This window comes from Heptranchias perlo, chromosome 3 (assembly GCF_035084215.1).
Source record: "Heptranchias perlo isolate sHepPer1 chromosome 3, sHepPer1.hap1, whole genome shotgun sequence".
Classification (NCBI taxonomy): Eukaryota; Metazoa; Chordata; class Chondrichthyes; order Hexanchiformes; family Hexanchidae; genus Heptranchias; species Heptranchias perlo.
Window position 1 is genome coordinate 113424310 of NC_090327.1, and position 144179 is coordinate 113568488.

The 144179-nt window shown below is 43.3% G+C and overlaps 1 protein-coding gene across 3 annotated transcripts; it reads right to left on the reverse strand.

Moving 5' to 3' along the window:
- Positions 1 to 3591: 3591 nt before the first annotated feature.
- Positions 3592 to 53701, reverse strand: lrp12 (low density lipoprotein receptor-related protein 12). Of its 3 annotated transcripts, XM_067981508.1 has the most exons (7): positions 53045 to 53701; positions 48280 to 48342; positions 45166 to 45301; positions 31493 to 31695; positions 22780 to 23881; positions 15941 to 16073; positions 3592 to 4913 (listed from the first exon to the last, which is right to left on the reverse strand). In XM_067981508.1, the coding sequence occupies exons 1-7, from the start codon at positions 53169 to 53171 to the stop codon at positions 4041 to 4043; spliced, it is 2637 nt and encodes an 878-aa protein (XP_067837609.1). In that variant the 5' UTR covers positions 53172 to 53701; the 3' UTR covers positions 3592 to 4040. The 3 variants fall into 3 exon arrangements, with proteins under 3 accessions (XP_067837609.1, XP_067837612.1, XP_067837615.1); XM_067981511.1 differs by lacking the exons at positions 31493 to 31695; positions 45166 to 45301 and having other exon boundaries at positions 53045 to 53700; XM_067981514.1 differs by lacking the exons at positions 31493 to 31695; positions 48280 to 48342; positions 53045 to 53701 and having other exon boundaries at positions 45166 to 45290.
- Between the last annotated feature and the right edge of the window lie 90478 nt (positions 53702 to 144179).

The window sequence follows — 144179 nt, forward strand, 5'->3', positions numbered from 1 at the left end:
CTCAATCTAAGGTGCAGTGCACTGTAATTGAAGTTCTCATATCCAAATGGTGCCATTATCATCTACGTGGCAACAGGTCAGGGCTGAGGTATATAAGTCGATACACAAGAAGTTAACACCACTGGTAAATGCACACTCAGTCCAGTCGTCTTCACCTTTTCACATATGTTCAGAATCACAATTATTGGAAAGGGCTCATGAGAACAGCAGCGAGGACGTTTCCGGTTTTTCAGTCAATAAATTGTAAAGATACTAAGGGAGATAATCCTGTTCAACAGAAAAGACAGTAAATAATCCACAGATACATGTTCTTTTAAATCATGAAGTGAATCATTAGGATGCACACAGAATAGTCCTTTTGTGTCTGACCAGAAACCTAGGGAACATGATTATAAACTAAGGAAATCTTAAGCTAAATGTAATTTAAGAATTAACCACTTCATCCTTAAAGATTGGTAATTTATGGAATAGACTGTTGCCTAACACACTGATTCAGCTAAATCATTCAAATGAAAGCTGGACAGCTTCCTGCTTTAGAGATTAAAGAAGTACACTGCTAAGACAGGAGGAAAATGAAGACAGTCTGAGCAGGTATTGCACATGAACAGAAACCACTGGGACAACCAGACATGTCGAATGATCTTTTTTCATTCCCACCTTCTTTATGTTCTTACTAGGTTAGGAAACAGGATAGCATTACATCAGTACAAAAATCACATCTGGGACTACAAATGTATTATTTTTAAACTTTGCTTAATATGAGTTGGCACTGCATCGGATAGCTCTAAAACTTTTGCAGTCAGCAGTTTTTAAAGCAGCCTGAGCAAGAACCAAGCATGTTCAAAATTCCCAATTGATGTAATATCCATTTAAACACTTAGCCTGCTACTTATGGTTTCCACTGTTCATTTCAGATTTTCAGAAGGTCAAAGGTTAATCTGACATATATAAACTACTTAATTTGCCTTTCAATAGAAATTCCATTTTTCAAATCACACTTTGGAATAGTCTAAACTTCCAAGATTAGAATTAAAAATTGCTACAAATGAATTGAGTTGTGTGTGTTTGTTTGTTTGTTTATTTATTTGTTTTGGGGGGGGGGCGGAGGAGAGAGAGATTAGCAAGAGTAAACATCTGATCCAGGACACAAAGCCTTTTAGTATAAGGCTCCAGTACCAATAGTATCATGATTCATTTAAAGCAGTGTATGCTATCACCTGCCTACTATTTAGACCATCCAAATGGCACCGCAATAATATAAATCAAATAATCCACAGTACAAAAGTAATTATTTCTTTTGACCATTAGACCATTATTATTAGGTGGCCTCAACTTCAGTACTACATCATTTTCAACACCTACAATTAGCTTCATCAGTTCTCAGGGGGAGTGGAGAGAAGGAGGGGAAGAGGAAAGGGAGGGGAAGAGGAAAGGGAGGGGAAGAGGAAAGGGAGGGGAAGAAACAGGTACTGTCCCAATCAAAGATGGAAGAATGTGTACAACACCTGAAATATAAAAACTGCTCAGTAACTCACACATACCACACTTCAACACAATAAAAACAGAAAGAACACCAAACACTGTCCCAAATCACAAGTTCCCATTTTGCTAATTTGGTGAAAATAAACTCGACTGCAGGAGTGTTTAAGCATTCATCTTCATGGACCACATAGCAGTGCACCATGAAGCTCTGGGGCTCACATATAAAGTTTAACTTCATTTTCCTGCTAATTTGCATTTATCTCACTACTAACAGACCTTGGTGTTCAGATTTAGATGATGCAACAGTACTAAGAACAGTCCTTTCCAAAACTTCAGTCTGATAAATTTCAAACAGGGCAAACTAACAAAGAAATATAAAGTACAAAAAGATCTGAGCTGCCTGGGCTTTAAGGACAGTATCGGCAGGTGCTGTAGGCTAGATACCCTATTGTATTGCATGAGAAAATAAATTCAAGTTTAGTGTACATAAAGGTTTTCACTCTGTTATGAAGGAAAACATAAATAAGGTACAAAGCAATGCTTAGAATATGGGGTAGAGGGGAGTGGGACTAATTGGTAACTCTTAGAGAGCCAGCACAGGCACTATGGGCCTAAAGGCCTCCTTCTGTGCTGTATGATTCTATGATTTCATTACAGTCCTGAATCTTAAAACAACTGCACAAGTGTTCTGAATCCATTATGCAATGTCAACGTGGAGATTTCAGAGTCCTAGCAGCCTAGGTAAATAATCAGTTCTTTTTAAATTGTTTGTACAGTATAAATGAGATAAAACATTAACACATCAAGAATAACAGGACCAGGACATCGTAGGAGTATTGATGCAGCAACAAATCCACTTAGATTTTATACAGCAGCCAATCTGAATGGGACGACTGAAAACACTCCAAGGTTTTCTTTTCATAAAACACACTCTCACGCCAACTTGATTTCATCAATTCACCCCAAAATAATTGCATTTTAGGAAATTCCAAGTCCAATCTGACATGTGTTATGCAGTACAACAATCACAAAAAGTTAGCATTAAGGTTATAGATGTGTAATATTTCAATCTAACATTTGGTGCTCAATCTATGCTTTGTAAGTCGATACTTAAAGTACAACCCCATGGGAAGAAAACCCAGTAGAGAGGCACAGCTTATTAGGTGCATCAGTGCAACATGCTGCAGAGAATGTTATCTACAATTCCCTGCACTGTGACTGTCCAATATTGATTGGGATCAACAAAAGTCTAGACTTTTAGGGGGAGAAAAAAAAAACTCTTTATAGACACCTTCATATACAGTTGCTGGAAGCAAAGCAACATCGGTCCGACAAATAAATTTTGATTGACCCACTTTCCAACAACATCAAAAGTTGCCCCACAATCCCCAGACAACAGTCTTTGCGTCCGCCATTGGTAGGGCTAATGCTCAACTCTGACTATTGGCCAGAACTGAGTGCATGGCACAATGGGGAACATTGGAAAATTGTTAGATTCACAGTTTGATAACTCTTGATAATTTTCATTTGTAAATAATGTGCTCATTACTCAACAGCAACAATGGACCCAAGGATAGACACGTGAACTGGATGTTTCTGCTCACTCAGGTTGCTTGAGGCTCAAATTAACTGTCTAAAAATACAAAGTGGTAGGACTAAATCCATTAGTGTACCAATACATCCATTTGTAAGATTAAGTCTATATTTTTAATAGTATTCTGGCCTGACTGCCTTCTTGGACTTAAGTTCGAACCTGTCAGGGAGAATAAAAATATGGGTTAAAAAAAATTCCATTTAACATGTACAAATGTTACTAAGTAAGCATGCCAGGAGTCCCAAGAGGCAGCACCAGCTATATAAAATATTTGAGGCAGAATGTTAGTTTACACATGATGTCATCACATGCCCAACTTCAAATGGCGTGTGACTGCCACAAAGTTATTGGTAATATTAAGATCAGACAAAATAACTCAAGTTATTCAAGTAAAAATAATGCTTCATAATCACGATTGATAGAAGGCACCAGAACAAATGTCACAGCTTTTGCAGGGTTTTTTTGAGGCAGGGAGGAAGAGAGAAAAGAGAAGAATAGCAGTAGTAAAAATCATCTTTACTGTAAAAGTGGATTTTTATTTGTGTTTACATTACTTTTCATGTTCCAGATTCAGTTTTTAGGGCACCCAGAGCCTAATAGTTAAAAATCATAAAACATGCAATTTATGACAAAAGCAATAAATAAAGACAATGTTTTAGAAACAGCTAGGAAAAGAAAGTGTAAATGCATAAACTTAAGTTATAATTTATTTTCATTCTACATATTAAAACAAACTTAATGCGTTCTTATCCTGAATGCATAACATGAACCAAAAAAATTGCACAGAACGTTAACCATGCATTTAGTTGACTCCCATAAACCAAAGTAAAATGTAATAAATATCGTATCTGACAGTCACACAAATCCAGTTGTTTTTTTTCAAGTACCGAAAGAACTTAAAAGTCACAATATGCACTGTACCAACAGGAGCATAAATAAAATTAATGGTGGACATATTGCACAGCTAGCAGACAAGCAAGGATTCATCGTCACTGGCTTCATTCTTCAATGTTGCTTCTAGGCACACGACAGGTATCTGGGCTGTATGTACCATTCCACAGTGCTCACAAGGCCCATCTCTACTATTAGACTGTTCTCTGTGAGATGTTGAAACATAATGCTGCCTAGTTCCCTGCACCCTATTGGGGCCAGGCTCAGTAAATGGTCTGCAACAGTCCCTCGTATCTATGTCTGACGCTGCATCAGAAACAGGAATTAACAATTCAACATCATCATCATCATCATCATCTCTTCCATGCACTCCATTATCGAGCTGTCGCAAAGGACTCTGGTTCTGACTCGTCGAACTGGATCTTCCAATAGAAAACCGCACCCATCGCAAACTCTGAGTCACCCTGCTCAGTGCACTGCTCAACTGCTGTCTTGCTGGGCTAATGCTTGGCTGCTCTGAGCTACCCGATTGTGAGGGAACAATTTCAGTAGCAATATTAGTGTGGTAGCCAGAGGAAATTCCAGTTGCTCCTACAACAACTTCTACTGCAGAGGTTGGTGCAGCCTTTTGAGGTAGAGGGGCTGCAACTCCACCAACAGCTCCTGGTATATCTCTCCGCTCACCGTCTCTATCTGCATCATCAGACTCGAGTGTCAGAAGACTTCTGTGCAGACTGCTCCTTTCTGGTTCCCTAGTAACGTTCTGCTCACCAGCAGTATCACCTCCATCTGTTGACACAAGTGCTAGAGACCCTGAATTCCTGGATCTAGTGAAGCTAAAAACACGGTTCCAGAGGTTAGATCGACTATTGGATGTAGTCGATCGGATAGAGGTTAGTCCAAGTTGTGAACGTACTGCCAATCGGAGGTTTTCCAAAATAGATGCCTAAAATGTAATTGAACAACATTAGGTTCAGCAGCAAACCTTAAAAAAGACTTTCATTTATATAGGATCTTCATCACAACACCCAGAATCCTCAAGAAACTACTTCTTCAAAAAAAATTACAATAAAAAAAATTGTAGATAACAGTTAATTTCTTTTGGTGCTGTTGGGCGAAGGAAGAACATTAGGCTATATGAAGAAGCATGAAAACAAGTCTGATGAAGGGTCCATCCGAAACTTTAATCTACTTTTTTTTTAAATTTGAGACGCTCACTGGCATATTGTATACTTGCTGCATTTTCTGCCCTCACCAACCCCCATTCCCCCCCAACCCTTGCAGATTTACAGTACTCATTGGCTTGAATATTGCTGTAAAAATAACAGTTAGGTTAACAATGCTCATCGTTATTTATGTGCAAATCGGACAGTAACTTCCGGCGACTGCACACGCACAGTTAAATGTGCAAATCAGGAAATTGCTGTCCGAGATGCCCTATTCCTCCAAAAGATGCGCGAAAACAGCATCTTGCCGTCTGACTCACCATTCAAATGTATTGAACGGCGTGAAGTTCCTGTACTTACCTCATAGATATGGACTAAACGCGCCAAAAAAGTTAAGGCTTGTCCATTCCAGTGTAGGTACCCTTTTAATGGCATGGTAAGTATAAGACCAAAAGAAATAGGAGCAGGAATAGGCCCTTTGGCCCTTCGAGCATGCTCCACCATTTAATGAAATCATGGCTGATCTGATTTTTTAATCTCAGCTCCACTTTCCCACCTTTTCCCCATATCCTTTGACTCCCTTGCTGATCAAAAATTTGTCTAACTAGCCTTGAATGTATTCAATGACTCAGCCTCCACAGCTTTTTGGGGTAAAGAATTCCAAAGTTTCACAACCCTCTGGGAGAAGAAATTCCCCACCGAATCTTATATATGTCAATAAAATTTCCTCTCATTCTTCTAAACTCCAATGAGCATAGACCCAACCTGCTCAATCTCTCCTCATAAGACAACCATTCCATACTCAGAATCAACCTAGTGAACCTTCTCTGAACTGCCTCCAATGCAGGTATATACTTCCTTAAATAAGGGCACCAGAAGTGTACGCAGTACTCCAGGTGTGGTCTCACCAGCACTCTGTACAGTTGCAGCATGACTTCCCTGCTTTTATACTCCATCCCCCTAGGAATAAAGGCCAATATTCCCTTTGCCTTCCGGATTACCTGCTGCACCTATATGTTGATTTTTTGTGTTTCATGTACGAGGACACCCAGATCCCTCTGTACCACGACATTTTGTAGTATTTCTCCATTCAAATAATATTTTGCTTTTTTATTTTTCCTCCCAAAGTGGATGACTTCACATTTTCCCACATTATATTCCATCTGCCAAATTTCTGCCCATTCGCTTAACCTGTCAACATCCCTTTGCAGACACTTTGCGTCCTCCTCGCAACTTGCTTTTCCACCTATCTTTGTATCATCAGCAAATTTGGCCACAATACACTCTGTTCCTTCATCCAAGTCATTGATATATATTGTAAATAGTTGAGGCCCCAGCACTGAGCCCGGCAGCACCCCACTAGTTACAGATTGCCATTTTGAAAATGGCCCTTTTATCCCGACTCTTTGTTTTCTGTTAGTTAGCCAATCCTCTATCCATGCCAGTATATTACCCCCAACACCATGAGCTCTTATCTTGTGCAGTAACCTTTTATGTGGCACCTTATCGAATGCCTTTTGGAAATCCAAAGATACTGCATCCATTGGTTCCCCTTTATCCACCCTGCCCATTACTTCCTCAAAGAACTCTAATAAATTTGTCAGACACGATTTCCCCTTCATAAAACCATGTTAACTCTCCTTGATTGTATTATGGTCTCCAAATGTCCTGCTACTACTTCGTTAATAATGGATTCTAGTATTTTCCCAATGACAGATGTTAGGCTAACTGGTCTATAGTTACCTGCTTTCTGTCTCACTCCCTTCTTGAATAGGGGTGTTAAGTTTGCGGTTTTCCAATCCGCTGGGACCTTTCCAGAATCTAGTGAATTCTGAAAGGTTACAACCATTGCACCAACTATCTCTGCAGCCACTTCCTTTAAAACCCACAGATGCAAGCCATCAGGTCCAGAGGGACTGGTCAGCCTTTACACCAGTAGTTTATCTAGTACTTTTTCTCCAGTGATTGTGATCGTTTTTAGTTCCTCCCTCCCTTTGCCCCCTGATTTTCTATTATTGGTATGTTATTAGTGTCTTCTACTGTGAAGACAGATACCAAATATCTGTTCAATTCCTCTGCCATTTCCTTGTTTTCCATTATTATTTCCCCAGTTTCATCCTCTAAGGGACCAATGTTTACTTTAGCTATCCTCTTCCTTTTTATATACTTGTAGAAGCTTTTACTGTCAGTTTTTATATTTCTTGCTAGTTTACTCTCATCATTTATTTTCTCCCTCTTTATTATTCTTTTAGTCATCCTTTGCTGGTTTTTAAAGTTTTCCCAATCTTCAGGTTTACCAGTAATCTTTGCCAAGTTGTGGCTTTTTCTTTTAACCTGATACCATCTTTGACTTCCTTAGTCAGCCATGGTTGGTTCACCCTTTTTGTGGAATCTTTCCTCCTCACAGGGATATATTTTGTTGCGAGTCATAAAATATCATTTTAAATGTTTGCCACTGCTTATCCACCATCATACCATTTAATCTGTTTACCCAGTCCACTTTAGCCAATTCCGCCCTCATTCCTTTATAATTGCCCTTATTTAAGTTTAATACAGTAGTTTCAGACCCAAGATCCTCGCTCTCAAACTGGATGTGAAATTCTATCATGTTATGATCACTGCTTCCCAAGGGATCCTTTACTTCGAGATCATTAATTAATCTTCCCTGGTTGGTTCCCTGACGTATTGGTCTAAGAAACAGTCCTGAATACACTCTATTAACTCCTCCTCAGGGCTACTTTTGCCAATTTGATTTGTCCAATCTATGTGAAAGTTAAAATCATCCATGATTACTGCATTACCTTTTTTACAACCCTCCTTATTTCCTGATTTATATTTTGCCCCACAGTGTAGCTACTGTCAGGGGGCCTACATGCTACTCCCACCAGTGATTTCTTTCCCTTGCTATTTCTTACCTCCACCCAAATTGATTCAACATCTTGATCTTCTGAGCCAAGATCATTTCTCACTATTATACCAATTTCATCCTTTATTAACAGAGCTACCCCACCACCTTTACCTTTTTTCCTATCCTTCCGAAATGTTAAATAACCCTGAATATTTAGCTCCCAACCTTGGTCACCTTGCAGCCACGTCATACCAATTTGTTTCTATTTGTGCCATCAATTCATTTATCTTATTACAAATGCTTAATTACTGCCAAACAACCTCTTTGGCACTGAAAATTAACTGGCTTCAATGCTGCAAGTTAATGAGGCGGTGATGGTTTTCACATGAAAAGTTTATATTTTCTCAGATTTGCATAATTCCAATCCTTACATTAAGCAATGCACATGCCACGCAAGGTGTAATGAGGATGCAAGTCCACAAGCCATGGGTGTTATTTAATAAACTCTGAAGACTTCAAAAGAAATACTGGCAAAAAAACCAGTCACTAAATAAATTGTAGTTTTAAACTAATTATACGTTTCCAATCAGAGAACATGCTGAGGATGATGCAGCAGGAAACAGCAAGTCTCTGGGAAGATATCAGGCAAAATTCGAGTACATGCATCTAAAGGCTGAAAATGTGTAAAGATCAATACTCTTTTCTCAAATCCCTGAGCAATTCCCTTGATTGTTGAGGTAAAGTGAACAATCAAGCCTTCACAAAACAGTTATTAAATGCTATAAATGATTGTCCTCTACAATGAACAAAATCCCTTTATTTATGTTTGAACAGCTGCACCCCAGATGGTATTAACTTACACTACACTGCTATCTTCATGTTTTAGTTTGATAAATGAAATTTTACACCATGAGACATTGTGAATGAAAGGAACAAACATGATGCAACACCACAGAAGTTTTAACAAAATTGTAATTACAGTATCAATAAGTAACAGCAAAAATAAAAACATTTAGAAATAACTTCAAATCAAAAAGAAATGTGTGCAAATTGGGAGCTCCTGCATTATAGCAATCTACTGCAAACATTGAAACTAATTTGGATAGTTTCAAAACTGATCTGATGAATCTATATAGATTGTAATTGCTAGTTATTACCTGTTTGTAAGGCTGGAAGTATCTGAAATTTGCAAGTGGCATTTAAAAAAAAAGTTATGCATTTTTTGAACTTTCCCAACTGTTAATTCACTGTATCTGAGCAGCATGTTAATTTAAACAAAATACTTGTTATATTCATTTTAACTTTCTATATACATGGCTTGGTCTCAAAAATATTTTATTCCCTTTTTCTTTCATCCAGTTGCCTGGCAAGCTATGCTGGATTTTCCTCTGCTATGCCATGCAACATCAGGCAGTACAGCACCAGAAAAATTAAGAAGGGAAATTAGGTGGGAAGCCCCACCATCACATCCCCACCCCTACCAGTGTTATGGTTAAATTTCTCTCCCTCCCCTGCCACAGGGATCTCAGCCTCCCAAATCTTGTCCACCCTGGTGCACTTAAATGGCAAAAGGAACAGGGCCCAGGAACCCGCCCAATTTCCATGCCTTCACTGCCGCAGGCCCCAGAAGAGAAGTGGCATTTGGCCCTGGGACAGCAATGTAAAGGAGGGAAGGGGCACATCTCCCTCTCTTCAAGTCCCTTAACTGTCCTTGGAGGTCTGGACTCATGGAGACCCCTTTCTTTAAAATAAAGAAAAAAACCTTTTTGTGACGGGTTTGCCGCTTTAATTTCCTTGTTTTGGTGCTGCAGCGGGTGGCTGACTTTTTGCTCTCTCAATGACAGGCTCTTTCAGTGGTAGAGATCACGCCTCGAGTGTGAAATGACCCCGACTCAGGAAATCCTGTCGCCACAACCCTTCTCCATCGGGGGGAAGCAAATACAGCCAATTGACCAGTTTAATCTCCAATCCCTGCCAGTGCTGCTTTCTAACAGATTTCAGTGAGATGTAAATAGGTGATATGGAGAAACAAAACCACATTTTGGTCAGGCCATAGACAGCTGAGATTGGTAATTCGCTGTTTAGTAATGGTGAGTACAAATCCACATAGTTTCCCCTGTGGCTCAGTGTATTAGTAGTACATCAACATGTTGCGCCAACAGTCTTCTCATGTCTGAATTTTTCAGTGTAAAACGTCCAGGAAGGCAAATCCTTGCTAAAATTACTTCGAGTTACGCTGAAACTACAGCACAGAAACAGGCCATTCGGCCCAACTGGTCAATGCCGACATTTATGCTCCACACGAGCCTCCTCCCTCCCTACTTCATCTAATCCTATCAGGATACCCTTCTATTCCTTTCTCCCTCATGTGCTTATCTAGTTTCCCCTTAAATGCATCTATGCTATTTGCCTCAACTACTCCTTGTGGTAACAAGTTCCACATTCTTACCACTCTTTGGGTAAAGAAGTTTCTTCTGAATTCCCTATTGGATTTATTAGCGACTATTTTATATTTATGACCTCTAGTTTTGGACTCCCCCACAAGTGGAAACATTTTTTCTATGTCTACCCTAGCAAACCCTTTCATTATCTTAAAGACCTCTATCAGGTAACTCCTCGGCCTCTCTTTCCTAGAAAAAGAGAGCCCCAGCCTGTTCAGCCTTTCCTAATAAGTATATCCTCTCAGTTCTGGTACCATCCTTGCGAATCTTATTTGCACCCTCTCCAATGCATCTACATCTTTTCTAAAATATGGAGACCAGAACTGTGCACAGTACTCCAAGTGTGGTCTAACCAAGGTTCTAAACAAGTTTCACATAACTTCTCTGCTTTTCAATTCTATCCCACTAGAAATGAACCCCAATGCTTGATTTGCCTTTTTTATGGCCTTATTAACCTACATCACTACTTTTAGTGATTTATGTATCTGTACCCTCAGATCCCATTGCTCCTCTATCCCATTTAGACTATTATCCAAGTACTACCTACCAAAATTCACCACCTCACACAGATCTATATTGAAATTCATTTGCCAATTACACACCCATCCTGCAAGTTTATTAATATCCTCTTGCATTTTGACTCATTTATTACACACTGCAATTTGGTGTCGTTGGCAAGTTTTGAAATTGTACTTCAGATTCCCGAATCCAAATTGTTAATGTAAATTGTGAACAGTGGTCCCAGCACCGATCCCTGTGGAACACCACATCCCACCTTTTGCCAGTCTGAGTATGTACCCTTAACCCCTACTCTGTTTTGCAGCCAGCTTGCTATCCATTCTGCTACTTGTCCCCTGACTTCACATGCTCTGACCTTAGTCATGAGTCTACCTTATCGAAGGCCTTTTGAAAATCCAAATATATTACCCATGTCTACTCTTTCTGTTACTTCTTCAGAGTTCAGTAAGGTTGGTCAAGCACCACTTTCCCTTCTGAAATCCATGCTGACTATTCTTTATTATATTTTCATTCTCCAGATGTTTTTCTAATACATCTTTTGAGTAAAGATTCCATTATCTTTCCTACCACTGACATCAAGCTAACTGGTCTATAGTTCCCTGGACATGTTCAGAGCTAAAAAGCTCAAATTCTCAGACACACTCAATTTTTCAGTTTGGCACACCATTCTAAATAATTATCAGGTCGAGATGATATTTTGATATATTACATTTAATCCATTACAAGAATTGAACTCCATTACATTTTAAGAGTTGGACCATTTGCACTTGCGAATCGCAACATCTGAAAAGAACGTTCTCTGTTGTCTATTAAATTACTGAATGGTGTGCAACATTCCATTTCAAAACTTCTTGAAAATTCCTAAGTCAAACCTTCTCAGTGGGAAAACCTGTAACAAAATAGTCAACATTTAAACAGCAAGTGGCGCTGCTATGTGTGCTCCATTGGCCTCTCTGGGCCATACAAAGCACAATCCACTGCATTAAAAAGCCTTATCCCAGCCCAACCTTCAAATCCCCTGCCAGCCATGGCCGATAGCTTCCAGCTAGTTGTTGGCACAGCCCACAGGACACTCAACTTATGCCCTCAGAATTCTGCTCATTCCCCATTCTTAAACCTCCTCCAAAGGACAGCATAGTGGCCATTTCCCCCTGCCCAATAAATAGCACCTGTGCCTCTGGCATCGCCCCCCCCCCCCCCCCCCAACTTGCGCTCCGTAACAGTGTACAGTTCTGGGCACCGGACCTTAGAAGACTTAGAAAGGCAGAGGAAACAAAGGTTAAAAAATAAACAGCAAGTGAGTTTGGCAGTGCTTAAAGGTGTATAGTGAATAAGGCAGATGAGCTGAAGGCACAGATAGACACGTGGCAGTACGATATCTTAGCTATTACAGAAAAATAGCTTAAAGAGGGGCAGGAATGGCAGCTCAACATTCCTGGTTACAAGGTTTTCAGAGAAGGGGATAAAAAAACGAGGGGGGGGGGTGGCGGCAATTTTGGTTAAAGAAACAATTACAGCTGTGAAGAGGGATAATATGTTAGAAGGATCATCAAATGAGACCATATGGGTTGAGCTAAAAGGAACAAAAAAGGGGCAGTCACACTACTGGGTGTGTACTATATACCTCCAAACAGTCAGAGGGAGATAGAGCAGCAAATATGTAGGCAAATTTCTGAGAAGTGCAAAAACAATAGAGCAGTAATAGTAGGGAATTTCAACTACCCTAATATTAACCAGAACACAAACAGTGTAAAGGCTATAGAGGGCACAAAATTATTCAATTGCATTCAGGAGAACTTTTTTAACCGGTACGTAACAATCCCAACAAGAGAGGGGCCAATTCTGGATTTAGTTTTAGGAAATGAGGCTGGGCAGGTGGAAGGAGTATCAGTGGGAGAGCATTTTAGTGATAGTGATCAAAATTCAGTTAGTTTTAGCATAGTTATGGAAAAACTATGCTATAAAGGAGTTAAAGTTCTCAATTGGGGAAAGGCCAATTTTACTAAGCTAAGAAGTGATTTAGCAAAAGTGGACTGGAAACAGCTACTTGAAGGTAAATCACTGTCGGAGCAGTGGGAGGCATTCAAAGGGAAGATTCAAGGGGTGCAGAGTAAACATGTTCCCACAAAGAAAAAGGATGGGGCTGCCAAATCTAGAGCCCCCTAGATGACAAGGAGCATACAGGGTAAGATAAGTGGTTGTTGGAGGCCAATCATCTCAGCCCCAGGGCATTGCTGCAGGAGTTCCTCAGGGCAGTGTCCTAGGCCCAACCATCTTCAGCTGCTTCATCAATGACCTTCCCTCCATCATAAGGTCAGAAATGGGGATGTTCGCTGATGACTGCACAGTGTTCAGTTCCATTCGCAACCCCTCAGATAATGAAGCATTCCGAGCCCGCATGCAGCAAGACCTGGACAACATCCAGGCTTGGGCTCATAAGTGGCAAGTAACATTCGCGCCAGATAAGTGCCAGGCAATGACCACCTCCCCTTGACATTCAACGGCATTACCATCGCCGAATCCCCCACCATCAACATCCTGGGGGTCACCATTGACCAGAAACTGAATTGGACCAGCCATATAAATACTGTGGCTATGAGAGCAGGTCAGAGGCTGGGTATTCTGAGGCGAGTGACTCACCTCCTGACTCCCCAAAGCCTTTCCACCATCTACAAGGCACAAGTCAGGAGTGTGATGGAATACTCTCCACTTGCCTGGATGAGTGCAGCTCCAACAACACTCAAGAAGCTCGACACCATCCAAGATAAAGCAGCCCGCTTGATTGGCACCCCATCCACCACCCTAAACATTCACTCCCTTCACCACCGGCGCATTGTGGCTGCAGTGTGCACCATCCACAGGATGCACTGCAGCAACTCGCCAAGGCTTCTTCGACAGCACCTCCCAAACCCGCGACCTCTACCACTTAGAAGGACAAGAGCAGCAGGCGCATGGGAACAACACCACCTGCACGTTCCCCTCCAAGTCACACACCATCCCGACTTGGAAATATATCGCCGTTCCTTCATTGTCGCTGGGTCAAAATCCTGGAACTCCCTTCCTAACAGCACTGTGGGAGAACCGTCACCACACGGACTGCAGCAGTTCAAGAAGACGGCTCACCACCACCTTCTCAAGGGCAATTAGGGATGGGCAATAAATGCTGGCCTCGCCAGCGACGCCCACATCCCGTGAACGAATAAAAAAAAAGAAAAGGAAAACTTATGTCAGGCACCGAGAACTCAATACTATCGAAAGCCTACAGGAGTATAAAAAGTGCAGGGCTGAAATTAAAAAAAGGAAATTAGGAAAGCAAAGAGAGGGCATGAAAAAATATTGGCAAGTAAAATCAAGGAAAACCCAAAGATGTTTTATAAATACATTAAAAACCAAAAAGGTAACCAATGTGTGGAGGCAGAAGATGTTGGTATGGTTCTAAATGAATACTTTGCCTCTGTCTTCACAAAAGAGAGGGATGGTGCAGACATTGTAGTTAAGGAGGAGGAGTGTGAGATATTGGATGGGATAAACTTAGTGAGAGAGCAAGTATTAAGGGGATTAGCATCTTTGAAAGTAGATACATCACCAGCACTGGATGAAATGTATCCCAGGCTGTTAAAAGAAGCAATGGAGGAAATAGCAGAGGTTCTGACCATCATTTTCTAATCCTCACTGGATACAGGCGTGATGTCAGAGAATTGGAGGGCTGCTGATGTTGCACCGTTGTTTAAAAAGGGATAGACCGAGTAATTACAGGCCAGTCAGTCTAACCTTGGTGGTGGGCAATTTATTGGAATCAATTCTGAGGGACAGGATAAACAGTCACTTAGAAAGGCATGACGTAATCAAGGACAGTCAGCATGGATTTGTTAAGGGAAGGTTGTGTCTGACTAACTTGATTGAATTTTTTGAGGAGGTAACAAAGAGGGTCGTGCTTTTGATGTAGTCTTATATGGATTTTAGCAAGGCTTTTGACAAGGTCCCACATGGCAGACTGGTCAATAAAGGACAAGCCCATGGGATCCAAGGGAGAGTGGCAAGTTGGATCCAAAATCAGCTCAGTGGTAGGAAGCAATGGGTAATGGTCCACATGGCTCAGTATTAGGTCCATTGCTTTTTGTGATATATATTAATGATTTGGACTTAAATGTAGGGGACATGATTAAGAAGTTTGCAGATGATACAAAAATTGGCCGTGTGGTTGATAGTGAAGAGGAAAGCTGTAGACTGCAGGAAGTTATCAATGCACCGGTCAGGTGGGCAGAAAAGTGGCAAATGGAATTCAATCCAGAGAAGTGTGAGGTAATGCATTTGGGGAGGGCAAACAAGGCAAGGGAGCACACAATAAATGGGAGGATACTGAAAAGGTGTAGAGGAAGTGAGGGAACTTGGAATGCATGTCCACAGATCCCTGAAGGTAGCAGGACAGGTAGATAAGGTGATTAAGAAGGCATATGGAATATTTTCCTTTTTTAGCTGAGGCATAGAACATAAGAGCAGGGAGGTTATGCTGGATCTGTATAAAATACTGGGAGGCCACAGCTTGAGTATCTTAATGGGGATCAGTGGCAAGAATCCAAAGTGATTTTTGGCGAGTGGGGGTGGGGCAGTGTCCTGTGTGTTCCAAAGTACTGCTTAGTGGGCAGAAGTTACATAGCAACAGGAGTAGGCCATTCAGCCCCTCGAGCCTGTTCCGTCGTTCAATCAGATCATGGCTGATCTGTATCATAACTCCATTTATCTGATGGTTAGGTAAATATGGCTTCAGAAAAATAAATGGCACAGTCAATTCAAGTTCTGTCCAATTACACAGCTGATTATGATCATGGGTTTGTATTCAAAACAGACCCTAAAACAGTTTCACTGGTTTACAGGCAAGATCATACCAAGGAAGGAACCTACAACCTCAGAATCTTAACTGTACAAAAAGACAACTACCACAAACTGTGTTGTTTCAATGTGTCAAATTCTATGCAAATCAAAAATTGTAAGCCATTACCTGGTTTGACGAGCAAACAGGGAAATCCTCCACTGGGGGAATCAAGCCTTGCGCAATTAACTGGCCATAGGACGGAGGAGCTTCCCTTCGCAGCAGTTCAGCTTCAACTCTTGACAAATGGGTTTCAAATGACCTTATAAACAAGAAAACAACTGAGTTCCCCTGATACTGGCACAAACACAGAAGCAGATATTGATATTGATACATTTCCTTTTAAACAGATCAAATGAGACAAGTTACTGGCTTAGAGAGATTTAATTCAAATACAACAAGCTAAACTGGAGTGTTATTTTGCTGATGAAGCACTCAACTGCTAATACAACAGCACTTCAGTTCTTCGTGCATTGTACAGTTGCTTTAGAATCAACATGACATGCTGCAGATTCTCCTGCACCACCAAAAATAATTTCCATCCAAAACTACCATCTTTCACTCTAAATCGAAGGGTACCATGAGGTTTTTCCAAATTGTACATCACCAACTTCGCTCTTTTCAATAATATCTGGCACAAATTTGCACAGAGCATTTTAAAACTATGAGCATCGGAAGCCTTAATCACGTGTTTATCAATGGATTTCTTCTACGGAGGCTACTGCCTTTTAAGTTAACAGGCAAAAAGGTCTGGTTTGATTACAAATGCACTGGTCAGTGAGAAGGGGGAGGGTGGCACATCTTAAATGTGAAGCACAGACAGGATTACATGGATATTTGAGTCACATAATGCTCTCTCAAAATCCATAGGTTCAAGCAGATGTCCTCCCTTAATACCAATTTTGCTATTTGATGCCAAGTAGGAGACCTACCTAACAGGATAGAAAAACGTGCAGCTTGTGACTGGCAAACACTTCATTAAAATCCATCCATTAATACGAGAGAGGAATGGGAAAAAGGAGGGAAAAAAAAACTAGATTCCAGAGGTCATCACAGATAAAATCCACACTCCCGTGAGGAAGCACAGGTTGGAGATAGTGATGTGACACTGACCCCTGTCAGAAAAAGCATGAATGATATATAAATGCTTTTTAAAAAAATAAATAAGTCTTCAATGGAATTAGTGATGAATAGGCTGCTGCTCATCCATAAAACACATTAGAAATAAAAAAGAATATGGATTGTGATTTTTTTTTTAATGACTTTTACCAATTTTTAGCCATATTTGATTGCATGATGGAGAAGATTAAAGAAACTCAAAAAGTAATTTTAAAACAAATATATATTGCAAAGAATTTCTTTACTGAAATGATAAATGCTTAGAATGATCTGACAGGTAAGGTACCAGCGATAAGGATCATTAAAATGCAGCTGGATGCTAGGTTAGAAGAATAAGGGCAGTAATGGCCTTCTCTTATACTTTGCTGTTCTTACGTAGACTTTCCTTCTTCTCTAAAGAACCTTGGATTACGGAAACAAATTAGTTTTAAATACAAGCCGATAATTGTTGCCCTAGTACCTCTCTCTTTTTCCACTGGGGTTCCAGCTTTCTCCATCTTCAAAATACATTGAACAGCTAGAAATTAAACAATTGTTTTCATAAAACAGATCACCCACATTTACTTTGAGGAGAATTACCTTATTTATATTAAAATACTTGCATGCATGTAGCACCTTGTATTGAAATTTCAAGCAATGAAGTACTTTTAGAAGTGTAGTGACGAGTACAGGAATAAAGCAAGAATTGTGCTGATCGAGATCTTAATGTACTGCTTAAAGTATTTCCATTCATATTTTTGATATAAATGTTTACATTAACATTTTGTATGTCTGTCCTGTATGTGATTAGTGGGTCAATCTTGCTCTTCCTATTGCTTAAATGCCTATTTTTCTCCTTTTAAATGGTTATTTTCTAGCTTTGTTAATCACCAACTATATCATTCTCAACATTTTCTGCCCAAATTGTACTGCTGCAAAAAAAAGACACAAGTCACTGCACTTCATTGGAGACTTTGACAAGGTAAAGCACCATATCACATGTATAAATTTGCAAGCTTTATGATTTGATACAGTAAATAGACAGTCCATATAACCAATGGACAGTAATTGGAAGTAATAAACACATGATAATTACTTACAGTAAAAGTTCTTGATTTTACTCATTACCAGACATCTCTACTGTATATGCCAATTACATAGAGTCAGGTATTCCAAGTTGCTGAGCACAACCAAGATCAACACAATAAAAAGATTACACTGTGCAACACATACAGTTACCGTGACACTATCCATCCATATTTTAACTGAGAAGAGAGCTTTTTATAATTCTGTTTAAATATTGCAAATTCCAACGTGAGCAGATTACAATTATCCAAGGAATAAAATGGCCTGCAGATTACCTGAACAAAGTTGCAACTTCACCTACAACAAGATAACAGAGAGACCTTTGGGCCTTTACAAGTCCTAGGTTTGATTTAAAGAGATCTCGCTTTACTAAGCACAAGTATTCACCTCCTTCTATATTCCACACCTAAGTCTGCTGGTACTCCATTCCAAATTCCTACAGTACTACAAATCCACAGGATAATTCCACCCATAACTCCGTACAAATGGACAATCTTAAATGGGAGAACATTGTGAAAATGCAATAAGCATCGTTACTCTAAGGTTGGAATTAAGACTTATTATCAAGAGTAGAAAAGAGGGAGCTTTACTCTCCCACTGGATTGTGGTGTACTTGAACCTTGATACTAATGTCCCATTCTTCTGCAACAATCTTGTACTTTGATGAACATTAAAAATGGAAAAAAACTATAAATTACTGACTTACTATACAAAAGTATTACGGACAATGCTCTTATTGAACAGCTGCAATCTGCAGTCACAAGCGCTACGGCCATAAAATTATTCAAGCCTGAGAGTAAAATGAATACATTCCTTCAAGTGGTAAATTTCTGACCAGAAATAACTTACCTATAAAAACAGATAGTAAGAGTTTCTACAGGTATTTAAAAAGGAAAAGAGTAAGTAAGGTGAGTGTTGGTCCTCTAGAGAGTGAATCTGGGGAATCAATAATGGAGAATAAGGAAGTGGCTGATGAATTGAACAGATATTTTGAGTCCGTCTTCACTGTAGAGGATACAAATAACATGCCAGAAATAATTGTGAATCAAGAGGTGAAAGGGAGGAACTTAAAACATTTAGAATCACCAGGGAAAGGGTTCTGAAAAAAAAGATTAGAACTAAAAGCTCACAAGTCCCCAGGTCCTGATGGACTTCATCCGAGGGTCTTTAAAGAAGTGGCTGCAGAGATAGTAGATGCATTGGTATTAATTTTCCAAAATTCCCCAGATTCTGGAATGGTCCCATCAGATTGGAAAATAGGGAATATAACTCCTCTATTCAAGAGAGGAGGGAGACAGAAAGCAGGAAACTACAGGCCAGGTAGCTTAACATCTGTCATAGTGAAAATGCTAGAATCTATTATTGAGGAGGTTATAAAATCTCAATGCAGTCAGGCAGAGTCAACACGGTTTTGGGAAAGGGAAATCGTGTTTGATTAATTCATTAGAGTTCTTTGAGGAAGTAACAAGCAACGTGGATAAAGGGGATCCTGTGGATGTGGTGTACTTGGATTTCCTGAAGGCTTTTGACAAGGTGCCACATCAAAGGCTACTACACAAAATAAGAGCTCATGGTGTAGGGAGTAACATATTAGCATGGATAAAGGATTGGTTAGCTAACAGGAAACAGAGTAGGCATAAATGGGTCATTTTCAGGTTGGCAAGATGTAACGAGTGGAGTGCCACAGGGATCAGTGCTTGGGCCTCAACTATTTACAATCTATATCAATGACTTGGATGAAGGGACCAAATATATGGTTGCTAAATTTGCTGATGACACAAAGGTAGGTAGGAAAGTAAGTTGTGAAGAGGACATAAGGAGTCTGCAAAGGGGTATAGATAGGTTAAGTGAGTGGGCAAAAATTTGGCAGATGGAGTATATTGTGGGAAAATGTGAACTTGTCCACTTTGGCAGGAGGAATAGAAAAGCAGTATATTATTTAAATGGAGAGAGATTGCAGAAATGAGGTACAGAGGGATTTGGGTGTCCTAGTACATGAATCACAAAAAGTTAGTATGCAGGTACAGCAAGTGATTAGGAAGGCAAATGGAATGTTGTCATTTATTGCAAGGGGAATGGAATATAAAAGTAGAGATGTTTTACTACATTTGTACAGGGCATTGGTGAGACCACACCTAGAATACTGTGTGCCTTTTGGTCTCCTTATTTAAGAAAGGACATAATTGCTTTGGAGACAGTTCAGGGAAGGTTCACTCGACTGATTCCTGGGATGAGGGGGTAATCTTATGAGGAAAGGTTGGACAAGTTGGGCCTGTATGCACTGGAGTTTAGAAGAATGAGAGGTGATCTTATTGAAACATATAAGATCTTGAGGGGACTAGAAGGGGTAGATGCTGAATGTTTCCCCTTGTGGGAGAGAACAGAAATAGGGGCCACAGTTCAAAAATAAGGGGTCTCCCATTTAAGACGGAGATGAGGAGAAATGTTTTCTTTCAGAGGGTCTGAGTCTGTGGAACTCCCTTCCCCAGAGAGCGGTGGAGGCAGGGTCATTGAATATTTTTAAGGCTGAGTTAGATAGATTCCTGATTAACAAGGGAGTCAAAGGTTATGGTAAGTAGACGGGAAAATAGTGTTGAAGTCATGATCAGATCATCCATGATCTTATCAAATGGTAGAGCAGGCTTGAGGGGCCGAATGGCCTAGTCATGCTCTTAGTTCGTATGTAATCAGTACACTTGATCAATATTTGTGTCACTATTTCCATCACACACCTTCTTCCCATTATTTACTAGTTGCAGCGCTGACTCGGTGCCAACTGATATTCTATAAACACTGACGCTGCAAAGTTAGGCTTGTAACACAGTTATTATAATGACAATAACGTGCTTAAAGGTTTTTGCATGAAAATACTTGTTAATCCAGCAAGACTTGACATTCTTGCCCGATCTCTCATCTTTTCGAAAAGCCCCCCACCCCGTTTGTTTTCCCTGCACATCAAACATCACCGCCTAGCCGACAAGTACAGGCCCAAGAACATATTACTTAACAATTCTGGTCTATAGGTAATCCAGTGACTTCCTTTCTAAATTTTTCCACTCTTCCATTTCTTGTGCAGATATACCAAACTTCAACTTGATAACAATCCCACCAAAACGTTAAGAACATGGTTGGGAAAGTAACAAATGTAACCCCGCTATTCAAGAAAGGAGGGGAGAGAACACACAGGGAACTATAGGCCAGTTAGCCAGACATCAGTAGTAGGGAAAATGCTGGAATCTATTATTAAGGATGTGGTAACCGGGCACTTAGAAAATCATAATATGATTAGGCAGAGTCAACACAGTTTTATGAAAGGGAAATCATGTTTGATAAATCTATTAGAGTTTTTTGTGGATCTAACTAGCAAGGTAGATAAAAGGGGAACCAGTGGATACAGTATATTTGGGTTCTCAAAAGGCATTCGATAAGGTGCCACATAAGAGGCTGTTACACAAGATTAGGCTCATGGGATTGGGGGTAATATATTAGCATGGATTAAGGATTGGTCAACAGACAGCAAACAGAGAGCAGGAATAAACGTGTCATTTTCCGGTTGGCAGGTTGTAATTAGTCGGGTGCCGCAAGGATTGGTGCTTGGACCTCAGCTATTCACAGTCTACATTAATGACTTAGATGAAGGGACCGAGTGTAATGTATCCAAGTTTGCTGACGACACAAAGCTAGGTGGGAAAGTAAGCCATGAGAAGGACGCAAAGAGGCTGGGATGTGGACAGATTAAGTGAGTGGGCATGAAGGTGGCAGATGGAGTATAATGTGGGGAAATGTGAAATTATCCACTTTGGTAGGAAGAATAGAAAAGCAAAATATTTTTTAAAAGGTGAGAGACTAAGGAATGTTGGTAGTCAGGAGGATCTGGGTGTCCTTGCACAGGAATCACAGAAAGTTAACATGCAGGTACAACAAGCAATTAGGAAGGCAAATGGTATATTAGCCTTTATTGCAAGGGGGTTGGAGTATAAGAGTAAGGAGGTCTTGCTGCAATTATATAGGCCTCTGGTGAGATCACATCTGGAATACGGTGTACAATTTTGGTCTTCTTACCTAAGGAAGGATATACTTGCCTTAGATGAGGTTGTAATAAAAGTTCACTAGATTGATTCCTGGGATGAGAGTGTTGTCCTATGAGGAGAGATTGAGTAGAATGGGCCTATACTCTCTGGAATTTAAAAGAATGAGAGGGGACCTCATTGAAATATATAAAATTCTTAGAGGGCTTGACAGGGTAGATGATGAGAGGCTGTTTCCCCTGGCTGGAGTGTCTAGAACTAGGAGGTCATAGTCTCAAGATAAGGGGTCGGCCATATGGGACTGAGATGAGGAAAAATTTCTTCACTCAGAGGGTTGTGAATCTTTGGAATTCTCTATCCTAAAGGGCTGTAGATGCTCAGTCGTTGAGTATATTCAAGACTGAGATCGATGGATATTTGGACACTAAGGGAATCAAGGGATATGGGGATAGGGTGGGAAATTGGAGTTGAGGGAGAAGATCAGCCTTGATCTTATTGAATGGCGAAGCAGGCTCGAGGAGCCATATGGCTTACTCCTGATCCTATTTCTTATGTTTCAATGGAACATGGCGGATAGGAAACTCTTCACTCCTTACCCCAATACAAGCACAAATGTGTCTGCTAGGTTCACTCAGACTGTCAAGAGATAAACCTGAACTAAATAATCTGGCATTTGAAATGTAAGGACTCGACTTCAATTTTCACAAAATCATTACTAATACCGTACCATACTTCATCTGCACACTCAGCGCTTACCTGCGTTCAAACATTCGCAGAGAGTACAGTTTGCAGGTACATCCTAGAGCAATCACAAGGAGTAGTCCACAGATCAGACTTCCAATAACTGCTGCAGTTATCACCCTGGTGGGTACAATCACAGGACAGTTCTCCTCATCACTGCCATCACCACAGTCATCCTGTGCATCGCACACCCAGCTCTCAAATACACAACGGTTGTTCTTGCAGTGAAAGTTACCAGGCTGGCAAAAGAAACAGTTCTTCTCATCCGAGCCATTTGGACAATGGTTCTGGTAGTTGCAACGGTCAGACAGAGGGTAGCACACGCCATTGCGAGAGCAGGGGAACTCATCCTTCTGGCATGAGCTGCAGTTGCGCTCATCTCGTCCGTTTGGGCAGTGCCAATAACCATCACAGCGCTGTTGCTCAGTGTAGCAGCCCCAATTGCCTCCACAAGGGATCTCCCATGGAAGGCAAAACCCCTCAACCTGGTAGGTGGCATTAAAACCTCTGGCTGCGTTCACTTTGTCAGCATAGAAATGTACACGCACCTGTCCAGAAGACGAGATGACCGTGATCGGTGGCCGGGAATCAAAAGATGTTAGGACACGTAGCAACTTGTGTGAATTTTCTTCCAGGCCATCGTACACTTTGACATAATCCCCATAGCCTGTGCCATCCAGCTTAAAGTCAGTGAAACGTAAAATGATTTTGCGTCGGTCTCCAGTGTCTATCAGCCATGTGCAGTTGCTCCCAGGTGGATAAAATGCAGGATAATTTGGAGAACTAAGTGTGCCATAAAAGTTTCTCAGCCATTCCCCACAACTAGGGGCATCACAATCTATTTCATCTTCCAAATCAAGGCAGTCAATATTTCCGTCACATCGCAAGGCCTCAGGTAAGCATGTATAAGCTGCAGTATATCGCGAGAGACACTGGAACTGGTCGTAGGTACAAGGCTGAATTGGAAAAGCAGTCGGGGGCATTGACCGCTCACATAGCTCTTCGTCAGAATTGTCTCCACATTCATCCATGGTGTTGCACTTCCAAATATCAGGGATACATTTTCCATTGTTGCAGTGGAACTGGTCCCAGTCACAGCCTGCCTCCTCAGTTCTTCCTGAAAGGAAAATATACTCATAAGTCACTGTGAAAAGTAGCATTTAGGTTGCTAGCTGACTTACGCCTTTGTCAACTAGAGAAGCAGAAACTTCAAGATGAATCTTTTCATTAAAGCATGCTTTCTTAAATCATAACCATTTCAGCTAAAAACTCTTGGAGCAGAATTGATTTCAGCAGAAGGTATCATACACAGGGCTAAGCTTTCAGCTTGACACAATATAGCAAATACTGATCGTGCTATTACAAGTCTCTTATTGGAATGACCATAACTTCCTCTCAACAACAACTTGCATATATATGGTGCCTTTAATGTAGTAAGATGTCCCAAGGCACTTCACAAGAGCACTAACAAACAAAATTTGACACCGAGCCACATAAGGAGATATTAGGACAGGTGATCAAAAGCTTGGTCAAAGAGGTAGATTTTAAGGAGCTTCTTAAAAAGAGGAGACACAGGTAGATATGGTTGCTGGCACCAAGGATGTGGGGAATAGAAAATGGGCCATCTTAGAATGTTTCTTTCCGATTCTTTCCCGGTAAAAGAACAATGCAAAAACAGCCTACTGCAGGCAGAAATGACAACTGCAAAATTTAAAAATATTGGCCCCAATATTTAGAGAGAGGCGGGGAGGGAGCAAGGGCGACTTATAGCAGCCGGGAAACCCAGAAGTACATAGAATGCAGATATCGCGGGTGAGGGGGAAAGAGTTTGTAGGATGGCATCAGATCGTTTGGGGGGGGTCTGAGGATCGCAGGGGTGGTCCGTTCCCAGAGAGGGAGGCGGGGGTGGGGAACACTCCTGCTCCTCCTGGCCCACAAACAGTACTATAAAAGCAATTACCTGCTGGATCTGGCAGTTATTTCCTCCCTTGAGCTGCCGGGTTTCTCGAACCCTGGGAAACCCGGCCCACAGCCATAAAATCTGAATGGTTGCTAAAATCTGAGGCACGCAGCCTCATTAACATATTTAAATTACTGACACTTCTCTCGAGAGCAGGTTTCTCGGCCGACCCCCCACCCATCCCAGTTAAACCGGGGGGTAGGCTCGTTTGCGGTGGGTTGGGGTGGGGTTTCACATTTTTAAGAATCTAACCCCCCTACCCATTCTGAGGGGTTAAAACTCCCCCCAATGACTCAAGGTAAGCACAAACCTCCTTTAGCACTTTTTATTTTCTAATGGCAGGTACCCTCACCTTCCTACAAGGGCACAGCATAGCTTCTTCCTCCACTGCTTTCCCCCCCTCATGCCATAACCTCAGATAGGAAGAGAGTGTGAAAGAAGAAGTCAATGTATACCACAGTGTACTAGTCCTCCAATTGGTAGTGTTACTGGACCTCCCCAGTTGCACCACTCTTACATTTTAGTGCAAAAATATTGCAAGTACTCAAAGAGCTGCAGGTCTGCAGTGCAGTTACTTTTCAAATCTCATTGCTAACAAAAAAGTGGAAACAAAACATAGGAGAGGTATCTTTAGAAATCTCAGCATGGAACAGACATTGTATTAGGCTAGCACTGAGTGCATAAAGGATTGTGCAACATGGAAGTGGGGGAGATTTTAACCCTTCATGTATGTGAACTTCTGAGTACACCCTACAGTAAATTAACCTTCAAAAATGAGTACATCTAATCCATTCATTAATCCATTATGATCCAGGCAGCTAATTGCCAATTAAGGAGATATGTAATATTAGATGAGAAGCAACAGCTATCTTGACACAAATAACAAATTAAGGAAGTCTTTCCTTGGAGTAGTGATATTAATTATACGTGAGTTTTTACAGAAGTATTACAAAAGAGTGAATGACTTAATGTTGCAATAAATATTAAACTGAGGGTAAGAAATTACACAGCTCCAAACAGTAGCTAAGTCAGCAGAGGCAAGATAAAAGACCTCGTCGCCACCTCTTAATTAACTAATAGACATTGGACCTCTGCATAAAGGAATGGCAGGTGTTAACTCCTATGCAGACACACTGGTAACAAATGATCCACCCCAATGAGTTTAAAATGTTTTTTTACTATTTGGTATAGAGTACTTGATTCCATTGATCCAGAACTTAATTATTCTTCTTTCCTGCCCCCAACTGGGAAGGACAATGTCTGTACAAAATGCCTCCTCCAGGCTGCCTGTTAACATCTTCATTTAGTTTAACACTAATCCGAGCCACTGAGACTCTTGCAGGAAAAGTTGCATTATCTAGACACTGTACATCAAATTTGTCACAAACGATCTCTTACTGCCAAAAATAATCAAAATTCTTATTTCAAGACTGCGCAGAATAGTCAAACTATATGGGTGGCAGAAAAATATGACTTTCAAGTTATGTGCAAAAGACAAGGCTGAAGCGTTTGCAACCATCTTCAGCCAGAAGTGCCGAGTGGATGATCCATCTCGGCCTCCTCCCGAGATCCCCACCATCACAGAAGCCAGTCTTCAGCCAATTCGATTCACTCCACGTGATGTCAAGAAACGACTGAGTGCACTGGATACAGCAAAGGCTATGGGCCCCGACAACATCCCAGCTGTAGTGCTGAAGATTTGTGCTCCAGAACTAGCTGCGCCTCTAGCTAAACTGTTCCAGTACAGCTACAACTCTGACATCTACCCAACAAAGTGGAAAATTGCCCAGGTTTGTCTTGTCCATGAAAAGGACAAATCCAATCCGTCCAATTGCCGCTCCATCAGTCTACTCTCAATCATCAGCAAAGTGATGGAAGGTATCGTTGAGTGCTGTCAAGCAGCACTTATTCACCAATAACCTGCTCACCGCTGCTCAGTTTGGACGCCGCCAGGACCCCTTGGTTCCAGACCTCATTACAACCTTGGTGCAAACAGCGACAAAAGAGCTGAATTTCAGAGGTGAGGTGAGGTGAGGGTGACTGCCCTTGACATCAAGGCAGCATTTGAGTGAGTGTGCCATCAAGGAGCCCTAGTAAAATTGAAGTTAATGGGAACCAGGGGGAAAACTCTCCAGTGGCTGGACTCATACCTAGCACAAAGGAAGATGGTAGTGGTTGTTGGAGGCCAATCATCTCAGCCCCAGGACATTGCTGCAGGAGTTCCTCAGGGCAGTGTCCTAGGCCCAACCAGCTTCAGCTGCTTCATCAATGACCTTCCTTCCATCATAAGGTCAGAAGTGGGGATGTTCGCTGATGATTGCACAGTGTTCAGTTCCATTTGCAAACCCCTCAGATAATGAAACAGTCTGTGCCCGCATGCAGTAAAACCTGGACAACATCCAGGCTTAGGCTGATAAGTGGCAAGTAATATTCACGCCAGAAAAGTGCCAGGCAATGACCATCCCTAACAAGAGTGTGTGTAACGGCCTCCCCGTGACATTCAACGACATTACCATTGCCGAATCCTCCACCATCAACATCCTGGGGGTGAGCATTGATCAGAAGCTAAACTGGACCAGCCACATAAATACTGTGGCTGCAAAAGCAGGTCAGAGACTGGGTATTCTGCAGCGAGTGTCTCACCTCCTGACTCCCCAAAGCCTTTCCACCATCTACAAGGCACAAGTCAAGAGTGTGATAGAATACTCTCCACTTGCCTGGATGAGTGCAGCTCCAACAACACAAGAAGCTCAACACCATCCAGGACAAAGCAGCCTGCTTGATTGGCACCCCATCCACTACCCTAAACATTTACTCCCTCCACCACCGGCTGCAGCATGTGCTATATAGAAGATGCACTGCAGCAACTCATCAAGGCTTCTTCGACAGCACCTTCCAAACCCACCATCTCTACCACCTAGAAGGACAAGAGCAGCACCTGCACGTTCCCCTCCAAGTCACACACCATCCCGACTTGGAAATATATCGCTGTTCCTTCATCGTCGCTGGGTCAAAATCCTGGAACTCCCTACCTCACAGCACTGTGGGAGAACCTTTGCCAAACGGACTGCAGCAGTTCAAGGCAGCGGCTCACCATCACCTTCTCAAGGCAATTAAGGATGGACAATAAATGCTGGCCTTGCCAGCAACGCCCACATCCCATGAACGAATAAATAAAATGTCTGCGACAGAAGAGGAAAATCAGTTTTCATGATAATTGAGATTTTGACTGTGACATTCTGACTAATCAGGTGGCTGCAAAAGATCCCAATGCATCATTCAAAGAGCAGGGGAGTTCTCGAAAAGATTCCATATAAGAAAGAGACTGCTAACGAAAATGAGAGCACATTGAATTGGAGGGAACCTATTGACTTAGGTAGGGAATTATTTAGGAGGTGGAAGATAGAGAGTAGGGATAATGGGTATGTATTCCAAGTGGCAGGTTGTGATTAATGGTGTCCCCCAGTAATCTGTACTGGGGCCTCAGCTTTTCACTATGTTTATCAATGATTTAGATGAAAGAATAGAGAGCTGTATATCCAAGTTTGCTGATGACACCAAGTTAGGTGGCACAGTAAGTAATATTGATGGGAACAGAAAGTTGTAAAGGGACATTGATAGATTAAGTGAGTGGGCAAAACTGTGGTAGATGGAATTTAATGTGGAAAAAAGTGAGGTCATCCACTTTGGATCCAAGAAAGATAGATCAGAGTATTTTCTAAATGGCGAGAAGCTAGGACCTGTGGAAGAGCAGAGAGATTTAGGGGTCTAAGTACAGAAATCACTAAAAGCTAGTGGGCAGGTACAAAAAATAATTTTAAAGGCTAATGGAATGTTGGCCTCTATTTCAAGGGGGCTGGAATACAAAGGAGTAGATGTTATATTACAGTTATATAAAGCTCTGGTTAGAACCCATTTAGAGTATTACATTCAGTTCTGGGCATCACACCTCAGGAAGCATATATTGGCCATGGAGGGAGGTATAGCGCAGATTCACCAGAATGATACCAGGCCTAAAAAGTTAAACTACGAGGACAGGTTGCATAGACTTGGCTTGTATTCTCTGGAGTACAGAACATTTAAGGGGTGATCTAATTGAGATGCTTAAAATGAATAAAGTAGTTGATACTATTCCAGCACAATCTGTTAGCTCATGGCCCGGCATATTCCTCAATCTACCATTATCAACAAGCCAGGAGATCAACCCTGGTTCAATGAGGAGTGTAGAAGAGCATGCCAGGAGCAGCACCAGGCGTACCTAAAAATGAGGTGCCAACTTGGTGAAGCTACAACTCAGGACTATATGCATGCGGATCAGATCAAAGCTCTGCAGTCCTGCCACATCCAGTCGTGAATGGTGGTGGACAATTAAACAACTAACGGGAGGAGGAGGCTCTGTGACCATCCCCATCCTCAATGATGGCAGAGTCCAGCACGTGAGTGCAAAAGACAAGGCTGAAGCGTTTGCAACCATCTTCAGCCAGAAGCGCCAAGTGGATGATCCATCGCGGCCTCCTCCCGATATCCCCACCATCACAGAAGCCAGTCTGCAGCCAATTCGATTCACTCCACGTGATATCCAGAAATGGCTGAGTGCACTGGATACAACAAAGGCTATGGGCCCTGACAACATCCCAGCTGTAGTGCTGAAGACTTGTGCTTCAGAACTAGCCGTGCCTCTAGCCAAAATGTTCCAGTACAGCTACAACACTGGCATCAACCCAACAATGCAGAAAATTGCCCAGCTATGTCCTGTCCACAAAAAGCAGGACATATCCAATCCGGCCAATTACCGCCCCATCAGTCTACTCTCAATCATCAGCAAAGTGATGGAAGGTGTCGTCGACAGTGCTATCAAGCGGCACTTACTCACCAATAACCTGCTCACCGATGCTCAGTTTGGGTTCCGCCGAGATCACTTGGCTCCAGACCTCATTACAGCCTTGGTCCAAACATGGACAAAAGAGCTGAATTCCAGAGGTGAGGTGAGAGTAACTGCTATTGACATCAAGGCAGCATTTGACAGAGTGTGGCACCAAGGAGCCCTAGTAAAATTGAAATCAATGGGAATCAGGGCGAAAACTCTCCAGTGGCTGGAGTCATACCTAGCACAAAGGAAGATGTAGTGGTTGTTGGTAGCCAATCGTCTCAACCCCTGGACATTGCTGCAGGAGTTCCTCAGGGCAGTGTCCTAGGCCCAACAATCTTCAGCTGCTTCATCAATGACCTTTCCTCCATCATAAGGTCAGAAATGGGGACGTTCACTGATTATTGCAGTGTCCACTTCCATTCGCAACCCCTCAGATAATGAAGCAGTCTGTGCCCGCATGCAGCAAGACTTGGACAACATACAGCCTTGGGCTGATAAGTGGCAATAACATGCGCACCAGACAAGTGCCAGGCAATGACCATCTCCAACAAGAGAGAGTCAAGCCACCTCCCCTTGACATTCAACGGCATTACCATTGCCGAATCCCCCACCATCAACATCCTGGGGGTCACCACTGACCAGAAACTTAACTGGACCAGCCACATAAATACTGTGGCTACAAGAGCAGGTCAGAGGCTGGGTATTCTGCAGTGAGTGACTCACCTCCTGACTCCCCAAAGCCTTTCCACCATCTACAAGGCACAAGTCAGGAGTATGATGGAATATTCTCCACTTGCCTGGATGAGTGTAGCTCCAACAACACTCAAGCTGGACACCATCCAGGACAAAGCAGCCCGCTTGATTGGCACCCCACCCACCACCCTAAACATTCACTCCCTTCACCACCGGCACACAGTGGCTGCAGTGTGTACCATCTACAGGATGCACTGCAGCAACTCATCAAGGCTTCTTCGACAGCACCTCCCAAACCCACGACCTCTACCACCTTGAAAGACAAGGGCAGCAGGTACATGGGAACAACACCTCCTGCACCTTCCCCTCCAAGTCACACACCATCCCGACTTGGAAATATATCGCCGTTCCTCCATCGTCGCTGGGTCAAAATCCTGGAACTCCCTACTTAACAACACTGTGGGAGAACCTTCACCACATGGACTGCATCAGTTCAAGATTGCGGCTCACCACCACCTTCTCAAGGGCAATTTGGGATGGGCAATAAATGCTAGCCTTGCCAGCGATGCCCACATCCCATGAATGAATGAAAAAAAAACTTATTTTCACAAAGTAGTGGAAATCTGGAACTTTCTGCCCCAAAAAGCTGTTCAGGCTGGGGGTCAATTGAAAATTTCAAAAATGAGATTGATAGATTTTTGTTAGGCAAGGGTATTAAGCATTACAGAACCAAGGTGGATAGATGGAGTTAAGATACAGATCAACCATGATCTAATTAAATTGCGGAACGGGCTCGAGGGGCTGAATGGGAACATAGGAACAGGAGTAAACCAATGTCATGAGCAACATTTATCCCTCAGCCAACACCACCAAAACAAATTAACAGGTTATTTATCTCACTTCTTTATGTGGGACCCCGCTGCATGCAAATTGACTGATGGGTTTGCCTACAAAACAGTAACTACACTTCAAAAGTAATGCATTGGCTGCGATGCGCTTTGCGATGTGAAACACACTATATAAATGCAAATTCACAACTTGGTGATGATGGCATCTCATTAATGATGTGCGCGCACATACATCAGCATGTCACAAAATTGCTAATGCTGCCCAACAACTCTTTGTAATTTCTGGAGGTGGCAAGACAGCAGAATAGAAAAACACGCTTTATTTCACTTTTTAAAACACACCAATGCTACACATACCTGTAACATAAGACAGCCGGAAGCCTTTTCCAGTGTACCTGTCATCTGAATGAAACTTAATCCAGACATGGTCTTTTGAAGAAATGTAAGGTGCTGGGATGGAGGAACCACACACCCGAGTTCCTTCAACGTTTTTGTACGTTCCTATGGTTAGCCAGTCTGAACTGCACCAAGCAGAGTTCTGGATATCAAAATCCTGAAAGCTAAGGCAAAAAAGTGCAATAGTTTTCACCTTTAAGAGCAAAACAACAAAATAGATTGGTCACGATAAATTCAATTGATATAATGTTGGAGGTGGCATCTTTCAGATGAGTAGTTAAACAGGCCCGGATGTTCTACAGAAGATCCCATGGCAAAATGCGAAGAGCACAAAACTCTCCTGTCCTGGCTAACATTCCTCCCTCAACCACCAAAAACAGATTATCTGGTCATTCATTTATTTGCTGTTTGTGGGATCATGCTTTGCAAAAATTGGCTACCACATTTGCTTACATAACAAGTGACTGCATTTGAAAAGCAATGCATTCGTTGTAAAGCTCTTCGGACCATACTGAGAGCATGACGAAGCGCTATATAAATGCAAGTAGTCCTTATGTTTACTTCCCTCCCTTTAAACTCTATCTCATTCTATAGCTGTGTTTGCATCACAGGCCATTCCCCAATTAAAAAGGGCATCAGGTGCTCTGAAAAGTTTTTCAGAAAGCACTCAACCAAAATAATCTTGTAATTTCTTGTCCCTATTAGTTATATATACTAACAAATCAGGTCACCAGGGCATAATCACTAGATACAGTGGCTAGGAAAATCATAAACGGCAAAAAAAAGTGAGAGCTGGAAAATGTAACGAAGAACAGACACGTTTGCACATTCTGATTTGATTCGACATGTCTGTGCCAGTCCTGTATAGCATTGCTGCAAGTATTTGTATCACCTGACAATTTATTGAAGATTTCACAAATTGGGACATTATCTTCGACTTTGGATTGTTTTCATTTTCACCCAGATATAGCTCAACATTTGCAGCAATATATGTATTTTCCGTTCAGTTATAAACTTATTATGCAGGTTTGGTTTCAGATCACTTTGACGTTTGCATTGTGTAAATATGCAAAAGTCACTTTAAACATGGCAAGTAGTAAATTCATTTGACAATGTATTTAGAAGGCAGTGAACCCAAGGAAAGCAGTTTATGCGCAAAGTTCTGCAGGTCTGACATTAAACGTTGACATATTTTCAATCATTAATTTCCATTCTAGAAAAGATGGTATGTCTTTAAAGGGAGCTGCTTACCCTTCAGGAAAGTTGGTGTGCAGAGACTGTTTGACGGGGTTCTATGGTTGTGCTCTTTGATTGAAGTGGAGCAAGTGTCAGTGGGGGAACATTTAGGAAACAGTGATCATAGTATCATAAGGTTTAGATTAGTTATGGAGAAGGACAAGGAGCAATCCAGAGTAAAAATACTTAGTTTGAGGAGGGCCAATTTCAGTGGGTTGAGAACGGATCTGGCCCAGGTAAATTGGAATCAAAGATTAGCAGGCAAAACTGTAATCGAACAATGGGTGGCCTTTAAAGAGGAGATGGTTTGTGTACAGTCTGGTGGTGGGGAAGTGTTTAGAAATAATAATCCGGGACAAAATTAATAGTTACTTGGACAAGTGTGGATTAATAAAAGAAAGCGAGCACAAGATATGTTAGAAGCAAATCGTGTTTAACTAACCTGGAGTTTTCTGATGAGGTAACAGAGAGGGTTGATCAGGGCAATGCGGTTAATGTTGTGCATATGGACTTTCAAAAGGCGTGCCGCATAATAGGCTCGTCAGCAAAATTGAAGCCCATGGAATAAAAGGGGCAGTGGCAGCATGGATATGAAATTGGCTAAGTGACAGGAAACAGAGAATAGTGGTGAATGGTTGTTTTTTGGACTGGAGGAAGGTATACGGTGGTGATCCCCAGGGGTCGGTACTAGAAACACTGCTTTTGATATATATTAATGACTTGGTCTTGGGTGTACAGAGCACAATTTCAAAATTTACACATGACACTAAACTTGGAAGTGTAGTAAACAGTGAGGAAGATAGTAATAGATTTCAAGATGACACAGACAGGCTAGTGGAATGGGCAGACACCTGGCAGATGAAATTTAACTCAGAAGTGTAAAGTAATACATTTTGGCAAGAAGAATGAGAGGCAATATAAACTAAAAGATACACTTCTAAAGGGGGTGCAGGAACAGAGACTTGGGAGTACATGTGCACACATCTTTGAAGGTGGCAGAACAGGTTGAAAAAGCAGTTAAAAAAGCATACGGGTTCCTGGGCTTTATAAATAGATGTGGAGATGCCGGTGATGGACTGGGGTTGACAATTGTAAACAATTTTACAACACCAAGTTATAGTCCAGCAATTTTATTTTAAATTCACAAGCTTTCGGAGATTTTCTCCTTCCTCAGGCAAATGTTTCAAGATCTCCTTGAAGCCTACGCATTTATACATATTGAACAATAAAACATGGTGTTTACAGACTGCCCCTGCAACTGCCCGTTGCCAAGGCAATCACCGTGTTCAGACAGAGAGGTGTTACCTGCAGAACCTCCGAATACACATTCAACAAAAAAACAAACAGGGAAAAAAAGAGAGAAAAAAAAACACAGAGAGAGGCAGAAACATCCGGAAGGCAGAGAGAGCCAGCAAATGACCCATTATATTAAAAACAGATAACATTTGTTCGCTGGTGGGGTAACGTGTAGCGTGACATGAACCCAAGATCCCGGTTGAGGCCGTCCTCATGGGTGCGGAACTTGGCTATCAATTTCTGCTCGACAATTTTGCGTTGTCGTGTGTCTCGAAGGCCGCCTTGGAGTACGCTTACCCGAAGGTCGGTGGATGAATGTCCATGACTGCTGAAGTGTTCCCCGACTGGGAGGGAACCCTCCTGTTTGGCGATTGTTGCGCGGTGTCCGTTCATCCGTTGTCGCAGCGTCTGCATGGTCTCGCCAATGTACCATGCTCTGGGGCATCCTTTCCTGCAACGTATGAGGTAGACAACGTTGGCTGAGTCACAGGAGTATGAACCATGCACCTGGTGGGTGGTGTCATCTCGTGTGATGGTGGTATCTGTGTCGATGATCTGGCATGTCTTGCAGAGGTTACCGTGGCAGGGTTGTGTGGCGTCGTGGACGCTGTTCTCTTGAAAGCTAGGTAGTTTGCTGCGAACGATGGTCTGTTTGAGGTTGGGTGGCTGTTTAAAGGCGAGTAGTGGAGGTGTGGGGATGGCCATAGCGAGGTGTTTGTCCTCATTGATGACATGTTGAAGGCTGCGGAGAACATGGCGTAGTTTCTCCGCTCCGGGGAAGTACTGGACGACAAAGGGTACTCTGTTGGTTGCGTCCCGTGTTAGTCTCCTGAGGAGGTCTATGCGATTTTTTGCTGTGGCCCGTCGGAACTGTCGATCGATGAGTCGAGCGTCATATCCCGTTCTTACTAGGGCGTCTTTCAGCGTCTGTAGGTGTCCATCGCGTTCCTCCTCGTCTGAGCAGACCCTGTGTATTCGCAGGGCCTGTCCATAGGGGATGGCCTCTTTGACGTGGTTAGGGTGGAAGCTGGAAAAGTGGAGCATCGTGAGGTTGTCCGTGGGCTTGCGGTAGAGTGAGGTGCTGAGGTGCCCGTCTTTGATGGAGATTCGTGTGTCCAAGAAAGAAACTGATTCTGAGGAGTAGTCCATGGTGAGCTTGATGGTGGGATGGAACTTGTTGATGTTATCGTGTAGTCTCTTTAGTGATTCCTTGCCGTGGGTCCATAGAAAGAAAATGTCGTCGATGTATCTGGTGTATAGTGTTGGTTGGAGGTCTTGTGCAGTGAAGAAGTCCTGCTCGAACTTGTGCATGAAAATGTTGGCGTATTGGGGTGCGAATTTGGTCCCCATGGCTGTTCCGTGTGTTTGGGTAAAGAACTGGTTATCGAAGGTGAAGACATTGTGATCCAGGATGAAGCGGATGAGTTGTAGGATGGCTTCCGGAGATTGGCTGTTGTTGGTGTTGAGTATTGATGCTGTCGCAGCGATGCCGTCATCGTGGGGGATACTGGTGTATAGTGCCGAGACGTCCATCGTGGTGAGAAGTGTTCCTGGTTCAACTGGTCCGTGGGTACTGAGTTTTTGTAGGAAGTCTGTAGTGTCACGACAGAAGCTGGGGGTTCCCTGTACGATGGGTTTCAGGATGCCCTCGATGTATCCAGAGAGGTTCTCACACAGGGTTCCGTTGCCTGATACGATGGGACGTCCGGGTGTGTTGGCTTTGTGTATCTTTGGGAGGCAGTAGAAGTCTCCCACGCGGGGATTACGTGGGATGAGAATGCGTAGGATGCTTTGAAGGTCTGGATCGAAGGTCTTGATCAGTTTGTTGAGCTGGTGGGTGTGTTCTTTGGTCGGATCTGCGGGTAACCGTCTGTAGTGTTCCTGGTTGTCCAGTTGTCGGTATGCTTCTTTGCAATAGTCTGTTCTGTTCTGTATGACTATGGCTCCTCCTTTGTCCGCTGGTTTGATGACGATGTTGCGGTTGGTCTTGAGAGCGTTGATGGCGTTGCGTTGTGCTCGGGTGACATTCTGGACTGTCTTCTGAGTGCGGCTGATGAATCTGGCATTGACGCATTTCCTGACAGCTTGAGCATACATGTCCAGCTGAGGGCAGCGACCCTCCGGAGGAGTCCAGTTTGACTCTTTCCTCTTCGGTTGCTGTACCGCGGATCCCTCTGTCTGCTGTTCCGGATCGTCGATTGTCTCATTGGGTTCGCTGCTGAAATCTTGGGGTTTGTGGTAGAATTCCCGGAGCCTCATTCTCCTGATGAATTCCTCTGTGTCCGCCGCGAGACTAGTGGGGTCCATTTTGGTAGTGGGGCAGAAATTGAGCCCTCGGCTGAGAACTTCGATTTCGTCTGGTTGAAGGGTGTGGTCGGATAAATTGACAATAGACTTCCCTGTGGTTGCAACCGTGGTACCAGGGGAAGCTTGGTCGTTGCTGGTGGTGATGCCGAGTTTCTCAAGCTTCCTGCTCTTGGTTTTCACGGTTGCAACCACAGGGAAGTCTATTGTCAATTTATCCGACCACACCCTTCAACCAGACGAAATCGAAGTTCTCAGCCGAGGGCTCAATTTCTGCCCCACTACCAAAATGGACCCCACTAGTCTCGCGGCGGACACAGAGGAATTCATCAGGAGAATGAGGCTCCGGGAATTCTACCACAAACCCCAAGATTTCAGCAGCGAACCCAATGAGACAATCGACGATCCGGAACAGCAGACAGAGGGATCCGCGGTACAGCAACCGAAGAGGAAAGAGTCAAACTGGACTCCTCCGGAGGGTCGCTGCCCTCAGCTGGACATGTATGCTCAAGCTGTCAGGAAATGCGTCAATGCCAGATTCATCAGCCGCACTCAGAAGACAGTCCAGAATGTCACCCGAGCACAACGCAACGCCATCAACGCTCTCAAGACCAACCGCAACATCGTCATCAAACCAGCGGACAAAGGAGGAGCCATAGTCATACAGAACAGAACAGACTATTGCAAAGAAGCATACCGACAACTGGACAACCAGGAACACTACAGACGGTTACCCGCAGATCCGACCAAAGAACACACCCACCAGCTCAACAAACTGATCAAGACCTTCGATCCAGACCTTCAAAGCATCCTACGCATTCTCATCCCACGTAATCCCCGCGTGGGAGACTTCTACTGCCTCCCAAAGATACACAAAGCCAACACACCCGGACGTCCCATCGTATCAGGCAACGGAACCCTGTGTGAGAACCTCTCTGGATACATCGAGGGCATCCTGAAACCCATCGTACAGGGAACCCCCAGCTTCTGTCGTGATACTACAGACTTCCTACAAAAACTCAGTACCCACGGACCAGTTGAACCAGGAACACTTCTCACCACGATGGACGTCTCGGCACTATACACCAGTATCCCCCACGATGACGGCATCGCTGCGACAGCATCAATACTCAACACCAACAACAGCCAATCTCCGGAAGCCATCCTACAACTCATCCGCTTCATCCTGGATCACAATGTCTTCACCTTCGATAACCAGTTCTTTACCCAAACACACGGAACAGCCATGGGGACCAAATTCGCACCCCAATACGCCAACATTTTCATGCACAAGTTCGAGCAGGACTTCTTCACTGCACAAGACCTCCAACCAACACTATACACCAGATACATCGACGACATTTTCTTTCTATGGACCCACGGCAAGGAATCACTAAAGAGACTACACGATAACATCAACAAGTTCCATCCCACCATCAAGCTCACCATGGACTAGTCCTCAGAATCAGTTTCTTTCTTGGACACACGAATCTCCATCAAAGACGGGCACCTCAGCACCTCACTCTACCGCAAGCCCACGGACAACCTCACGATGCTCCACTTTTCCAGCTTCCACCCTAACCACGTCAAAGAGGCCATCCCCTATGGACAGGCCCTGCGAATACACAGGGTCTGCTCAGACGAGGAGGAACGCGATGGACACCTACAGACGCTGAAAGACGCCCTAGTAAGAACGGGATATGACGCTCGACTCATCGATCGACAGTTCCGACGGGCCACAGCAAAAAATCGCATAGACCTCCTCAGGAGACTAACACGGGACGCAACCAACAGAGTACCCTTTGTCGTCCAGTACTTCCCCGGAGCGGAGAAACTACGCCATGTTCTCCGCAGCCTTCAACATGTCATCAATGAGGACAAACACCTCGCTATGGCCATCCCCACACCTCCACTACTCGCCTTTAAACAGCCACCCAACCTCAAACAGACCATCGTTCGCAGCAAACTACCTAGCTTTCAAGAGAACAGCGTCCACGACGCCACACAACCCTGCCACGGTAACCTCTGCAAGACATGCCAGATCATCGACACAGATACCACCATCACACGAGATGACACCACCCACCAGGTGCATGGTTCATACTCCTGTGACTCAGCCAACGTTGTCTACCTCATACGTTGCAGGAAAGGATGCCCCAGAGCATGGTACATTGGCGAGACCATGCAGACGCTGCGACAACGGATGAACGGACACCGCGCAACAATCGCCAAACAGGAGGGTTCCCTCCCAGTCGGGGAACACTTCAGCAGTCATGGACATTCATCCACCGACCTTCGGGTAAGCGTACTCCAAGGCGGCCTTCGAGACACACGACAACGCAAAATTGTCGAGCAGAAATTGATAGCCAAGTTCCGCACCCATGAGGACGGCCTCAACCGGGATCTTGGGTTCATGTCACGCTACACGTTACCCCACCAGCGAACAAATGTTATCTGTTTTTAATATAATGGGTCATTTGCTGGCTCTCTCTGCCTTCCGGATGTTTCTGCCTCTCTCTGTGTTTTTTTTTTTCTCTCTGTTTTTTTTTCCCTGTTTGTTTTTTTGTTGAATGTGTATTCGGAGGTTCTGCAGGTAACACCTCTCTGTCTGAACACGGTGATTGCCTTGGCAACGGGCAGTTGCAGGGGCAGTCTGTAAACACCATGTTTTATTGTTCAATATGTATAAATGCGTAGGCTTCAAGGAGATCTTGAAACATTTGCCTGAGGAAGGAGAAAATCTCCGAAAGCTTGTGAATTTAAAATAAAATTGCTGGACTATAACTTGGTGTTGTAAAATTGTTTACAATTTATAAATAGAGGCATAGAGTACAAAAGCAAGAAAATTATGTTGAACTTTTATAAAACACTGGTTCAGCCACAGCTGGAGTATTGTGTCCAATTCTGGGCACCGCACTTTAGGAAGGATTTTTAAAAATTTGTTCATGGGATGTGGGGTCGCTGGCGAGGCCGGCATTTATTGCCCATCCCTAATTGCCCTCGAGAAGGTGGTGGTGAGCCGCATTCTTGAATCGCTGCAGTCAGTGTGGTGAAGGTTCTCCCACAGTGCTGTTAGGAAGGGAGTTCCAGGATTTTGACCCAGCGACGATGAAGGAACGGTGATATATTTCCAAGTCGGGATGGTGTGTGACTTGGAGGGGAACGTGCAGTGGTGGTGTTCCCATGTGCCTCCTGCTCTTGTCCTTCTAGGTGGTAGAGGTCGCGGGTTTGGGAGGTGCTGTCGAAGAAGCCTTGGCGAGTTGCTGCAGTGCATCCTGTGGATGGTACACACTGCAGCCACTGTGCGCCGGTGGTGAAGGGAGTGAATGTTTAGGTAGGTGGATGGGGTGCCAATCAAGCGGGCTGCTTTGTCCTGGATGGTGTCGAGCTTCTTGAGTGTTGTTGGAGCTGCACTCATCCAAGCAAGTGGAGAGTATTCCATCACACTCCTGACTTGTGCCTTGTCGATGGTGGAAAGGCTTTGGGGAGTCAGGAGGTGAGTCACTCGCCGCAGAATACTCAGCCTCTGACCTGCTCTTGTAGTCACAGTATTTATATGGCTGGTCCAGTTAAGTTTCTGGTCAATGGTGACCCCCAGGATGTTGACAGTGGGGGATTTGGCGACGGTATTGCCTTTGAATGTCAAAAGAGGTGGCTAGACTCTCTCTTGTTGGAGATGGTCATTGCCTGGCACTTGTCTGGCGCGTATGTTACTTGCCACTTATCAGCCCAAGCCTGGATGTTGTCCAGGTCTTGCTGCATGCTGGCACGGACTGCTTCATTATTTGAGGGGTTGCAAATGGAACTGAACATTGCACAATCATCAGCGAACATCCCCATTTCTGACCTTATGATGGAGGGAAGGTCATTGATGAAACAGCTGAAGATGGTTGGGCCTAGGACACTGCCCTGAGGAACTCCTGCAGCAATGTCCTGGGGCTAAGACGATTGGCCTCCAACAACCACTACCATCTTCCTTCGTGCTAGGTATGAGTCCAGCCACTGGGGAGTTTTCCCCCTGATTCCCATTGACTTCAATTTTACTAGGGCTCCTTGATGCCACACTCGGTCAAATGCTGCCTTGATGTCAAGGGCAGTCACTCTCACCTCACCTCTGGAATTCAGCTCTTTTGTCCATGTTTGGACCAAGGCAGTAATGAGCTCTGGAGCCAAGTGGTCCTGGCGGAACCCAAACTAAGCATTGGTGAGCAGGTTATTGGTGAGTAAGTGCCACTTTCGACGACACCTTCCATCACTTTGCTGATGATTGAGAGTAGAATGATGGGGCAGTAATTGGCCGGATTGGATTTGTCCTGCTTTTTGTGGACAGGACATACCTGGGCAATTTTCCACATTGCCGGGTAGATGCCAGTGTTGTAGCTGTACTGGAACAGTTTAGGCTAGAGGCGCAGCTAGTTCTGGCGCACAAGTCTTATCGTTTTTTTCACTTACCCAGTGAGGCGGGGAGGCGAGCCCCGAGGGGCTCTCGTTTCTGGCCGGAAGCGTCCTGGCGCGACCCGCTCCGGGGACAGTGGCAGGTGGGGAGTTTGACTGGGGTGGTACAACTGTCACACTGTAACGCAGGTGTCCTAAGTCGAGCTCAGGGAGGACAGAAACCTCCCGTGGAGCAGAAGGGCAAAAGCTCGCTTGATTTTGATTTTCAGTAAGAATACAGACCGTGAAATCAGGGCCTCACGATCCTTCTGACCTTTTGGGTTTTAAGCAGGAGGTGTCAGAAAAGTTACCACAGGGATAACTGGCTTGTGGTTGCTAAGCATTCATAGCGACGTCGCTTTTTGATCCTTCGATGTCGGCTCTTCCTATCATTGTGAAGCAGAATTCACCAAACGTTGGATTGTTCACCCACTAATTATCTCAACCTATTCTCAAACTTTAGGAAGGATGTCAAGGCCCTAGAGAGGGTGCAGAAAAGATTTACTAGAATGGTTCCAGGGATGGGGGACTTCAGTTACGTGGATAAACTGGGGTTGTTCTCCTTAGAGCGGAGAAGGTTGAGAGGAGATTTGATAGAAGTGTTCAAAATTATGAAGGGTTTAAATAAAGTACATAAAGAGAAACTGTTCCCATTGGCGGAAGGGTCAAGAACCAGAGAACATAGATTTAAGGTGATTGGCAAAAGAACCAAAGGCAACATGAAGAAAAACTTTTTTAGGCAGCGAGTTGTTATGATCTGGAATGCATTGCCTGGAAGGAAGCAGATTCAATCGTGGCTTTCAAAAAGGAATTGGATAAATACTTGAAGGGAAAAAATTTGCAGGGCTACAGTGAAAGAGCTGGGGAATGGGACCAATTGGATTGCCCTTACAAAGAGCCGGCACGGGCACGATGGGCCAAATGGCTTCCTCCTGTGGTGTAACCATTCTATGATTCGGCTCAATACTCTTAATGGTGCAGTTCACTGGGCGGGGAGGGGGTAGAGGGGGAGAAGAGGAGTCTGGGAGGCTCTGCCTGACACACATTACATTTAAATTTCAAATTTTGTTTGTTTTTCCTATCTTCATGGAGAATATTGAGATTATAGTGGTGGATTCACAATCTGACAGCCTTGATTTTTTTTGTTGGGGGGGGGGGGGGGGGGGGAACCAACCCCACCAGATGCGAATATTCCCGCTAGATGTCAACCCAGAATTCAGAGCTGACGTTCCAGTCTCCACTCGCCAGCACTATACGGAGCAGTGTTCGAACCTTGAATCTACTGACTCAGAGGCAGGAATGCTACCACTAAGCTAAAGTCTTGAATCACTAATTGAGGCGATTCCCATACACAATGCAGCAAATTGAATCTAGCTTTTTCTTTGTCCCTTCCTTTTCTTGTACACTCCCACCCTTGAAGCATTCACTGCACTCGACCAGAGCATGCCTTGTACCCCACAGTTTGAGAACCGCTGATGTAAACAATTTACTCTTAAAGTCTATGCGTGCATCTAGGTGGTACATATAAAGAGTACAGGCTGACGCATCCCTGCCATTTTCCTTCCTTACCCCCAATTCCTTCTCCCTCTGAGGAAGTTGCTTTATTTGCTGAGAAAAACAGATGCAGTTGAGTTAAGAAAATGGGGGTGGGGGGAGGAATTCCTTTATCATACACTGCATGGTTTGACTTAGCTTCAGTACAATTCAACCCAGCTCAGATTGCTTTACCATTACATCCATTTAATTCACATTTGCTGCAAATTCACAACCAGATCAAATTTTGAAATGTAGTGCAAATACTGCAAAGCAAAGAAATCCTCAACAAACACAGAGAAAAACATTCGGCTTCCCATTCTAGATCTGGGGCTACTTTTCAACAGTTTATTCAATTTCTGGCAGCGTAAACTGTAGCAAGAACCCTAGATGGAATCAAAAGCTGAAGGACGACGATTTTCCTTCCTTTGCCCCTACTCCATTGATCATCTAAAAATTGCAGCTGGCAGTATGGTAGCTTGAAGGTGTCACCCAACCTTACAATAAAGAAAGGAAGAATTTTTACTGTCTATAATTTTACTCATTTGAATTGCCATCGGAACACTGAAAGGGCATTCTTTGCACATCTTTTGACTTGAATAAATCTCTGTGACTTCTACAGGAGACGTATGCATGCTGTGGAATTCAAAAGCAGTCTTATGCCACAAAACATGAGTTTAAGCACATGCAGCATTTGAAAATGTAACAGCTTCTGCATGTTGTGTCTGGATAGTATCTTTACTGTAGCAGAATTTGCATTGTATAGATTCTTAAGCCATTTACTACAGTGAACCAAAATTATCACCCTCACAACAAACACTTTTCTTTAGGCTTGTCTGTGTAACAACACAAAAAAAATTGCAGCAATATTAACTATCATATTTCCATTGCTAACTTAAGAATACAATTATCATCAGACAATAATGAATCAACAAATAAGCTATCAGGCCTTATTTGTGTACTGCTTCCTATTACTCATACCACATATGAAACAGTCCTGATGTCTCTGCATGTTTATTCAGTGAGAAGCTGAGCAAAACAGACTAGAAATCTCCCACATTCAATTGCTGGTCTGTGCTGAATTACCAGATCTCAAACAAGACAGCAGTATGAGTGTTGACAACTGGCCTCAGTGCCCCCGGGTTAGAGAACAGGGAAATCAGCTAGCTTCCTACTCCTGATCACAATAGAATCACTTACAGCACAGGACGAGGCCATGTGGCCCATCGTGCCTGTGCCAGCTCTTTGAAAGAGCTATCCAATTAGTCCCACTCCCCTGCTCTTTCCCCATAGCCCTGCAACTCCCTTCAAGTATTTATCCAATTCCCTTTTGAAAGTTACGATTGAATCAACTTCCACCACCCTTTCAGGCATTCCGGATCATCATAACTCGCGATGTAAAAAAAATTCTCCTCATCTCACCTCTGGCTGTTTTGCCAATTAGCTTAAATGTGTCCTCTGGTTACCGACCCTTCTGCCAGTGGAAACAGTTCCTCATTATTTACTCTATCAAAACCCTTCATGATTTTGAACATCTCTATCAAATTTTCCTTTAACCTTCTCTGCTCGAAGGAGAATAATCCCAGCTTCTCCAGTCGCTCCACGTAACTGAAGTCCCTCTCCAAAGCCTTGACATCCTTCCTATAGTGTGTTGCCCAGAATTGGACACTATACGCCACCTGAGGCCTAACCAGTGATTTATAAAGGTTTAGCATATCTAGCGATTTTTGATGAAAGTGCACATCTGGATGTTGAGTAAGGACTGGTTAAAGCTCGACTGTAATGACAACTGCATCTGGCCAAATAGCATGGGAGGTGGCTGTTAGTGGTGCGCCAGAGCTCGTTGTTGGGAACTCTGCTCCTCATCTTCATAAGTGACTTGGAGACTGGGGTTAGTTAAAAAGTATATAAATTTTATGAGATTTACAAAACGGGAGCAGTGGCAAATGACGAGAATCAGCTTGCTCAAATTCAGTTGGATTTGGAGATTCTCTGTTTGTGAGCAGAAAATTGGCAGCTGCAGGTACATGGAAAGTGACGAGATTTTGCAAAAGAAAAAGGAACATGCAATATTGACTCATTGGAAACATACTGAAGGCAAGGCAGGAGAAATATCTTGGAATATCGATGGACAGATCACTCACACCATCAGATCAGTGATCCAGGAAGCAAAGAAAGCAAATAAAATGTTAGGCTGCATAGTGAAAAGTGCAAGATATAAATCAAAAGAGGTGATTTTAAAATTGTACAAGCATGGGTGAGACCAGGTTTAGAGCAATCTGTCCACTTTTGATTTCAAGTTTATTGATAAAATTACCCAGCCATGGATGCTGTCACCTCTTTACTGCCCTCACGTACTTCTCAGTGCAGGCCACAATAGCCTTCCAGTATCCCTCTCAAGTAGCTATTCTTTGTTTTGGGCATGGACATTGAATTTCAGTCATTGGGAGCAGTGTTTAAAGCCAAGTCTTTATCCTACCCTCATCCAATGCCCACAAACATCCACTTCCAGCAGCAGTTACTGCGCTGCTAGCAGAAATGCTAGCACATTGTTTCCCCTCCCTAGCCTTGGGACACTGAACCTAATTGTAAAGTCTTCGCTGCAATCACAGTTGACATTTACCAACACATGCCAGGGTTTGAACCCAAGATGCTCCTGGGCAGATTAGTAACACACTATACAGTGTACACCTAACAGGGATATCCATCACCATCCCCTTTTCTTTCAACAAACTAAACATCCAAATCTTTCTGCAAAATGCCAGGTCCTGAATTTGTGCTGGATATGGCACACAAGGTAGTTTATTTGTCCTTAAGTTGCTCAAGCTTACCTGATGGTGATGACTTCCTCTTGATTGGCATGGATGTACCAGCTACAGTTAACTCTAGTTGGATAGTTAAAGGGCCAACCTGGACTTATAATTATCCCACTTGGTGCCCTGAGCTGTTGTGGTGCATCTCCACAAGCTAAGAAAAGGATAAGTTGGATAATTAATGCAGCTAACACGTGTAACATTGTCCAAATAAAAGCACAACTGAAGCAATAGGAGACAAAATATCCATAATCATAACAACTTGCAAGTACATAAAACCTTTAAAAGTAGAAAAACTTTAAGATGCTTCACAGACATGTAATCAATAAAATAGACACTGAGCCAAAGAAGCAGAAAAGAGAGATTAAGAGGGGTGACCAAAGAGGTGGGCTTTAAGGGGGGCACAGAGAGGAGAGGGGGCACAGAGAGGAGAGGGGGCACAGAGAGGAGAGGGGGCACAGAGAGGAGAGGGGGCACAGAGAGGAGAGGGGGCACAGAGAGGAGAGGGGGCACAGAGAGGAGAGGGGGCACAGAGAGGAGAGGGGGCACAGAGAGGAGAGGGGGCACAGAGAGGAGAGGGGGCACAGAGAGGAGAGGGGGCACAGAGAGGAGAGGGGGCACAGAGAGGAGAGGGGGCACAGAGAGGAGAGGGGGCACAGAGAGGAGAGGGGGCACAGAGAGGAGAGGGGGCACAGAGAGGAGAGGGGGCACGGGACCTGGGCTGCTGAAGGCACAGTCGACAGCTGTGGGGCAAGGGTAAGGTGGTGCACAAGAGGCTAGAGTCATCGGAATGGAGTGCGAGAGAGAGGCAGCGTGAGGGAACACTAGCATGACTAACTTAAATTTGAGGAATTGCGGACTGGTGGACTAGGAGCCAACATAGATCAGCGAGGACAAGCGTGATGGGCGAGTGGGACTTAGTGCAGCATTGGATATGGGCTGCAGAGTTTTGGATGAGCTTAAGTTTATGGAACTGGAGGATTAGAGGTGGACAATGAGAGCATTGGCATAAATCAAGCCTGCAGGTGACAAAGGCATGTTTGAGGATTTCAGTGGCAAATGGATGGAGATAGGGGTGGAAGTGGGCAATATTGCAGAGGTGGAAGTCAGGGATCTTTGCGATGGAGAACATATGGGATTAGAAACTCAGCTCAGATTTGAACTGGATGCCGAGGATGCAAACAATCTGGTTCAGTCCGAGGCAGTGGTCAGGCAGGGGAACGTAATTGGTGTAGAGGGTATGGAGTTTGTGCTGGGGGCTAAAGATCATGGCCTCGGTCTTCCCAATATTTAGCTGTAAGAAATTACAGCTCCTCCAAGACTGGATGTCAGACAAGTAGTCTGATAGCATGGGGACAGTGGAGGGATCAAAGGGGTGGCGAATAGACAGAGCTCGTGTAGAAGTTGACTCTGTGTCTGCGGATAATAGCACTAGCTGATGCATGCAGGCGAGGAAGCGAAGGGGCCAAGGATGGATCCTTGTGGACTATCATGGTGACAGTGCAGGGTTTGGATCAGAAGCCATTGCTAGAGACGCTTTGTCTATGACTGGATAGGCAAAGTATAACCAAGCGAGGACTGTCCTCACAAGCTGACCAACAGAGGATAGGAGTTTGGAGGAGGATGGTGTGATTGATCACAATGAAGGTTTCAGAGGAGTGTGAGAGAGATAATGCACCATGGTCACAGTCACAGTGACTTTGTTTGGGTGGTCAGGAGTTTAATAGAATAGAGATAAAGAAACAGGGGAAAATTCTCATGGACGAGATGAGCTTGGAGAGGCCACAGGGTAGATGGGAGAAACAGGCTTCAGGTTAGCCAAAATAGCATCGGAAAGGCACATACTAGGGGTGCTCATTAAGTTTTTACCAAGGGCACGCTGAAAGGCTACCATAAAAAAAAAAGTCCTCCCACTCCTTCCTTTCCCTGAACCTCAGCTCTATCAATGTCTCAAGCTAGCAAGCTGTGAACTGAACTGAGGCCCTGGCACATACAGAGCAGCAGGACTTCTAAGGGCCACAGATAAGGGGGAAAGATAACAGTTCCAGGCCATACTATGAATGCCATTGGTATACAACCATCTCTTATTTTCTTTGTTCCTATAGTTAATGCTGGTTAATTAGTTTCCCAAATTAGATTCTAGTTACGTTGTTTTGCTACCAACACTTTGGTCTCACTTTAGTTTTATGCTGAACAGTGTGGGAATTGGTGCCACCGTGTTGGCAACAAGAGACCCTTCAAAAAGATTTTAAAAAGGTATAAACTTTACAATTGCTGCTGCAGGGGGGGAAAAAGCCCTTTTTGTTTTGTATTCTACTTTAAAAGTATCGTAACAATAAATTCTAATGTACTACTTCAGTGATCTAAATTAGATTCAGGGCCACAATAAAATACAAGAGGTGTGCACGTACTAGGGATTTTTAAAAAATCATATTAGAGACCTTTATGGGGGCAAGAAACAAAACAGAGAACTAAAATGTCCCGACACAGTAAAAATCCTAGTTAGTCATCATCCTCTCATTCATTAGGACCATCAAAGCATTTTAGTAAAAGCTTGTTTGAATGGACTTACTGATACCAAACACAGGGTCATATGAATCAAACAAATCATTATTTATAATGCAGTACTGCTTTAGATGGCATCTAGAATATCCACTAATTGCAACAATGCAGGACAGAATATTTAAGTAGAGAAACTCACAGCACACAATTATAGACTCATCTAATGCATCTTTCTCAATATGCCCAGGGACTTAGAATGTTGTGTTAGCTGATCACTAGACCGATATCAATCTCATTCTAATAACCCACTATTATAGCCACTACCATAAACTGTACTATATTTGCACTTACTTACAACACATATACAGAATTTACTGACTCTGTCAGAAATAAAATAATCCCTGAAATATCATAGTATCACACATCATCAGGTTCTATATCAACTGTTAACTTCTTCTCACCCATCATGCAGCCTTGACAGTTACTAGCACACACACTACACCTGAAAAATTGCTGAATAATATTGCAGCTGAAATCCTCCAGCCCTAGGATACTGCTAGAAAGTCAATCTCTTATCCAATTGTACCTCTCCCAGGAAAAACTACTAATTAAAAAAATATATAAATATACCAGTTGAGATCTCTGAAACTTGTGCATTTCCCGAACCATGTTTTTCTCCCAGAATGGTGTTTCCTGAAACAAAAGTAAAAGGAAAATTAAATTCAGCATCTCAAGAACAGCTGTGATAAGCAAATTTTGTTTTACTTCATCTGTAAAAAAAATCAGTTTGTTACGGATCTACTGGAAAATACATACATATACACATACACATATACATACACATGCCAGTGGATTACTATCCCAAAAAATCTTATGAATCGCATCATCTGAAATATGTTAAAATGAAAACATCTCAACAGGAATTGAGGACCAGGAACGGCATTATAACTATTCAATGTACTGCTCAGTTTATTTTTGAAACAGATAAGGCAGTGAAAGAATAATTGTGATACTCGCAAATCAAGTACCAGCTAAAATTACTTTTGCTGAATTTACAAATTACCCAAAACACTGCTTTTACTACAAAACTGTTCTACAAAAACGGGACATTTCCTGTAATGCAAGAAACATGACACGGTATGTTGCTGAAAACACTGGGCCACAATTTGCTGTCAAAATAATGGTGAGGCTGATGGCGCTCGGCATTAATTATTTGCAAATGCTACAGCAACTTCAGGTGAGGGCTGATGTGTGGTTAAACACAGAAATCTAAAAGTTGCTGTCTTAAATGCGCAGCTCCATTGTTAGCTTTGCGAAAATGGCATCTCACTGTCTGCCTCACCGTTGAAATGCACTGAATGGCATGAAGTTCCTGTATTTGCACGGTAGATATGAACTAAACTCGCCACAGAGTTAAGTCAAGTCATTTCAAGTCTAAGTACCCTTTTAACAATGTGATTGGTGTTAAGTACTGCCAGTCAACCTATCTGGCACTGAAAATTAACTATTACAAGCGTGGAGACTCAGAAACATAGAAAATAGGAGGAGTAGGCCATTAGGCCCTTCGAGCCTGCTCTGCCATGCAATATGATCATGGCTGATCCTCTATCTCAGTACCATATTCCCGCTCTCTCCCCATACCCCTTGATGCCTTTTGTGTCTAGAAATCTATCGCCTTCTTAAATATATTAAGTGACTTGGCCTCCACAGCCTTCTGCGGTAGAGAATTCCATAGGTTCATCACCCTCATTCCTTCAGGATTAAATTATTGGAGATTTTTTTTTAAATTACATTTTTTTTAAAAACATTTCCTTTGTCTTTTTTTTCTCTCTCTCTCTTAATCCACTCTTCCTCTCCCTCTCTATTTCTCTTTCTGTACCTGAACTGACAATGAATTCACCCACTCTAACTTACACTTCCTTCTCAGTCTTTGCGCTGTTAATTTCACAATCCTTCAATCTGATTGGTTAAGGAGGTACACAGTTGTTGCCCTGTTCACTCCGATCCCAGATGCCCCATTTCCATCTCGTACTTCCAGCAACGTGTGGCGCAAAATATCATTGAGATTAAATGGGCAAGGGCAAGTCTAACTAATGGCAGATGCCGTTCGTTGCCCTGCTATGGCAAATTCTGGCCCATCTTCTCATGAGTTGAGAACTCAAACAAGATCTGTCCAATCTAGATACAAATGATCCTAGACAAAATCTATTTTCAAGGGAGATGCAATATTGTTCTCAGAAGGAGCAGAGTTTTCTGAAAAATCTCTGTCAAGACCCAAAACATTAATTTAGAAACTAAACCACAAGTGCAGTACACCATGAAAAATCAGGAATCAAAATTCAAATGCAAGCAGCATATAAAGTATTTTTTGCCTGGGATAGGCCTCCTTAAAATATTAACTAAATAAAACTGCAGCTGCCTGGTACTTTTTTTAAAATATTAGGCCCTTGGTTAAAAAGTAACCTTCTGATTCCACAAAAAGCATGCATCTAGAATAGTAACTAACATGCAAAATTTCATTTCAAATTAATTTCTTCTCAAAAATACTTCGTATTTTTAAAATCAAACTTTAAAAAAAACACAAAAAATAGATAATGACTGACATTTGACATTGTAGTAACTGTACTTACCCTGCACAAAGACAACTGCAACATTATTCAGAAACTAAACACATAACCTGTTGACAACTCATTCATATTTGGTTCGTGTGCACTTCTGAATTAACTCCTGTACATTTACAGTGTAATACGTGCAACCTACAGGGTCATCACAACAAAGGAGTAGATATTTAAGACCAATACAGGAAGGCTAATGATGGAAGGGTTGCCATCTGTATTGAATCTCAAGTAATGAATGCTAAGCATATCCTCCACAAACAGTACACAGTCCCTGAATGGTACACCCACCAATTGAAGTCTTTGCAGTGTGTACTGTATTTCCCCTTTTTTCACAAACACTAACTAACTCATAACACAATTACTGATGCCACAGAGCAAGCAAACATCACCAAGTACAAGCATCAGCAAGCCCTTTTAAAAAAGCAATAATCCTCATTTCATTCCCTTGCTTAAAAGGGAGCAAATACACTAAACCTATCTCTCCCAAACGCACAACACAATAAAAGCCAGATGTGAACCTGGAGGTGGGATGTCCTCCCACAACATTTGCTAACGGATACTGAACTAGGATGGAAAGCTGCCATGACTCATAATTCCTGACAGATGAGTCAACTTAAATCATGAATATGATGCATTCCACATCAACTGTTTTTGGCAACATTGTACAACCTTTTGACTTCGAGAAGGTTGCTTAAAGCTGCAACCTTCTACTCCTAAAGGAGAACGGGAAGCAGATAACTTGGGTGCAATTCTAACTTATACCATTGGTGACGTTACTTGCTGTACTTTATCTGCAGTCATTGCATCTGGTTTCTGTTTTACCGTGAAGTGCTCACTCAGCAAGATTAAAATGAAATTGGTCTGTAGGGGATCAAAATTTAGAACAGCTACAAAGCAGGATTTGGGTTAATAAAATGTTAGAAGCCTAGCTGACTAATTTAACCTGTGGAAATGTTCATTACAGTGAATGTCATTAAATGGTATCAGGTGGAAATTACCACTGCCTGAAAATATGAAAAGTAGGATTGAGCAGTATGATCGCGTAACTTGACCTGCAAATACCAATATCACGGTAGGCTAAAAGAAATTATCCTTGCCCGTGATAATCTCCATTTTCTATCATACCATACATATTGCATTCAGTTCTTTTGAAAATTGCAATAGCTTAAAGTTTTGTAGAAAACAGTCCCAAGGTGCGTAGAAAATGGACACTAAGACAAAGAGGGAGGGATTGTGGGGCAGGATCAAAAGCTTGGTCAGAGGAGGGCTTTAAGGGAGACCTTAAGATGAAGAGGGTTTAGGGAGGAAATTACTGCATATGGGGCCTAAGTAGCTGAAGGCATGGCGATCAACAGTGATGGTGATGATGGGAGGGGGAGCGAATGCACAGTATCAGAAGTGATGACAAACCAGACAGCAGTGTTGTCAGTAGGATCTCTAAAGCAGAACGGTGAGCATGCAAAATTGTCCTATTCCCGGTTGAATTGTGAGAAATATCTAGCAGTACAATTATAGGTGCTGTTCATCCAAATTTAGGCTGTCTCTGGAGAAAACACTTTGAGCCATACAACAAGGTGAAGTTGCAGGCGATTACAGGCCCGTTACTGGTGGTGGCAATAACGGGAGTAATTTAAGGTAATTATTTAAACATATTGCCACATTAAAGCATGCATGGGTTCAAGCGTGATTATTCATAAAGTGTAATTGTACCAGCATGCTAAATCTGCCCAGGAACTACACTGACAACCTTATAAACTCGTCTCCACTGTTGTTGCGCAAATAAGTTCAAACCAGCTTCAAACCCAGAAAACAGAATGGTCTGAACAGTTTGATTCAAAATTCGAGACACTTTGCACTTCCAGAGAAAATGCAGTACATGGGTCAGACTGGTAAATTAATATGATCATGCACATAAAGTTACCATAAATGTTGCAATATCAAAATGGAGTAGTTTGATCTAAATTGTATGTGGTCTTCTACAGTAAATGAGGGCATACAATGGACAGACAAAACCAAGCAATTCCATCAGGAACGAAGCTCAAATAGAAAATACTTCATAATTTTCATAAAAGTTCTACATGGGGGAGGGGGTGAGGAGAGACATATTCATGAATACTACAACACATGATGAAAGAGGGGTTCACTACCACAACTCCCCATAAGGCAGATTCATGATCTCAGGCTGCCCCTTAAGGGAAGATATCAAGTGGAGGCTTTGAGTCCCCAAAAAACAAGGACAAGCAGCAGACAAGTCAACTCAGGCTACGCACACATTTCCCAGCACCTGCTTATAGAGCAGGACTAGCAGGGAGGCCTTGAAGCAAGTTAACGAACAACCCTCTTAGCTCAGACTAGAGCATGGGAACCTAGGCATAGGGAGGAGGGAAAACACAGCAGGGGATGAAAATAAAAAAAGGTCATCTACTAACTGTATTTTCCACATATTATCACACTCGCCCACTGCCATTTTTCTCCTCTTGAAAAACATCAGGAGGTTAAGATCTTAAAATAAAGCCCGTTTTAAAACTTCAAGTCCTGCTTCGTGTGTGTACGTGTGTGTGTGTACATGTATGTGTTAATAACGGAGGACTCAGACGGGTCACATTACATACAAAATAGAGTAAAACCAAACAAAAGAGACAACAGACTTAGCAGCTGATAACAATAACCAAGATACAGCATCTGTCCCCTCTCCTCTTCGAGACTGAAGTGGAACAAGACAGAGAATAACGATCTCTCTCTCCAGATTAAATTTTAATTAGAGACGCGGTACTCACCGGTGAAGGTGAAGAGAAAAACGATGAGCGTTGATGTCCCGGTCCATGGAGACGGATAGGGGGACAACAGATTCCTCTGGCCGCTGATGGAGGATGAGGAGCAGCTGGAAGAGCAGGTCACGGCCATAACCAGCGGCTGAGAGGGGGGGGAAGCGAGAGGGCGAGAGAAAGAGCGAGAGAGAGAGGGAGGGGAGAGAGAGAGAGGGAGGGGAGCGAGAGGGAGGGAGAGAGAGAGAGAGGGAGGGAGGGGAAAGTCAGGGCTTCACAACAACTTCAACCCGACAGGCGAGCGGCGGCGGCGGGGGGGTGGTGGCGGCGGCCCCCCTCCTCCTCCTCCGCGCACACACGGCATCACCCCGGGACCAAAGCAACTCAAAATTCCCCCTCTCGCACAAAAGGGACCAACTGCCGCCGGGCCGGGCCTCTCCCCAAATTAATGATCAAACACAGACTCAGAGAGACCCGATCCCCAGCCCGGCCCGGCTCTCCTCACTCAAAACTGCCAGGGTGACCCAACCCCTCAGACGGCGACGGTCCCCTCCTCCTCCTCCTTCAGCTCCCGTTCGCTGTTGCGGTGGGTGGGTGGGGGGAGAGCGGTAAACACTCGGCCCTTCTATTACTCTCCCGAGCTCACCCTCCTCCGCTCCCCGCAACAGGCTCCGCCGCCGGGGTGAAAGGTCAGCAGACGCCCCACGTCACCGCACAGACAGAAGGTGGGAGTGATCCCCCCCCTCCTCCTCCTCCCCCTTGTACACTCTCTCTCCACACTAAGGAGGTCTTTTTTTTCTTCTTTTAGCATTTATTTATTTATTTAGCAAAGGATGTTTTTCGACCATCCCAAAGAACAAACTTTTTATTATCATAACTCTTGGGGGGGGGGGGGGGGTGAGATTCTCAGAACTTTCATCCTCAATTAACCTTTTTGTTGCAAATTGCTGCTATTTGTTTAGATTTTCCAGCATCTGTTGTATTTTGCTTTCTACCTGAACAAATAGTAGGATCTGTTTGAAAATAGCACTTGCAACTTGATGCAACAATGTAAGGTAAGTCTGGGAGTGAATAACAAAGCCAGTGATTTAATGTTAGGTTTCAGATCACATAAACTGTCAGTGTGGCTTGAAATGGCTTATGAACCTCGTCTGGACCCTTTTCAAACATATGTTACTTGTTACTCTACATATTGCAGTAGTAGGCTCTTACTGCCTGGTATTTGTTGGCATTTTAAAAAGGAGGAAGGAAAGAACTTGCATTTATATAATGCCATTCATGACCCCGGGACTTCCCAAAATGCTTTACAGCCAATGAAGTACTTTTGAAGTGTAGTTACTGTTGTAATATAAGAATGCATAGCAGCCAATCAGTGCACAGCCAATCTGTCCCACAAACAGTAATGAGATAATGACCGGATAATCTGTTTTAGTGATATTGGTTGATGGTTAAAAATTGGCCAGGGCACCAAGGAAAACTCTCCTACTCTTCTTCGAGTAGTGCCATGGGGTCTTGCCCGTCCTTCAGAAAGCACATATGTAATTTTAACTATAGACAAAATATCTTAAGTGCTTTAAGTAATAAAGATGTTCAGACTGTATTCTGCCTGCAGACAGTCTGTCTGATGCAATGTCTCATCTGAAAGACAGCACCTCTGACTGTGCAGCACTCCCTCATTACTCACTGAATTGTCAGCCTAGATTATGTGCTCGAATCTCTGGAGTGGGACTTGAACACACAATCTTCTGACTGAGGCGAGCACCATCACTAAACCAAGCTTGACACCTTTATGCAGTTGAAGGATTGACTGTCAGGTCAATCTATTCTGATGCTTAGAAGTTTTGCAGAAGTTACATTAATTATGGAGGAGGGAATTCCAATGCTAGTGATGGGCAGGGAGGGAATTCCCCAGATGATAAGGCTGGGAAAGGTTTAAAGATGGACAAAGTGAAACCAATACTAATTTTTAAATAAACCACACTAGCTTGTTTAATGCCATGCATAATAAGTAACGTCAGACTACTATGTTATAAGCATGCAGCATCTCGAATCTTCAAAATTTTAGTAAAAACTTTTAAATGAAAAAACATTTTATTTCCCTTTACAATTGATCTAAGTATTGGGTTACTCAGAAACTCAATGGAATAAATGGAAATCCTCAAAAAAAGTAATGTGAACTGAAGAATGATCCATTGTAACCATTATAGTAAACCCACCAGCTTTCAGCTTCAGGTTTAATGTTAAGGGAATTAAGACCTGATTATGTATTATATATAGGATTATAGCTCAGTTGGAGTGAGTGGTAAGTATTACGTAGGGTAAGTTTTCCAATTGCGTGCTAATTTTAACTTAAATTGAAAAATCATAGTCTGCATGAACAAACAAACTTGTATTTATATAGCGCCTTTCACAACCTCCGGACATCCCAAAGTGCTTCATGGTCAATGAAATACTTTTGAAAGTGTAGTCACTGTTGTAATGTAGGGAAATGAGACAGACAACTTACACACAGCAAGGTCCCACAAACAGCAATGAGATAAATTACCAAATAATCTGTTTTAGCAATGTTGTGTTAAGGGATAAATATTGGCCAGGATACTGGGAGAATTCCCCTACTTGTCTTCGAAGAATATTTTGAGTCTACCTGAGAGGACAGATGATGCCATGGTTAAGATCTCTCATCTAAAACACCATGTGCAATTTCTCGATATGCACTGCCAGTGGATGAGGATTTTCTAAAGGACTCTCCAACACCAGGACCGCCTACTACCACCTTCATAATTACGCCTGTGTCCATCGTTGCCTCACCCGCAGAAACCCTCATCCATGCCTTTGTTACCTCCAGACTCCACTATTCCAATACTGTCCTGGCCAGCCTCCCATCCTCCACCCTCCATAAACTTGAGCTCATCCAAAGCTCTGCTGCCTGTTTCCTAACTCGCACCAAGTCCTGTTCTACCATCACACCTGTGCTCAATGACCTACATTGGCTCCCGGACGAGTAACACCTCAAACTTAAAATTCTCATCCTTGTGTTCAAATCCCTCCATGGCATCACCCCTCCCTATCTCTGTAACCTTGTCTAGCCCTCTGAGAACTCTGTGTTCCTCCAATTCTGGCCTCTTGTGCATCCCCGATTTTCTTTGCCCCACAATTGGTGGCTGTGCCTTCAGCTGCCTAGGCCCCAAGCTCTGAAATTCCCTCCCTAAACCACTCCATCTCTCCACCTCTCCTCCTCCCTAAAACCTACCTCTTTGATCAAGCTTTTGGTCACCTGTCCTACTATCTCCTTATGTGGCTCATGTGTCAAATTGTGTCTGATAACACTCTTGTGAAGTGCCTTGGGACATTTTACTACGTTAGAGGCGCTATATAAATGTAAGTTGTTGTTGGAACATTTACCCTACAGGGTCCCATTAAAGCAAAAGTAATGTTAACAGCAATTAAAAGTGGTGCTGAAATGACATTGATTGAACAGCATAAAACTTGCATTTATATAGTGCATTTAATGTAGTAAACATCCCTAGGCGCTTCACAGAGGACAGGCAGCTGTCACGCAGTAGAAGAGTAAGAAAAGATGATTGAAAGCATGATTGAAAAGATAGAGTTTGATGAAGCTTTTAACAGTGAGAGAGAAGTAGCAAAGTAGAGAGGGTGGATGTGGTGGGGAGGAGCGGTTCTAGAGAGTAGGGCTGAAACACCGAGGGCTGTGCCATCAAAGGTGGAGCAGAGGGACGGGGCAAGACATAGGAGGCCAGAATTGGAGTATGGACAAGCACAGATTGGCATGTAAGGTTGGAGGAGTTTGCACGGGTAAGGTGAGGCAAGGCCATGGAGGGATTCGCAAATGAGGATGAGGATTTTTAACTCTATGCTTTGGAGATGGGAATCCAATGGAGGCCAGCAAGGATAAGAATGAAAGATGAGCAAGACATGGGGCAGGACAGGGTATGGGCAGTAGATTTTTTGGATGAGTGAGAATTTGTGTAGGGTTGAGTTCAAGAGAATGCCAAGGAGGGCACTAAGAAATTAAGTCTAAAAGTAACAAAAGCATGGATAAAGATTTCAACAGCAAAGGTAGTTAATGATGCTAAGATGGAAATAAGCAGTTGGTGATGGATATAATGTGTACTTTGAAACTCAGTTCATAGGAGACTGAGACGTGAGCCATATAGTTCAGCTACAGTGAGCACACAAGATGGGGGATGGAGTCAGGGATGAGGTGCAGAGCTTTTGGTGAGAAACCTTAGAGTGATAAGGGTTGGGGTGAAGGATGAGCTAGGGGATTAGCACCTGAGGCAGCAACATGGATAGTCTCAATCTTAGAGATGAAAGTGTCCATAAACTCCTCACACTTTGCGTTGGAAATGAGGAGGGGGAAGGGGTTCAGAGGGGGTGGTTGGACGTTGAGAAGTGGAATTTGGGATTGTCCTTTTCCTCCAGGATGATCCTAGAGTAATAGAAGGAAATGGCTGTGTAAAGAGAAGTATGGTATTGCTTGAGATAGTCAAACCAGATCTGGAAGTTAATAACCAAGCCAATCGTGAAGGAATGGTGGGAGTGGGAGATCTAAAGGAACTTTTGTGCAGATCAACAGAGGCAGTGATGGCATGGTTGGTGGAGGGCCAGAGGAGAAGAAGTTGGGAGTTAAAGATTGTGTTGGTGAGAGAGTTGGGGGCAAGCATTTTCCAGGGATAAAAAGCAAGGCTACTGAGGTTTGAGAATGGAGAGGAAAATGTGGATGGTGATGGGGAAGAAGAAGTGATCCTAGATGGCCTTATAAATGATCAAAACCTCAGTGTGGTGAGGCCTTGCGTGATGGCAAAATCAAGAAGGTGGTAGTTGGTGTGCATAGGAGAATTGATATGCAGTGTTAAGGTTGAGTAAGGAGGGGCGGGTGGAGGAGTCAGTGGAGAAGGGGCAAGGTAATTTTAGGTTAAAAATGAAATCACTAAATGGTAAAGAATTGCTCAGTACAAAGACTAAGAGAGAAGAAAAGGGAGGAGATCTCGATAAAGGAATCACCATGAGGGTTGGGTGGTTGGTAAACAATGAGGAAGGAAGGTTGTACAAACAGAGGAGTAAGAGAAGAGTCCATGTTGGCCTGACAATGAGAGCTGTGCCACCACCACTGCAGTTTTGGTGGGAGAGGTGGTGCAAAGTGTAGCCGAGTGGAGTAGCTTCAGTGAGATCAGAGTCACCACTTGTGAGCCAGATTTCTGTCAGATGCGGGATATCAATAGACTCATCCAAGATGGGGTAATGGATGGTCTTTCTTGCAAGGGAGCAAACTTCCTGGAGGGCAATATGGAGTGGGACATTGGTTGAAAACCTGAAGAGGAATCAGAGAGGGGCCAGTGGAAGAGCACAGAGCTAGAGAGAGGAGATTAGAGAAATTAACCTCAGGAAAATTGCAATGGGAGAGATGGAAAAGGCAGTTCGGATTGCTGCTCTAGGAGACTCAGTGAAGAATGTAGTGGAAGATGCCTAAACTGATAGAGAGGGAAGTTGTGGGCTTGTTTAGGATGGACTTGACCCTGGATGGCAGCAGGAGATAAGGTCAGATCGGGGTAATGTGTCGGGTGGGAGATCAAGATGGGATATTGTTGAAAACAATCTATAAAAGGCTACTATCATCAGTACCAAAATAATACTGAAACTTGATTTCCAAAAGGTCATAATAATTATTCTGTAATTGGGATACAAAATTATAGGGCTATTTGAGATAATATTGAGTATATATCACATACAACACTCTATTATAGGGAGTTGACAATAAGGCCGGGGTTTAATCTTCATGACTGCATGATGTCATAAACAAGAGCAGACAAGATTAAATAACAGCTCTATTACTTATTCTCCATCATTCATTATTTTCTATTGAATTACTGTAGAATCAATATCAGTAGCTATTATTAGTTTTAATTATCCCATTTGTTCCTGTGCCATTTTTAAAAAATGGGATCTGGGTCCATATCTAGCCCATAATGAAGAGTTTGGGCAGCCAGAATACAGCTCCTCGTGGGTATTGTCCCACAATACAAAACTGCCCCCAGTTTGACACTAGTTGGTACTAAATCACTCAGAAAAGCCACAGGATGGCTGGTGTGGAAAATGGAAAACATCACTGGTGCAGTAAGAGTGTTCAACTGAAGTTGGAACTGAGTTTGAACAGAGTAAAGAGAGCTTTAATCTGCATCTCACCTTGCTACACTTGACCCGAATGTGCTTGATGCTCACAATAGTTGCTGAAACAGCATGTTTCCCATCCCCCAGTATGAGTGTCCTTTACCTTCATAAGTATAACATTTACAAAGAAAAATTTAAAAGTTATATTATTTTTCAATGACATTATTTCTAATATATTAGTCTGATGACAAAATTGAATTGCAAACAACATATATTGTTTTTTTCACAACACTAGTGATTAATTTAGCACCGAACTTTGGTCCTATGATTAAGCCCCTGATATAGGCACACTTTGTTACTCATTATTCCCTAATTGGATCATGGTAAGACCTAATTCAACTCTGTGACTGGCAATCACAGTGCTATAAACCCCCTGGTGTACTCATTGAGAATTTCACATTTAGATTGTTTAATTTTGTCCTACAAATGTCTTTGTGTAAACATTCTGTTGGTTGCTGGTGAGACTAACAGTCATTTTAGATTAAAAACTATGGATGTGGATTACGTTTTAAAAAGTTTTTTTATAAACTTATTTTTCCCCCAAAAATTATTTGACTAGGTTAAAAAATGAGTTCTGAGAGTGACAATTAACTTGATAATATCAGTGTCTTACCATGTCAGTGATTCTTTCATTTTTCTCAATGGTTAAACATCATTACACAGCAATACCATTTTATTCATTATATGTTGGTTAAGTGAAATACATTATGGTTCTAATACAGTAAAATACAGGGGTCATTTTACTCCCCCAGGACGGGTGGTGGGGGGGGAGGGGGAGGGGGGGGGGTCACAATTTAAAAAATGGGAAACCCGACCCCAACCGGCCTCCAACGCGTCCACTCCAACGGTGGGGGTTGGGAGGCGTGTGACTAACCTGCTCTCCAGGGGTGAGTCCCTAATTTTAATATTTTAATGAGTTGCTTGCCTCAAATGTTATCTGTGTTTCAGATTTAATGCCAACAAGCCGGGCTTCCCAGGCCTTGGGGAAACCCGGCAGCTGAAGGCAGGCGAGAACGGCCGGATCCAACCGGTAAGTGCCTTTCCAGCAATGCTCGTGGGCCAGGAGGAGCAGGAGTGCTTCTGCAGCACCCCCCCCGCCCCACCCCCAGCCCACTAAACAAACCTTTTAACCTCCCCACGATCGGGCACCCCCAAAGTGCCCCACCCCCACACCCCATGATCTCTTCGACCGATATCTCCGTACCCCCCCCCCCCGCCGACCCACGATCTCTCCCTCCTCTCCGCTCCCCAGCCGCGGCCTTCCTGCCCGCCAGCCAGCCAGCCTCTCAATCTGGCTGGCTGCGGCTGGGAAACGGTCTGCCGTTAAATGCAGCAGGACCTCGGGGACACCTGTAATTCCAGGTTTCCCAGCCGCTACACATCCACCCTTGCTCCCTCCCCGCCTCCTCGTAAATATCAGGGCCACAATTTCTGTTTTCACTATTTAAAATTACTTATTTAAGACAGCGTTGAAAATACCAATCATTGAGATTTGTTACAGAAGTTTCAGAATTTATAAGTTTCAGTAATATAAGTTGCGATTCCACAATCTGACACTCCCACTGGGAAGCTTCACTCGCAGGGAGCACATCTTGGAAACTCGCTGGCAGGCAGCAGCTGGTTTTCCATCAGGACAAATGGGCTGTGCACCTGCAATTTCTCCAAGATGCACTCCCTTTGAGAGCCACACTCCGCTGGCAGCACTAGATTAGGAATCACCCCTGTACAGTGAAATGTGACATACAAGATCAATGAAAACTAAGCTGTCAAAATGTAAGATTACAGGCAAAGACTAAAGATTACCAATAATAGCCTAGAAATTACTTCCAATGATGTTAGCAACATGAACCAACACGAGGGAAAAACCTACTTGACCTCGTCTTTACCAATCTACCTGTCGCAGATGCATCTGTCCATGACACTATTGGTAGGAGTGACCACCGCACAGTCCTCATGGAGATGAAGTCCTGTCTTTGCACTGAGGACACCATCCAACATGTGTGGCACTATCACCATGCTAAATGGGATAGATTCAGAACAGATCTAGCAGCTCAAAACTGGGCATCCATGAGGCGCTGTGGGCCATCAGCAGCAGCAGAATTGTATTCCAGCACAATCTGTAATCTCGTGGCCCGGCATATTCCTCACTCTACCATTACCAACAAACCAGGGGATCAACCCTGGTTCAATGAGGAATGTAGAAGAGCATACCAGGAGCAGCACCAGGCGTACCTAAAAATGAGGTGCCAACCTGGTGAAGCTACAACTCAGGACTATACGCATGCTAAACAGCGGAAGCAACATGCTATAGACAGAGCTAAGCGATTCCACAACCAACGGATCAGATCAAAGCTCTGCAGTCCTGCCACATCCAGTTGTGAATGGTGGTGGACAAATAAACAACTAATGGGAGGAGGAGGCTCTGTAAACATCCTCATCCTCAATGATGGCAGAGTCCAGCACATGAGTGCAAAAGAGAAGGCTGAAGCATTTGCAACTATCTTCAGCCAGAAGTGCCGAGTGGATGATCCATCTCGGCCTCCTCCCAATATCCCCACCATCACAGAAGCCAGTCTTCAGCCAATTTGATTCACTCCACGTGATATCCAGAAATGGCTGAGTGCACTGGATACAGCAAAGGCAATGGGCCCCGACAACATCCCGGCCGTAGTGCTGAAGACTTGTGCTCCAGAACTAGCTGCGCCTCTAGCCAAGCTGTTCCAGTACAGCTACAACACTGGCATCTACCCGACAATGTGGAAAATTGCCCAGGTATGTCCTGTCCACAAAAAGCAGGACAATTCCAATCCGGCCAATTACCGCCCCATCGGCCTACTCTCAATCATCAGCAAAGTGATGGAAGGTGTCGTCGACAGTGCTATCAAGCGGCACTTACTCACCAATAACCTGCTCACCGAGGCTCAGTTTGGGTTCCGCCAGGACCACTGGGCTCCAGACCTCATTACAGCCTTGGTCCAAACATGGACAAAAGAGCTGAATTCCAGAGGTGCGGTGAGAGTGACTGCCCTTGACATCAAGGCAGCATTTGACCGAGTGTGGCATCAAGGAGCCCTATTAAAATTGAAGTCAATGGGAATCAGGGGGAAAATTCTCCAGTGGCTGGAGTCATACATAGCACAAAGGAAGATGGTAGTGGTTGTTAGAGGCCAATCATCTCAGCCCCAGGACATTGCTGCAGGAGTTCCTCAGGCCCGACCATCTTCAGCTGCTTCATCAATGACCTTCCCTCCATCATAAGGTCAGAAATGGGGATGTTTGATGATGATTGCACAGTGTTCAGTTCCATTCGCAACCCCTCAGATAATGAAGCAGTCCAATCCCGCACGCAGCAAGACCTGGACAACATCCAGGCTTGGGCTGATAAATGGCAAGTAACATTCACGCCAGACAAGTGCCAGGCAATGACCATCTCCAACAAGAGAGATTCGAACCACCTCCTTGACATTCAACGGCATTAACATCGCCGAATCCCCCATAATCAACACCCTGGGGATCACCATTGACCAGAAACTTAACTGGACCAGCCACATAAATACTGTGGCTACAAGAGCAGGTCAGAGGCTGGGTATTCTGTGCCGAGTGACTCACCTCCTGACTCCCCAAAGCCTTTCCACCATCTACAAGGCACAAGTCAGGAGTGTGATGGAATACTCTCCACTTGCCTGGATGAGTGCCGCTCCAACAACACTCAAGAAGCTCGACACCATCCAGGACAAAGCAACCCGCTTGTTTGGCACCCTATCTACCACCCTAAACATTCACTCCCTTCACCACCGGCGCACAGTGGCTGCAGTGTGTACCATCCACAGGACGCACTGCAGCAACTCGCCAAGGCTTCTTGGACATCACCTCCCAAACCCGCGACCTCTACCACCTAGAAGGACAAGGGCAGCAGGCACAAGGGAACAACACCACCTGCACGTTCCCCTTCAAGTCACACACCATCCCGACTTGGAAATATATCGCCGTTCCTTCATCGTCGCTGGCTCAAAATCCTGGAACTCCCTTCCTAACAGCACTGTGGGAGAACCTTCACCACACTGACTGCAGCGGTTCAAGAAGGCGGCTCACCACCACCTTCTCAAGGGCAATTAGGGATGGGCAATAAATGCTGGCCTCGCCAGCGACGCCCACATCCCATGAACGAATAAAAAAAATGATTGTTAAACATGTTGGTATGACAGTCTGCTATTGTAGCGCAGACATTAATCCATTTAAAATAAGCAGGTTAATACCTGAGTTAAAATAGTAGATGGAGTAATGTCATAGCAAGTGTTGTGTTTGTCTAATAATATGTACAATAGCACATAGGAACAGGAGAAGGCTATTCAGCCCTTCAAACTTGTTCCACCATTCAGTTAGATCGTGGCTGATCTGTACCTCAACTCCATTTATTCGTCTGTGCTCCATATCCCTTTGTGCTGTATTGGTGTGACTAAGCTGTGTTCCCCCATTGTGACAGCTTTCCCCAAGTTACTTAAGCTTCTCCTGTCAAATCAGGAACATAATATCTGTCTTCTCATGAACAGATGTCCTAGACCCTCCTCATTAGCACAGTTGGGATAGTCACAAAGGGATCATCTGAAAAAGGAAGTAAGTTAAGAATACTGAGCTTGATTATCAGTCTCCTCTTTTCTTTTACGTAAAGTACCTTTAAATAATTTCCATCCTTCAGCATTCTTTGGTCTCTAGAATCAGACAATCTGAATTAACAATAGAATTACATCTTTACATTGCCTGAGGATTAAGGCTTGTCAGGTTGTTTGGTGCATGAGAATGCAGGACGAGTCTTTCAATCAGCCTGCTAATCTCAATTTGCCAGTATAATATTTGATCAAGCTGCTATTGTTATGAAGTAACTCTCTTCTCTTACTGTGATTTCTTGCAAACTTGCCAGTATTCCTTTCATGTACATTATAGGCTCTGACAGCTGAATAGCAGCAGTTTTTCACTTCACAACAGCCTTGTTTTTGCTTCTGTTGCTAAATTGGCATCAGCCTTCTGTGTAGATCAATGAAGTCATGTACAAAAGCAATTGCAGAGTGACCATTAAAAAGCTCCATGTCTCAGGCTAAACCTATAGCTGTAAGTAAGGGATGTAGCTCATTTATTTGGCATAATTCATGTGCTGTGGAGTTATTTTATATGATGGTATCTTCAGTCGTGCTGCGATAACCTGAAGCGACTTTGAGTGACAATTAGAAGTTAAAAATTTTGCAGGATATAGTCAAAGGACAGTTTAAAGTTATGTTGAAGTTACGTTAATTGGAGATTGTGAGAGGCAATTGTAATGCCACTACTAGTGACTAATATTATCCCAGAAGGCACAAAATAATGAATTGTCACAGCTAATGCTCTTGTAGTTTTAGAGCGCAGAGGAAATCTTGAGAAATCATTTTCAAATACCTCCAAGTGCCATCATATGTACTATGGAATGTATTAAAAGGTCAGTATTTAATTAAGGATTCAGATAGCATCATAATCACTTGCAAATCGTCCCTGTTTATGAACTACAACTCAATTACCTTCCTGCTATTTGGTGTGCATATGCATCATGATGCCTCAATTACTGAAGTATCTGTTTAGTCCTCAGACTGAATAACATTTGAACAAAATGCAAAATATTGCAAATGCTGGAAATCTGTAACAAAAACAGAAAGTGCTGAAAATACTCAGCAAGTTAGGCAGCACATGTGGAGAGTACAGACAAATTGACATGTCAAGTATGGAGCCTTCATCAAAACTGGAAGATATTACAGATGAACAGCATTTAAAAAGGAACATAATGAGGGGAACTGGGAGGGGAAAAAAACACTACCACACACACAGGAAAACAAATAGAATGACCTGTAAAGTGCTTAAGTGCAGAACAGGAGAAGGTTAAATGGCAGAAGTGAAATTAGCATGAGACAATAGGAGGCATAATGAGAGAAATCCAACAAATAGAAAACATATACGGATGTGTGAAAGTAAATTTGTTGTGACATCAGAACTGGTTGTTAGCTAAATAATGTGTTCAGTGGAACTCATTGCATTTCATAGTGTGCTGTGATAGCTACAGTTGAAGACCTAGCAGCAGCACAAGCATGTTAGAAACAACGAGCTAAAAGGGACATAACTAACAGAAGGATAGAAACAGAATTCAAATGGATTGAAATAAAAGATAAGAAGGGATCAATCATGCTAATAGGGGTATACTACTGACCACCTAATAGTGGAAAGGTGGTGGAGGAAGAAATATGTCAGCAAATATGTGAAATGAGTGAAGGACATAGAATAATAACCATGGGGGATTTTAACTACCCCCAAATAAACTGGCAAGAAGAGGTACAGGGCATAGAGTTTATACAATGTGTGCAGGACTCCTTTCTTACCCAGTATGTAAAAAGCCCAACTATAGACCACTGCTGGATCTAGTAATGGGAAATGAACCAGAACAGATGAGAGAAGTAAGCGTAGGGGAACATCTAGGCAATAGCGATCACACTATAATAAGGTTCAAGATAAAGACTGAGAAGGACATAAGTAAGACAAAGCCCAAAGTAATAAATTGGAAAAAAGGCTGATTTTAAGGGGATGTGAATGGAACTAGGAAAAATAAACTGGGAAAATTTACTGGCAAACAAAGAAATAGAATAGCAGTGGGAAACAATTAAAACAGTGAACAGTAGAGTCCAGGAGAAATATATCCCACTAAAAAGCAAGAACAAACTAGCCAGTAATGACATACCATGGTTGAATAAAGAAATAAGGGCAAAATTGAAACTGAAGAGAAAGGCATACGTTAAGCATAGACAACAAAGGAGAGGATGACAAAAGGGATTATGAAAAGGTTAGGAAAGAAGTCAAAAAACAATTAGGAAGGCAAAGAGAAACTATTAAATTAAATTATCAAGGAATATAAAAAGAAATAGTAAAATATTCCACAGACACATCAATAACAAAAGAAAAATCAGGATAGGGATAGGACCACTAAGGGATACACACGATAAACTCACGGGTAATGGTAACGACATGGCAGAAATATTAAATAATTACTTTGTCTCAGTATTTACCAGGGAGCATGACATTAGAAGAAGAGATCAAAAAAGATATAAAGACATTTAAGACAGAAAGGAGGGAGATAATTGATAAATTAATCAAACTTGGTTCGGATGGATTGCATCCGTGCATATTAAAAGAAGTTAGGGAAGAGATAACAGAGGCCCTATTACATATATATTAAAAAAATCATTAGAAAAGGGAATAGTGCCAGAGGACTGGCGGACAGTTAATGTGATTCCTACATTCAAAAAGGGAGATAGAACAAGTCCAGGGAACTATAGACCAGTTAGCTTAACGTCGATGGTAGGAAAGATAATGGAATCCTTACTCAAAGATATAATAGAAAAACATCTAGAAACTGAAAATAGAATAAAGAATAGTCAGCATATGCTTTCAAAAGGGAAGGTCATGCTTGACCAACCTTATCGAATTTTTTGAAGAAGTAACAAAGGGTAGACAAGGGTAATGCAGTAGATGTAATATATTTGGATGTTCAAAAGGCCTTCGATAAGGTACTGCATAGTAGACTCATAACTAAGATCAGAGCTTGTGGAGTCAGGGGACAAGTAATAGAATAGATAGCAAGCTGGCTACAAAACAGAAAACAGAGAGTAGGGGTTAACAGTTTTTGCTCAGAATGGCAAAAAGTGGGAAATGTTGCTCCACAAGGCTCAGTGCTGGGACCACTGTTGTTCACCATTCACATAAACGATTTGGACTTGGGAATTGAAAGTACAATTCAAAATTTGCAGACGACACCAAATTGGGGGTATAGTTAATACTGTGGAGGACTGCAACAAAATACAGAAAGACATTAATAAACTTGCAGAATGGGCGTGTAATTGGTGAATGAATTTCAATATAAATAAGTGTGAGGTGATACATTTTAGTAGGAAGAATAAGGAGGCCACATACTTCTTGGAAAATAACAGCCTAAATTGGGTAGAGGAGCAGAGGGATCTGGGGGTACAGATACATAAATCACTAAAAGTAGTGACACAGGTTAATATGGCCATTTTTAAAAAGTCAAACGTAGCACTGGGGACAATTTCTAGAGGGATAAAATTGAAAAGCAGAGAAGTTATGTTAAACTTGTATAGAATCTTTGTTAAACCACACTTGGAGTATTGTGCACAGTTCTGGTCTCCATATTATAAAAAGGTTTAGAGACACCGGAGAAGGTGCAAAAAAGATTTATTAGGATGATACTAGAATTGAGAGCTTATACCTATCAAGAAAAATTGAACAGGTTGGGGTTCTTTTCTCGAGAAAAGAGAAGACTGAGGGGTGATCTGATATAGGTCTTTAAGATGAAGTAGGGAGGGAGGCAGCTCATCTGGAGCATAAACACCAGCATGGACCTGTTGGGCCGAATGGCCTGTTTCTGTGCTGTAAGTTTTATGTAATTCTAAACTGCATTTATATAGCACCTTTCACGTGCTCAGGATGTCCCAAAGCACTTCACAGCCAATAAAGTACTTTTAAAGTGACAGCAAGGTCCCACAAACAGCAACAAGTTAAACGACCAGATAATCTGTTTTAGTGATTTTGATTGAGGGATGAATGTTGGCCAGGACACTAGGCCACTCCCCTGTTCTTCTTTGAATAATGCAATGGGATCTTTTACATTTATCTGAGAGCACAGACTTGGTTTATCTGAATGATGTGCTATCTCATCTGACAGTGCAGCACACCCTCAATACTGCACTGCAATGTTTGCCTAGGGTATGGTAGCATAGTGGTTATGTTACTGGACTAGTAATCCTGAGGCCTGAACTAATAATCTGGAGGTATGAGTTCAAATCCCACCACGGTAGCTGGGGAATTTAAATTCAATTAATTAAATTAAAAAATCTGGAATTAAAATACTAGTATCAGTAATGGTGACTATGAAACTACTGGATTGTTGTAAAAACCCATCTGGTTCACTAATGTCCTTTAGAGAAGGAAACCTGCCATCCTTACCCAGTCTGGCCTATATGTGACTCCAGACCCACAGCAATGTAGTTGATTCTGAAATGGCCTAGCAAGCCACTCAGTTGTAAAATCTCGCTAAAAAAAGTCATAATAAGAATAAAACTGGACAGACCACTAGGCACTGGACATGACAAAGGCAAACCAAGCCCAGTCGACTCTGCAACGTCCTCCTCACTAACATCTGGGGACTTGTGCCAAAATTGGGAGAGCTGTCCCACAGACTAGTCAAGCAACAGCCTGACATAGCCATACTCACAGAAGCATACCTTTCAGCCAATGTCCCAGACTCTTCCATCACCAGAGGTGGCGGTACAGTGATATACAGTCAGGAGGGAGTGGCCCTGGGAATCCTCAACATTGACTCTGGATCTCACGGCATCAAGTCAAACATGGGCAAGGAAACCTCCTGCTGATTACCACCTATAGTCCTCCCTCAGCTGATGAATCAGTCCTCCTCCATGTTGAACACCACTTGGATGGAAGCACAGAGGGTAGCAAGGGCACAGAATGTACTCTGGGTGGTGGACTTCAATGTCCATCACCAAGCAGTGGCTCGGTAGCACCACTACTGACCGAGCTGGCCGAGTCCTGAAGAACATAGCTGGCAGACTGGGCCTGCGGCAGGTGGTGAGCGAACCAACACGAGGGAAAAACTTACTTGACCTTCATCCTCACCAATCTACCTGTTGCAAATGCATCTGTCCATGACAGTCTTGGTAGGAGTGACCATCACACAGTCTTCATGGAGACAAAGTCCCGTCTTCGCACTGAGGACACCATCCAACGTGTTGCTGTAGCATACCACCAAGCTAAATGGGATAGATTCAGAACAGATATAGCAGCTCAAAACTGGGCATCCATGAGGCGCTGTGGGCCATCAGCAACAGAATTGTATTCCAGCACAATCTGTAACCCCATGGCCCGGCATATTCCTCACTCTATCATTACCAACAAGCGAGGGGATCAACCCTGGTTCAATGATGAGTGTAGAAGAGCAAGCCAGGAGCAGCACCAGGTGTACCGAAAAAAGAGGCGCCAACCTGGTGAAGTTACAACTCAGGACTATATGCATGCTAAACAGCGGAAGCAGCATGTGAGAGACAGAGCTAAGCGATTCCACAACCAATGGATCAGATCAAAGCTCTGCAGTCCTGCCACATCCAGTCATGAATAGTGGTGGACAATTAAACAACTAATGGGAGGAGGAGGCTCTGCAAACATCCCCATCCTCAATGATGGCAGAGTCCAGCACGTGAGTGCAAAAGACAAGGCTAAAGCGTTTGCAACCATCTTCAGCCAGAAGTGCCGAGTGGATGATCCATCTCGGCCTCCTCCCAATATCCCCACCATCATGGAAGCCAGTCTTCAGCCAATTTGATTCACTCCACGTGATATCCAGAAATGGCTGAGTGCACTGGATACAGCAAAGGCTATGGGCCCCGATAGCATCCCGGCTGCAGTGCTGAAGACTTGTGCTCCAGAACTAGCCGCGCCCCTAGCCAAGCTGTTCCAGTACAGCTACAACACTGGCATCTACCCGACAATGTGGAAAGTTGCTCAGGTATGTCCTGTCCACAAAAAGCAGGACAAATCCAATCCAGTCAATTACCGCCCCATCAGTCTACTCTCAATCATCAGCAAAGTGATGGAAGGTGTCATCGACAGTGCTATCAAGCGGCACTTACTCACCAATAACCTGCTCAGTTTGCGTTCCACTGGGCTCCATGCCTCATTACAGCCTTGGTCCAAACATGGACAAAAGAGCTGAATTCCAGAGGTGAGGTGAGAGTGACTGCCCTTGACATCAAGGCAGCATTTGACCGAGTGTGGCACCAAGGAGCCCTAGTAAAATTGAAGTCAATGGGAATCAGGGGGAAAACTCTCCAGTGGCTGGAGTCATACATAGCACAAAGGAAGATGGTAGTGGTTGTTGGAGGCCAATCATCTCAGCCCCAGGGTATTGCTGCAGGTGTTCCTCAGGGCAGTGTTCTAGGCCCAACCATCTTCAGCTGCTTCATCAATGACCTTCCCTCCATCATAAGGTCAGAAATGGGGATGTTCGCTGATGATTGCACAGTGTTCAGTTCCATTCGCAACCCCTCAAATAATGAAGCAGTCCGAGCCCGCATGCAGCAAGACCTGGACAACATCCAGGCGCTGATAAGTGGCAAGTAACATTAGCGCCAGACAAGTGCCAGGCAATGACCATCTCCAACAAGAGAGAGTCTAACCACCTCCCCTTCACATTCAACAGAATTACCATTGCCGAATCCTCCACCATCAACATCCTGGGGGTCACCATTGACCAGAAACTTAACTGGACCAGCCATATAAATACTGTGGCTACAAGAGCAGGTCAGAGGCTGGGTATTCTGCGGTGAGTGACTCTCCTCCTGACTCCCCAAAGCCTTTCCACCATCTACAAGGCACAAGTCAGGAGTGTGATGGAATACTCTCCACTTGCCTGGATGAGTGCAGCTCCAACAACACTCAAGAAGCCTGACACCATCCAGAACAAAGCAGCCCGCTTGATTGGCACCCCATCCACCACCCTAAACATTCACTCCCTTCACCACTGGCGCACAGTAGCTGCAGTGTGTACCATCCACAGGATGCACTGCAGCAACTCGCCAAGGCTTCTTGGACATCACCTCCCAAACCCGCGACTTCTACCACCTAGAAGGACAAGGGCAGCAGGCACAAGGGAACAACACCACCTGCACGTTCCCCTTCAAGTCACTCACCATCCCGACTTGGAAATATATCGCCGTTCCTTCATCGTCGCTGGCTCAAAATCCTGGAACCCCCTTCCTAACAGCACTGTGGGAGAACCTTCACCACACTGACTGCAGTGGTTCAAGAAGGCGGCTCACCACCACCTTCTCAAGGGCAATTAGAGATGGGCAATAAATGCCGGCCTCGCCAGCAACGCCCAAATCCCATGAATGAATAAAAAAAAAATTATGCGCTCAAGTCTGTGGAGTGGGCCTTGAACCCACAACCCTCTAACTCAGATGCAAGTGCTGCCAGTCAGCCAGGGCTGAATGTTCATTCGTGCTGTAATTTCTGTGCTTGTGTAACATACTTTTAGTTATGTAGTAATGTGCTATCCTGTATGGAACACAATCCAAGATATATCCAATATAATATTCCAACTAGTGGTGTGTAAATGAGGAAGATTAAAACATAAAGAGAGGAAAGGATGTTCTGTTACTTTTTTACCATAGAAGGACCGGCTATTATATAAAAAAACATCCATATTATCTCCTTAATTCTATAACCTTATCATAGATTCATATAAAAGTTGCTCATAAGTTTATAGATTTTAAATAAAGATCCCATTTGCAACTATATGTAACTGTAACAAATTGCAGTCTAGTCCTACTCAGTCGGATAAGCTGTTTCTACCAGCTTTATATAATTCTGTTATTAAATGAGTTGCGGTACTCTCACAAAGGTGAGTGGAAGAGCTTTATAATACCCGTGTAGTCTGGCAGGTATGGAAATAAGAATCATATTTTCAGAGTTGCTTGGTCATTAGGCAACACACCAGTGTTATGCCTGCACAAGATATAAAGTAACTGAAGAGATGTGACTTTCCTATGTAACCTGACATTTCCCACCCTGCTGTGTGGGACTGAAGCATTAATGCTGGATGATGAATTTGAAAATGTATTTCAAATTTTCTGTGCTTATGTTACTGATATTATATCAAATATTCATACCAGCTCTGTCTCACAGGTGAAATGAATAGTACCTCAGCAAAGGTATCTTTGGATTTAAGGGGATTTTCCAGATGGGAGTCAATATCCCTGGCGAGAGATGTCAGCCTTACATGACACGACAAGTATTAAAAAGAGCCCGTGTTAGTAGTAGGCATTGTTAAAAAAGCAAATAATAAAAGTTTAATGAATACTGGGGCTAGAATAGAAGCATTTTGTAAGATGCAAACTCCCTTGGGATTGGTTTGTGTTCAGAACTTTGGTCTCATTGCTGCTTTTGAAATGGAGTCAGGTTGTTGTAAGGTATGATCTCAGAACAGTGGTGTTTCTGTGTTGGCACAACTGAATAATTGTAGTCTTGGTGTACGTTACTGCTGTGAATAAACATATGTGATGAACAGAGAACAGGTGTGTGTGTCTGTGAAGCAGAGATCAAATGAGCAGCTGAAAGAAAGAGTGTGAGTCAGTGAGCGTGGGAGAGAGAAGGGGAAGAAAGAGATTAGAGACTACAAATATCCAAAATTCAGGAATTCTGAGTTCAATGTTTACTGCCATTTGGAGTTGCTTTGTACAAATCAGAGGGAAGCAGAAAAACCATATTTTTTTGCAACAGGACTTCTTTCTTTAAAAAATATGTTACAATGAAACATTTTCTTTTATGGCACATGGCATTATCCCCCAATTTTGTTCCCTCCTCTCCTAAAGGCATCAACTTTTGCTAGGCTTACAGTTCCACGGTGCTGGCAGGCCTCCAATATCTTGCCCAGGTTACATGTGAGTGGAGACAGTGAAGGCCCAATTATCTGAGGCGCCGTGCCTCAGGACCTCACATGCTTTCATTAGCCACTGAAATATTTGGTGCAGACTGCTCCCACTCCATAGATGCAAGAGTGCCAATGCCATGAGAATGTGTGACCTCCAGGTTTGTGTAATTGGTAAACTGGGCCTGTGTGCCAGCAGGGAGGGCATCACAGCTAAACCTGATTATTGTTCACCAATGTGAACATTACAGCAGGATTCACTGGATAGAAATCAGGCACAGCAACCCTGGCTGAATTACATGCCGCCAACTCCCAGAGAATGCAAGGAGAAAGAGAGTAAGCAAGGGGAAATAATAGAGAAAAAGAGAACAATTGTACAATGGAGACACTGTGGAATTTTGAAAGATTGTCTTTGGGGGTCAATGAAAAAGAAAACCAAGTGTGGTATAAACCGGGCGTGGTATAAACCGGGCAGGGTGTAAATCAACTCATTTTGCGCCACTGGCATTGATCAATTTCATCCCCATTATATGTAATCTAAGGAACGAGTGCATTAAATTGTCTTTATTATTCCATGCATTCTTAGAGTCCAAATTGTAAATATAGCAGAAACAATAACAAACAGTTAAGAAAAGAAGGTTCCATAATTGGTAGTGAACAACTTCAGAAAAATTAAAATTGCAGAGTGGAAGCAAAAAGATTGATGCCAACTGCCATAAAAAAATTTTAGCACCTGAATTTAGATTTTGCATGGAACAGAAACCTCCACAAAAGCATCATTTATCCTGACAACTTGTGTTGGAATTGTGCTTCACAGTGCTTTGGATATTTCATTTTCTCTCCTTCCTATATTTGATCCTGCTGCATGATGCACCATCCCTGATCTGCTTGAATGTCTCTCCCTATTCTGATTTTTAGCCAGGCCCTAGTACTAGTAGATGTATGAGGGTAACCCAGGGTACCTTTCTCTGGGACATTACCTCGATGCCTCCCATCATAGTGCAGCTGAGTTTGGGAACCCATTACCTGCAGAACTGTAGGTGCAAAACTCTGCTCTATTGGAGGTAATTTTCCAGATACACACTGGTGGCAGGGAATCTCATCCACCACCATCACGTATTGGAAAATCACAGGTAGATTCGGTGGACTTCAGTGGTGCCAATGGACAGAAGGCGTGCGGTTTTCCAATATGCAGTGCATTGAGCCAGGTTACTCGTCAGCAACACGTGGTCAGGAAACCACCCCTGCTGTATCATCCTTACATTTTTTTAAATCTAATTTCTCACTGACATACTGGCCCCAAATATTAACGCGGAGACAGGAACAGAGCGGGGGGGGGGGGGTGGGGGGCAATAGCGGGTGAAGAACGTGCAGCTTTGTGGAATGGTAGGAATGCTCCATTTCAACAGGGATGCCTCGTTTTCATTTTAATTCCAGGTTTCGTGCCTCCATTGCACATGAGCGGGCGTGACCCGCATGATGCGATTTCCCCTCGACTATTTAAAGGCCTAGTTCAGAGATGAGGCAGAGGAGGAGGTTTGTAAGATTGCATTGTGAAAGAAGAACCCGGAAGTTGGAGCTTGAGTGGGAGAAGAGGAAAGGCTGCGCCAAGATATTCTGACGCATCTCTGGATATGCTGCTCGGGGCAGTGAGGAGCAGGAGGGAGGTGCTGTGCCCAGCGAGTGATAAAAAGAAGCCTGCTGCCACCAGCAAGAAGGCCTGGCTAGAGGTGGCAGAGGAGGTGAGTAGCAGGAGTGTGACCCCTGGGTCTTGGATTCAGTGCCGCAAGCAGTTCAATGACATGACCAGGTCAGGAAAGGTGAGCATAAGGTTATATTCTCCCAGATCCTGCACGGCACCCTCTCTCACTTTGCCTTGTTAGTTCTACTCCATTCATACCACTCATCACCCCCACATCACTCAGAGCCAATGCACCTCCTCTCACCCTCACTCCCTTGGCATGCTCACCTCCATTTCCTCCCTCCACCACTCTCCAATCACTCTCGTCGCACATCCTGAAATGGCACTGTTAGCACAATCCTCAAAGGCATGTCACTCGCACTCCTTATGCATGTGCCTGGTTCTCACCTTCACCATTTGCACTGCATCCATTGGATGTACACTTTCCTCAGAGACACTCATAGGTATGTCGTTGCACCCTTGCTGGAGAAGAGAGCGCAAATCGCCAGGGAGAGGGCGAGGACCAGTGGAGGATCGCAAGACATTATAGAAATTTCCTCAGTGCAGGAGGAGGCACTCGAGATCAGTGGGATATCAAGCTTCCACAGCGTTGGCGATGTTCAGGCTGGCAGGCAAGCAGATCAGGGTGACAACATTAATCTTTCATACCCGCATCTCCCACAAAGCAACTTCACCTTCAGTGGATGCCAGAACGTTGACAACTCTGATGAAGTGTTTCATTTGCAGATCAATATTCTCAAAGTGCCATTACTTAATATTATCCCTTTATTCTCTCCTCCAGGGCTGTCACATAAAGATCAAGAGCCCCTGATGGGAGAGGACAAAGACTCCTCAGAGGAGCAGATACCTTCTGAGGATGCACCATCATATGACACAAGTGTTGCAGGCCCCAGTACAGATACCAGCACCTCGGTTGGTCCGCGTAGACGGGTAGATGGGACTGCACTTGGTTGCTCTCACGGCACAAGTGAGCAAGAGCAGAGAATGGTGGATCAGCTGCTCCAAGCTCTGCTGATCAGGACAGAGATGCAGAACCCCTGGGGCCAGCACTGAAAAGGAGAATGCTGGAGGCATAGTAGCAGCTGTGTGAGATACTGGCAAGCCTGCTAGGCATACTGTCCACTGTGGCAGAGAGGATGGAGGAGTCCAACTCAAACGTATGTGTGTTGATGACGCAGGGCTTTTCAACTCTGCAATCCATCATGGACCATGTAGCGAGCTCTATGGAAATTGTAGCCGGCCGTTCCATGAGTCAATGCTGACAGCCGATGTGTCCTGCATGCAGGTTCAGAGGCTGATCGGCTGTTCAGACTCTGGGTGCAAGCATTTCTACCGGCCTTGACAAGATTATAGACAGACTAGATCAGGGTTTCCAAGGCATCACTGATCTCCTTCACTCTGCTATCCCGCAGACAGGTAGGACTGATGTGCCACTGCCCCAGGGGAGGGAGAATAACGGAATGGGCGAGGCGTTTCTCAGAACATCTGCACGTCCCATCGATTGCCACCACCTCAACCAAACTTGACGTGGTGCCTCCACTCCAGCTGGCCCACACTGCCCCTACACAAATGTCAGTGGCAGGGCCCAATACAGGTTCCAAAACCCAGAGATTGTCGACCAAGAGCAACTCAGGACACTGAGAAAGGTGTACAGCCTTCCACCATCTCTGCTGAAGCCACAGAGGCAGCATTATGTAGAAATGGTAGGCATAGAAAGAGAAAGAACATATAGATCACAGAGCAATAACAAATGGGTGTCACATTTTTTTTGTCTTAATCCAATTAATTTGTTCACTACATTAAAAATTTATTACACCATCCCCATGTGTCCCATTATTGAATGCAGACTTGAGAGTCAGGTTTTAATTTAATGGTGTGGAAGATTGAGAGGTATTTTGAATCTCACAAGTTGGAGGATGTTGGACCAGTGCATTGAAGGTCACATGACTGCTTGTGCGAGGAGGGTACGGTTGCTGGGGCATCAGTGATGCAGTTGACATTGGTCTAACTGAACATACATGCTATTAAAAAACATCACTTGCGTCTCGGGCAGCAATATTTTCTAGTGGCATTGCTTTCGGGTCCCCATCTTCTCCATTGCCATAGTTCTCCTCATCCGATGAGGAGTCATGAGTGCCTTCTTCATTCTGCGCGTGGTAATGTGGCTGGCGTTGTACCTCGCCCGTGGTTGAGTGGAGGGGTTCCTCACAGGTGTCATGAGCCACGGTTGAAGGGGGTATCCCTTGTCCCAAGCAGCCATCCTGTCAGGTTGGTCCCAGGCCGTTAACAAATAACCCTGGCTGTTTAGGGGCTGCTCCGATTGCCACATGCGTGCAATCCATAGCGCCCTGTGCCTGTGGGAAGCCTGCCAGAGATGCAAACCCCAATGATTGCCCTGACTGACTGCCTTCATCACAGGGAAATGTTATATATCTGTTGGCCCTGGAAAACAATCCATCCGTCACCTGCCTGATGGATTTGTGTACGGTAGCATAGTGGTTATGTTACTGGGCTAGTAATCCAAAGGCCTGGACTAAAATCCAGAGTCATGAGTTCAAATCCCGCCACAGCAGCTGGTGAATTTAAATTCAATTAATTAATTAAATTCAATTAATTAAATAAAAATCTGGAATTAAAATACTAGTATCAGTAATGATGGCCATGAAACTACCGGATTGTCGTAAAAACCCATCTGGTTCACTAATGTCCTTTAGGGAAGCAAGCCTGCCGCCCTTACCCGGTCTGGCCTATATGTGACTCCAGACCCACAGCAATGTGGTTGATTCTTAATTGCCCTCTGAAATGGCCTAGCAAGCCACTCAGTTGTAAAATCTCGCTACGAAAAGTCATAATGAGAATAAAACCGGACGGACCACCCGGCACCGGACACGACAACGGCAAAACACCAAGCCCAGTCGACCCTGCAAGGTCCTCCTTACTAACATCTGGGGACTTCTGCCAAAATTGGGAGAGCTGTCCCACAGACGAGACAGAGCCATACTCACAGAATCATATCTCTCAGCCAACGTCCCAGACTCTTCCATCACCATCCCTGGGTATGTCCTGTCCCACCGGCAGGACAGACCCACCAGAGGTGGCAGTACAGTGATATACAGTCAGGAGGGAGTGGCCCTGGGAGTCCTCAACATTGACTCTGGACCCCATGAAATCTCATGGCATCAGGTCAAACATGGGCAAGGAAACCTCCTGCTGATTACCACCTACCGTCCTCCCTCAGCTGATGAATCAGTCCTCCTTCATGTTGAACACCACTTGGAGGAAGCACTGAGGGTAGCAAGGGCACAAAATGTACTCTGGGTGGGGGACTTCAATGTCCATCACCAAGAGTGGCTCGGCAGCACCACTACTGACCAAGCTGGCCGAGTCCTGAAGGACATAGCTGCTAGACTGGGCCTGCGGCAGGGGGTTGAGCGAACCAACACGAGGGAAAAACTTACTTGACCTCGTCCTCACCAATCCACCTGTCGCAAATGCATCTGTCCATGACAGTATTGGTAGGAGTGACCACCGCACAGTCCTCGTGGAGATGAAATCCCGTCTTCGCACTGAGGACACCATCCAACGTGTTGTGTGGCACTACCACCGTGCTAAATGGGATAGATTCAGAACAGATCTAGCAGCTCAAAACTGGGCATCCATGAGGCGCTGTGGGCCATCAGCAGCAGCAGAATTGTATTCCAGCACAATCTGTAACCTCATGGCCCGGCATATTCCTCACTCTACCTTTACCAACAAGCCAGGGGATCAACCCTGGTTCAATGAGGAGTGCAGAAGAGCATGCCAGGAGCAGCACCAGGCGTACCTAAAAATGAGGTGCCAACCTGGTGAAGCTACAACTCAGGACTACATGCATGCTAAACAGCGGAAGCAACATGCTATAGACAGAGCTAAGCGATTCCACAACCAACGGATCAGATCAAAGCTCTGCAGTCCTGCCACATCCAGTCGTGAATGGTGGTGGACAATTAAACAACTAACGGGAGGAGGAGGCTCTGCAAACATCCCCATTCTCAATGATGGCGGAGTCCAGCACGTGAGTGCAAAAGACAAGGCTGAAGCGTTTGCAACCATCTTCAGCCAGAAGTGCCGAGTGGATAATCCATCTCAGCCTCCTCCCGATATCCCCACCATCACGGAAGCCAGTCTTCGGCCAATTCGATTCACTCCACGTGATATCAAGAAACGGCTGAGTGCACTGGATACAGCAAAGGCTATGGGCCCCGACAACATCCCAGCTGTAGTGCTGAAGACTTGTGCTCCAGAACTAGCTGCGCCTCTAGCCAAGCTGTTCCAGTACAGCTACAACACTGGCATCCACCCGACAATGTGGAAAATTGCCCAGGTATGTCCTGTCCACAAAAAGCAGGACAAATCCAATCCGGCCAATTACCGCCCCATCAGTCTACTCTCAATCATCAGCAAAGTGATGGAAGGTGTCATCGACAGTGCTATCAAGCGGCACTTACTCACCAATAACCTGCTCACCGATGCTCAGTTTGGGTTCCGCCAGGACCGCTCGGCTCCAGACCTCATTACAGCCTTGGTCCAAACATGGACAAAAGAGCTGAATTCCAGAGATGAGGTGAGAGTGACTGCCCTTGACATCAAGGCAGCATTTGACCGAGTGTGGCACCAAGGAGCCCTAGTAAAATTGAAGTCAATGGGAATCAGGGGGAAAACTCTCCAGTGGCTGGAGTCATACCTAGCACAAAGGAAGATGGTAGTGGTTGTTGGAGGCCAATCATCTCAGCCCCAGGGCATTGCTGCAGGAGTTCCTCAGGGCAGTGTCCTAGGCCCAACCATCTTCAGCTGCTTCATCAATGACCTTCCCTCCATCATAAGGTCAGAAATGGGGATGTTCGCTGATGACTGCACAGTGTTCAGTTCCATTCGCAACCCCTCAGATAATGAAGCAGTCCGAGCCTGCATGCAGCAAGACCTGGACAACATCCAGGCTTGGGCTCATAAGTGGCAAGTAACATTCGCGCCAGATAAGTGCCAGGCAATGACCATCTCCAACAAGAGAGAGTCTAACCACCTCCCCTTGACATTCAACGGCATTACCATCGCCGAATCCCCCACCATCAACATCCTGGGGGTCACCATTGACCAGAAACTTAACTGGACCAGCCATATAAATACCGTGGCTACAAGAGCAGGTCAGAGGCTGGGTATTCTGCGGCGAGTGACTCACCTCCTGACTCCCCAAAGCCTTTCCACCATCTACAAGGCACAAGTCAGGAGTGTGATGGAATACTCTCCACTTGCCTGGATGAGTGCAGCTCCAACAACACTCAAGAAGCTTGACACCATCCAAGATAAAGCAGCCCGCTTGATTGGCACCCCATCCACCACCCTAAACATTCACTCCCTTTACCACTGGCGCACTGTGGCTGCAGTGTGCACCATCCACAGGATGCACTGCAGCAACTCGCCAAGGCTTCTTGGACATCACCTCCCAAACCTGCGACCTCTACCACCTAGAAGGACAAGGGCAGCAGGCGCATGGGAACAACACCACCTGCACGTTCCCCTCCAAGTCACACACCATCCCGACTTGGAAATATATCGCCGTTCCTTCATCGTCGCTGGGTCAAAATCCTGGAACTCCCTTCCTAACAGCACTGTGGGAGAACCGTCACCACATGGACTGCAGCGGTTCAAGAATGCGGCTCACCACCATCTTCTCGAGGGCAATTAGGGATGGGCAATAAATGCCGGCCTTGCCAGCGACGCCCACATCCCGTCAACGAATAAAAAAAAAACTGCGAGACCCTCTGTCTCCTGTCGCAGCTTGGAAGGAGCTGGAAGCAAAGAAATTCAGGACGGTGGTTACTTTAACTGCTATGGGCATGGCATGGCTGCCAGGTCCAGCTGGGAGGAGGTCTTCCTCGAGGAGGCTGCAGAGGTCTGCGACCACCTGTCGTGTCATCTGGTGTCTCCTTAAGCACTGAACCTCCATGAGGTCAAGGAAACTGACCCTCTGCCTGTACACCCTGTTGGGTGGGTATGGCGTTCTGTGAGCATGGACCCTATGCTGCTGCCTCCTCTGCTGTCCACCTGCCGCTCCCTCCTCAGCTCGTTCTTGATGCTGGTGCTCCTCTTCCTCTATTATTCGTCAGTCCAGAACACTGCAGCAATGGCAGCGCCCAGTCTGGACTTCTCCCTTGCCAACTCTAGAGTCTCCAAATCACTATCTGAAGCCAAGATCTGTAACCAATCTGTAGCCCACAATGAACTGAGGAAGCACCTGAGAGTGCAGTAGTTTTCATATTAGATGCTAAGCACCTAAACAAACACCCTGCCTCCATCTCCCTGGCGACCTTGCCAACCCGCGGGAAACCCGTGATCCAGTACTTAAATTCAATTCGGGGTCTTTATTATGTCATAGGACTCTGAATTCAATGTGTTTGAGCTTCCCGCCTCTCCATAGCGGGACACTCATCGGACCCACTGACAGCCGCCTTGAAAATTGCAGCGTCCACGTCACGACCGGGAAGCGGGCAGTTCTGGTGATTTTTACATTTTAACCACCCGCCTGACCCTCCCCCGCCTGTCGGGGGTGGGTTAATATCGAGGCCACTTTGTCCTCTCATTCTACCTTTCTTTCATTACAATATTTAACTTTACATTTACACATTGTTGATGAACCTGCTGCATCTTAGCACGCTGTAGCACAGCATGTTCGGGCAACGCTGCATTAAAGGTTTAAATGTGTCAAGCAAAAAGATTAATCAAAGATTAATAGTATCAACTATTGCATCGCTGAGTGGTGAATACTGAAACTTGTTTATGGAACAGATGGGATTTATAAAACCTGTGTGAGTGATAACTGCTGAAACTCATCATTTAAGTGGTTAAGTTATAATTTTCGGAATGCTTCCACCAGGATTAGGCAGGGATTAAGCTTGTAATGTTTTCTTGTCTAAAAGAATTGAGAATTTTTTACTTACTTCTTTTTAAAAAAAAAGGAAAGTAGGGCCTGGATTTTCTGAGATATGTACACTGGTTTCGGGGCAGATGGGAGCACAAAATGCAGCATAACACCAGGGGGTAGATTTTCAGACCAGCCGCCCAGTGAAAACAGGATTAAGTTACCCCGAATCACTTACCGCCCCGTTCCTGCCATCGCTGTGGCCGCCACAACCTCCCCCTGGGCCTACTGCTGGGCGGCCGGAGCACCCACCTGAATCAGGCGGTAGGGCCATTTAAAGGGCAAACCGGGGTCCTATTCCATACATAGGACCCCATTTGTCATTTTAGGAGAGTACTCTCCTTCCAAGCTGCGACAGGAGACAGAGGGTCTCGCAGTTGGGGGCACACAAATCCATCAGGCAGGTGACGGATGGATTGTTTTCCAGGGCCAACAGATATATAACATTTCCCTGTGATGAAGGCAGTCAGTCAGGGCAATCATTGGGGTTTGCATCTCTGGCAGGCTTCCCACAGGCACAGGGCGAAGAGGAGCCAATATGTAAGTTTGTGTCTATGTTTGTGGGCCGGGAGGAGCAGAAGCAGTGTTGCCATCTTCATAGTGATTCCACAAAACCAGTCCGGGCCACTGCCGCTCCGAATCCCCCTTCCGAGAGCATCCCCCCCACCCCCCACAGACCTACTGTAAGGAAAGTGTTAATCAGAGTAGCAAATGAATTCTGCTGCTGACTTGAAGTGATCTGATATTGTAGCAATGTTAACTTTTAACCTTTGTTTGTTAAGTAGGGTAGTATGATTCTTAAATTGTAATCTCTTAAAAGAACTAATTGATACTGTAGTTGTACAGCTACACAGCAATTCAAAGGTGATGGCCATTGAACTATTGAACTGAGGCTGACCCATACAGCACCAGCACTTTTGATATGCTTGTGTGAATGAATCACCTGGTAGCGAATATATCTTAATAGGGTAAACTAATTAAGTATGTGCCAGAGTGTACTAATCCCAAACTTAAGGGAACTGTAATCACTGATGTGAGTTGCAAGGATGCCAGAGTTAGTCCTGCAGAAGGGAACATATGTGCAAAACATTATCTTTTTAATTAGAGTTTATGTAGAGTGGGAGAACCAGGGTAATGCAGCCGTTGCTGAGGGATGAAGAATTAAAGACAAGCTTATGGTCAATAGATTCACATGGTCAAACAGCAATTAAATGTAAAAGGAAAGAAATATGCAATAAGCTCAATGGAAAAGGAACTCGTTAGTGGGAGTTCAGTTTGTTGACTGAGTTATTGATAAGGTGTTGGTTCCTTATTAATTTCTCCTTATATGGAGTTGTTTTTAACTTTTGGTTTAACCATATAATGTAGAAACATGCTGATTGTCAGGTAGCAGGGGAAAGAAGAAAAAGGTTTATAAGACCACTTAATGCAACGAGAATTTGGATTTGCAGGTTTAGTCAACCTAAATGCTGTGCTCAGAACTGTAATGCATTTGATTTCTCGATCATCATTGTAACAGATTCGGAGCTGACACCAATTGGTAATAAATGTTTCATTTATTAATAGTCAAATCAAACATGTAAAGGCATCAAATATTTAGACAACAAAGATCAAAACAATATTACCCCGTTTGATCTCTGGGCAAAGGTTGTAATTAAGTCAGCGACGTGGTTGTTTGAGTTTTCCCACAGTGATGTAGTCTTCTGATAGTCAGGAGACCTTCTGACAGCGGTGTCGTCTTCAGACAGTTAGGTGTTCTTTCGACAGCTGGTGGTCTTCACTGATTCCTCTGCCCTGAGCTCAAAGGACATTGGGTTTTTATGCCCCCCAGCAGGAGACTCACAACATATATGGAACAACACTCGTAAGACCCTTTTAGATTAACAAAGTTGTTTTTCAAAGAATTCCAGATGGTCAGCTTGTTTTAACATTACTCATTTAACCACAAGACCCTTTTCAAGGTAATACTATCTAGCTATCTCATCAAGGTCCTGGTCTTGTTGCTTTCTTTGGATTATTGTTCTACTTTTTTGGGGTCATTGTTTCTCTTTTATCACATAGCTGCCATGTCTAGCAAGGAGGGTGACATGGATCAATCACAGTCAAAGGTTAACAGTTTGCAATTCAGCAAAATAAGCCGCAAACTCAGCAAAATACGCAGCACAGCCTGCAGAGCATGGTTAGTAGCTTTAAGAAAAAGATGTCAATTTTTCCCTATTTCTAATATTCTTACAGATTCCACACCTTGAGGGGGAGAAGACTAAGTATTCGACCCCTTACTTATTTAATCAATCTAGTCCAATGGGAGAATGGTTTCGAATGTTGCACATTCTGTTTTAACTCGGAGATCCACCTGCGGAACCAGCAGGTAGACACTATGAGGGATATGGTAACCAGGACTTGTGTGATCAGGAACTTCTTGAGTTGCCCTGTCAGTCCTAGCAGCGTTGCCTCCATCTAATCCTGAAAGCACGTTTAAGTGCACTTGTTGCTTTTGCGGCTAAAATTTACAACCACTCGTAAGCTTTCTGTCTGGAGGGTATTGTTAACTTGCATTTTATATCATTGTGGCCATAACAGGCACCAATATCTTAGCCCCAATTTAGTAATTCAGGTTGGTGTAAAGCAAGATGTTAACCGCCAAACTGGAAATATGGGGCTTTTCATGCCGGCGGGAGGAGAGCGGGGGAGGGGGGAGATTTGCTGGTGCAAAATCCGGAACGGAAGAAGGCGGGTCACAATCTGCAATCGCAACCTTAATGAGGCCAATCAATGCCTCTTCCGGGTTTTGCGCCCGGCAGCCAGCCTGACTGACAACTGCTTGTCGGCAGAGAGAAGGTACACATCCGAGGGGTGGAGATGGGGGAGAAAGAGAGAGAGAGACCTCTTCGGCCGTTGGGAGAGAGATGGAGGTTGGGGAGGGACAAAGATCGGAGGGGGGTGAGGCATCGGATATCAGAGAGACATCAGACATCGGGGTGGGGTGGGGGGGGAGACATCAGACGTCGGACGGAATTGGAGGGGGGGCTTTGCAGGTGACATCAGTTTTAAGGTAGGCTTATTTATTTTTTACAATGGGAAATGTAATTTTATTTAATTTATTTAGTCTATTTTTCACTGATCCGGCCCTTCCCGCCTGCTTTCACCAGGCGTGAATCAGAAGCCGTGGGAAAGCCGCCCAGGTTAGGTTAAAATCTTTTTAAGTGTCCATTATACAAAAATAAACTACTTTAAGTACCTCAATGAGGTACATTTGCCCCTTTAATTATCGGCCCACCGGATTTAATTGCCGGCAGGACTTCTGGCTCCCTGATCTGCATGCACATCCAGATGCGTCTGGTTCGAAGGTGATTTCGGTGGGTTAGAGCCGGGATTCCCTCCTGCTCCATAAAAATGCAATTTTGTTTGTCCTGCCCCCCGTCCCAAACCCACCCAGACTTGGCAGTTAAAATCCTGCCCATGGTGTTGCCTTATGTGTAGTGCTTCTTGTTAGTTGTGACGCAATACCTTCCTCTCTCCGAATAAAGGACATTGGTCCTTTTCAAATTCAATAGCACAATAGGGAATTCTTTATCCAGACTGAAACCACAAGCTGGCAGTGCACTTTGTAAAACGTCACATCTGCACAACCAGGATCCACTTTTCCTGGAACAGCATGAAGTTTTTGGTGCAATCCAGGACACTTCTTTTCCCCCTTATTGATATCTTCGATCTTCGGATGATTTACAAATTCCTTATGTATATCATCCTCCAACAAGCCTATCAATTCCACTTTCAATACTTTCATTGGTTTTACATCAGCAGATAGCAACGGTATTGCCATTACCACAGGAATCAGTCGTGAAATGTCACTCTGCATGCAAGGCTTCCTGGCATAATACACCAATCTATGTCTTCGCACCTTACACCAATCTATATTCCCATCTGATTTCCAGATTTTCATTTGTTTGTCCAATATAAAATTTGGGATCCTGTTGTTTTCAATAGCATTTAACCCCCTTTGAATCTGAACATTGTAAAAAGCTTCCATACATAATTGCCTTTAAGATCAGTTGTTCCTTAGTCTTTGTTATTCTGAATGATTGCCAATATCCTTAACTTGTTTTTCTGCCAGTCGTTATACTAAAACCAGGGGCAGCCCTTGTTCTGATAAAACATACCCCTATTGATTCTGCCTATTCATTCCTTTAGGTGATTCTCTATTTGCTTGAGCATTGTTTTATCATGTTCCCATTGTCTCTGTGAGTTCACCTAAATCTCTCCCCCATTGCGCTTAGTAAAACTGTGTATCATTTCTCTTAGCACGATAAAAAATCTACATACATTTAATTACATAAATTAGAAGACAAAAGATACAGAAGGAAAAATTTACCGGAGCAGGAATAATCTCTAAGGGCAAATTATAACAAGCTTCTTGTGTTTGTGTGACCACAAGTTCGTTCACGCATCTTTTCCTGCGCCTCCCATTTTCAAGTTTTAGTCTCAATTTTAGGTCGCGTCTACACTGTCTGCACTCAGGCATGCGTACAGGGAAATATCCACATTGGCCTAGGTATTGGTTCCCCTACTTAATACAACAACCCTAACTGGCCACCTTCTATGATGCAATTTTCCTGTTATACACTGTTAACTTAGACGAATTTACCCTTTGCATATTCACTTCTCCCTCTAAATATCCCTCAGAATATGGTTCTGCCAATTTGGTAAATACTTGGGTCATAACGATAGGATAAAAATCAAGGTTTATTCTTATCCCTAACTTGGCCCATTGAGTGAATGGGAGAGTACCCTGGATTGCGAATTTCAGCCCTCACATTTGTTTCACCATTTCCCTTCGAATACCAACGTACAAGGTCATAGTCCCTTAACATATCTGGGACTTCAGCTCACATCAAAAATTTGTGTTTGATCAATAAACAAAAGCACATATGCTCCGTTTACTGTGCAAATGATTGCCCTATGCTCATTCGTTTTCCTTGTGTCTCATCTCATTTATTTTATCCTGCGTCTGAGTGAAAAACTTGGTAATGTTGTGCATGTTATGGACGGTATATTGTTCTTCCTGTGCTAGCTCATTGATTGCGTTTGGGATTGGTGCATCGACCAGTTTGGCCTGCGCATGTTCGTAATGAGGCGCATGCTTCTTTATAGTCTCAACATCTACCAGATTCCAAATTGATATTCCTGTTCCGAGTATCCCCGTTATTGCACCAACCCATCCCACAGTGTCTGACTGTAATTGTCGTGTCCTGAAGATGCCCTCCTCTGGTCTAGTTTCTACCCCCATTATGTTATCTATCACTCTCACCCTCTCATTCCCATTTTCTCTGTACATCTCTTGTGGGCATTTATCACAGTACCGTAAATTGGACGTTAATCACTTCTGGCACATTTTACAATTTCTAAGTCCCTGTCATATTATACTCCCCAATAATAAATGTCATATTTTACAGTTTCTAAGTCCCTATCATCTTATACTCCCCAATGATAAATGTCACATTTTACAGTTTCTAAGTCCCTATCATCTTATACTCCCCAATAATAAATGTAATTAATATCACATTGTCCATTTCGCTTCATCTGTGGAGAAAACACAAAGAATTAGTTCTTCCACCTCCAGTTTCTTTGGAGACTTGGAGTAGTGCACCCTACACAATCTTGACCTGATGTCGCAACTGTCTGTGGTCTTGGACTCTCTGTACTTGTGACCGACTAACTTCCCCCTTTGGATGGATGTAGACCCACAGGGTCAAAGTCATCCCAAATGTGGAACTAAGGCAACGTGATTTTAAAACTTCTTTGCAATACCGACTGAGAAGCAGGCGGAGGGAGCTTCATCACAACAGCTCTACACTCAGGCAGATTTCAACTCAATTTAAAGAAACTTTGCTGAATTGAAAAGAAAACAATCAATTTCGATTTCAAATCTCAAAGACATAAAACAGGACTTAGTCCCGTAACTGTATAATAATTCTCCAAACTCTTTTGACTTCTTCCTGCACATTTAACAGTGGTACTATGCTTAGGAAACACAACGATTTGAAATGCTTGTATTAAACGACCGGGACTACAAAGGGTGAACTCTGCTTCAGTTTTGTGAAAAAAGAGGAAATGGAGCCAGCTGCAGCCTGCACGCTGCAGATTGCAACACACCTAAAGAGACAGTGCACTAAAAGCTAAAGAACAATTCAGTAGCTTGTAACAGTGAGAGAGACGGAATCTTCCCTTTTCACCTTTTCCCCTGTTTTAAATCATCTATCTTTTATCACTTATCTTCATTTTCAATCTCTGGTGTTTCCTACTTACCTCAATTTTGTTATGATTTAAAATCTCATGTGGGAAAGACCATTTATCAGGCTTGTATTGGCTCTCTTGTTTAAAAGTTTTCTCATTCTTTTCTGTTGCTGGAAGGATGGGGTGTAGTGAATGGAAAGGGGTTACTGGGGAACCAACGGAGAGTTTCAGTCTCTTTCTCGAACCTCAATGACTGTCTCTCTCCCTTCTGGTCTTTTACTCTGTAACACGCTTTGGGTTTGCTCAAATGATCCTTTGACTTCTGTGACTTCCATTTCGCAGACCTCATCTAAGCCTTCACAATCTACTTTATTCTCATCATTGGCTCCTTGTGTCAATGTGTTGTCTGGGGAGCGATAGCTCGCAGCCCCCTCTGCCAACCCTTCTCCGTCTACCTCGCCTCCATCACCACCCGCTTAGGTCGTTGTACATATACTGTCTCTCTTAACTCTCAACTGTTCTTGGTACCATTGTGTCTGTTTCTGTTTTTGGGTAGTCAGGAGGGTTATTAATTTATCTAACTTTTGTTCCACCCCTCCTGTTGTTTGAAGAGTCATGGTCTGATTTCCCTCATTATTTCTCTGCCGGGGTGGGGGCGCTACATTACTCCGGCAGTGCACGGCGTAGTGACCCATTTTCTGACATTGGAAACACCTGTCATTACGCCTATCGTTGACCATATTCCTCCCACTATTACCCCAACCTATTGGGGCCGATATCGTTTTTTGCTGTGGAACTTTGGGCATATGGTCTCTTAGGGTTCCCCAGGCCTGAATTGCCGCCTTCAAGAGATACATCCACTGGGTCGTTTTATTGACACTTACACCTAGGGCAGTGGGTGTAAATGAGAAAGGAATACCTGTTTAACCAGCTCGGAGTCTCTGGTTGGAGCCCCTACCTCTCTGGGTTAAGTCAGCTCGAACAGGGCCCATAACCTATTTCCAAAGGTTCGTGGATGTTCCTGTGGTCCCTGAGTGGTTTGCCCGCATTGACTAATGACATTAATTTGATCTATACCCAATATGCGCATAATATCAAGTTCAACCTCCTGCAAGGGGGTGGTAAGGGCATGGATATTGGGGTTAGGGGATACCTTAATTGTTTGTTGCCAGGCAGTCCATATTACCCTTTCTTGGTCTATTTCAGACAATTCCTGGTGGGCCGTATTAAAAGAGCTAATTCGGTGAGATGCCTCTATCGGATCATAGGAACATAGGAAAAGGAATAGGCCATTCAGCCCCTCGTGCCTGCTCCGCCATTTGATAAGATCATGGTTGATCTGTGATCTATCGCCATATACCCGCCTTTGGCCCATATCCCTTAATACCTTTGGTTGCCAAAAAGCTATCTATCTCAGATTTAAATTTAGCAATTGAGCTAGTATCAATTGCCGTTTGCGGAAGAGAGTTCCAAACTTTTACCACCCTTTGTGTATAGAAATGTTTTCTAATCTCACTCCTGAAAGGTCTGGCTCTAATTTTTAGACTGTGCCCCCTACTCCTAGAATCCCCAACCAGCGGAAATAGTTTCTCTCTATCCACCCTATCTGTTCCCCTTAATATCTTATAACATCCCCCTCCTTAATGGGTCCTAGCTCCGAGATAGAGCCTCTGTCTCGAGAGGGGAAATTGATTTCTCCTCCTGAACTGTACTAGTCACGTTACCCTGCCCATTACGCCTGGTGATAGTGGTAATCATATTTACCGGTACAGGTGGCCCTCCGTAGTCAGGATTGTTGTAGTTCCAACCTTGGCGATCCTTATCGCTCCTACCAGACCATTCCAATCTACATCACCTTCTCCGTCTGGGTTCTAATGTGCCCCTTCTGCTCCTGTGCTAGCTCCTCGCTTTAAAGCAGCCACCACAGCCCCTGTTCGGCTCAATTTGCCTTATAACTCCTGAATTATTAACTTACACCATGTGTGGTCTACTGAGTTTATGGGTCGACATATAGGGGGATAAATTCGATAAGGGTCCGTTTTGGGCGGTCACGCTACCACCCCGCACCCGACGGACCCTACGCAGGCAGGACGCAAGTTTGGACCCAGCGGAGCAATTACCCGCAATCAGCGTTCCTTTCCAGGCCTTGTGCCTGGAATCAATGCAATTCGCACTTTCCACCACCAGAGGGAGCTCAATCTCTTAAAGGGAGGATGTTTCTTCGAAATCTCTTAAAGGTAGCTGGTACCTGTTATTTGCTGAAAATAACAGTCTGCTGTTTGCACGGAGTCTGAACAGAGATCAGACATCGCACACCTAAAACACTGATGCAGGTCCCATCCCTATGTTTACACACTGATAAGTTATGTTGAAACATTGAATAAAAGTTGCACACTACTAAATCCCACATCCTCCAATCTACACGCCAGACCTCAGCAATCTGCCGATCTGAGTTGGTACTAGGCCTGCAAGAGTGCGTGCACCAAGGTTCTCTGTTGATGCATTAAAGACCTTTGGTGCAAGAGGTGGACAGAAGGAGGGACATCCTATATCCGCAGGGGGAGCAAGAAGCCCTCCAGACATATACTCAAAAGACAGTGGGAGGCAGCAGGGGACGAAGTCAATGCCAAGCGCACAGCATCATAAACATGGATGACGTGCAGGAAAAAGTTCAATGCTTTGACATGAGTGGTCAAGGTAAGTGAGTTCAACTGGCAAGTGGCGTCTCCTACCAACTACACCACTAGCCGCATCCACTGCTCCACGCACTACGCCCCCATCCCCCACAGATCCGTCCAATCAGATGCTTCCTCTCACCCTTACACTTTACTACTGTTTGAAGCCGCCCACCCACAACTCACAGGCCACATACACTGGCATCTATTCAACCATGATGGGCACATCACCCAGACACACGTCCTGCTTTCTTGCAGAAGAAGGTGGCACATATCAAGAGGCAGCAAGTGGCATTCAATGAGATCATGGTGGACCTGTGACCTAACTCCATACACCCGTCTTAGCCCCATATCCCTTAATACCCTTAGTTCACAGAAATCTATCAATCTCAGATTTAACATTCACAAGTGAGTTAGCATCAACTGCTGTCTGCAGAAGTACGTTCCAAACATCTCCCGCCCTTTGCGTGTAGAAGCATTTCCTAACTTCACTCCTGCACGTCCTGGCTCTAAATGTTAGGCTATGTCCCCACGTCCTAGTATTGAAGTCTAGGAGACCTCCAAAAACAGTTACAAATGTCTCGGCAGCCAGAGGCAATAATCCAGCCACTAACCTGTAAATACTGCATGGTCTCTTCAAATAGTGCTGATGGGGGGTCCTCTCGGCATTCTAAGACACGTTCAGATGGTCGGGGTTAAGTTGAGGGTTAAGTCCCAAAATGGAGTCTATTACTTTAAATCAGCGTTGCATACTGATTGAAGCCATTTTCTCCCTACTTTACAGGATTCCAGCGTCCGTTATCTGCGCCTGCCCTAACTCCTATATCAAGATGACTTCTGGCGCACGTCATGCAGGAAACGTGCGTGCACATCCAAGTTGCCCGAAACAACGGGCGCTACACGGCCCAATTTAGCGCCCCATAGTCTCCCGTAAACTCCCCTCTACAGTCGGCGAATTCCGATTCTAGTCTCCCATTTTTCTCTGTAAGTCTGTCTCTCTCCTGTAATATTTTCTGACTCTGTAATTCCTGTGCTGTCGCAATCTTGGCCACCAACTGCGAGCTCGCCAGCATCGTAAGGACATCTGTCAGATGTTTTTTCAACTTCTCCTTTTCCTCTGATTGTCTCTTAATTTCTTCCAACTGATTCCTATTTTCCTCTTCTAATTGTTTAATACACTCCCCACTCTTAAGTGCACACAAGTTTGCTGCCCACATAAGGGTCCTTTTACCAACTCTCTCCTTCATCTTTTTATTTTGGACTTGCTCCTTGATCCATTCTGTGGACGCCTCATCCTTCTCCACAATTTTGGAGATTAATTCTAAAGGTTCCTCGGACGCCTTTAGTTTCTTTTTCAGTTTCTTTTCTAACATTTCACGGACACTTGCCATGATCACTTATACTAAAACAAAACCTCACTTCTGGAATTTGAACAATTCACGTCTTTTGAGATCAAATTAGGTCTGTTGAATTTTAAACATTTTTTCCTTTAGGTGTTTGGTTCTATGTCAACACAAAACATTGGCTGGCTGGCTCGTCAATTTGTAACAGATTCGGTGGTGACACCAATTGGTGATCAATGTTTCATTTATTAATGGTTAAATCAAATATTTAGACAACAAAGATCAAAACAATATTACCCCGTTTGATCTCTGGGCAGAGGTTGTAATTAAGTTGGTGACGTGGTTGTTTGGAATTTTCCCACAGTGATGTAGTCTTCTGATAGTCAGGTGACCTTCTGACAGCGGTGTCGTCTTCAGACAGTTAGGTGTTCTTTCGACAGCTGGTGGTCTTCGCTGATTCTTCTGCCCTGAGCTCAAAAAACGTTGGGTTTTTATGCCCCCCCATCCCAGGCAGGAAACACTCAACATATATGGAACAACAGTCATAAGCCCCTTTTAGATTAACAAAGTTGTTTTTCAAAGAATTCCAGATGGTCAGCTTGTTTTAACATTACTCATTTAACCACAAGGCCCTTTTCAAGGCAACACTGTCTAGCTATCTCGTCAAGGCCCCGGTCTTGTTGCTATCTTTGGATTATTGTTCCGCTTTTTTGGGGCCATTGTTCCTCTTTTTATCACATAGCTGCCATGTCCAGCAGGGAGGGTGAGATGGATCAATCATTAGTCAAAGGTTAACAGTTTGCAATTCAGCAAAATAAGCTGCAGACTCAGCAAAATATGCAGCACAGCCTGCAGGGCATGATGGTTAGTTGCTTTAAGAAAAAGATGTTAATTTTTCCCTATTTCTAATATTCTTACATCATCAGTATGATTGTAAGTACTATAAGATTAAGTACTATTTGCTTAATAAATCCATAAGTGTTTCATCTTAAAGTTTCAAGAACCTTATTGATTATGAAGAATGGATAGGACATCTAATCATAAATAAATACATCCTATTACACTACCTCTTTCTGGCCCCAGGGCACTCATTTTCCGCCTGTAGCCCGCCAGCCAAATGCTAATGCAGCCTGGCCCTCAAAATGGTCCAGCCAGGACTATCGGGCAGCTGGCATGCTTCATCGTCCAGCCGCCCGAAGTCCACTCGGGGTGAAAATCTATCCTCAGATCTCTGCCCTCCAAAAATAACGTTATCCCAGAAGCTATATTGGCGGGGGGAGCACCCACCCAAATATGGGCGACCAAGTTTAAGTGAAATTTTAATGAGGTCCTGACGCAGATGTCTAATTGCATGAGTTGAACGTTTGTTTGCCGCCCGATGCCAAGTTTGCCCTTATGATACAGACATCCGGTATTACTAGGCAGCTACATCCAGGTGGAAGTTGTTTGAAGGACCATTGTAAGTACTGGGAAAAATCTTGTAAAAGTGCATCGCTGACCACCTTTCCTTGGCTTTTTTGCCATTTTTTGCCTATCAGCTGCAACTTCAATACTGACCGTTGCTCTGCTGCTCTGGGACCTAACGTTTTGATGGGAGAGAGAGGAAAGAGACTGTAATTGCTCTAATAGTGAGTCTGAAATGAATATGTTGACATTTTAGCACTGGAGAGAGGCAAAAACAAGGTGACGAGGGGCAGACCTGTGCCTGGGTGAGGTGAAGAGGCAGAGGTCAGGATGGACAATGGCAGAATGGAGAGACACAGGAAGGCCTGTGGAAGCAGTGGAGAGGCAGAGATGGGAATGGAAGCAATGAGATTGAGAACAAATTAATGCATCTGGTAGTTGGAGAGGCCAGGAAGAAGAATGTTATAATGGAGAGTGACAGGCCAGAGGTCAAGCAAGGCAGATAAAAAGAAAAAACAAATAAAGGCATTTATGTAGTGCCTTTCAAGACCTCAGAAGGTCCCAATGAAGTACTAGGTAGAGTGAAGACTAGGATTCAGGCAATAAATGCATGTTCCAATATGGTTTGTGAAACAATGGAAAAGCACTTGCAAATAGCAGTGGTGGAGTGACATTAAGATAGCTAAATTAGTTCTAAAAGAGAAATAATCCATCATGAATAAATCATTGCTTCTCAGCTCACATGTATGGTATAACTCTGTACTGTGGGAGAGCATGATGGCCAGCCTTTAAATTAATTATAGATACAGAGCACAGCTGTCAACTCCTAAGTAATTATTAATGTGTCCCTTTTTTTGCTGTTGCGAATTATTCCTATAGTAGGCAATAAAGTTGTAGGTCGTATGTTCTAGACAAATATTTGGACACTTTGACAGCTGTTCGGAAGCAGATATTTATTAGTAAGCTATTTAAATCTGAGAAAAATGACAGGATCTCATGACATAATTTTCGTAAAAATGTTTGGTTTTCATCAATTTTTCACTTCATGGGAACTGACTTCAGTTCGAAAGAAACTTGCATATTCAGACAGAAGTACCACATGCACCACCTGTGGCACTTTTGGATTTAATGAATGGGTCACCAGGGCAAAAGAAAGGATTAAATGAAATGACGCTGGGATGGTAACACAACTTGTTGACGTACAGGTGGCTGGCCAAATGGGAGATAGCAAGGGCAAAGAAAGAGGTAGCAGGTTCAAAGAGACAAAAAGTGTGTGTGAGAGAGATGAAGCAGTTCTGTTCTTTTATTCATTTTGAAGAATGTCATACATTTTACTGTCCTGTTGTTTCTGTGCCTAATTGTACCATGACCTATCTATAAATATAAAAATGTTGCATTAGGCACAAATCCAATCAAAAAGTACTTTAACACTGACTGAGCACATCTCCTTTCGGTCCAAACCTTCCCAGCGGCCATGTTTCTTCCCCATACACCCTACTATTTCCCTCTACAATTACAATTTTTTTTATTTATTCATGGGCTGTGGGCATCGCTAGCAAGGCCAGCATTTATTGCCCATCCCTAATTGCCCTTGAACTGAGTGGCTTTCTAGGCCATTTCAGAGGGCAGTTAAGAGTCAACCACATTGCTGTGGGTCTGGAGTCACATATAGGCCAGACCAGGTAAGGACAGCAGGTTTCCTTCCTAAAGGACATTAGTGAACCAGATGGGTTTTTACAACAATCTGGTAGTTTCATGTAAGGAATCTAACAACACCAGGTTATAGTCCAACAATTTTATTTTAAAATCACAAGCTTTCGGAGATTATTTCCTTCGTCAGGTGAGTGAGTGAAAGGTTCTCAAATCGCATATCTTATATTAGGCTGGGACACCATCACACCAATCAAAGGTGTCATTGGTGTTCAGACAGGTTAGCCACGGAAAACAGTAGGTCCCAGTATGCTGAATACACATTGTGTCAAATTACACAGACAGAGAGAAAGAGATCCGAAAGGCAGAGAGAAAGAGAGAGAGAGAGAATATTAAAAACAGATAACTTTTTTTTCCCCCTTGCTGGTGGGGTTACGTGTAGCGTGACATGAACCCAAGATCCCGGTTGAGGCTGTCCTCATGGGTGCGGAACTTGGCTATCAATTTCTGCTCGACGATTTTGCGTTGTCGTGTGTCTCGAAGGCCGCCTTGGAGAACGCTTACCCGAAGATCGGTGGCTGAATGTCCTTGACTGCTAAAGTGTTCTCCGACTGGGGCATCCTTTCCTGCAACGTATGAGGTAGACAACCCAACCTCAAACAGACCATCGTTCGCAGCAAATTACCCAGCTTTCAGGAGAACAGCGTCCACGACACCACACAACCCTGCCACGGCAACCTCTGCAAGACATGCCAGATCATCGACACAGATACCACCATCACACGAGAGGACACCACCCACCAGGTACATGGTTCATACTCCTGTGACTCGGCCAACGTTGTCTACCTCATACGTTGTAGGAAAGGATGCCCCGGAGCATGGTACATTGGCGAGACCATGCAGACACTGCGACAACGGATGAACGAACACCGCGCAACAATCGCCAGACAGGAGGGTTCCCTCCCAGTCGGGGAAACACTTTAGCAGTCAAGGACATTCAGCCACCGATCTTCGGGTAAGCGTTCTCCAAGGCGGCCTTCGAGACACATGACAACGCAAAATCGTCGAGCAGAAATTGATAGCCAAGTTCCGCACCCATGAGGACGGCCTCAACCAGGATCTTGGGTTCATGTCACGCTACACGTAACCCCACCAGCAAGGGGGGAAAAAAAGTTATCTGTTTTTAATATTCTCTCTCTCTCTCTCTCTGCCTTTCGGATCTCTTTCTCTCTGTCTGTGTAATTTGACACAATGTGTATTCAGCATACTGGGACCTACTGTTTTCCGTGGCTAACCTGTCTGAACACCAACAACACCTTTGATTGGTGTGATGGTGTCCCAGCCTAATATAAGATATGCGATTTGAGATCTTTCACTCACTCACCTGACGAAGGAGATAATCTCTGAAAGCTTGTGATTTTAAAATAAAATTGTTGGACTATAACCTGGTGTTGTAAGATTCCTTACATTTGTCCACCCCAGTCCATCACCGGCATCTCCACATCATGGTAGTTTCATGGTTGCCATTACTGATACTAGCTTTTTATTCCAGATTTTATTTAATTAACTGAATTCAAATGGGATTTGAACTCATGTCTCTGGATTACTAGTCCAGGCCTCTGGATTACCAGTTCAGTAACATAACCACTATGCTACCGTACTCTTTATAACATCATAAACATCCCATCAATTAAATAAACCTGAACGATATTACAAAACTTACCCATATATTCAGCTTATACTTTCTTACATATTTCTTGCATCATTCCCCCTTTCCCTAACCTCAGGAGCCTCAAGTTTGTATCGTCCTCTATTCCCACACCTTCACCTGGGAACTTCCTTCAATTATTTTCCCTTTCTGCAAGGTTTCTGCCCCTCACTGCCACATTTTTGATCTCCAGGCCTCTTTTATCAACTAGCAACATCACACCTCCACTCCTCCCTTCCATCCCAAAACTCTTCCAGCAAGTCCTCCCAACATCTGCACCTTCACGACAGTAGCAGCTCCTGTCACTTCACGTAAGGTGGATCAGCTGCCCCACTCTCATCACCATAAAACACTTTTTACTCCAATCTGAGTCTTCAACTTACAACAGAGTTCTGCATTTTTGTGGTTGCATGTCACACCTTTTAATTTCATTTAAATTCTTGCATTTTTCCAACTATTTAATTGCTCCCAACCCTAATCTCCCTCAAATCCTCAGTCATAATTTTGCATAACATTTTTATTCAAGGCATATTTAAAGTAGGGTTTAATACTTTCCCTCCGCAGGAGAAATCTTCATCACAAATTGGCTGCATGTGGAGTTACTATGATTACCAGAACTATTGGAATTCATTAACAATGAAGCTGATAAAGTCATAGAGGTTTGTGTTTTTTAAAAATTACATAGTAATAAGTACAGTATGTTACAAAAAGGGCATAGAATCATAGAAAATTTACAGCACAGAAGGAGGCCATTCGGCCCATCGTGTCCGTGCCAACTGAGAAATAAGCCACCCAGCCTGATCCCACTTTCCCGTATTTGGTCTGTAGCCCTGCAGATCACAGCTCTTCAGGTGCACATCCAGATATTTTTTAAATGAGCTGAGAGTTTCTGCCTCTACCACCTTCTCAGGCAGTGAGTTCCAGACCCCCACCGCCCTCTGGGTGAAAAAAAAATTCCTAATTTCCCCTCTAATCCTTCTACCAATCACTTCAAATCTATGCCCCCTGGTTATTGACCTCTCTGCTAAGGGAAATAGGTCCTTTCTATCCACTCTATCTAGGCCCCTCATAATTATGTACACCTCAATCAAATCACCCCTCAGCCTCCTCAGTTCCAAGGAAAACAACCCCAGGCTATCCAATCTTTTCTCATAGCTAAAATTCTCCAGACCTGGCAACATCCTCGTAAATCGCCTCTGCACCCTCTCCAGTGCAATTACATCCTTCCTGTAATGTAGTGACCAGAACTGTGCGCAGTACTCAAGCTGTGGCCTAACCAGTGTTTTATACAGTTCCAGCATTACATCCCTGCTTTTATATTCTATGCCTTGGCTAATAAAGGAAAGCATTCCACATGTCTTCTTAACCATCTTATTTGCCTGTCCTGCTACCTTCAGGAATCTGTGGACATACACTCCAAGGTCCCTCACTTCCTCTACACCTCTCAGTATCCTCCCATTTATTGTGTATTCCCTTGCCTTGTTTGCTCTCCCCAAATGCATTACCTCACACTTCTCTGGATTGAACTCCATTTGCCACTCTTCTGCCCATCTGACCAGTCCATTGATATCTTCCTGCAGTCTACAACTTTCCTCCTCACTATCAACCACATGGCCTATCTTTGTGTCATCTGCAATTTTCTTAATCATGCTCCCTATGTTTAAGTCCAAATCGTTAATGTATACCACAAAAAGCAAAGGTCCTAGTACCAAGCCCTGCGGCACCCCACTGGAAACAGCCTTCCAGTCGCAAAAACATCCGTCGACTATTACCCTTTGCTTCCTGCCATTGAGCCAATTTTGGATCCAATTTGCCACATTCCCTTGGATCTAATGGGCCTTTACTTTTTTGACCAATCTGCCATGTGGGCCCTTGTCAAAAGCGTTGCTAAAATCCATGTAGACTACATCAATTACGCTACCCTCATCGATCCTCCTCGTCACCGCCTCGAAAAATTCAATCAAGTTAGTCAGACACAACCTCCCCTTAACAAATCTGTGCTGACTGTCCTTGATTGGTCCGTGCCTTTTTAAATGACAGTTTATCCTGTCCCTCAGAATTGATTCTAGTAATTTGCCCACCACCGAGGTTAGGCTGACTGGCCAGTAATTACTCAGTCTATCCTTCGCTCCCTTTTTAAACAACGGTACAACGTTAGCAGTCCTCCAATCCTCCGGCACCACGCCTGTATCCGGTAAAGTTTGGAAAATGGTTGTTAAAGCCTCCGCTATTTCCTCCCTGGCTTCTTTTAACAGCCTGGGTTACATTTCATCCGGCCCTGGTGATTTATCCACTTTCAAAGATGCTAATCCCCTTAATAGTTCCTCTCTCACTATGTTTAACTCATCCGATATTTCACATTCCTCCTCCTTAACTTCAATCCCTGCATCATCTCTCTCCTTTGTGAAGACAGATGCAAAGTATTCATCAAGAACCATACCCACATCTTCTGCCTCCACACATAGTTTACCTTTTTGGCCTCTAATAGGCCCGACTTTTTCCTTGGTTATCCTCTTGCTCTTAATGTATTTATAAAATATCTTTGGGTTTTCTTTGATTTTACCTCCTAATATTTTTTCATGCCCTCCCTTTGCTTTCCTAATTTCCTTCTTGACTTCACCCCTGCAAAAATGTAAATCAAGAAAAATAAAATTGAAAAAGAGATAAACATCCTAGAAGATAAGGAAAATTGCTACAATAGCAAACTTAAATACAAGGTCACAACCATCAAAATACCCAATGCAAGATTGAGACCATCAACAGTAATATTGACAGGCCATATAAACCGATACAAACGGTATTATGGTGTAAATCAACAAGGATTAAAATGAGTAGAACTATAAGAAGATTATTTGGGGCCAATATTGGCAAGGGTGGTTATAATTAGAGCAGCAAGTCATGGCGCTACTACTAGGAAACATTTTAGGCATGATTATCAGGGCTTTGAAGGATCAGTTTAACAGAGAAAATGAGCACTTGTGCAGACATGGCCCTGATTTTCTCAGGCCCAGCATCACCAGCGAATCCATGCACGCCATTGCTGACTATTAGAAAATCAGGGATGGAACCTTAATAAGCGTTGGATGCACTTCTTGCCTGATTTTCCGATTTGAAATTTGGGGACCTTTTGGAGGCATACTCTACTGTCATGTATGGGCCTCCTAATTTCATGAAAATGAAGCTGGCGTACAATATGCCCACCCATTTATGAGCATGCGCATTGTAAGCATATACGAATGAGGCAAATACATCATCCAAAGTGTTTTCCATTGTTTTGCTGTAACAATGCTGGACGCTATGGATGCTTGTTTGTCCCTAGCATCCAGCATTGCCATGGTTGCGGCAGGGGGGATTTAATTTTTAAAATTCAGAAAAACTGTGTAAAATAATTGATTGCACACACTGTGGTGTTAAATTCAAGTTTAATCAGCAATGCTACATTGCCGCAGGTCTCTGAGGCCTGCCTCAGCAGATCTCAGACCCTGTTCCTGCAGCTAAAAATATGTAACTTACTCCAAGGCCAGTAGATCAGCCTGGGGTGCCTCTGTGTGGCAGGCTGAAGTCTTGCTATAAAGGTGAGGCACCCCAGGATGATCGTCTGGCCTTGAAGTCAGTTACGTAAGGAAAATCTGGGCCCTTTGTGTGCCATGCCTTCCATAGAGGAGAATGCCCTTTACTTGGCTCATCGACGTATGCTAGAAAACTTCTATTACGTGTGCTCCAGCTTTGTTGTGCCCAGGAGAAGGTGTTCGCCTATGCAGCATCTCCTTTCATGCAGGTTGCCCAGTGGTCTTTACAAGATAGTGGCCCTCTCCCCTGAATAGAGCCAGCCTCCTTTGCTGTACTTCTCTGAATAGAACCTCTAGGGTACATTGCTCCTTCCAGCCATACTTCCAAATGTTGTCCCTCATAGCCAAAAAGTGATTTCCCTTTAAAAGCAGCTAGTTGGCTCAATTTTGCAATTGGCAGCCAGCCAGCTTGTAGGCCTGATTCCCTGCACATGTTTGCTTTGTGTTGGGAGCCTAAACAAATGAGGCGTAAAGCCTATATTGAAAAATTGGGTGCAGATTACCCTCCACACTATGGGTATTGGTGTGCCTGTACAATCAGCACACACAGCAAATAAATTTATGTTATCAGAAAATTGAGTCCTTCATGTCTATGAGAGGAAAATGGACAATAAACAATAAGGTAAATTTTACAAATTAGTGCTCTCAGCACGGACCTTCACACAACAGAATATCAGGAATTCAGGTGTGATGAAAATCATATGGGACGCTCTGAGCTCCACACCTGAATTCCCAATATGCGCTCCTATCATGCTAATTTGGAATACCCACTGCAATATGGAAGCGGGGAAGGGCAGGTGCAGCCAGGACAGTGTAATTGAATCAGGACTAACCTGTACTCTGAAATAGTGAAAACCTGAGGCAGTCCAAGAAAATGAGATCGTCTTCCAAACCACTGAGGTAACGTTTTACTCAAGGTAATTTGGTAACTTTTTAAAAGAGAACCACAATGCCAAATATACTCCAGTGGAAGATCGGGAGGGATGGGGGGGGGGAGGGTGCTAGAGATGTATGTAAAAGCATACTATTTGCATGCAGGGATCTTATATGTTCTTTTGCCACCACTTGGATCCCTTGAATGTCTGGACTGACATGAATGATGATAGCCTGTGATTCAATAGCCAAGGCAAAAAGTAGGAATTACCTTACCGTGGTTCTTCGGCATATGCTAGAAAACTTCTTCTACGTCTGCTCCACTCTGCTGAGAATCTTGAAACATTCAAATGAAGATGCAATTGTACTGGAGACATCTGATGAGCAGGAGAGAGAATGTAGTAAGGAGATCTATTGGGCAAAGTTTTCCCAAATTCCATGACCGCTAGCATTCTTCCATCAAGGGCCTTGTCAGCGTCTAAAGAGAGGACCAGGCTATGTTCATTTGACGCGGTCCCAGAATTTTTGATGCTGAGAAGCCAATAGGAGTAAAGGAGACTATTCAGAGTCAACTTTTTGTAAGAATCAATGGGGGAACCATCTGGGCCACAGGCTCTATTAACCTTAAGAGTGTTTATACCTTGGAATACTTCATCCATAGTAATGGGCATCCAAAACCATGCCTTGCTCTCCATCTAGGCATGACAGAGGGAGAGCATCCAAGTATTCCTGAACAGCATCTGGGGAGGCTTTAGGTTCTGATTTCTTTTGGTCAGAATAAAACTGGTTAAACTCCTGGTCAACATGCTAGTGACAAACTTGTCTCTCCCACAATGCAAGAATAGGAAGAAACAATTTGCATTTATATAGCACCTTTCATGTCTTCAGGACACCCCGAAGCACTTCACAGCCAATTAATTACTTTTTTTTAAGTGTAATCACTGTTGTTATGAAGGTACAGTATGATCCCACAAACAGCAATGAGATAAATGACCAGATAATCGATTTGGTGATGTTGATTAAAGGATCAATGTTGGCCAGGACACCAGGAGAACTCCCCGGCTCTTCTTTGAATTGTGCCATGGGATCTTTTATGTCCATCTGAACAGGCAAACAAAACCCCAATTTAACATCTCATCTGATAGATGACATTTTCAATAATGCAGCACTCCCTCAGTACTACACTGAAGTGTCAGCCTACATTATGTGCAAAAGTCCTGGAGTCGTGTTTGACCCCATGACCTTTTGACTCAGAGGGAGTAAAGCTGACACTTTCTTAAAAGAAATCTCTGGATGCAACTAAACACATTTTTGTGCAGAACGTTCCCTTGAAAGGGAAGGTAAGTTTGCACACAAAGTCAATTCCATAGACTCTACGTTTCACAAGGAACTGGGAGCATTCCAAGCACCTCCCCCTCCAGAAATTACAAAGTGTGAATTTTATTTGTCGCAGTGACATCTTTTTGAAGGTGGCCTGACTGTCATCTGCTCTGTCATCACACGTGATATTAGACAACCCTGTTTATCCTGTACTCACAGAATCAAGCATTGGTGAGCTGAACTAGTCACTGAATATTCAAGATTGGGAGAGAATCCAATTCCCTCCAAAGCTATTGAAGAGAAAAAATACTTTCCATGCCTAATTTCTCTTGTGGATGGATTCCAACAGTCAAATCTGCACCTCCAAGTGAAGCACATGCAATACTGCCTTTGCATCTTACAGAGTATTCCGTGCATATTGTTGTCTCCTAAAAATTTCAAATATTTCCAAATCCGAGGCAGGAAACTCCTCAGGCTCCCTGGAATTGTCAAGGTTGGAATCACTGAAGTGCAATCCAAGAGACCAATTAAATTTAACTAACAAGACTTAACCTCAAAAATCAGTAGCCCAAAGGATTAGGGTAAAAGGTCCTTACTTCCGTGGTGTAAGGCCAGAGCCATATGTGTTAGGAGGGGACCAACCTAACAGAGAACATGGATTGTAAACATTGTGGTAAATTGTAAAAATGTGCAGTGTATGGAAAAATGCAGATATGGTGTACAAAACGAAACCATTTTGCTGAAGAATGCAAAACCAGTCACTTCAGACAAGTAAGGAGCGAAAAAAAATGTTCATAGTGTGAGAGTAAAAATTAAAATTATTTTTTTTATAGATTCAATTCAGACACCAGGTACTGTTGAATTGTCAGTCAACATCAAAGTGAATGACAGGACTATTCATTTTAAGATAGGTCAATGTAATATTGTGCCACAGTCAGTTTATTCAAGAAGTGAAGTATTGAGCAGTTTTAATGCAAAGTTAATGATGTACTCTGGCCACAACATCAAGCCAATAGGAAAATGTAATGCGGTGTGTATATAAAGTACCAAAGCCTAGATTTCAATTCTGGAACAGCTAGTACATAGGAACAGGAGTAGACCATTCAGCCTCTCGAGCCTATTCTACCATTGAATGAAATCATGGGTGATCTGTATTCTAACTCCATCCACCCGCCTCGGCTCCATATCCTTTAATACCCTTGGCTAGCAAAAATCTATCAATCTCAGATTTAAAATGATTAATTGAGCCAGCACCTACTGCTTTTTGTGGGAGAGAGTTCCACACGTCTACCACCCTTTGCGTGAAGAAGTGTTTCCTAACTTCTCTCCTAAATGACCTGGCGCTGATTTTAAGGTTATGTCCCCTTGTCCTAGACGCCCCCACTAGCAGAAAAAGTTTCTCTCTATCTATCCTATCAATTCCATTCAAAATCCTAAAAACCTCAATCAAATCACCCATTAACCTTCTATATTCCGGGGAATACAAGCCTTGTTTATATAATCTCTCCTCATAATCTAGCCCTTGGAGCCCTGTTAACATTCTGGTGAATCTGCGCTGCATTCCTTCCTTTCTAAGGTGTGGTGCCCAGAACTGTACACAGTACTCCAGATGTGGTCTAACCAGGGCTTTGTACAGCTGTAGCAAAACTTCCTCCCCTTTATATTCTAGCCCTCTAGTTATAAAGGCTAACATTCCATTAGCCTTTTTGATTATTTTTTGTACCTGACTACTAGATTCTAGTGATCTATGTACATGGATCCCTAAATCTCTTGGGACCTCCACTGTTCCTAGCTTTTCACCATTTAAAAAATACTCGGATCTATCCTTTTTTGGTGCAGAATGGATGACCTCACACTTACCTGCGTTGAAATCCATCTGCCACAGTTTTTGCACAGTACAACCAGTCCTTAGACTTCAAGCACGCCAACAGGTAGGACTGATCAAAAGAAATAATGCAGTCAGTAGCAGTAAATGCCTAAAAGTGATGAGAAATATGCTGTAGTATTTAAAGGCCTGGGACGCGTAGCAGGAAAGCAGAGCATATAACTAAATCCAGAGGCTCTAAACCAGTCATATATCCACCGAGAAAAGTGCCAATCAACCTTTGTGATAGAGTTCATAATGAGCCGGATACAACGGAGAAACTTGTATAATAAAGAAAATCAAAGAACAGGACAGCAATAGGTCTCAGTACTCAAACCAAAGAGTGAACAAGTGAGAAGATGCCTCAATTCTAAAGATTTAAATAAAGCCATAGAAATAGAACATTATCCAATGCAAATTGTAGAGGAAGTAGTGTCACAGTTATCAAATGACAAAACCTTTAGCATGTTTTATGTAATTTGTGGCTATTGGCAAGTAAAATTGGATGAAGATTCATCTAAGTTGGAGACATTTACTAGTCCTTTTGATAGACATGCATATAGCAGAATGTCTTTTGGGATCACCTCAGCTCAGAAATGTTCCAATACAAAATGTCACAGATACTGGATGACAGTGATGTAAAGGATACTATTACAAATGATACCCTGATTTGGGGAGAGAATGAACAGAAATGTGACCGAAGGTTGGAAAAAGTGCTACAATGAGTAGGAGAGCACAATGGCCCCAAACTTCTGGTGGGGTGGGAGGACTGAAGTAAGGTTCTTTCCTTGAATGTGCAGCTGGTGTGTGACTACAGGCTCAGCTTCCTTCACATTCATATTAAGCAGGCAGGGATGTGACTCTTTTATCCTGAGGCAGTCTACTGTCCCAGCTCTCTTTCAGACTCAAGAGCAAATCACAGGATGGCTACTTGGTGACAAGGGTTATCCAGTACTACCATGGCACACTGTGTCAGACCACCAGTGTAGCAGAGGAGTATTACAATGAAGCTCATATCAGACCTAGAATTAGGACTGAGCAATTTACTGGTATGTTGAAAGGACGATTCAGGTGCCCAGACAGGCCAGCAGGTTCTTTGCAGTATGCTTCTAACACTGTCTCCAAAACTGTGATAAGCTGCTGAGTGCTCCACAAGGCCTGCTTATAAAAATCCCTGAAGTGGAAGTCAGCTGCAGGTTGATAGTTGTGAAGAAACTTATTTCAGAAACCTTCAGTCATGCATAATCCATGTCTTGCTAGTGCACCTCCACGTACATCAAGTTTGGCCATTATCCAAACAGCAGGGTCCCTTTTCAGTTTCTTCACTTACATTAAAATGTATGAGTCTCAGAAAGAATGCAATCCATAAATCCATACTGGCAATTGTAGCTCCCATTTAAATTTGAATGAATACATAATAATTAAAGAAGCCGGAACTCCTGACCCCATAAGGGAATTTCTTTCACATATCTGGAGGGCCTCTTCATCCTTCCCACCAGCTGCTGATCCACTTCAGCCTGGATCCTCAGCAGCCTGGATTTGCAGATTAACTCTCACTTTGAAGGCATCTGAGGGTATAGTCCAGAGAGCTCTCCTCTGCTGCTTTCATAAGGGAGAGCAGGATCCATGGACAGCTCCCTTGTATACTCCTGGAAGTGGGGTCAGGACACTGGTGACCATGATCTGCGGAGAACAGACCTAATGGAATCACTAAGATCCTTAAACCCCGAAGAGAGAGATTATACCTGATATCCTCCAAGCACTTCGGGATGTTGGTCTGGAGATATCTGAATCCAGTAGTCACTGATCTTTCCATTCACTCTCCAAAAGTCTGCAGGCCATTAGTAAATGCTTCCGCATTGGTGGCCTGGAAGCCTCCCTCCCATGTTTGCAGATGTCCCAATAACTAATACTAGCTTCTGGATACACTGCATGAATGAATATCCCTCTCTGATGGTGCCACAGAGGATGACATTGGACTCTGACACAGTCACAGCCATCTGCCACACACAGTGTGGGATATAGTTAGAGCCTTCATGTGTGTGTGATGATCTGCTAGCATTCTTCTCTTCATAGCAGGACCATACACTCCATCTAGAGCCAGGGACTGAATTTTCCTGAGCTTCCACTGAGGAACATCAGGCTCTTCTTCTGCTGCCACATCTTCTGGCTTCCTTGTGCATTGTGACTCACACGGTGACAATTTCTCTTTTACGCTGTCTAATGCATCCCGAGTATCTCTGTCTGGGCCGGTGAGTGCTAATGATGGGGTGAATTACGGAGTGGATGAATTTCTGGTGGCAGAAGGACAAAGGTCCTGGAATCTTATCTTCTGTGCCACCCTCTAGTGAATTTCATCTTCTTACTTTTGTAGAGGTAAAAATAATAACAAAGACCTTCAGATATACGAAGTGAGTGTTAGCATTTCCTTTTCTGCTTCATTAGAAGTCTCCACACAATAATAGCTACAGGCATGACATTTCTTCAAATTCCCAAATGTTTAGTTGTTCTACACAAATTTACTGTGACTGCAGGGCCTCCATCTCCTAATGCTTATGAAGTGTTGATCCCTAGGATTTCCATGGCCTCTTCGTTCTGATTTGTTGTCCTTTGGCTGACATTCTTCTGTATTATGAGCAATTTTGTCTTGCATAAAGAGGGATTAGTTATAATGGTCTGTAATAGTCTCCAAACCTTTTCTTTTCCTTGATATCTTTAAACTCTTGAAAGGGATCCAGGTGATAGAATAATTTCAGCTGTTAATTCCTTGCTCACTGTAATACCTCACAGGGTAGTGCTGGAACACTTAGGCATACAGTGTACACATGTCTCTGTGCTGTTATTGTACTAATTAGTCTTGCCATAGAGCTGCCTTAGCACCTACCTTTGCTGCTATTGTCAGATGATTTCTGATATTGCAGGGATGTCCTGAAGGATGATAGAAGTTCGACCTGACAATGCCACCTCCTTCCAAATAGCTGGTGCAGCAGAGTTTGCAGACTTTTTACCTTGTACCCCAAAAAGGACATGCCTACTCTGCTTTATTGCACTTAATCAATGCTTCAACTCACCTTCTGTAAAACGTTCAGTTTTCCTTTTCCTGATGATTGATGGTGCCATCTCCACTTTCTGTTTTCTGACTTTACATCTTTAAGTGCAGGTCACCTTCCTCCACCCTCCTCCCATCCCCATGAGTTTCTGGGCCTCAAAAGCCATTTTAGGCCTGTTGCTGGTGGGACATGAATATATCCTGCTCACCATAAGCTAATCAGCTGACCCTGGGATTCCCAATGTGGTTAAAGTCTGTGCTTAAGGATGTATTTAAGTCTCACCCTGCCACACTTCTCGCGATGGTTAGTGGGCTTCAGAATTTCAAGGTCAGTGTGAAGCTAAATATGAATAATTGAAAGTTCAATGTATAAGAAGTCAGTCATAAAGATGCACACTCACAGCAGAAGGATAAAAGGCCAGTGGAAGCAATCAAACACATGAAAAAAAAACAGCAACAAAAAAGATCTGCAACAGTATCTTGGCATGTTGAACTATTTAAGCAAGTTCTTACCTAATATATCAGATTTCACAAAAGCACTCAGAAAGCTATTTGAAAAAGATTTGACGTGGCCTTACACTGATGAACAGGAACACTATCCTACACTAGGGAATAGGATAGTCACTAATAAATCCGATAGGGAACTCAGGAGAAACTTCTTTACTCTGAGAGTGGTCAGAATGTGGAACTCGCCATCACACAGAGTGGTTAAGGCAAATAGCATAGACAAATTTAAGGGGAAGCTAAACAAGTACCTGAGGAAGAAACGAATTGAAGGATATGCTGATAGGGGTAGATGAAGTAGGGAGGGAGGTGACTCGTGTGGAGCATAAACGTCGGCATAGACCAGTTGGGCCAAATGGCCTGTTTCTGTTCTATGTCTGTCTATGTCAACATGATGGGAGTTTTCAAGAACTGCAACACCTGGTGACAGAAACTCCAGTGCTGAAAATGGTGAAAATTAAAGATAATTTTTGCTCTGGCCTAATGTCGTACAAGTGTGTCTCATTTGCTGAGTGCCCAATTTTGCAAGTCACATTTTGATGCAAAATAATGAGGCTGCACTATCAACAATGTGCAACTTAATTTAAATATTAAAATGCAATATCAAAGTTTTGGGCTCAACATGTTACCACTTTGGGTAAGGTTCTGCCTTTAGCATAAAATCTGGATGCAATAGAATATCTGGGAATTCATCTGCTCATGTAGGCCTTTTAAAAAGAAAAGATAGTTTTTGTAAAAATAAAATTGCAGTTTCGTGCTCCCTTTGCTGCATTTCGCCACGCGCTTTGGTTGATTTTGCTGGGTTGGCCTCCATTTTTGCATGATTGGGTTTCTTTCCCCACCAATACCTTTCTTTATTTTTCTTGGCTACTACTGAATTTGATGCCACACCTCACACTGAGGCGACATTGAGTATTCCTATGGGGGGTTCTGCACACACTGCGTAACAGATATGAGGAAAAGGAGTTCATGAGGGAGTTAAGAAATGCAGGTGTAACGACTGCAGAGGCTTTTTGACCACATCCATCACTACCCCAGCAACAGTACTGGGACATGTTCCAAGGGAGACCTGTCTTTGCCACCTCCCCTTCACAAAACATGCTGCCACAGAGCTGTACCATCTGCTGCACAGTGATCTGCACACATCTGCATCAGGGAAGGCTCTTTTCATGGAAGTAAAGGATATTGCAGCATGAATCTTTTATACTACTGGATCCTTCCAAGGAACCTCAGGAGACATCAGTTACATCAGGCAGTCTGCAGTGCACAAATGTATCAGGGAATGACAACCACTACGTTTGTAAGGGCAACATCTTCATCGCTTTTCCTGTAGAAATGAGGATTTAGCTGGGAAGGATGCTTTCAGTCATATATGCTAAAATAGAATGAGTCTCATGTATAGTTTAGAGTTTATTTGAGTTTGAATTATGAACACAGTTTATTGGAAAGGAAGAGAAATGTGATGTCATGTATAAGGTTGAATAACACCATCTAGTGGCTAGTGATGGAACACTTTGAGATAAATTTTATGAATACGTGCTCCTAGTATTGGGAAATTGTGGGTGCACTTAGAAGGAGTGTGTACAATTCTAAATTTGCTGCCTATACCCCTGAGCCCATATTACCAGTATTACAGTTAGGCACAGAAAAATAGCAAAAGTATGAACAGCATAAAATGCGAGAATTCTGCTCACAGAAATAGTCCAAGTAGATAATTAAAAATGACCAGGCAGTGACAAGGAAACACAACCCGGCAAAAGAAAACAAAGAAACAAGCAGAATATAAAGGAATGTAAAGGGCTTTAGGAATTTTAAGGCGTTTTTAAAAAAAAATTCTGGCTACAATGACTAATGTATAAAATGTAATATACTTTAAAGGATAATAATGAATATGATATGGATGGAAATTATGCTGCATTCAGTATTTTGATGAATTGTCTGGCAAAAAGTAAGCCAGCTTCCACATAGGGGATAGTATAGTCAGGGGGACAGACACTGTTCTCTGCAGCCGTGACCGGGAGTCCTGAAGGCTGTCTAACCTGCTCGGTGCCAGGGTTAAGGATATTTCCTTGCGGCTGGAAAAGAACTTGGAGCATGAGGGGGAGGATCCAGTTGTCATGGTCCATGTAGGAACCAACGACATAGGTAGAACTAAGAATGGGGTTCTGCTGAGAGAGTTTGAGGAGCTAGGGTCTAAATTAATAAGCAGAACCTCAAAGGTAGTAATCTCTGGATTACTACCTGAGCCACCTGCAAATTGGCATAGGGACAAACAGATCATAGGGTTAAATGCGTGGCTCAAAGAGTGGTGTGGGAGACAGGGGTTTCGATTCATGGGGCACTGGCACCAGTACTAGGCAAAGAGGAAGCTGTTCCAACGGGATGGGCTCCACTTAAACCAGGCTGGGACCAGCTTCCTGGCAAATCAAATAACTAGGGCTGTAGATAGGACTTTAAACTAAAAAGGGGGGGTGGGCAAGGGTCAGATGAGGGGAAATTTAGAAATCTAATGAGAAAAGTTAGGACAATAGAACAGCATAGTGACTTGGGTAAAGATAAGCAGTGTGTGGCAGGAAGGGAAAGAGAGTTTACCAATAATAGAGCATCAACAAGTAAGGTCAAAGCAGGAAAAAATGGTAAAAAGTCAAAATTGAAGGCTCTTTATCTGACTGCACAGAGCATTCATAAAACGATAGATGAATTAATTGCACAAATAGAGATAAATGGGTTTGACCAAACAGCCATTACAGAGACATGGTTGCAAAATTACCAAGGTTTGGAACTAAGTATTCCAGAGTACATGACATTTAGAAAAGAGAGGCAGAATGGAAAAGGAGTGGATGTAGCCTGAATAATAAAGGGTGACATAAAGACAGTGGTGAGAAAGGATCTTGGCTCGAAGATCAGGAAGTAGAATCACTATGGATGGAAATTAGAAATAACAAGGGGCAGAAAACCCTGGTGGGAGTAGTTTATAGGCCCCCTAATAGTTGCAATACTGTTGGACAGAGTATTAATCATGAAATAATAGGAGCTTGTAACAAAGGGTAATGCAATAATCATGGGGGACTTTAATCTTCATATAGACTGGGCAAATCAAATTGGAAAAGGTAGTTTGGAGGACGAGTTCATGGAATGTATTTGAGATGGTTTCCTAGAGCAATATATCATAGAACCAACCAGGGAACAGGCTATTTTAGATCTTGTATTATGTAATGAGATAGGGTTAATTAGTAATTGCACAGTAAAAGAACCTCTGGGGAAGAGTGATCATAATATGATAGAATTTCACATTGAGTTTGAAAGTAACGTACTTAAGTCAGAAACTAAAGTCTCAAACTTAAATAAAGCCAATTACATAGGTATGAGGGGCAAGTTATCAAAGGTAGATTGGGAAATTAAATTAAACGGTTTGACAGTTGAAAAACAATGGCAAACAATTAAAGAAATATTTCAATATTCTCAACAAATATACATTCCATTGAGAAATAAAAACTCCACAGGAAAAGTAATCCACCCATAGCTAACTAAAGAAGTTAAGGAGAGTATTAGATTAAAAGAAAAGGCCTATAATGTTGCCAAGAAAACTAATAAGCCTGAGGATTGGGAGAGCTTTAGAAACCAACAAAGGACGACTGAAAAAATTGATAAAAAGGGAGAAAATAGAATATGAAAATAAACTAGCAAGAAATATTAAAACAGATTGTAAGAGCTTCTACAAGTATGTAAAAAGGAAGAGAGGGTCAAAAGTAAACGTTGGTCCCTCAGAGGCTGAGACAGGAGAAATTATAATAGGGAATCAGGAAATGGCAGATGCGTTAAACAAATATTTTGTATCTGTCTTCACAGTAGATGACACAAAAAGCATACCAGAAATAGTGGGGAACCAAGGGGTAAATGAGAGTGAGGAACTTAAAACAATTAATATCACTAGAGAAAAAGTACTGGAAAAACTAATGGGACTAAAAGCTGACAAATCCCCTGAACCTGATGGCCTACATCCGAGGGTTCTAAAAGAGGTGGCTGCAGAGATAGTGGATGCATTGGTTATTATCTTCCAAAATTCTCTAGATTCTGGAATGGTCCCAGTGGACTGGAAGGTGGCAAATATTACCCCTCTATTCAAGAAGGGAGAGAGAGAGAGAAAACAAGGAACTACAGACCAGATAGCCTGACATCAGTCATTGGGTAAATGCTGGAGTCCATTATTAAGGAAATGGTAACAGTGCACTTAGAAAATCATAAAATGATTAGGCAGAGTCAACATGGTTCTATGAAAGGGAAATCATGTTTGACAAATTTATTAGAGTTTTTTGAGGATGTAACTAATAGGGTAGACAAAGGGGAACCAGTGGATGTAGTATATTTGGATTTTCAAAAGGCATTCAATAAAGTGCCACATAAAAGGTTGTTACACAAGGTAAGGGCTCATGGGGTTGGGGGTAATATATTAGCATGGATATAGAATTGGTTAAAGGACAGAAAACAGAGTAGGGATAAATGGGTCATTCTCAGTTGACGGACTGTAACTAGTGGGGTGCCGCAAGGATCAGTGCTTGGGCCTCAGCTATTTACAATCTATAGATGAAGGGACCGATGTAATGTATCCAAGTTTGCTGATGATACAAAGCTAGGTGGGAAAGTAAGCTGTGAGGAGGGCACAGAGAGTCTACAAAGGGATATAGACAGATTAAGTGAGTGGGCAAGAAGGTAGCAGATGGAGTATAATGTGAGGAAATGTGAGGTTATTCACTTTGGTAGGAAGAATAGAAAAACAGAATATTTATGGAATGGTGAGAAACTATTAAATGTTGGAGTTCAGAGAGACTTGGGTGTCCTCATACAAGAAACACAAAAAATTAGTATGACGGTATAGCAGGCAATTAGGAAAGCAAATGGCATGTTGGCCTTTATTGCAAGGGGGTTGGAGTACAAGAGTAAGGAAATCTTAGTACAGTTGTACAGGGCGTTAATGAGACCTCATCTGGAGTACTGTGTACAGTTTTGGTCTCCTTATCCAAGGAAGGATATACTTGCCTTAGAAACGGTGCAATGAAGGTTCACTAGATTAATTCCTGGGATGAGAGTGTTGTCCTATGAAGAGAGGTTGAGTAGAATGGACCTATACTCTCTGGAGTTTAGAAGAATGAGAGGTGATCACATTAAAACATATAAGATTATGAGGGGGGGTTGACAGGGTGGATGCTGAGAGATTGTTTCCCCTGGCTAGAGAGTCTAGAACCGGGGCCATAGTCACAGAATACGGGGTCGGCCATTCAAGACTGAGATGAGGAGGAATTTCTTCATGCAGGGGATTGTGAATCTTTGGAATTCTCTACCCAGAGGGCTGTGGCTGCTGAGTCATTGAATATATTCAAGGCTGAGATGAATAGATTTTTGGATTCTAGGGGAATCAAAGGATATTGGGGATCAGGCGGGAAAGTGGATTTGAGGTCGAAGATCAGCCATGATCTTATTGAATGGTGGAGCAGACTCGATGGGCCATATGGTCTACTCCTGCTCCTATTTCTTATGTTCTTATGTTCACATGTATGCCTTGAAGAAAGAGAGATTCAGAGAATAAATTCTGCTACATTTTCCAAAATGCACTATCTAGAAATGAAATCATAAACTGAAAGTATAGGGCATAGGTCACTGTGCATAATGTTTAATATTTTTTCTTCTTATTTTGAAACAGTATCCAGTTTTATGGCATTACGGAAGAGAAGCCTGATGTAAACAACCTTATATTTAATAGGCATTCAATAAAAAAGCAAATAACCAATATTCATATATTTTACATAGTTTTATAAAAATCAGCAGTTAACTTCACTAGAGCCAGCGTCAACCGTGGTTCATTGGTGGTACTTACACCTCTGAGTCAGAAGGTTGTGGGTTCAAGTCCCACTCCAGAGACTTGACCACAAAATCTAGGCTGACACTTCAGTAGAGTACTGAAGGAGTGCTGCACTGTCGGAGATGCTGTCTTTCGGATGAGACGTTAAACCAACGCTCCATCTGCCTCTCAGGTGGACGTAAAAGATTCCATGGCACAATTTTGAAGAAGAACAGGGACGTCCTCCCTGGTGTCCTAGCTAATATTTATCCCTCAACCATCACCACTAAAACAGATTATCTGGTCATTATCACATTGCTGTTTGAGGGAGCTTGCTGTGTGTAAATTGGCTGCTGCGTTTCCTACATTACAACAGTGACTACACTTCAATGGTTGTAAAGCACTTTGGGATGTCCTGAGGTTGTGAAAGGCGCTATATAAATGCAAGTATTTTTCACTAGTGATGATACTGTAATACAAAAACTGAACGAGGCTAAAAATTACTGTTGGCCATATTGGTGGATGAACGCTTAAACATGTCATATGATATTCCTCTATCCACTATTTTAGTAGAGACATTAAACCGCAGGCTAACAATGCAATCTGTGGGGCCCATAGTGCTGCTGTACATTGGGTGCTGGCTCCCCACATTATGCGATGCTGAGGCCTGAGCCCAATGAATGCCGCCTGATGTGCACAGAGCTCAATAGTGTGACCAGGCTCATTAAACCCTTAATTGTGATACAAATTAGGTTAAGTCCTCATAATGCCAGTGGAGCACCTGAACAGCACAGCATAGATTAAGTACGTATATAAAATAAGCACTACAGAGGAGACCTCATTGCTCTTTTTGGTGTATTTGTTTGCATTCACTGTTTCTTTTCTATATTACGATTGTTGGATGGAAGAAGGGGGCAAAATTTCTCAATATCTTTTTTTGGGCAAATTTTGACCAGTTATTTTGATGCCCACTTAGCCCCTAATTCCTTTTAATAAATACTAAAATATGAAACTTGTACTCCTTGTAACAATTGCTCATGCCCTAGTGGAGTTTACAAGGCAATTAATGAGGAGAAATTAAATTCTGATTCATTAACAAAAATCAAATGGCTCATTTCCAGTTGTTAAGCTGGTTAATTTGCATGATTACATTGTAATGTGCCATTAGATGGGTTAATTTATACCAGCAGTAAATTAAGACACCAAAAGGAGAAAAATTCCATAGTATATGTAAGTAATTATCTTGTATTTGCCACCCAAATAACCTTAATGACTGCAGGCAGAACAATTAAATTATTTACAAGTTAGATAAGATTTTAGATCATATTTCAAAAGCAGGGACTAGCCAGAGCTGTTACTGGTCTCTCTCTTTCCCCATGCTTGGTCAGCTGTCTCCACAAACTCTTGACCTCCCCGATTAGGTTGTCTATTTATTTATGTGTCACCTTTTTCCATTCTGTCTTCCATTTTCCCAGGCATTGTCTTGCGGAGTTACTGCTTAAGAAAAAGAGACACTTCCAGTTGCTCACACTGTGAAAGAAGCTGCTGTCACGTTACTTGATAGAACGAGGGACAGAAATTGAAGCAGACATCAGTTCAGGAACTAAAGATGTTCTGCTTGGTAGCAGATCAGTTACCATGAAAAATAAACCTGCTTGAACAGTTACTGACAAGTGTATTGAACAGTGAGTAATCTCTTGGCAATAATGAATTATACAATGTCACAAACATGCCTTGATGTCAATGTTTGTTATGGGAAGAAATTTAAATTTTGACAGGAGTTACTGGTTTTGATTCTAGTGCTTGACTGGACAAATGGGACTTTGGATGCTTTTATAGTGAAATGCATGATGTTGAAAGGCAACCTGGCTTCCATTACAACTGAGGGGGTCAAGGCAAGAGAAATTCAACCTCACTTCATCCATTTTTCAGATGCAAAATGAGTGAAAAACTTACCAAGGATATGCTAATCAGGGGCCTAGTGCCTGTTTCAGGACCTAATGCTAAATTGAGCAAAAACAGGGCGGAGTATGGGCTGAACATAAAAACAGAAAATGCTGGAAATACTCAGCAAGTCAGGTAGCATCTGTGGAAAAAGAAACAGAGTTAACGTTTCAGATCAATGACCTTTCGTCAGAACTGGGTCTTCCATTATTGATATTAATTACTTTAAGTTCTTCACTCTCATTAGCTGCTTGGTTCCCCACTATTTTTGGTATGCTTTTTGTGTCTTCTACTGTGAAGACAGATACAAAATACTTGTTTAAAGTCTCTGCCATTTCCTTATTCCCCATGATAATTTCTCCTGTCTTAGAAACATAGAAACGTAGAAAATAGGAACAGGAGTAGGCCATTCAGCCCTTCAAGCCTGCTCCGCCATTCAGTATGATCATGGCTGATCCTCTATCTCAATATCATATTCCCACTCTCTCCCCATATCCCTTAGCCTCTAAGGGATCAACGTTTACTTTTGCTACCCTCTTCCTTTTTACATACTTGTAGAAGCTCCTCCAATCTGAGTTTATATTTCTTGCTAGCTTACTCTTATATTCTATTTTCTCCCTCTTTATCAAATTTTTGGTCATCCTTTGCTGGTTTCTAAAACTCTCCCAATCCTCCAGCTTACTATTATTCTTCTCAATGCTATAAGCCTCTTCTTTTAATCTAATACTATCCTTATCTTCTTTAGTTAGCCACGGGTGGATCATTTTTCCCGTGGGGTTTTTATTTCTCAATGGAATGTATATTCAATGAGAATTTTGAAATATTTCTTTAAATGTCTGCCACTGCTTATCTACTGTCATACCATTTAATCTAATTTCCCAATCTAACTTAGCCAACTCACCCCTCATACCTATGTAATTGGCTTTATTTAAGTTTAAGACTCTAGTTTTGGACTTAAGTATGTCACTCTTGAACTCAATGTGAAATTCTATCATATTATGATCGCTCTTCCCCAGAGGATCCCTTACTATGAGATTACTAATTAATCCTGTCACTTTGCATGATACAAGATCTAAAATAGCTTATTCTCCGGTTGGTTCCATGACGTATTGTTCTAGAAATCATCTTGAATGCATTCCATGAACTCGTCCTCCAGACTACCTTTGCCAATCTGATTTGTCCAGTCTATATGAAGATTAAAGTCCGCCACGATTATTGCATGACCTTTGTTATTTCTTGATTAATAACTGTCCAACAATATAGCTACTGTTAGAGGGCCTATAAAGTACTCCCACCAGGGTTTTCTGCCCCATGTTATATCTTGTTTCCATCCATACTGATTCTACTTCCTGATCTTCTGAGCCCAGATCCTTTCTCACTACTGTCCTTATGTCCTTACGCCCTAAGTCACATGACGGTGAATGTATCATAAGATGTATTTCCCATCACTTGTATCAAATTATAATAGACTTACCCATATTTGAGTGGATGTATTGCACGTCTAAAAATCCCAAAGGTGGTGTTGGATGGTGGGAAGCCTCTCTGCTTGATTTTCTGCCTCTGTCCAGGTTAGGCCAGTTTGCCACTAGTTTACCAGTATAACATCCTTTGCGCCCGTCTGGTCAACCTTTTTCTGTCAGTCTCTCTTCTTGTCCATTCTCTGCCTTGTATTTTGTTAGTTCAACATCAGGCCGATAAGTTTTAAGATTGATCCAGGATGCAGGGGATGGTTTTGAGCAATCAGCACAAACAAGGACTGTCTTCGTTGATTTGTCATCTGTGTTGACACATTTTGACTGGCTAGGCTTTGATATAACGTCTCAAAGGTCATTTCTGACAAAAAAAAATAGTTTCTTTCCTTTCTGTTCTTCTTACCAACCATACTCACAGGTTTTTAATGGGTGATGATATTAGTGATCCTTGTCAAATTTATACTGAGCTACCACAGAGCTCTGCTCAAACATAGTAAACTTTATATATTGCTGATAAATATACACTGTGTAAAGACTGTGTGCATCACAGAGAGAATATCTATCTTCCTCAGAAAGCTAGCACATTTGAAGAGCTGGATAAAGTGCAAGTAATCTACAAGTGATTGAACACTATTAAAAAAAAAAGTGGCATCTAAAACCTAATCCTAAGAGCTTTCCACCTTGATTATAAGAGGTCCAACCAGCTTTGTATATTGTTCTGTGACGTTCAGATCCAGGGAACAATTTATCTTGGAGTGACACTTGACCATAGTCTGACCTACTGTCGCCATGGCTACAAAACCTGCATTGAAGGTCTCTCATTAAGAAACCGGCTGGTGCTATCTGGTCCTCCTATTGATGCTTTTTGCTGTGTACCTGCTGCCCTGCATGGGGTAGGGGATATTACACAAGTGTGCTTCAAGTACAATTAAATCTCTGTCTCCATGTGCTGTCCAGTACAGTCTATCCAACACCTGCTGAATCCCTACCATTCCTCTCAAACATTTCCTCATCCAATGGACAGATACAGTAAGATGAAAGTTATTTACAAAGAGATAGCTTTATACTTAGAACTGTGGTGTTTTTTTCGCTTTTCCACTTGGGGAGTTAGCCAGCGGAATGATTTCCGCTGTAAATATATACCTATGTTATATGATTGTTATTTATTTGTTTGTTCATCTTTTATTTCACTTAATTGTTTTAAACTTAAAACAAGTTCTGATGGTATGATGAAGTACTCACTCATCGAAGATGAGAGAGATGCTATGAAAGCATAGAATACATCATGTAGCTAAAAGCAATTATCAGACTGGGCTTTTTGCTTCATTATCCCAGACGTGTTACCCGACGTGTATCTATATCTCAAGGCTAGGATAGACACTCTCGAGGGTATGGGGAGTTAGGACTTGGCCATATGAGTGATCTAAGGTACAAGCCAAAATGATCTAGAGTAAGAAGGGTAGAAAAGGCCCAAAAACACAACAGGGTTGATTTTTTGCTTTACCACCCAGGTGATAAACATCAGCTGGGTGGAGCTCAGTGTGGTCAATCTCTAGGATTGCATACTCATTAATTGAAATTTAAGCAAAACATTTCTGTTACCAGAATTCAATCCTTTCAGTCTGATTTTCCTCTCTGTGCTCTACTCAGACAATGTTTAATGTCCAGGTGGTAAAGACAAAAATCTACCCCAACAGCCCTGAAATTCTGCAGGAATAACTCCAGCGAGAGATCGGCGGCACCACCAGAGAAATGGTGTAAATGGCTGAACACAACCATTTATGCCAATTCTCTGGGTATTTTGCAATCTCCTGCCAAAAGGCCCAGGGGAACGGTGCAATTCCCAGGCCAACAGCTCACTGTAACAGTGAAACAGCGTCATTACACAGTGAAATGCTATTCAAGGGCAGAATGATGCAGCCCTTAATTATTTTGACTTTCTGTACCATTCACGCCAAGTACTGTCTGCCTATTTGATACGGGCGTAAAAGGCCAGCAAAGTTGTTTCCTTTTGGGAAGGGACCTCTTCAGGTACAAAGGCAAGTAATTGGAGTTAAGGTACAAATCAGCCATGATTTCCATGGTCTAATTGAATGGCGGAACAGGCTCGAGGGGCTGAATGACCTACTCCTGTATCTATATACACTGACTTTTTCCCAAACCATTCCATTGCAATTCAATGAGCCCTATCATGGAATTTCATGGAAGTAGATGAAGAAGATCACAAAGGGTGGTGAGTGTCTGGAACGAGCTGCCAGAGGCAGTAGTAGAGGTGGGTACAATTTTGTCTTTTAAAAAGCATTTGGACAGTTACATGGGAAAGATGGGTGTAGAGGGATATGGGCCAAGTGCAGGCAACTGGGACTAGCTTAGTGGTATAAACTGGGCGACATGGACATGTTGGGCCGAAGGGCCTGTTTCCATGTTGTAAACTTCTATGATTCTATGATTCTATCAAAGAAGTCATGTCAGGGAGATCAGTTGGCACCAGAGGCAGACTGCCCATATCTGCCATGGCCACAACTTTCCTATTGAATAGCAACAGGAGTGTGACATGGCATCTCAATTTCAAGGCACTGTTGCTCCTCTTCTGGTACCGCCACTTGTTCCGCCACAGTTATGTGCTGTGACTCACCTGGTGCTACCTCCCCAAGCTCACTATCTGGATCCACTATGGTATGTGTAGCTGTGTTGATGCTTACGAGTCTGAAGCACCATGCTGTGAGCTACTGGCTTACTTGCAGCCACTTCTGTACTGGAAGACTATTCTTCCAGGCCTATAATAATGGAAAAGAAACATGTTGCAATGCTCACTTCAAGAGACACCTTTAAATAGATTTGCCCTGCCAGTAACATTAGAGTACTCTGTCCCAAAACTGTCAAGATGCTTTTTTCAAAGTGCTGGAATAATAGAGGTCCTTTCATTGCAGGAGAACAATCTGAGATATTAGGGCCAATTTTGTGATCTCGGTGAAGTGGAGGCAGGAATGGCTAGCTGCTAAGCACAAAGCTAGCCAAAACCCCACTGAGCTGACTGCACATCATTTTCTGGGGTCAACTCATTTGAACAATTGACACAACTTCCAGTGCAGCTTTGGCCTTGCATCAGGTACTAGTTTAATGGAGATGTGGAAAACCAGCTCCAATTTAAAGGGATGTGGTCACTTATGTAGCAACAGTATGTGGCTGCAGATATATCTGCTTTTCTAAAGACTCAAAATGGATTTTAAATATTTGACAAGGGAGATGGTGAAGAAAGAAGTACTAGGCAAAAGAAACTTAAAATTTGGAGGCACAAAATGGAGACTGTGGGCAAGTGACGGAATGATGCAGCATCCTACCTCCTTTTAGATGGCCAGCGAAGTGGATGTACTGCTGCTGTATAAGGTGGGTGTAAAAAAGGTTTCCCTGTTTATCAGATCAAAGGCCTAAGATTGAGCCACAAGTAGCCTGTCAGCTTGTTCCACATTTACTGCTTATGCACGGTAAGGCTTCTCACAACCTTGCATTGTATCCCATGTATGCCCATACTTAAGCAGTGGAAAAATCCAAGATGCAACGTACAATTGATAGCCTTGCCACACTCTCACCTTCCAAAGGGGACATTTTAACCTAGCCCGCATGGCGGGACTGGTTTGGGTTCAGGTCGTAGGCCCATTTTGCACCCTGCCCATTTTATACGCTGCCCGATTTTACACTCAATTGAAGTGAATGGAGCATAAAATCGGGCTGGATGTAAAATCAGATGGGGTGTAAAATTGGACGGGGTGTAAAACAGGGGTCCGACCTGAACCTGTCCCATTCCCGCCAGGTGGATAAAGTTAAAATTATCCCCCTCAAGGCTGAACACATCAAATCAAGTTGCATAGCTGCATGATGCATGATCAGTTGCTTACACACAGGTTGGCCCACAGGTTGGCCACACGTGCATGTGCTCCCTCAACTTACATCTCAACCATGTCTGCTTGCGTGACAAAATGGCACAAAATTCAAGAGAACAGGACCCAAATGGAGAAAGAGTCACTTGATTCCCTTGTAGGAGGCCATCCTGGACATAATGGCACAACTGAGAACGAATGGAATTGTAAGTAAACCAACAGGCTTCCCAGGCTCAGCCCTAGTGCCATCCTGCTCTTACTTCTTATCCAACTTCTCACTCACGGGTATACTTTCCTTCACAAAAACACACACAGCGTCTTGCGAGCAAGTTTTGTTTTTAAGTGCCTTGGAGACCTAGCATTCTAACATTTGTCCCTCTTCTGTCATTGGCCTGAAAAAGCAGCCATTTAGCATTGTTAGTGGTCCAGGGAAAATCCTTGTCGCAGAAGTTGGCAAGCATGAACATAACTACAGGATGCAGTTCGTGAGCTTGAGGAGGTGAAGTAGAAAGAAGGAACTTGCATTAATATAGCACCTTTCATGACCTCAGGGCATCCCAAAGTATTTCACCGCCAATGAAGTACTTTTTGAATTGTAGTCAGTGTTGTAATGTATGGAACCATGGCAGTCCATTTGTGCTCAACAAGTCCCACAAACAGCAAGGAGAGAAATGACCGAATCATCTGGTTTTGTCACACCAGTTGAGGCAGAATGCACAGACGAGGAGGAGCAAGTGGTGTTGGCAAAGGAGAAGCGGAAACCTGCTGGACAGATTATCACATGGATGTCATCAACGATAATATGCACTCTTGGGTATGCTGTCAGCTGCGTATAATTCTATGCTCTGTTGAGCTGATGTCTTCTTTCCATAGGAACTAATTGGATAGCTCGTTCAAAGAGCCAGCACAGGCACGATGGGCCGAATGGCCTCCTTATGTGTATGATTCTATGGCCAAGAAAATCTGTTGCTAATGGACAAATTGCAATGGCGGATACAGCTTCACAGATTTTTCAGGATAGCTGGAGGAAACTCACTTCTGAGTAGGACGTATAGAAGAAAAATGGCACCAATATGTATTCTTACCATTTATGAAAGAACTGTGAATTTTCTGAAGATTTCTGGTTTTGACTGAGGATTATTACAGAGTGATTAATGCAGCAAGTTCTAGATCAAAATGAGAACTAAAATTGAGAAAACATATTGCTAAGCAAACCCATTTGTGCACAATCATATTTATTGTAAGTGTCACAGTGACAAAGAGCCATCCTGAATAATGATTTTCCTGGGTTACAGAAATTCTCATTGAATAGAGGATATATCATAGCCAGCTGCACAACATGATAAATGTATTCCTTTATAAGAGAGGAAGTTTAAGAGATATTTATCATATCTAGAGCAACTGGCATTTTCACTAACTCCAGAGCTTCTTATGCAAACTTGCGGTAATTAGGCAGGACATATCCTCCATTTATTACAAGGCAAAGTAGACAACCAACCCAACTGAGAATGGTTTCCTCCTGCTCCATGTGCCAGTGACAGTAAGTAATATTCTGACGATAAAGATTAGAATGGGTAAAAAGATAGAAGGAATGATTCTGCGATCTGGCACTGCCAGGGGGTGGTACTCACAGGGAGTGTATCTTTGGAAGTTGTGAGTGTATGGCCCGTGATTTTCCATCTATTAAAATTAATAAACTGCAAATCATGAGATGCACAGGCACGATTTCCTCAGATGTGCTCCCTGTAAACACCAAGAATGCTGGATTGCAGAATTAACCCTAGAAAGTCAAATTTTATTCCTTACCAAATTATTAGTTTATGTTTTATGAGTTTTCACTCCCAGCATGCAGCCTTGCCTGCCAAGAGTACATACTGGGGAATGGGAGTGGAGGCCCCACAAGATTTTCCATTCATTAGTTTTAGGAGGTGGAAAAACCTGCAGTGCCTGCTGACCTCTGTGTCTGAGAATTCATAAAACAACCTCAATGAAGTGCTTTATACCACATTTAGCAATACAATTTCTGACGGCGCAGATGGCTAAAAATGGTAATTTACGCCTTTATTCCAGGGTTTCCGCCAATCTGCTGGCAAAATTAAGCCAAGAGATCAGGAGAATCTCGTAGAAATTCCCCCCCTAGTAAGATTGTGTCGCTGTACTTTGTGTATTTACATTACTTTGTTTTGGTGCTAATCATGCGTGTTTTTGATCAACATCTTAGAAACAATTAAGAATAATGCTGGCCTTTTCAGTATCCCAGATACTCCTCTCTGTTGACCATGTGCATATCCACATATGGACAATTAGTACAAACATTTCAGAAACAGAATGACTTATCACTCCATAAATATTCGTGCTAACTATGTTGGCCATACATATGATTTTTAACATTTTCATTCAGTCCAGACCAGGCAGGATGTATGTGAACGGGCAATTGCCAGATGGTTGACTTCTTTGAAAATGTGATCCAAGTATAATTCATTCAATTATCATGTTTCATGTCAGTTTTATCTATTTTGTTAATATTTTGGTCTTCTTGGTAAATGACAGAAGCTATGCATTGACTCACGAATCTAATGAGAGGAGCAAATTAATAAGGATTCCTAAAATATTAAGATAATTGCCAAAAACAACAGATCTCAGTTATCTGGATTTCATATGGCCCAATCACAGTATAACCCTCAGACCTACCAGTTCGTTGCAGGCTGTTGTATTCATTAGATTAGGGCAATTCTATGTGGGACTGTGTAACATTGTCGTAGTGTAATACTGACTGACATTAGGCAGATACAAAGGAAGAAGCTGTAAGCAGGCTGTGTTTTTGACCCAGCTAGTCATGAGGCCTTAATATGTAATTACTTTTCATAAAGAGACATGTGACACACAGGTATTTGGGAGTGATAGGTGTTAGGGTGAAGGACACACGATGACTGCCTGGGTAAAAATTCCTGGTGGTCTCAGACGACTGAAATGTGTTAGATTACCAGCTTTCAGAATCAGGTGTCTGATTAGACACCTAAAAATTTAAGGTCAAAAACTGAGCATAACCCAGACATGAATGATTATATGCAGCAATGCTCTGCTGCTATCAAATGATAAATTATGCCATCGAATTCCCCAAGATTTTGATAGGTTTTTAAATAAGAAACATAAGAATTTAAGAGATTATGGAATTAGAAAAAGATCAGATTATTGAGCCGAATTCTTTCAGTAGGCCATGTACAATTTTCAATCATGGACCCTCCTTAATTTGAGAAATAGGTAGCCCAACCGGCCGCCAATGAATATCAATTCAATGGACCGAATCTTGCTGGAAAAATAACGGCATGTTAACGATGCACGCCGTTATTAATGCGCAAATTGGCCAGCAAATTTTGGCACGGGCTCGATGGGCCGAATGGCCTCCTCCTTTGCTGTAACCATTCTACGATTCTATGATTAAGAGATACGCCATGAGTTGCAAATCTCCAGAACTTGCTGGTCGATTTAGGTCACTTTGTTTGCTTTGCGCAAATGGCATCTCGCCCTTAGCCACCCCGCTATTTTTAAGAACCTGCTGGATTTGCACATTAATTGCCCATTAAACTCGTCGCAGAAAGTTAGGGCTGGACTTAACAGTGTAAGTACCTTTTTAACGACGTGATAATTGTTAATGCAATGTCAATCAACCTCTCTGGCCCAAAAAGGGAACAATTTAAACTGTTCAATCTCATTTCTGCATGTAGTAAATTGAGTTTTTAAAATGTCAAATTTAAAATTTTTAATTTGTTTTCTTACTTTTCCTTTCTGTCCCTTTTCTGTCTCCCTCTTAATCCAATCTTTCTTTCCCTCTCTTTCTTTCTCTTTCTGTATCTGATTTGACTCGAATTCACCCTCCTTCTCCGTCATTCCTCTGCATCTTTCTCAACACTTACATCTCATCGGTTAAGGAGATACACTGTTGGTCCCATCGTTCACCATGGTCCCAGATGCCCCATTGCCCTTGCCAGGCCGTTATCAGCTCGCACTTCCAGCAAGTTACGGTGCAAAAGAAATTCGAACTGAAGGGTGCAGGATAAAGTTCAACTTTTAAAGATGCCTCGCTCCAGCAAGATCTGGCTGAATGTCTTATGTAGGTTCTGGGAAGAATGCTGCACCTCCTCTGTTTCTCAGACACCCTAAGTAATGGCACACAGAAAGGAGACATGTAGATTTTATGAATATTCACTCATGGCTAGGCCTGCCAGGGGCACATGTCGTCAATTCAGTCCACACCCTGCAGGATTATCCATCCATTAAACCTGCAGGTAGTTCAAACAAAGAATTAAAACTTGTTGCACAACTTTTTTTTATCTCTAATCTTCATTAAAAAAGACAGAATCAAATTCAAATGAAATAGCATTGATTTCATTTTACTACCTCCTCCTCTGGATGGGATGTTCCGAGATCTAAATCCTGCCGTATACAATCTTGAGGAAGAGATTTTTGGAGTAGCGTTAGATGCATTCTTCCTGACGGAGTGTGTTATGGAGACATGCGGGAAAAGATTCGGACATTTACCAACTCCCTGATAGCATTTATTAACTTAAGGCATTCAGTCCTTCACTTCCTCATCTTGTATACCTTGTGCGGTACCCCCAACCCTTCAACCTAAAGCACCATCTCTTTTGTTGGAAGGATCCTGGCTTCTAATATTTGTGCCAACTCATTTATTAGTGAGTAGCATCCTCTGTAGCCATTCTGGTAGCCATTTTACTACTTGACACCAGTGGTTTTGTCTGCAGCTAGCCCAAGTGATTTGTTATTACTCAGATCCACTCAGAAACCAATACGCTGGTGTAAATTTTAACCCCCAGAATGGATGGGTTGGGGGCAGGTGTTGAGTAAAAATACTCCGTTTTCAGAGTGGGACCGCATCCCAGCTCCAACATGCCTACTTCTAGGTTTAACCCAGGCAGGTTTGTCTGCGTGTGGAGAGCAGACACCAGAAGATCCCGCCCCAACTGAAAGCCAGTGGGCCGATACTTAAAACGGCAATGTATCTCATTGAAATACTTGAGGTACTTAATATTTTGTGTATTTTCGGGTTTCCCTTCGCTTCCAGTTCACGTTCAGTGAAAGCGGGCCGGAAGGGCCGGATCCATGAGGTGAGTACCTTTATTGCACATCTTGTGGGCCTGGAGGAGCAGGAGTGCTTCATCCAGGCCCAACAAGTTCACCTGGCCGACAGGACCCCTCCCGATCAGCCAAACCCCTCCACACCCACCACCCCAATGATGTTCCCCCCCCCCCCCACAGATGGTGGACCTCCACCTACCTCCGACTCTTCACCCGACCTCCAGCAACCTCCAAGCTTCTTCTCAGACCCCCGATCTTCTTCTTAGCACCCGATCTCTTCCTCAGCCCCCCAATCTTCTCCCTGCCCTCACCCCCCCATCTTCTTCCCCCGCCCCCCCGATCTTCTCTCTGGCCTATGATCCCTCCCTCTGCGGCCTGCTGCGGCAGGCCTTCCTGCCTGACAGCCAGCCAGCTGGCTCCCGGGCGCGAAACCCAGAAGTGCAATTGATTGACCTCGACCGCGACCCACCCACTTACCTTCCAGGTTTCGCACCCTGAAATTCTTCCCCCTGCTGCCTTCCAGGCTGGAAGTTAAAATTTACCCCGTTCACTTCCTCTGGGACTTTTTATGCAAAATTGCGTTATCTAGGCAACGAACTGAGCTCAGTTCTTCAAGTCTAGATATTCATAGGATTGTAGCAGGATGTCACACTGCGTCAAATCACATGTTCACTCTATGGTCTTTCTTTACACATCATTTCACCTCTCCTGACAGTTATCAGTATCTAACTTCCTAAAAGACAGTGAATTGATTTTTTTCAGCTGGGATTGTAAAGCAAAGTTGCCTAGTACATAGTCCAAAATGTTCACAATCTTGAGCAGCATAGAAACTGTGACAAAAATAAACCATTTAGTGCAGGTGTATTATTTTTCGTTACAGTATTTCTTGGGTAAAAATAGACTCCATTGAAAATAACTCAACCTGGGGGCTGTGCATAACATGAAGTCAGTATATTAATTTCTCCGAGTTCACCCTGTTGGTGGGGGAGGCTCACTCACTGGCTGTGTATATTAGGAAATCAGCCCTCTAGAATCAAACACAAAATGAAGTCAGACAGAGTTCCCTTTGTATACTAATGTAAATATAAATCAATGTACAAATGCAGATTAATGATACATATAAAGCAGAGTTGCTGCTGTGCCAACACACTCCAGAACAGTTATAATAAACAAATTGTGGTGAATGTGGGCAGTTGTAGAACTAGAACTTTTATAATAAACCTTGTTTATCTGTTTTGTCCTATGAATACTTGTTGGAGTCCAAGTGGGGTGTCGCATCCACATGCAAATGGATTTGTGTCAAGCATCTGTTCGAGGTTCAGGAAACCTTCATCAGTTTAAATTCAACTGTGAAAAACACTTTTTGATTTCCTGTTTCTCAACCTGACCCTCAAAGGGGATGAGAGGTATATCTCAGGCAGCCTGCTATGGCTCTTCATGCCTTCCTGTACCACTGTACCGCAGCCCATGTGGAGATGGACATGCCAAGATTCCATGATGGTTACATGGAACCTTACATATAAATTCTATATTACAGATGCTGGTTCAGATTTAGCATTGCCAAGAGATTAAGAGAAGTCTTGCACATTTATTATTTTTTTGTACTGAAGCTGTAGTTGCACTATAATCAAGTAAAATCTGTTGTATTGCCTTTCTGCTACTGTTTAATTTTTACTTTAATCAACCTGATTTGCAGTTTATAGCCGAAGACGCATGGTCCGATAGCGTGCTTATTTTTCCACCCTCCAAAAGCTACAACAAGAGAGGATTTGTGCCATTTCCATTGAAGAATAACAGGATGTTCAGTTTGGCCCCTGCTACATTACCAGCTACTGCATCTGAAATTTCGTGGGGGTTATCCTGGTCCCTCGTTGCAAGTCCAGGCAGGAAATCAGCAGAACACCCCAAAAAAGGGCAGAAACCTGATTGGCTTTTTTGTTGGGCGTTCTGCTGGTCTCCCTCTGCAATTACGACAAGAGACCTGAGAGAACGCTGCAGAATTTTAGGGCCACTGTGTGTATGATACATTTTAGCTTGTAGGGAACGAGGGCTCCCAAGTGTTCCATCACATAAGCATGAGGTGAAATATCTGGTGAAGCTCTAAATTTGTGACAACAACCTCGGTTTGGGGTTATGGTTGCTACTAGCTGGAAAAAAATTTTTAGTTCTACAGCTTCCCACATTCACCACAATTTGTTTATTATAACTGTTCTGGAGTGTGTTGGCACAGCAGCAACTCTGCTTTATATGTATCATTAATCTGCATTTGTACATTGATTTATATTGATTTTATGTGTCACATGTAATTAATGGGCATGCAAGTCAACCACTGCTATTTGTACAATGCCACGTAAGAAAATTAAATTAAGCAACGTGCCACAGTGCAGATTATATTGCTGACTCTCCCTACTGCCTTAACACCATCTTTAATTCAACAACAACAAAGTGCATTTATATAGCACCTTTAACATAGGAAAAACTCCCAAGGCTCTTCAAAGAAGCATAATCAGACAAAAATTGACACTGAGCCAAGGAAGCAGATATTGGATGGGATTACTAAATGCTTGGTCAAAGAGGTTTGTATTAAGGAGGATCTTAATGGAGGAAAGAGAGGTGGAGAGTTGGAAAGGTTTAGGAAGGGAATCTAGAGCTTAGGGCCCAGATAGCTGAAGGCACGGCTGCCAATGGTAGGGCAAAGGGACTGGGGGATGCGTAAGAAGGCAGAGTTGAAGGAACGAAGAGTTCTCAAAGAGTTGTACGGCTGAAGCAGGTTACAGAGATAGGAAGGGGCGAGGCCATGGATAGATTTGAACATGAGGATGAGAATTTTAAATCTGAGGCATTGGTGGACCGGGAACCAATGTTGATCAGCAAACACAGGGATAATGGGTGAGCAGAACTTGCTGCGTGTTAGGACATGGACAGTAGGGTTTTAGTTGCGTTCAATTTATAGAGGGTGGAGGATAGGAGGACGGCCAGGACAGCATTGGGGTAGTTGAGTCTGGAGGTAACAAAAGCAAGGATGAGGGCTTCAATAGCAGGTAGGCTGAGCCAGGGGCACAGATGGTCAATGTTACGTAAGTGGAAGTAGGTGGTCTTTGTGATGAAGTGGATATGGGATCAGCTTTGGGTCAAATAGGATGCCGAGATTGCAGTTCAGCCAGAGACAATGGTTGGGGAGGGAGATGGAATCAATGGCAAGGGAACGGAGTTTGTGGTGGGGGCCAAAGACAATGGCTTCGGTCGTCCCAATATTTAATTGGAGGAAATTGCAGTTCATCCAGAACTGAATGTTGGACAAGCAGGCTGGCAACACAGAGGCAGTGGAGGGGTCGAGAGAGGGGGTTTTGAGGTAGAGCTAGATGTTGTCAGCATACGTATGGAACCTAATGTCATGTTTCTGGATGATATTGGCGAGAGGCAGCATGTAGATGAGGAATATAAGGGGGCCAAGGATAGATCCTTGGGGTATACTAGAGGCAACAGACTGGGTGTGGGTTAGTTAAACCATTGCAGGATATTCTCTGGCTACGATTGGATAGTTGAGTGGAACCAAGCAAGGGAAGTCCCACTCAGCTGGACAATGGAGAAAAGGTGTTGGAGGGAGATGATAAGGTCGACCATGTCTGTGGACAGATTGAGAAGGATGAGGAGGAATTGTGCACCATGGTCACAGTCACATAGAATGTAATTGGTGATTTTGATAAGGGTCGTTTCAGTCCTGTGGCAGGAGTGGAAACCTGATTGGAGAGGTTCAAACATGGAGTTGTAGGAAAGATGGGCATGGATTTAGGAGGCGACAACACATTCAAGGACTTTGGAGAGAAAAGGGAGTTTGGAGATGGGGCAATAGTTTGCAAGGACAGAGGCGTCAAGGGTGGGTTTTTTGAGGAGGGGGTGATGACGGCAGTTTTGAAAGGAGGGTGACAGTACCTGAGGAGAGGGAACCAATTACAACATCAGCTAGCATGGGAGCCAGGAAAGGAAGTTGGGTGATCAGCAGTTTAGTAGGAAGAGGGTCGAGAGCAGGTGGTGGATCTCATGAGCTCAGAGTGGGCATGAGGGGAAATAGGAAAGAAACTAGGGAAAGATGTAGGCTCTGGGCTAGGGCTGGGGGAACCTTGGGGGAAGCTTGGTTTAGCGGGCAAAGGGAAGGAAGGGATGCAGCAAAGGCAGCTGAATGGATGGTCTCAATCTTAGTGACAAAGAAGCCCATAGCTCCTCGCATTTGTTGGAGGTGAAGGGTGAACAGGACAGGGGAGAGGGGTTTAAGGAAAGAACAAGCCGAGGGTTATCTTTGCCAAAACTGCTCACTACTCCAAAATCATCCTGGAATGCAGAGGAGAGCAGGGCCCGATAGTGCTTGATGTGGTCCAGCCATGATGAATGGCTAAACCAGATGTGCAGATATGTTCAAGTCTGCATCCTTTGGACGTGAGAAAGTGAATATGGGGGCCATACCAGAGGGAACCATCAGGGTGGGAGAGAGTAAGGGTATTACTGGGGAGAAGGGCATCAAAGTGAGGGAGTGATGGAGCAGATCGACAGCTGCAGAAGTATCGTGGTGAACGAAGGGCCAAAGGCTAGATAGTTGGGAGTTTGAAAGTGCAATTGTAAGTGACTTGGGAAGAGTTATTTCCAGGGGTGGACGCAGAAGGAAGTAGGGGTTGGAAGGGGTTTGTGAGTGGTGAGAGATATAGGGAAGTGATCACAGATGGCCTTGACTAATTCGTGGCATAGTGAATGTTAGCAGGAATAAATTTGCACAGTTCCCATCAATTGTTGGTTAACATGCAAACAAAATACTACAGCAGTGTTAACGTCCATTAAACTGTTTTAGTCCTGGCTGCAATTTTCCGAGCATGGGGAATAATTAGGAACCATTCCATTGAAGATTACACACAAAATTACCCCACATTAATGCAAACCTAGCTTGTGCCTTACCTGTAATGGACAGAAGAATTTCAGCTGATAAAACAACTCAAGAGGAACAGGAGTAGGCCAATCAGCCCCACCAGCCTGGTCCGCCATTCAGTTAGATCATGGCTGATCTATAACTCAACTCTATTTACCCGCCTTGGTTCCATACCCTTAATACCCTTGCCTAACAAAAATCTACCAGTCTCAGTTTTGAAATTTTCAATTGACCCCCAGCCTCAACAACTTCTTGGGAGAAAGAGTCCCAGATTTCCACTACCCTTTGTGTGAAAAAGTGCTTCCTCACATCACCCATGAATAGCCTAGCTCTAATTTTAAGTATTTCCAGCATTTTCTGTTTTTATTTCTAATTTTAAGGTTATGTCTCCTTGTTTTGAACTCCCCCACCAAGGGAAATAGTTTATTTCTATCTACTCTATCAAATCCTTTAATCATCTTAAACACCTCAATTAGATCCCCCCCATAATCTTCTAAATGCAAGGGAATACAAGTCTAGTCTATGCAACCTGTCCTCATAATTTATCCCTTTTAGCCCCAGTATCATTGTGGTGAATCTGCACTGCACCCCCTCCAAGGCCAATATTTCCTACCTGAGGTGTGGTGCCCAGAACTGAACTTAATATTCCAGCTGTGGTCTAGCCAGAGCTCTGCACAGCTGTAATATAACTTCCACCCCTTTGTATTCCAGCCCCTTTGAGATAAAGGCCAACATTCCATTAGCCTTTTAAATTATTTTTTGTCCCTGTCCACTAGCTTTCAGTGATTTCTGTACATGGACCCCTAAATTTCTCTGTTCCCCACAGTTCCTAGCTTCTCACCATTTAGACAATACTCTGATCTATCTTTCTTAAGTCCAAAGTGGATGACCTCACATTTCCCCACATTGAACTCCATCTGCCACAGTTTTGCCCACTCACTTAATCTAGCAATGTCCCTTTACAACTTTCTGCTCTCGTCAACATTACTTACTGTGTCACCTAATTTAGTGTCATCAGCAAACTTGGATATACAGCTCTATATTCCTTCATCTAAGTCATTGATAAATATACTGAAAAGCTGAGGCCCCAGTACAGATCCCTGACCACTAGCCACATCTTGCCAATGGGATTACGTATCCATTATCTCTACTCTCTCTGTCTGCTACCTCCTAACCAAATCCCTACCCATGTTAATAGGGTGCCTCCAATTCCATACGCTTTTATTTTTGCAGTCTCTTGTGTGGAACCTAATCGACTGCCTTCTGGGAGTCTATATAAATAACATCCATAGATACTTCCTTATCTACCACGTTAGTTACCTCCTCAAAAAATTCAACTAGGTTAGTTAGACATGACTTACTCTTTACAAATCCATGCTGGCTCCAATCAGATCATATTTGTCCAAGTGTTCAGTCACTCTGTCCTTAATAATAGATTCTAATAGCTTCCCCACAACAGACGTTAGACTAAGTCTATAATTTCCTGGTTTCTCTCTCCCACCCTTCTTAAATAATGGAGTGATATTGGCAATGTTCCAATCCAAGGGGATAATTCCTGAATCAAGATATAGAGGGTATAAAATTTGATCCATGTATGTGAGCTAACAAGCCAGCTGCATCCACCTTCCTCTGAGCCACTAGCAGTTGAAAAAAACAAACTCAAACAGTATATGCAATCTTTTACAGCACCACCAAGTGCTAGCTGTAAACATAGCAGCTTTCACTGTTCATTCTTAGTAATTAACTAACAAATAGACCCTTTCTATCCTCAATTGTAAACAATTTTACAACACCAAGTTATAGTCCAGCAATTTTATTTTAAATTCACAAGCTTTCGGAGATAAAATTGCTGGACTATAACTTGGTGTTGTAAAATTGTTTACAATTGTCAACCCCAGTCCATCACCGGCATCTCCACATCATGACTTTCTATCCTCCACATTGATCTCACTGGGCCAAAATAGAATCGAATAAAGCAAATCTCTCCACCACTCTGTAACAAGCAGTCATTGTACAAGGCTTCCTCCTTTCACAACTGCTTGCCATGCATCTTAATGATGGCTGCCGTTAAGCATTCTAGCTGTTGTTTTGTCATGCTCTGCTCTGCACAATAAAAGAAGACCATCACATCAGACCAAATCTTCAGGGCTAAAAGGTAAGCTTGTTTTAAATTCTCAACAAAAGAACGTCAAAATTGAACAGGTAGCTTTGTACAAATAGAATATTGTATGAGATGTTTGTCAATTCAATGATCTTCTCTTTTTTCCTCCATATATTTATTTTATACATACTGTATAGTCACTCAGGAAAATTAATCCATCACATGATTGCAATAAAGATTAAGCATACCAGCCATTAATAGGCCGTAACCATCAAAACTCAGCTTTACTGCATTTTGCATAAGGCTGCTTTAGGAAACTTCACTCAGCTATCGATTTTTTTTCTGTTTAATCCCAGTAGAAGGATTTAGAAAAATAAATTCAGAATTATTCTCTCGGTTGAAGCACAATGTTGTTGATGCATGCAAGAATAAAATAGACCTCACTGGAACAAATAGTTTAACATACCACCTGAACGAAAATGGAAAATAAAGACAATTGGATAATGCATAGAGACAACGCAGATAACATTGTGATATCTCCAGAGAGTTTCACACTTTGTACCTGTATTCTAGCTCTGGTGCAAATATCATATTCCTCAAAATGCGATGAAAGGAGATGCATATTGAAATCCATTAAAATGCTATTAATTTTTCCTTAAACTAATGAGGGACCAATCAAAGTTAATGCAAAGGCATTATAATGTGATATTGCACCTTGTTACTAGAGAACAGTGCACTTTAGTATTCGTTTTGATATTTATTGTACCACCTGTCCTAAGGAATACCAGCCTGTATAAATCTTTCCAGGACTGGAGTGACATTACTTGTCCCGCCTAAAGGGGTGAGATAGATAGCTTTTTGGCAACCAAAGGTATTAAGGGATATGGGCCAAAGGCAGGTATATGGAGTTAGATCACAGATCAGCCATGATCTTATCAAATGGCGGAGCAGGCACGAGGGGCTGAATGGCCTACTCCTGTTCCTATGTTCCTATCTTCCTATACCCAAGTTAAAGATTGAGTAAAATTAGGAGCTCTGGATTCTTCCAAAACTCATAGGCCACATTGCATGCACACAATGCAGGACAGGATATCAGGGCCCCACTGACTGTGGCCAACACAATCTGGACAAAATGTTAGCAGTATTGTTTAATGGCCCCTCCAGATAAAACAGTGCCACTAGATGATAAAAATTATAAATGTCTACAAGTCATTGCAAAATAATTGATTTGAATAGCTTGCTGCTATTAAATCTGTGATGATAAATGCTATGACCATATGCTGCTGTGGAGAAAACCAGTTCTATTTTAGCACTAGGGATGCTTTTGCTTCTGCAGAATCCGATCTGAATATGGATATTCTAGACACCTAACAATTCCCCAAGAATTAGCGGATTTCGTCCTGTGTGAGATCACAATCTACCGCTAATAGAGGGCACATTCCCACAGTGCTGAGTACACTGGAAAGGCTCTGGCCTATAAATTTGATGGCCCCATGCCCAATTTTTAGGTGCTAAATGGCACCTAAGCCTCCAATATGGCTAGCAGGAAGCGCGTGCGTATTAAGAGCCGGAAATGTGCCGCCCGTCGTATTGATATAGGCCAAAAAATAGCTGCCTAGGACCCGCACCTATGCATAGGCCCTTTGAGTAAGCAAATAGGGGGCCTAATGCCTGCTTGAGGCCCCCTGTGCAAAGTTGGGTTGCCCCAAACGCAGCCGGCAAGGGGCCGGCCGTGTTCAGGAAAACCACGTCTATCTGCGGCCTAACTAGCGTTCCTTAAAGGGACCGTAGCAGGCTGCCACTAAAACGTTATGTTTTTAAAAAAATACTTAGCTGAAAGTGGAGCCGTGAGTTGCAGGAGTGCTCCTTCCACCTCCACATTACAACCACGGGGCACTGCTGGCTGCTGCTTGACCCCCCCCCTCCCAATCGCCCATCTCTCCCAGTTGCCCCCTTCATGATCGCCTTTCCTTCCCCTTTTCTTACTTGAGGCCACTGCCGGCGATGTGGAAGCCCAAAGTTCGAAATCTCTTCACCGGCGAGCCGCCCAGTGGGTATCCCCAGCTCGCCGGTCTCTTTTAAATGAGGCTCGAGACCCAATATCGAGTGTACCTCAGGCCTACCTGTTCAGGCACAGGAATTGTTCCTTCCCAAGTTCACGCCAGCCAGGATTTTCTTTTTTTAAAATTTGTTCATGGGATGTGGGCATCGCTGGCAAGGCCAGCATATATTACCCATCCCTAATTGCCCTCGAGAAGGTGGTGGTGAGCTGCCTTTTTGAACCGTTGCAGTCCGTGTGGTGAAGGTTCTTCCACAGTGCTGTTAGGAAGGGAGTTCCAGGATTTTGACCCAGCGACAATGAAGGAACGACGATATATTTCCAAGTCGGGAAGGTGTGTGACTTGGAGGGGAACGTGCAGGTGTTGTTATTCCCATGTGCCTGCTGCCCTTGTCCTTCTAGGTGGTAGAGGTCATGGGTTTGGGAGGTGCTGTCGAAGAAGTCTTGGCGAGTTGCTGCAGTGCATCCTGTGGATGGTACACACTGCAGCTGCTGTGCACCGGTGGTGGAGGGAGTGAATGTTTAGGGTGGTGGTTCTGATATGCACCGAAGGCGGGTTCAAGAGAATTTTTATGTTCTTAGTGAGATTAATCTCTGGACCTGAAATTCCAGGCCTCTCACTGAGGAAGAGTGGCATCGCGAGACTTCCAGCCTCTGTGGAGGTACACACTGACCCCATCTGAAATCTTGGGGTCAGCTTATTTGAATATCATTGGGCGGGATATTGATTCAAGTCACACCAGCAATAAGGCAGTTATGGCCATGGAGTCCTGGGAAACTTAGAGAGAGGACAAAGGAGGATAAAGTTCAAATGCTAGGCTACATTTAAAGGGCTGCAGTACCTTAAAGGGGACAGAAAACTGGACAAGACACCGAGGTGGCATCTGCATAAGGGCGAAGAAGAGGTTCTCAAATATCACAGAACATCACAAACTACTGGGTGAAATATGGCAGGGAATGAATAGCATTTTAGTTCTGGTGGCAAGAAAACCTGCCAGTTCTGCTCTCTTGTGATGTAGAAGGAGGTGGCAGTTGCAGTCAATGGCATCTCAATAACCCCAAGGACCCCCTTGCAATGTTGAAAGAAATTTAATGACTTGATACAGTCAGCAAAGGCAATTCACTTCAACTAAATGCTCAGATTACCTGTTGAGACCCACAGAGAGCTTGCCCTCAATGAACTGCAATATGGGCTTTTCCACAATATATATAGCTCCATGTATCAGTGTGTCTCTCATAGATCCAATCACTTCACTAACCACCACTTCACCAGCCCCACACCACCAAACCCTACTTCCTGCCATGCATGTTCTTAGTGAGATTAGTCTCTGGACCTGAAATTCCAGGCCTCTCACTGAGGAACAGTGGCATCGCGAGCCCTTTGAATATCATCTCCCATGTCCAAGTGTCGGTAAAGCTCTTTCCAGTTCTCCACACTTAGAAAGCTAACATTATCTGAGATGAAACTATGAGAATGAGGCTGCCATATCAAATGCATGCAATCTCCTTGTAGGAGAAGTTAACACATAATGCTAGTGAACTTCAGGCTACAGGTAGAGGAGCCCCTGACATCTGGCATTAACCCAAAAGGAGGAGGAGGAGGCCATGCAAATCATGGGGAGTTCCTTTGCCCTCAATTTGTTCATGATGACCAAATATATATATGATAACGATAATGGAAATAGGCCAAAGCTTGAACAAAATGTTTGACTTAAAGAGCAACATGAGCTGATGAACATATCATGTCGTGACAGCAGAACTGTGCTAATTTTTTTGTATCCACAGAACCAGCAAGCCACAATAGAGTATATGAAGCTGCTGGAAATGAGATACCAGGCCTGTCTAATCTGGCAATTGGTGGCAGAAATTTATCCAGCCTATCTTACCCAATCTCACCAGCCCAGATACTGTCACTTGCAATAACCAAGATGGTGCTGATGAGGAACTGTCCCTGAGTAAGTCACTGAGCACAGGAAAGACAGAGGATGAACCTTTGGAAGTGGTGCATAATGTTACTGAGTGGAGCCACTGGTAATGTCCTTGTCCGGCAGCAGAGCAAGTGGATGATGACCTCATGGGTCCTGACATGAAACAAAGGATGCGTGCAGAGCAATATCACCATGCGGAGGCACTGCGCATCCTCTCAGCAGATGTGAGACAGGTGGTACCATGGCCACCAAGTCATTCCCTGCCACACAATCTGACAGACATTTTCTTCCAAGCAGGGCCTGCTGGAGGGACTGGTATCTCTAGGGATATCTGCATGCATCCGCCAAATGCGAAGGCCTCCGGGCCCGTCAAGACATCACAAGTGGAAGCATTGACTGCTGTTCTTCAGACCTTGAAAAAGTATATGGAGAGAGAGCATTTGCTCCTGGAGAGCTTTGAGGATAACTGGTACACCATCTGTCAGGGCTTGAAGGAAACTAGTGCTCCCATTAGATCTGTTCACCCATAGATCATTAGGCTGTTTCAAATTAGATTGGAGAGCTGGAGATCACACTAATGAGGATGCTTTCATTCAGAAGAACCTCAGAGATTTCCAGACAAATGGAAGGACCCAAACTTAGATGAGCCGCTGAGAACACAGGTCTGTCACAGGTCTATCTCAGATCTCAGCAGCCATGAATGAGAAGCCATCGGTAGCTCAGACCCCTGGGCCTAAGATGACACTTAAACATAAGGTTGGACTAGATGTCAGGAAAAGTAGAAAAGTCACAAGGGGTGTTCATGGTGCAAAATCTTGGTATGTATCGTTAATGAGATTTATTTTGCCATTTTGGAAATGGTTGATGTGGTGATTTTCTGCTTGTTTGATGATGATAAACAGGGAAGTGACACTTTGAATTGTCATTAATATGTTGGCTTTGTGTTTTCCAGACAGGGCAACATTCAAAGAGGAATGGAGGGACTTCATGTAAAGGAAGGTGTGGGCAGGACAGAGATGCTGTATTAAGGGAAGGGGGCTTTGACAAGCAGTAATTTAGGCCTCATCGAAGGTGTCATGAATAAATCTTAATTACAACTCACTTGCTGCTGTAGCTATTGGTTCTGCTGCTCCCTCTTACTGTGAGTGATCTTCAAACTGCATTGTGTCACGATCTGCCTCTCCCTCCTCCTCTGGCATGTCAACCTCAATGCCTTTTTGTATTGCAACATTGTGGAGGACACAACAGACCACCACAATCCAAGTGTCCCCCATCAATCCATACATCTGAACCTTCATTTTGCCATTCCTATTGCTTGTTCTATATGAATTCTTGTTCTCATATGAGAGTCTCGTTGACCTAAAAATTGGATCCTGCCCAAAATGGTGCGAGATCCCGGTGCAGCGCACGCTGCATGTGCATAATGAGGAAAATTGGCCCACTGGCCTCGTTCGTTTATTATCACTCAGCTGCAGGCACCAGTCGCAGTTCTAGAGGCAACTCGGCAGCCCGGGGAAGCACAAAGATCAGACGTCTTGAACACTGGCTGAGATGGTAGGTGGAGGCAATCGGAAGAGTGCCGAGCGGTGACCGGCAGTTGCAAGCGAATTCAAAGCGGAGGGTCTCAAATGTCACAGAGCGTCACTCCTGCTCCTCTCGGCAACACAATAAGGCAAGTAAAAAAGTTACAACTCACCTTTCGGGAAGCAGTCCCAGCAGCCGCTTTAAAGATGGCTGGTTTGGCTGTCAAGCACTTCAGCTGTACACCTTGTTGGCAGAGTATCTCCAAGAGGGTCTGGATCTGCCACGGTGGTGCCTTATTTGATGGGCTTCACGTGCAGCCACTTGCTGCTCTCCTTCCTCTTTTATCTCCATATATATTAGAAATGATGGGATCCCCACTGGGAGGGCCTGCACTTGAAACTGGAGGCTTCAAATTAAAAGAGCAAAAAGAAATTTCCAGGAAGATGCGGGTAAACCAAAGGTATCGACATTGGGGGTGAAATTCGGACTGGGCGAGGACACGAAACGGGTGGGATCCCACCTTCCGCCAGTTATATGTCCCACCCTGTGTTCAGTTCAATTGAAGTCAATGGCACTGAATATTGCATGGGACATATAATGGGCACCAGAAGCGATAACCGCCTGTTTTGCGTTCTTGCCCAAGTCGAATTTCACCCTCAAAAACTCTTTCCTGCCGCAAAGCTGCTGCAATATCCCTTTAAGATTCCGCTAACTATAATATCACCTGGTCCTGGCCTGCTTTATACAGAATTGTTAGAAGGGCGGAGTTAAGGACGGCAATTATGGAATTTAGGATGGGTGCTGTCATCCTGGGATACGGTAGTGTAATGATTATGATACTGGACTAGTAATCCAGTCGGCCTGGGCTAGTAATCCAGAGACGTGAGTTCAAATCCCACTCATAGCAGTTTGTGAATTTGAATTCAGTTTAAAAAATACTAAATCTGGAATGAAAAGCTGGTACCAGTGACAAGAGACAATGAGTTGTCAGATTGTCGTAAAAACCCAACTGGTTCACTAATGTCCTGACCTGGTTTGGCCCAAATGTGACTCCTGTCCCACATCATTGTGATTGACTCTTAATTGCCCTACAAAATGGCCTAGCAAGCCACTCATTTGTATTAAACCGCTACAAAAAAGGATAAGAAGACTAAAACTGGAGGGAACTCTTGGCATCGGACACGACAAGGACACACGGAGCCCAGTGGACCCTGTAAAGTCCTCCTCATTAACATCTGGGGACTGGTGCTACTAGCTATATTATTAGGGGACAATTTCAACCTAACCTGCCTTGAAGTCAACGGAAAGTAAAATCGGGTGGGGTGTAAAATGGGCGGCCGATCCGATCCTATCAGTTTCCCGCTGTGGGGGGTTAACTTATCCCATACTTCTGCATAAGGCATGATGTGGAGATGCCGGTGATGGACTGGGGTTGACAATTGTAAACAATTTTACAACACCAAGTTATAGTCCAGCAATTTTATTTTAAATTCACAAGCTTTCGGAGATTTCCTCCTTCCTCAGGCAAATGTTTCAAGAGCTCCTTGAAGCCTACGCATTTATACATATAGAACAATACATGGTGTTTACAGACTGCCCCTGCAACTGCCCGTTGCCAAGGCAATCACCGTGTTCAGACAGAGAGGTGTCACCTGCAGAACCCCCGAATACACATTCAACAAAAAAACAAACAGGGAAAAAAAACAGAGAAAAAAAAAAACACAGAGAGAGGCAGAAACCTCCGGAAGGCAGAGAGAGCCAGCAAATGACCCATTATATTAAAAACAGATAACATTTGTTCGCTGGTGGGGTAACGTGTAGCGTGACATGAACCCAAGATCCCGGTTGAGGCCGTCCTCGTGGGTGCGGAACTTGGCTATCAATTTCTGCTCGACGATTTTGCGTTGTCGTGTGTCTCGAAGGCCGCCTTGGAGTACGCTTACCCGAAGGTCGGTGGATGAATGTCCACCGACCTTCGGGTAAGCGTACTGCATAAGGCAACCAATATAAACGAACCCCCAAAATCCCACTCAAAAATCCAAAACAACCCTTGTTTAAAATGAGAATCAACACAACTAAGCTTCTACATACCAACATTTTTCTTTTTCTGTAGGCAGGTGTCAATAGTTACATTTTCTCTTTGTTTTTTTCTGGTTTCAACTAATGCATCGCTTCTGGATTGTGATATTTAAATGGTACCTTTTCTCCTGATATGATTTGGGTCTCGACAGACTAGATGCAGGGAGGATGTTCCCGATGGATGGGTAGTCCAGAACCAGGGGTCACAGTCTCAGGATACGGGGTATGCCATTTAGAACCGAGATGAGGAGAAATTTCTTCACTCAGAGGGTGGTGAACCTGTGGAATTCTCTACCACAGAAGGCAGGGGAGGCCAAGTCATTAGATGTATTCAAGAAGGAGATAGATATATTTCTTAATGCTAAAGGGATCAAGGGATATGGGGAAAAAGCGGGAACAGGGTACTGAGTTAGACGATCAGCCATTATCATTTTGAATGGCGGAGCAGGCCCGAAGGGCCGAATGGCCTGCTCTTGCTCCTATTTTCTACGTTTCTATGTTTTTATGGGTCTTTTAAAATGCTCAGAACTGTGGATCATGTACTTTTGTGGCGGGTGGTAGGAACTGGGTGGGGAGGGGGGAACTGTCTGGTGCCATCCCAAGCTGATGGCTGTCAGGGAAATATAGACAAACAATCTGGTACTTTTTCAGGGTTGTAACAGATGAGTGTTGCATATAGCTTATATACAAGTATATTCACATTCCAGTTTCACCTGTAAGTTTGCCTACAGTGGGCTCTGATACAAATAAAACTCTGCTCAGGAGATCAATCACAGCATAAATTTGTGCCAATGTTATTTTTAATTATAATGCCAGATCACCCACAGGAATATGATTAAAGGTAGATAGGAATTGATGAAGAAAAATCAAAAGAAAAGAACAAAAATAAGCACATCAGCTCTGAGTTTCTCCAATGATGCAACTACCACCTGGTGCATGTTGTGTTTGAGCCTGGCGGTAGCACTGAATATGGACCTGTGCCAACTTCGAGATTTTATTCCTTCTTTTAATGCTTCTTCTGTAGTTAAAAATAGATGAAAGGCAAAGTCACGAGATGGTGCCATTGGTATCAAGGTTTAACCTATGGTCCCCAGAGCCCCTTGTCTGCTAACACAGCATTTCGATGCATTGCTGGCTGACCTTTCATTTCAGCAGGGAAGGTGAGGTGAGAGTCCTGCAGTGAAAAGTTTTACCAAGCTGCCTGCAGATCATCCCCTTATCCTCACAACAAGCTATGAAGACTACAAAGAATATAATGGGGAAAAAGAGGTAAAAATTGAAACGAAAATGTGGTGGGTTAGTGATAATGAGATGGTGGCCACTCGATGCCTTGAAAGGGGCGCAGAAGCTTGAGGTTGTAAAGTGCATGCAACAGCTAACGTGTCCTACCGCAGCCAGCAAACATGAATCTACGCAAGGAATCTACGCATGAACTCTGCACAAAGCTGATTAAGGCCCCGAAAAATTTAAATGAGGGAATCTCAGATAATGTTTAGAATGGACTCTATAGAGGAAATACTAATATACTTAAAACATTTCTCCGCCTGGCCGTTCCCATGTCCCATTTGCCACTCCTCCCCACCCATGCCACCCCTGCACTCCATGTGCCCATATGCCCTTTACTGGCTACTGGTCCCCAACATTCTGGCCCCTAATGCCCTCAGCATGTCCTGTACAATGTGTTAAGAACACCATAAGATTACTGTTTTTGCAAATATTTATCAGTTGCCTTTACAATTTTTAAAAATTGAAATCAGATAATCAGAAACAAAAATGTTGATACTTCAAGCAATGGCCCTCACTCCAGTTCAAGTCTATTAACCTGATGTACAAATTCTCTGATTTTAAAGAATACTCCAGTCAAAAGCGACTTTTTTGATACATAGTAAGTGTAATTTTGCCATTTCATGCTCCTGTTGGAAATCCTCTTCTACCGGCAGAGCATATTGGAAATGCGGACTTGAACAGCGATGGAAAAATGTGGAGAAGGCGCTCCAGTTTCTCAATATGCATTTCCAAGAGCACACATTCGGAATATTGACCGTTTGGTTCCTGAGTAAAGTGTGCACTCATTCCATTTTGTAACTGGCGGTGTTGACCTGGACAAAACCACCTATCTGTTCTAAAAAAGTGGTTGATGTAACCACACCTGGATGACTTCCATACTGGTCAAGAGAGAAAGTGAGACAGATAGAGATGTGTACTTATAAAAATAAAGTAATAAAATAGTTGCAAAAACACAACATAGAATATCTGTGTGGAAATACCTGATTTCACAAGGGAAAATGGACGTCCATACCACCTCCTCTTGTGACGCTAGTGTACAGAGGCTGATTTCAATCCTGATGACTACACCTTGCCATCTCACATGTCACACTATCTCAAAACGTGAATAGAAGAAGCCTGTGCCAGTTGTGCAACATTTGAAAGTGACTCGCCAGGTATAATGTAACAACATCTCCTGATTAAACAGTGCTGTTTCTGCTTAGAAACATATTCTCATGGCTGAATTAGTTTGTATTCACTGGAGGCAAGAACAGAGAAAGATATAAATGTGTGTTTTTTTTCTGCTAATTTTATTCAGGCTATGGTTCTACTCATGGGGAAACTTTATTTCCCAAGAGCAAGGCAACTACAATGTATCATTCGTGCCAAGACTGGCAATTTATTTTTTCAGTGAGCACGGTATGCCTCAGGTGCCCTTTTTATCCTTTATCGTTTATTATTTAAAGGAGAAGAAACGGCAATATATTCAGTCCAAAGTAGTTCCTACTTGTATCATTTAACAAAATGAAGAATATATCCCCTACCTTCTCAGAGGTCATTACAAAATAGTGTTTAGTCCAACTCACGATGAGCAATGCTATGGGAGATCTGCCAGTAATAATATAATCATGATATAATACAATCATGTACAAATGGCTTAGCTTGTGCTAGTTCAAACATATAAATTATTTTCTGCACAAAAATGTTACAGTTATCCATTCAGAGTAAGGCACAGATAATGTATTGTTAACAGATTTGTTATACATATGTTGAAAAACATCACTCGTATCAGTAAGTTTCAAACTTCCATGTTCTAATCATAATTCTCTCATAGGTTAAAATGTTTTTTTTATTCCAAGTCTGTTGCTGCTAAAACTGCTGGTTTGTATATGACTTATGGTGGCACAAAGGGCTTAAATGTCAGAAAATGCCTGACCAGCTAAATTGGTGTTGTGAGTTTACTATTGGTTAATGCCACTATTTTAAACCCATATCAGAAAAGGTTGGGTGGCAGCAAAACCACTATAAATAGTGCTTCCTGCTTTCGCCACGAAACATAGAAAATAGGAGCAAGAGTAGGCCATTCAGCCCTTCAGGCCTGCTCAGCCTTTCAAAATGATCATGGCTGGAAAATTTCATCAACTTTGCTTCCAATTTCCATCCCTCCCTCACCTTCACATGGTCCAGCTCCGACTCTTCCTCGACTTCTCTGTCTCCATTTCTGGGGATAGGCTGGCCACCAATATCTCCCATAAGCCCACTGACTCCCACAGCAGCCTTGATTACACTTTCTCTCATCCCGCTTCCTGTAAGTACTCTATTCCATTCTCCCAGTTTCTCCGTCTCCGTTGCATCTGTTCTGACGATGCCGCCTTCCACACCAGTGCTCCCAATATATCTTCCTTTTCCCTCAACCAAGGATTCCCCTCCACTGTGGTTGACAGGGTCCGTCCCATTTCCCACACTTCTGCCCTCACCACTTCC

Coding starts and splice junctions, on each gene's coding strand:
- lrp12 (XM_067981508.1), bottom strand. CDS start 53,171: ATGGCCGTGACCTGCTCTTCCAGCTGCTCCTCATCCTCCATCAGCGGC. Junction 16,074..22,779: donor CTGCGAATGTTTGAACGCAG/GTAAGCGCTGAG, acceptor CTTGTTTATAAG/GTCATTTGAAACCCATTTGT. Junction 4,914..15,940: donor CTGTTTGCTCGTCAAACCAG/GTAATGGCTTAC, acceptor ATTACATTTTAG/GCATCTATTTTGGAAAACCT.